The sequence below is a fragment of the Martes martes genome (assembly GCF_963455335.1).
Source record: "Martes martes genome assembly, chromosome: 9".
Lineage (NCBI taxonomy): Eukaryota > Metazoa > Chordata > Mammalia > Carnivora > Mustelidae > Martes > Martes martes.
In genome coordinates, this window is record NC_137896.1 from 13,577,095 (window position 1) to 13,716,045 (window position 138,951).

The 138,951-nt window shown below is 51.8% G+C and overlaps 2 protein-coding genes and 1 pseudogene across 6 annotated transcripts; all 3 read left to right on the forward strand.

The window, feature by feature from the left end:
• Window positions 1–31,407: 31,407 nt before the first annotated feature.
• LOC308349882 (large ribosomal subunit protein eL39-like) lies at window positions 31,408–40,008 on the forward strand (annotated as a pseudogene). The gene is made up of 2 exons: window positions 31,408–31,576; window positions 39,894–40,008. The product of its transcript is annotated as a large ribosomal subunit protein eL39-like (transcript).
• A 2,029-nt stretch (window positions 40,009–42,037) lies between these two features.
• ELMO2 (engulfment and cell motility 2) lies at window positions 42,038–80,153 on the forward strand. 2 transcript variants are annotated; one of them, XM_080812887.1, is made up of 21 exons: window positions 42,038–42,131; window positions 53,502–53,629; window positions 53,966–54,006; window positions 54,432–54,504; window positions 54,811–54,861; window positions 58,141–58,322; window positions 60,053–60,152; window positions 60,878–61,029; window positions 63,537–63,615; window positions 66,719–66,769; window positions 70,674–70,796; window positions 71,152–71,286; window positions 71,859–71,963; window positions 72,047–72,155; window positions 72,545–72,681; window positions 73,798–73,961; window positions 74,047–74,159; window positions 74,333–74,440; window positions 75,177–75,259; window positions 77,091–77,168; window positions 78,573–80,153. In XM_080812887.1, the coding sequence occupies exons 2-21, from the start codon at window positions 53,552–53,554 to the stop codon at window positions 78,771–78,773; spliced, it is 2,163 nt and encodes a 720-aa protein (XP_080669013.1). In that variant the 5' UTR covers window positions 42,038–42,131; window positions 53,502–53,551; the 3' UTR covers window positions 78,774–80,153. The 2 variants fall into 2 exon arrangements, with proteins under 2 accessions (XP_080669013.1, XP_080669014.1); XM_080812888.1 differs by having other exon boundaries at window positions 77,094–77,168.
• A 1,510-nt stretch (window positions 80,154–81,663) lies between these two features.
• SLC35H1 (solute carrier family 35 member H1) lies at window positions 81,664–94,638 on the forward strand. 3 transcript variants are annotated; one of them, XM_080814616.1, is made up of 10 exons: window positions 81,664–81,723; window positions 85,926–86,301; window positions 86,875–87,025; window positions 87,897–87,960; window positions 88,666–88,738; window positions 89,278–89,446; window positions 89,529–89,612; window positions 92,099–92,274; window positions 93,345–93,474; window positions 93,772–94,638. In XM_080814616.1, exons 2-10 carry the CDS (start codon window positions 86,182–86,184, stop codon window positions 93,903–93,905), a joined length of 1,101 nt encoding a protein of 366 aa, XP_080670742.1. In that variant the 5' UTR covers window positions 81,664–81,723; window positions 85,926–86,181; the 3' UTR covers window positions 93,906–94,638. The 3 variants fall into 3 exon arrangements, with proteins under 3 accessions (XP_080670742.1, XP_080670744.1, XP_080670743.1); XM_080814618.1 differs by lacking the exon at window positions 81,664–81,723 and adding an exon at window positions 82,032–82,134; XM_080814617.1 differs by lacking the exon at window positions 81,664–81,723 and adding an exon at window positions 82,316–82,434.
• Window positions 94,639–138,951: the final 44,313 nt, after the last annotated feature.

Below are 138,951 nucleotides of genomic sequence, written 5' to 3' on the forward strand. Positions count from 1 at the left end.
GGCTCGATCCCAGGACTCTGGGGTCATGACCTGAGCCGAAGGCAGAGGCTTAACCCACTGAGCCACCCAGGCGCCACTATTTTTTGAATTCTCTATTGACAATTGCATCACACCTTCTAGCTACTTGAACAAAAATTATTTCAATTCTAATATACATTTTCTTTTTTGTTTTGTTTTGTTTTCGCTGTCCCAAGTCTGAAGATAAAGCATCATAATGTTATCTACAACTTAGGGTTGCTTGTCATGTTCTGGTCACTGTTAAATTCCTTGCCTGGCTTAATTACAACAGCATTATGAGGTAGGGACTTTTATTACACCCTTTTTACTGAAAGTATAAATAACAAATTTAGGTGCTTGTAGTTGGAGTGGTTCTAAGGATACATCATTAGAAATTCGGCAGGCAGTGGGTGACTGGCTGGCTCAGTCAGTAGAGCATGTGACTTTGATATTGGGGTCATGAGTTCGAGTCCCACATTGGGTGTGGAGGTTACTAAAAAATAAATAAATAAATAAATAAATAAATAAAAGAAACTTGGCCAGATAGGTCAAATTTGTCTTTGAGTCCTTGAGTCCAAGTCCACTACAAGCTTTCTATCCATTTTTGGGAGTAAGATACTATCTGCTTCTGTTCCAGCCTGTCCAAGAACTTGGGATGGGGCATCTCTTAGGCATGGCATTGCCAGATAAGACACAGGGCACAGAAAGTATAGCTGGCATGGGACATACTTATACTAAAAACCCATTTGTGTTTCCCCGGGTGCCCTGTGTTTTTACTTCCTAGAGCTGGGAACTGTACTTCGGTAGAAAGAGGGTCTCAGGTGTCCCCTGCTGCCCATGAGCTCTGGCATTCCTGGCCCATTCAGAGGATCAGTCATTCTCTGTCTTTTCAGGGGCTGATTTTACTAGGTCATTCCAAATGGCCTGTTGCTGGACCGGCACAACCTGCCTCAGTTGCCCCATCAATCACTGTAACAGTTCCTCTTCCCAAGTTTCAAGAATTCTCAGGCTTCACGCCCACAATATGTCTCTTTGTCCAAAAATGTAAAAATGTTGCCTACATCCAGTTTGTAGATATTTTTTGAAGTTTCCTGTTGAGTTGCCCTCTGCCTCTTCCCTCGCATGGTCTGTCAGTCCTCCCTTGGCCAGTTTCGCAGGAACCATTCTTCCTGCTCTTGTCTGTTCACCACTCTGTCCTTCTCCGGTTGTGTTCCTTCTCTGACTGCTGACTTCTGACGGAGGCCTCTGGACCATCCTACGCCTTCTGAGTCTGAGTGTCCGGAAGTACCTTCATTCCGCCCCGTGACAGGAATGACCAGCTGTAGCGTTGGGGTGGGCGCTCCTGAGAGGGTGTGAGGAGAAAACATAATCTCCCGTGTGTGTGACTGAGGAGAAGTCATGGGCCGGTTTGCTTCTCACCCCAGTTTTCTTCTTTCTTCTGGCAAAGTTTTTCTTTCTCCCGGGCTTTGAGCTAGGTCACCAGGCCACATCTGCCCAGTTGCCTGCTTGGTACCTGATGAAGGTGCTCCTGCCCGTGAAGCCTCATGCCCCAGGACACTTGCAAGTGACTTCCCGAGATTATTTCCCTCCCTGCCTCCCCTGCGTTCACGCCACCCAGAGCTCCCAGGAGGCAGTCAGTGACTCCCTGCTGCGGTCCGGCTGTTCCTCCTTTGCTTTTCTGTCGTCTTTTCCATTTTCCGTTTTCTTTTGCTCTGTGTCTTAAGAGATTTGCTCATTTTTAGTTACCCAAGTCATGTGATTTTCAGCGCCTTCTTTGGAGGGTTTCAGGTTTTAGGTTTTTCTCTTTTCCTAAGTCAGCCACCGAGTATGTTCTATCTGGGTCCTTGGCCTTTCTGCAGAGCCAACTTCTCTCACTTTGTGGAAGTAAGATTCTGACACCAATCTAGGGACACCAGTTTGAAGTCTTAAACATTATTGTCTTCAGCATCTAAGTTAATTCTGTCTTCATAGGCTTCCATTGATTTGTCTTGGTACTTATTTTTTTTTAGGCTGTTGGTTTTTATGTATGTAAAAATAATATTGTGTTATTTATATTTGCTTTTTATCATTTATTGTTATTTATTTTATTATTTATATATGGTATAAAATAATACTTCGTCATGCAATTTTTCTTGATGCTTGTTTTTCCAACTGTTTGTTTTTCCACCAGCGGAGTCTGGGCCCTTTTTAGTTTCCTGTTGTAAATGGAAAAACAAAAACGTCAGAAGATCGGTCCAGGCAGCTGCTGCCGTGTTCACTCGGCGGCACAGAGGCCTGTTTCCCTGGCAAGCTCTTCCCTGGAATGGAAGGACAGACCTGGGGGCTTTTCCGGGGATTGGTGGGAGATGGGCCTCTCTGTAGGCTGTATAGAGTGGGTCAGAGCTCAGGGGGACCCTCCTTTCCCCCCGCCAGAGCCAGCAGTGCCTTACGTGATGGCAGAGCTGTCTGTTTCCCTAGCGTTGGTCTGTTTCCCTAGCGTTGCCCTAAAAGCAAAGCTGGGACCGCTCAGGGTACTCATCATAGCACTTTGCTTCTCTCTCCCGTTGCAAAGTTCACGCAGACTCCTGGAGGCGGTTGCCCTGCTTTTTATAGGGAAGGTTCTTCTGAGTGTTGACCCTTCGCCAGCCCCTCTGGGGGGTAAGAATGAGCCAGGAGCGTGCGTGGCAGTCCTCATAGGCCCACTTGGTCTGCTGGGTCTCCCCACACAGCTGCTGCTGACCTGGGCGGTCCTGCCCGGCTCTGCACAGAACCTGAGATTCGTGCACCTTCTGGGTTTGTAGTAGGGGACGAGCACGTGGCCTCCAGAATCTGCCTCCTCCTCTGTAACTTAGAGAAACCCCTCAGCATTTGTCCCTTGCTGACAGCCCCCTCTCCCTGTACTCCGCTGCCCCGATCCCATAGTGGTGTTTTTATGTATGTCTCTCCCTGCTGTGGTTTGGAGGCCCAAGAGATAAATGTGTGTGCGCAGCCCAGCATGTCGAGTTAGGAGCCTTTCTTATTCTTGAAATTGTCACCACCGGTGGCTCCCGAGGATCGCGTCACTCCTCCGACGGCTTCCTCGTGAGCACTGCCGCGGACCTGCTCTGCTCTCCACCGACAGGTACATCTGCCAACTCCTGCTTCCCCAAGGCCTTCTCTCCCTCCTCCTCCCCAGCAGGCTCCGAATCTTCCGTCTCCTGTTCTTTGTGGGCAGGTTCCCCACTCAGATGGCTTCGGCTACCACCGAGATACTCCTGATTTCCAAAATGTATCTTAATCCTTGACCGCTCTCCTGAGCCCCAAGACCTTATATCCATCTGTCACCTGGAACTTTCCACCTGTGTGTGTCACAGATGTCCAAGATTTCTCCCTCTCTGTCTCTCTCCTGCCCGACCTAGTCTTCCTCCTGGCTTGTCAGTCTCAGTAGAGGGCACCAGCCTTGACCCACCTGCTTTTGGAGATAACCCCGGAGTACTAGCCCCAGAGTACTAGCCCCAGAGTACTAGCCCCGGAGTATTAGCCCTGGAGTACTAGCCCTGGAGTACCAGCCCCAGAGTACTAGCCCCGGAGTACCAGCCCCGGAGTACCAACCCCAGAGTACTAGCCCCGGAGTACTATTTCATTGCCCCTCTTGCCCTAAGCAATTGATGACAAGTACCATTTAGAATCAGCTCCATGTCTAAATGCCCCTGTTATGACATTACAATCTTCTTTGATTATGGTTATTACCTTCCTCTCTAACTTGACTTCCCTTCCCTTCCCTTGAAAAACCCCTCCTTGGCTTTCTCAACCTCAACATAGTCAGTATTTGGGGCCAGATAATTCTTTGTTGTAGAGGCTGTCCTGGGCATCGCAGGCTGTCCAGAAGCATCTCTGGATCCCAGCCACTAGATGCCAGAAGCCTCCTTTCCTCCGTTGGGACAACCACAAAGGTCTCTGGACGTCACCAAATGCCCCCCAGGCAGGCAAGATCATGTTGACTGCGAACTGCTCCTTTAAAACCCTCTCCCACTCTGCTGCTAGGGCATTGCTTTCAAAATCTAAATCTGATCATGTCATTTAGATATATATCCCCATTTCCATGGAAGTCATCTCCAAAGCCAGGTGTCCACCCCAGAGAACTGCAGTTGACCATCAAGTAGTGTGTGGTATGTAAAGAAGGTTCTAGAATGCCCTTTCTTGTTTCTTTTGTATCTAGAAAAAATTAAGAAAGAAAACTTTACTTTTGGTGGCTAGCTGGAGAGTCCTAGACATGTATCATTTAGAAGTTAATGAGCGGAAGGATGCTTAGGAACTTCTGTTGATGGGGTGACTCGATATTTGGAGGCCACTGGTCTCCAGGAGAAGGTCCAAAATTTCTCTTTGTCTGACCACTGACTACCTCTACTGCTCTGAGTCTCATCGAAGCCCCCAACCTTATTCCATCACCGTGCACTACTTACAACTCCCTCAACTTAATGTGTGTCGTTATTTATTATTATGTAATTTATTACTGGGCATGTATGTGCTTTGTAGAAAGTCTCCTTGTTGGTCTGTGAACAACTTAAAAACAGGCCCAGTGTCTCCTTCGCCTTAGCGTCCTTACAACTAGAATCATTTAAACATATGAACATATTCATATGTTTAAACATATTCATTATTTTATGAATTATGTTATTATTATTTTATTATTATTTTATATATATTTATTTATTATTTATTATTTTTATTTTATTTTATTTATTATTTTTATTTATTATTATTTTATTATTATTTTATGAATTAATAAATAAATACAGAGGCAGAGCATTTCTATTATTTCTGTTTCTCCTGCAAAGTATAACATAAAGGAAGGTACGTGGTTGCCATCCTTTGTAACATGTTCTGGTAAATTCTTAACAATGAACACAGTAGGGGCATCTGGGTGGCTCAGTCGGTTAAGCATCTGCCTTTGGCTCAGGTCTCGAACCCAGGATACTGGGATCGAGTCCCACGTCGGGCTCTCTGCTCAGTGGGGAGCCTGCTTCTCCCTCTCTCTGCCTGCTGCTCCCCCTCCTTGTGTCCTCCTTCTCTCTCTCTCTCTCTCTCTCTGTTAAATAAAATCTTAAAAAAAAATAAGATTCTCTCTCTCCCTCTGTCCCTTTCCCCCTCTCCCCTCCCCAAAACGAACACAGTAGGTATTCATTTCCATACGGATTTCCCGTGCCCTCGGGTCTTGAGCACCTCCCAGTGAGCAGGACTGGACTGTTACAGGGCTCGGTGTCGTTCGAGGATGTATCTGTGGACTTCACCCAGAAGGAGTGGCAGCTGCTGGACCCTGCCCAGAGGCTCCTGTACAGGGAGGTGATGCTGGAGAACTACAGGCAGCTGGTGTCCCTGGGTAAGCGCAGCTTCCCATGCAAGTACCCACAGCATGCCCTCCCTGTCTTAGCCCCCAAATCACTGTAGGGGGTCATGAGTTTCAGGCTTGAGATTTTAGATTCAAAGACCCTTTTAGGGAACTTGAAAGTCTGTTACATTTCTCATCCTCCTGGCAAAAGGCCCCATCACTGCACAGCTCCGAAAGTTTCTCCCTTCTGATTCTTCAAAGGGTCTGACCTTTAAGCGGCTTTGCCGAGCCCCATGTCATTTCCCCTTAACAGGGCACTGTGTCACCACACCTGGACTGATCCTCAAGCTGGAGCAAGGAGAGGAGCCATGGGTACCAAAGAGAGAACCCCCAAGTCCGAGCCGCCCAGGTGAGTTCACGGTGGTGGGGAGAAGGCAACTGGGGGGAACTGGACCCCATGAGGCCAGTTCATTTTAGAGCCTTTTGACTAAAGACAGATGACCTCCCTACCTTAGATATCAGACCTCCAAGCAGCACCCTCAGATGTAAGTGCCCTTTGTGTTCTGTTCAATTTTGATGCCTAGAGAGGTTGGCCTGGTTTTTGTAGAATCCGATTGCTCCTTGCCCCATCCTAGACTATTATTTCTGTTTTTTTTCTGTTGGGTAATGGCCATTGTTCACCTTTCCTCCTGTGCCAAACACGCTGTCATTGTGCAGTTATTGGTGCATTCTTATATTCAACAAATATTTATTAGGGACCTGATATGCACCAGTCCCATTCTAAGCAAAGGGGGTACAAAGTCTCTACTCCTATCAGTAGATCTAATTAGCAAATTGGCAGATTTGGCAAAAAAAAAATTGGCAATTAACAAAAAAAATGTAATATTTCTGGTAGTCATCAGCGGTATGAAAAATTAAAGTCAGATGAAGGGTAGAAGAACCGATAGGGAGTGCTGGTTTTGGGAAGGAACAGTGCAGGAACAGTGGAATAGAGTTTTGGATAGAGGGATGGCGTGAGCCACAGATTATCTGAGAGATTTCCAGATTGAGGGAGCAGCAGGTATGAAGCCTCTGAGATGGGAGTGTGCTTGGTGTAATGAGGGAACTTCGAAGAGTCAGTGGGACCAAAGGTGGTTCAAAAGAAAGTAGCGGCTGATGTCAGAGAGTTAGCTGGAGCAAAGCGTTATGGGCCTGGTGAGACTGACTTCTGCTCTGAGTGAGGCATTAAGTGAGAGGGGAGGTCAAGGGCACGCCAGGTTTGGAGGTCAAGACTCCTAACTCTAGCACATGACTCTAGCAGGTCTCAAACAAGACTGAGCCAAAGCACCCAGTATGGTAGGGAGGGAACCAGAAGACAGTGATGTCCCAGAAGTCCCGTGAACAAGGCGTTTTGAGAAGGAAGGAGTGAATTCCAGTATGCAGATGGGCCTGTAAACTCAGCATTTCCTCTTCTTTTCCTGCACATTATTCAGAGGCCACAGGGAAAATAAAAACAAAATGTCAATTCCATTTTCACTAGTGGTGGGAGGCAGCTGAAATCCCAAACTTAGAAAGTGGAATGGGGCACCTGGGTGGCTCAGTCGGTCAGGCATCTGACTCTTGATCTCAGTTCCAGTCTTGATCTCAGAGTCGTGAGTTCAGGTCCCATGTGGAGCCTACTTTAATAATTAATTAATTCTTAATTAATTAATTAATTAAAATGTGGATTACAACCAAAAGCAATGAAAATCAGGCTTGGTCATGGAAGTAGAAGTAGAAGGTAAACATCACACAAACCAGCCATGGAAAAAAGTGTCAGATCACATTGTACAGGAGTATTTACTTGCAAACTTTGCCACAAATGGAAGTTGAAGTAATGAGATTCTTTAAAAAAAAAAAAAGAAAAGAAAGGAAAAGAAGGGCAGTGGGACAGGAGCATTGCCCAGAAGGATGTGTAGGTTCTGAGTAGAGCTAAGGACAGAATATGTGAAGTGAAGAACATGAAAGTGGATATGTGGCTAGAAATGCCCAATTTACAGAATTAAGTACCCTGATCCGATACATCTGACAATACTTTAGACTTGTGGGCTGATCATTGAACATGTGCTGTGAACTTAGGTATAAGAACCTAGGGTAAACTCTAGGTATTAAAATCCAATATCAAATTTTACTAGTTGGCATATTGGTTTCTATTTGTTTTATCTGCTACAGAAAAGTCACATATTTTTAAGGATATAATTGCTGTTCTTTGCTAAAATGAGAATAGCAGAGGATAATAATAATCACGCATAGCTAAAAAAAATTTTAAGACAAAGATTAATAAAGGTCCTTGGACCAAATCAGATAGCCAGCTGCTTGAGTTTTCACAGAAAAAGAAAAAAATCAGAGAGGAAGAAAACATGATATAAAGGTAAAATTAAACATTAGTATTGTGAGAGGACACAATCAGTTGGCCAAGTAAATCAGCAGATTCAAAGAGGGAGATGTAGAGGGGGTCAATCAGGACAGATAACTGTTGATCAGTCCTGAGAGAGTCAAATGAAAACACCAACAACCAGAATACAGAGGTGAACCAGATCCTGTTGCAAGCATGGCTTGTTCTCTCCTATGTTTTAACACTCTCTTTGGACAGTGTTTTACCATATCGCAGCTCTGTGAATAGATGGGGATGAACTATAGGAATGGACCCTTAGACCCAAGGAAATTAGTGATTTCATAAGTTCAGTTGGGAGTTGGTGTACAGAGTGGGAAGGAGGAGGAAGAGTTTGGGAACATGGAGAGCAGAGTAAGGACTTCATTCTAGGTGGTAAAGTATGGGGGAGAGGAGGATATGGTTCTAGTCTGAGCTGCTGTCAACCTGATCTTGACTCTGATACTTCTCTTATTGCCTTCTATTCTTCCTTGTCTCCCTCCTCAGTGTCCTTTGTCTTTGCCCATCCTTTGAAAATCTTCCATCCTTGGGTGTTCTTTTCCTGACATCCTTTTTACCCAACTCACCATACCTTATGTCTTATTTCAAACCCTCTATCCATCTTAACATCTTATTTGTAACAAACCAAAGCCATTTGTGTTAATTTTCAGCTTCCTCTCCTTTTGTTTTCCACTACAATACGTGTTTTTGTCTTTGTTTTCATGTTACCAAACCAAAAGAGTAGAATAAATATTTGCTCAGGACTTATTTCATCCCAGAATACTGTGTCTAAAAACCTAAGAATCCACTCCATATAGGCCACTTGTGAACAATGCCATTTCTTAAGAAATGTGTTCAGATTTATAATGTATGTCAATTTCTCATATTTCTATATTTCTAGAAGTCCAGAAAACCAATAATGTGAAAGAAAGAAGCCAAGAAAAGGAAGATAAATATTCAAAGCAAGCTTTACTCTTCAACAATAGAATATTGATTAAGGAGAGAAGTATGACCTTGGGAGAAACATTTAATATGGCCACAAACCCAGTACCCTCAAGGAAACGATCCCATAAATGTGGCTCATCTAGAACAAGTGTTTCAGAATTAATTGTTAGTAATAGAAACCATGTAAGAAAGAAGTCTAATGATATGAATGGATGTGGATTCCTTAATACTATGCATGAGAAGACTCATATAGGAAACAAGCCCTGTGAAAATGATCACAAGAAGAAATCCCACAGACATAATGAGGACTTTAGTCAACATCAGAAGAATTCTGTTTTGGAGAATGTTCTTGAATATAATAATTGTGGGAAAGCCTTTCACAAAAAGACTGCCTTTGTTACACATAAGAGAGCTCACAAAGGAGAGAAGCCCTCTGAAGGTAATGAATACAGACAAGCCTTCACCCAAAAATTAAAGCTCAGTGCTTATCTGGGAACCCTTAAGGAAAGGAAACTACATGAATCCAGTAAAAATAGGAAACCCTTATGCATGAAGTCAACACGTGTACATCAGAGAGTTCACATACGAGAGAAACACTATGATTGTAATAAACTGGGGAGATCCTTTAGCAAGAAGTCAAACCTTACTCAACAGTTGAGAGAGTACAGAGGAGAAACACCTGATGAGTGTAATGAAAGTGAGGACACCTTGCAGAAGTCATACCACACTCAAAGTGAGAGAACTCATGTGGGAGAGAAAATCTATGAATGTGATAAATATGGACAATCCTCCCATGAAAAGCCATGCTTTCCTCAACACCAGAGAACTCACACAGCAGAAAAACCGAGCAAGTGTCATGATAGTGAGAGAGCCATAACGGAGTCACACCTCACTCAAAATCAGAGAATTAACACAAGCGAGAGAAGCTTTAAAGATGGTAAGTGTGAGAAGTCCTCCTGTGAGAAGTTAAAACTCGCTCGACATCAGAGAATGCACCCAGGGAAGAAAACCGCTGAGTGTCACAAAAGTGGGAGGGCTTTAAGTAAGAAGTCACACCTCACTCAAAATCAGAGAACTCACCGCAGAAAGAAAGCCTACGACTGTAATAAATGTGGGGAAAGCTTTCACAAGAAAACAGAGCTTACTCAACATCAGAGCACGCACACGGGGAAAAAACCCTATGAGTGTAATGAATGTGGAAAGTCCTTCTTTGTGAAATCCAACCTCACCGAACATCAGAGAACTCATACAGGAGAAAAACCGTATGAATGTAATGAGTGTGGGAAGTCCTTCTGCCAGAAGTCAGCCCTCACAGTGCATCAGAGAACTCACACAGGAGAGAAACCGTATCAATGTAATGAATGTGGGAAAACCTTCTGTGTGAAATCAAACCTTACTCAACATCAAAGGACCCACACGGGAGAGAAACCCTACAAATGCAATGAATGCTGGAGATCTTTCTGTGTGAAATCCAACCTTGTTGTGCATCAGAGAACTCATACAGGAGAGAAACCCTACAAATGTCCTGAATGTGGGAAAACCTTCTATGAAAAATCAGCCCTCACAAAACATCAGAGAATTCACACAGGGGAAAAACCCTATGAGTGTAATGAATGTAGGAAAACCTTCAGCCAGAGGTCAGCCCTCACCAAACATCAAAGAAAAACACACAAGAAGAAAACTCCCATCCATGTTGCCCACAAGCAGAAACCTGCATCCACAAATCAGATTCGGTGAAGATCAGCAAAATCACAGTGTCAAAAAGCTAAGATGTCAACACACATAGGAAAGTCTTCATCAATCGGTTATAGCTTATTGGAACTAGAGGATGAATATAGGAGTGAAACCTTATGAATGCTTGGAACATGTGAAAGCTTTCAGCAAGTATTCAGAGATATGGAGGGGAAATTTATCACTTTAAGGAATATAGATAAAAATGTTCTTGTGATGGGCGCCTGAGTGGCTCAGTTGGTTGAGCGACTGCCTTCGGCTCAGATCATGATCCTGGACTTCCAGGATCGAGTCCCGCATCAGGCTCCCAGCTCCTTGGGGAGTCTGTTTCTCCCTCTGACCTCCTCTCTCATGCTCTCTCTCACTCATTCTCTCTCAAATAAATAAATAAAATCTTTAAAAAAAAAATGTTCTTGTGAAAATGTTGTTTAAGTAGAAGTCATATTTTGGATGTGATGTCAAACTTACTAGAGAAAGGATAACATAAAATGCTCTGTTAATAGACAGTAAAATGTGTACCTTTTATAAAAGCAGGAATACTTTAAGTTGTTGATACAATAGCATTAAAAATATATGTGAAGACTTTCTGAGGTGTATTGAACTATATATAGGCATACGGTATGTGAGCGTGCCAAATAACATGAATTACGTGTATGTTGGATTTGTGATCCAATCTACCACTATCTCTGAATGTCGACAATATGGTGTTCGTAGACTAAGTGAAAACTGAACAGTCCCATAGCCTGTGACCCAACAGTCCCACTTCTAGATACATACCCTAAAGCAATGCTTCTCAACTGGGCATCCTAAAGGGTGTTCAGAAGTACCGGGATGGTTTGGTTTTCACTGTGACAGGGTGTTGTCTGTGGTTAGTGTGTGGGAAAGCCAAAGACACCAAATGTCCTGCAATGGGTCGGTAAAAGGACAAGAAGAGGTTCATCCACAATGCCAAGGGCTCCAGCACAGAAAAAACACAGCCCTGGAGAAACTCTCATGTGTGTGCACACCCACAGACATAAACCAGAATGTTCAAGACAACATGCCAATAAGTCTTGCAGTATGATTTACAAAAATGGGAAGTAAAAAATGTCCATTAACAATAGACTAGATTGGGGCACCTGGGTGGCTCAGTGGGTTAAGGCCTCTGCCTTCGGCTCAGGTCAGGATCCCAGGGTCCTAGGATCAAGCCCCAAATTGGGCTCTCTGCTCAGCAGGGAGCCTGCTTCCTCCTCTCTCTCTCTCTCTCTCTGTCTCTGCCTGCCTCTCTGCCTACTTGTGATCTCTGCCTGTCAGATAAATAAATAAAATCTTTAAAAAAAAATAGACTAGATTAATAAATGTTGGTTATGGTCAGACCAGGGAAATAAGGTACAGCAATGAAAATGAATTAATGAGTTAAACACTTCAAGATTATTATACCTTAATGGTAAATGAAAACATATATAGATACCATGTAACTGCGTTTCAAAAAGTTTAGAAAACAAAGAAATCAGCAGTACATTGTTTGAGGAGATACATATATATATATATATATATATATATAAACATCTTTGCGTATAAATAGACATAGAAACATACATGTTAGCTGTCAAGGAACAAAGGAAAACAAGTGGAAGATTAACAAAATCTAGGATAGCAGTTACATCTGTGGAGGAAAGAGGGACTTACATTTACAGAGAGAGAGAGATGCTGTTTCTCAAATGACTCATGAGTATACAGGTATTGCTTTTAATATTTTATATCATATATATGCCTAAATGGCTATTTCTTTCTATAGGTTAATTTTCAAGAAACAGGCTTTAAGATAATTGCATTAGAATGTTAGCAAAAGTGATGTTTTGGCATAAAGATCATAGTTAAGTTTTTTCATTCATCTATTTTTCTGGATCCAAAATTTCCATAATGATATTTTCAAGAGTCTACCCATCTCCTCTTTGCAACTCACCATCTTGATTTCCCTTATTGTATTTCTCCTTTTGCTCCCTCGTCAAATTAATCCTAACTTTTTAAAAATAATAAAGTGAGCATTGACCAAGATAGAAAAAGTAAAGCAAGTGAAAAACAAAATCGAAGTACTTTCAATCGTAAATATAAATAAAAATGAAAAAGTAATAAATGTTCTCACAAACATGAACAAGTTGAATTCACACATCAAAAACTGGTGGTTCAATGGTTTAAAAACCACCTATGTGTGGTTTAAGATATATATATGTATATATATATATATATATATATATATATATGACAAAGGAAGCTTGAAATTTAAAGGATTGGGGTACACCTGGGTGGCTCAGTCGGTTAAGCATCCAACTTTTAATTTTGGCTCAGGTCATGATCTCAGGGTTGGGGGAATTGAGCCCTGTGTCAGGCTCCATACTGGGCATAGAGCCTGCTTAAGATTATCCCTCCTTCTCTCTCTAAAAAAAAGAAAGAAATAAAGAAAAAAGAAAAAAATTTAAGAGACTGGGCAAAAGATGATACATGGATGAATGGATAACAGATGAAACAGATATTGATAGATATTTATAAATATAGATATATAGATATATATATATCTTTTCTATTCTTTTTACATTCCTCCATTAAAGCATAAGTACGCACTGTTAAGTCCTGTGATGATATCATTTAACCCAACTGTGCTCTTAAACCTGAGGTTCTTCAGCCTCTCGTCAAAAATGATCTCATAGGGAAATAGCCACTGATACGAATATATGTTCAGGTTATGCTGCTTTTCTGTCTTAAACTAATGTTTTTAACCCTTCCCGATTTGAGGTTCCCCAGGAAGCTCTGGAAAGAGCAGAGGAGGGAACAGGCTTCCAAGCACCTGTGTCTTTCTGATTGAGGGTCCTGCCTTGGTTTTCATTTCTAGTAAGAAACTTTTTAAGATGCTCGTTTTGACTTTATTTGGAATGATGAACAGGTCACTGAGAGACTTCTAATCTTGACATTGCCTCCAGCCTAATTTTATTAATCTTTAAAACGAAGAGCAGATTTAGACAATTACTATTGTCTTAGTCCATTTGGGCTGCTATGATAATACCGTAGATTGCAGGTCTAATAACCAACAGAAACTTATTTCTCACAGTGCTGGTGGCTGGGAAGTCCGAGATCATGGCAATATCTGGTGAGGGCTCACTTCCTGGTGCACCGTGTCCTTGTGGGGTGGAAGGGATGGACAAGCTCTGTGGGGTGTCTTTTAGGGGCACTAATCCCATTAATGAGAGCTCCACCCTTGTGACCCAATCACCTCTCAAAGGCTCCACCTCCTAATACCACCACATCTGGGGGGCTAGAATTTCAAGATGTGAATCTTGGAGGGATACAAACAGTCCATAACAGCTATCATGTTTTTCCAGTATGATCATTCGGAACTTTGGATGTCAATTTACAGAGCAATCAGCACATCCTTAGAGGCCAACAGCATTGACCTGGAGAGAAAGTGGAGAATGAAGACAGCGTGGAACTTGAAGATTCTTAAAAAAAGACCTCAGCTGAGCCTGAGGTCACTCTCCTACCTAGCTTGCGGACACCCAGGAATAGTCCTTCTCTGGTGGAATCTGGTTCCTGCCAGTCCCCGCAGCTCAGGACGCATCTCCCGAAGTTGCCTCAAGCCTTCCATCGTCACCCAGTCCTGACAGTCCCTGCTGAGGTATGGCTGCAAATTTTGAATACTTTGAACAGGAGGATTCCTTCTCACCCAGCTCCCTGTCTGGAGCCCTCCTACCTCTTCCCAGGGCTTTCAGTGTGTGTTGCCTTGTTGGATTTTTATTCCTGGGGTCTCCTCCTAACACACAAAAGCTAGTGTATTTATGTGGAGTCAGTATCTGGGCCCTAAGCACAGTCATTTTAGATGGAGACTCCACCCCAGTAACCAATATCTGTTTCTGATGGCACTGACTGGGCCCTAGAATCCCAAACCTGGCTTCTAGCAAACTCAAACCAGGTCCACTAAGAAAAATAGCAGGCTGGAGAGTCCATGAGCCATCTTGAAGCTATAGAAATTCAACTTGGCCTCAAACTCCAAAGAAACACCAAGAAATCAAAGGACTAGAAGGCAGGAGTAAATTTTAATTCATCATTTGTCTCCTGGGGTCACTTGAGGGCATTTTATTTGGCTGAGTGCTCTGAGAATTCAAAGATGGTTAAAGTCCAAGTGTGGGTTTTAAGTGATGTGGGATGAGGCTCCTGGGTGGCTCAGTCATCAGAGGGGCATGAGACTTGATGTTGGGCTCATGAGTTAGAGCCCATATTGGGTATAGAGATTACTTAAATAAAGCTTTTTAAAAATTTTAGAAAACATAATCTAAGCTCATGACTCAAGAATCTAGAAAAAGGGGGCACCTGGGTGGCTCAGTGGGTTAAAGCCTCTGCCTTCAGCTCAGGTCATGATCTCGGGGTCCTGGGATCGAGCCCCGCATCGGGCTCTCTGCTCAGCAGGGAGCCTGCTTCCTCCTCTCTCTCTGCCTGCCTCTCTGCCTACTTGTGATCTCTGTCTGTCAAATAAATAAATACAATCTTAAAAAAAAAAAAAAGAATCTAGAAAAAGAACAAAATAAATCCAAAGCAAGCAGAAGGAAAGAAATTATATAGATAAAAGAGGATACCAATGGCATTAAAAACAGAAAACAACAGGGGAAAAAATCAATAAAGATAAGATTTGGTTCTTTAAAAAGATCAATAAAATTGACAGGCTTCTAGAAAAATTGGTATAGAAAAAGAAGACACAAATTGCCAATATCAGTAATGAAATCCAGTATCATGACAGACTCCACAGACATCAAAATGATTAACAGCGAAATCTATGAACAGCTTTATACCCATAAATTTGACAATTTAGATTAAATAAACCAATTCTGAGTGATGCCTGGGCGGCTCAGTTAGGAATCCAACTCTTGATCTCAGCTCAGGTCTTGATTTCAGGGTTGTGATTCAAGCCTTGCATTGGGCTCCAAAAAAAAAAAATAAATAAATAAAAAATAAAAACCAATTCTGAAAAAAATGCAATAAAAGGAAATTTAAAAACACAAAGCAGAAAAGAAGAAATAGAATTGTCCTTATTTGCAGGTGACATGATTGTCTAGTGAATCTTCAAGAAAAGTAAAGGAAAGAAACCTTCCTAGATATGGTAAGTGAGTTCAACAAGGTCATAAGAAACAAGGTAAACATACAAAACTCAATCGTATTTCAATATGCCAACAATGAACACATGGGCACCAAAATTTCAAATACAATACCATTTTAAATTGCTCCCCAAAAAGCCTATGGTTATATGTAAATCTAACAAAACACGTGCAGAACTTGCAGGCTGAAAACTACCTAATGCTAATCAAAGATGATCTAGGGGCTCCTGGGTGACTCAGTCCGTTAAGCATCTGCCTTGGGCTCAGGTCATGATCCCAGCACCCTGGGATGGACTCACATCGGGCTCCCTGCTCAGTGGGGAGTTTGCTTCTCCCCCTTCCTCTGCCCCTCCCCATGCTTGTGCTTACTCTCTCTCTCTCTCTCTCAGTCAAATAAATAAATAAATAAATAAATAAAAGTCTTTAAAAAAAAAAATGATCTAAAGAAATGGGTAAACATGCCTTGTTCATGGTTGGAAAACTCAGCACAGGAAAGATGTCAATTCTCCCCATTCTGATAACATAGGTTTAATGCAGTTTCTATCAAGACGCCAGCAGGAGTTTTGTCCTGTATTGTTGGTAGATATAGGCAAGATCATTCAGAAGATTATAGGGAAGAAAAAGGAACTAGAATAGCTTAAACAATGTCAGAAGAGAACAAAGTGGGGCTCAGTCTACTGGAAGTTTATGATAAAGCTACAATAATTGAGACGGTGTGGCTTTACTGAATGGATGGACCCACAGATCAATGGAACAATGCGTGAGAATGGAGAACCCAGAGATAGACTCATACAAATATGACCAACTGACTTTTCTTACAAACGTGCAAAAGCAATGGAGGAAGAGTAGACTTTGGGACAAATGATGCTGCAGCAATTAGCCATGTATATACGGAGAGAGGAACCTTGACCTCCAGAGGAGGAGAGTATGGGCTTTGGATTCAGACAAACCCGACTTTTATATTTTATTTTTTTAAAGATTTTATTTATTGGGGCGCCTGGGTGGCTCAGTGGGTTAAAGCCTCTGCCTTCGGCTCAGGTCATGATTCCAGGGTCCTAGGATCGAGCCCCGCATCGGGCTCTCTGCTCAGCAGGGAGCCTGCTTCCTCCTCTCTCTCTGCCTGTCTCTCTGCCTACTTGTGATCTCTGTCTCTGTCGAATAAATAAATAAAATCTTTTAAAAAAAAGATTTTATTTATTTATTTGACAGTGAGAGAGATCACAAACATGCAGGGAGGGAGGCAGTGGGAGGGGGAAGCAGGCTCCCCGCTGAGCAGAGGGCCCAATGCAGGGCTCGATTCCAGGACCTCGAGATCATGACCTGAGCCAAAGGCAGAGGCCCAACCCACAGAGCCACCCAGGCGCCCCGAACCTGACTTTTAATTCCAGGTTTGCCTCCTTACTACTGTGTGATTCTGACTCTGTCATTAAACCTTAGTAAACCTTGGGGCGCCTGGGGGACTCAATCATTAAGCTTCTGCCTTTGGCTCAGGTTATGATCCCAGGGTCCTGGGATCGAGCCCCATATCGGGCTCCCGGCTTCTCCCTTTCCAGCTCCCCCGTGCTTGTGTTCCCTCTCTCGTTATCTCTCTCTGTCATAAATAAACAAAACCTTAAAAAAACAAAAAACCCTTAAGAAACCTCAACCCCCAACCTGGAGCTCAACAACGACACCTTACGGATATTGGAAAAATAGCAGGCGAGTGAATGGGCTACGCTAATTTACCAGGCGATGTTCCCGAAATGGCCAGCAGAGGGCTCTAATCGCCCATGAAAGACCGCCACCTCTCTGAAGGCTTGTCTGCCTTGCAAATCCTGCCTGGGCATTTCAGGCACCCCCATTTGGGTAAGTCCTCATTAATGCCCAGTGCTGCGGAAATATTTTTCACAGCCATGTGTGTCCCTATGTCTCTGTCAAAGGATCAAATCGATCATTTTAATTGTAATCCCTTTTTTCTTGCCCACTTTATTTTCATACTGGAGTAGGCATGCATTCTCAACGGGGGCAATACTGCCCCCAATGGGGTGAAAAGTGGTTCTTGGGTCCCACCCCAAATCCTAGATATTGCAATGGTTTGTAGCCTTCAAAGGACCACAGTATAGATATAAACTATCTATGCTGTTAAAATTTCATGAGGAGGGGGACAATTAGGGAAAAAATATCTAAAAAGGCTTTTCGGGGGGTGGGAGACTGGAACCTAAAAAAGTAAAGGTTGTGAAACACTGCAGTAAGGGGAGATGCATCAAGAGAACACCCCAGCATTGCCCCACATCTGCAGTTAGGACTGTCCTTTCTCGTGGAACCTGGGGTATGTCAGGTACTGTCCAACCTCAACGGCTCCTAACTGAAGATCTTACTGCTCGGAACGCACTCCCCAGGGAAACTGAAATTCCAGTGTTCCATTAGAACCCTTCCCAAAAGTTTCCCCATGCACCATCCTTTTCCCTCCCTTTTCTGTCTTGCCAGCCCATCCCCCAAGCAACCACTGATGTGCTTTGTGTCATGGCAGACAAGTTTGAGATCTTCAGAGCGTTCTATAAATGGAGTCCAATGGTACCTACGCTTTCTTTGTTGCTTGTTTCTCTCAGCCTAACTATTTTGAGATGCATCCATGTTGTTGGGTCTATTAGCGGTCCATTCCTTTTTACTCCTGAGTACTGTTCCGTTGCACCAAAATTTGTTCATTTGTTCACTTGTTCATGGATATTTGGTCTGTGTCCTGTCTGATGCCCCCATGAATACAGCTGCTAGAAGTGTTCATGTGCGTCTTTGTATGGACCTGGGTTTTCATTGCTCTTGACTGAGACACCTAGGAGACATATTACTGGCTTGTATGACGCTTGCATCTCTAACTTGACAACAAAGGGGCGATTAAGATCCCTTTCCCACTCCTCTTGCATAATTCAAAAGGAGTCTTTCCTGGGAAGCTTTCTCTAGTGATGCCAGGGAGCCACACCCTCCCTTTGAAGAGCTGGGATTTGACAACAACTTTCACTATGCCAAGACGGTTTTCTGGAACCTCTCTCCAGAGGAGAGAAAACCCACCTACACACATGTAATCTCTGGCGTTGCAGAGTACATCTGCTACAGTACAAAAATGTGGAAAATACAAACACAAGATTAAAATGGCTCACGCTACCACCGCTGAGAGGTAGGAATGGCCAGCAGTCCACTGTGTTTCCTTCTAGTCTTTTCCTAAACATCTTATATGTAGGAATGTGTGACCCTGTGCCTCTTCTACACGAAGATACGTAATTTTTCCTAATTTAACTTCCCTGAGCAGGTGGTTTATCAACCCTTCCCCAGGTCCCAATCCCTCACTCAGCTTCCAGACATGAGCCAGTGCTAGGATTCCATACACATCATTGAAGGAGTGGCAGGATCCCTAGAAGGACTCCATAAGACCATGGCAGATAACAATATGCTGGGAGGGGGGAGATGCCAGTATTTTAAAAAAAACACAGGCACAGGGTCTGAGTTGGCATTTATACCCACAGACCCATTTGAGATAGTGTAGAAATGGATATACTTTATTCTTTCCATTTTAATTCAGCCTTACTATTCACTTTACTCTATTATTTCCTTTTTCTCGTTTTTGCTGACTTGATAACACGGCCATTATCTTTTTTTCTTTTAGATTTTAGTGTTCTTCTGTATTTTTCCATTCCAGCAACAGTTACCTTTCCCTTTTTTTTTTTTTTTTAAGATTGTATTCTTTTATTTGAGAAAGAAAGTGAGTGAGTGAGAGAAAGCATGAGCCAGGGGAGGGGCAGAGGGCAGAGGGCGAAGCAGTCAGGAGTCCAATGAGGGGCTGGAGCCCAGGACCCCAGGATCATGACCTGAGCTGAAGGCAGACACTTAACCGCCTGAGCCACCCAGACACCCCTGGCTTTCCCTTTTAACATTTAGAATAAAATACATCATCACTATTATGTAATCTATTATATGAAAAAAAATACCATCTATTTCCCATTTATAACACTTTTACATCTCCATGCTCCCCAGTCCCCAAAGAGACGTGAACGCTCTTATTCTCCTCCTCCATCTGCCCCTCCCCCAAACACCAGGCGGAGGTCCTCCGGCATTATTAGTCTTCCATAGGACTTCCTTGCTCTCAAACCTCTATAGATTATGCTTACGCCATCATTTGCTTCCAGTGTAGCAGATAAGAAGTCCCATATCTGGGGCACATGGGTGGCTCAGTCGTTAAGCATCTGCCTTGGGCTCAGGTCGTGATCCCAGGGTTCTAGGATCGAGCCCCACATCGGGCTCCCTGCTGGGGTGGGAAGCCTGCTTCTCCCTCTCCCACTCCCCCTCCTTGTGTTCCCTTTCTCGCTGTGGCTTTCTTTGCCAAATAAATAAATAATACAATAAAATTTAAAAAAAGAAGTAAGAAGCCCAACGCCTGCCTCACTGGTTTTCTTTGTAAGTTACTTATATTCCCTCCCTGGAAACTGGAAAGCTTTTTTTTTTTCTTTTAAGATTTTTATTTATGAGCATAATAAAAAAAGGATTTTATTTATTTATTTGACAGAGAGAGACACAGTGAGAGAGGGAACACAAGCAGGGGGAGTGGGAGAGGGAGAAGCAGGCTTCCCGCTGAGCAGGGAGCCTAATGCAGGGCTGGAACCCAGGACCTTGGGGTCATGACCTGAGCCAAAGGCAGACACTGAACATACTCATTCACCCAGGCGCCCGGGGAAGCTTTGCATTTATCCTTAGAGCTCACTCAGTTTTTTAGGACATGACTAAAGGTAATTTTTCTAAACTCTGTGTGGAATTTAGTGAACCCTTCAAATCTTCAGATCAAGTATTTATTGGGAAAATTTCCCCCTTCATTCCATTTCATTTTTGCCGGTCTTCCATTTCCTCCATTTAATGAGTCTCCAGTATTCCAATAATAATAATTCCAATATTGAATAATTCCAATACCCTAACATCTGGTTGCGTGCATCATTCCCTCCAACCTCTCTTTTTCACCTTATCATTTCCATCCCTTTGCATTTCTGATATGTGCTTTGTTTTATGTCTCCCCAGGGAATCCCACATCAGGTGCCAGCAGCGACCATCCCCTCCTCCGTTCCTCTGCTCCTCTCTTGAGATGTTTAGTCTGAACAGGAGATTTTCGTACCACCCAGCACACGTGTGTGTGAGTGAAAGTGAGGGTGAGTGTACTGCCCTGTGCTTGGCAGCTCGTGGGTGGTGCTCTCCTCATTGGTTCCTATCCAGGGCACCCTCTTTCTCCTCTGGTAGGTTTGTGCCCGCCGGTCTCCACGATGCACCTGTTCTTAATCTTGCTTGCTTCTAGCTTCCTGTATGCATGTTGGTATTTTCCCTTGCTGGCTCATCAGGGCCCGTGCTCTGCTGCTGGGGATCTTCCGCAGGGTCAGTCCCTCAAGTAATGGATGGCCCACTGGGCTTGGTCCTTCTGGGTCCGTGGCACTTTCACTGGCCAGTCGTGGTTCCCAGAAGAACTCCAGTCTCCTCCGCTGACATTTTCCTGAAGAAAGAAGAGGCACATTATTTTCTCCTCTATAGCATTTTTTGTTTGTTTGTTTGTTTCTTTCTTTCTTTTATAAGTAGGCTCCATGCCCAACATGGGGCTTGAACTCACGACCCTGAGATCAAGCGCTGCATGCTCTAACCACTGAGCCAGCCAGGCGCTCCTGTCCCACAGCGCTTTAAGTGCCCCAGAGCAATGAGCCCAAAGCAGCCTCAGGTGGGCAAGTACAACCTCGCCGTCAGGATATCCTGGGATTTCTATAGGTCAATGTTCTCAGATCTCACCCCTTTGCTTCTGACCGTGACTCCTGGGCTCTGTGCTTCTGGTCCCCAGGCTCTCACTGGACTCAGAAGTGGAAAGTTTCTCTGCCACCTCCCTTCTTCTGGGCTCTGGAGAAGCAAAGTCTTATAGCCACCCTAAACCTCAGAGGCATCTTGCCTCAAAGAATATTCTGTTGGCTAGTTTTAAGCTGAAGGAGAATGGTGGCAAGGCTGTATTTAAGAACCATGTTCCTGGAATCCCCAGGAAAAAAATTCCCGCTATTCCAAAATACCATAGGCCGTTTTCACAGACCACTGTGCAATGAAACCGAAATCATCAGTTAGAAGACCCAACTCAGAAACCAAGAACTTCACCATCAACAAAACCCTTCCAGACACACATACCAGCACTCATGCTTTCAACTATCTATCGTGTGAAAGAGAAAATCAAGAAAGGAATTATAAATTATTTCTAAGGAATAACAATGAGAACAAAAAATGCAAAAATCTATGAGATGTGACCAAAGGAGAATTTGAAGGAACACACAGAGATTTATATAACTGTTTTAGAAAAACAAGCAAAAGATTAAAAGTAATGAAGAGGCCCCAGGTAAAGATAGTGCATTGAACATTCAAAACTAATTTTTGCTTCCACTGAGATGCCTATTAAAAACAAAGAGATTTTATTTTCACCTATATTTTGTAAAAGTCCAAGTCCCCAAAAGGCACAAGAACAATACAATTAACACAGCTCTAGGAACCATCTAGATGCACCAACTGCTATGATTTTGCCACATTAGCTTTGTCTCTGTCTCTCTTTTCATACACAGAAAAACATTTTTATTCCTGAATCATCGACAACAGTTACCAATATTATGACACTTCACTCTCTTTTTTTAAAAAATTTATTTATTTATTTGACAGAGAGAGAAGGAACACAAGCAGGGGGAGAGGGAGAGGAAGAAGCAGGCTCTCCGCTGAGCAGAAAGCCAGATGCGGGGCTCAATCCCAGGACCCTGGGATCGTGACCCGAGCTGAAGGTAGATGTTTAACAACTAAGCCACCCAGGCATCCCCACTCTTTTTTTTTTTTTTAAGATTTATTTGTTTATTTGAGAAAGTTAGAGGGAGAGGGGAGGGCAGAGGGAGAGAAAGTCTCAGGCAGACTCCACGCCCAGCACAGAGCCTGACAGACCTGAGCCAAAACCAAGAGTCAGACACTTAACTGACTGAGCCACCTCGGTGCCCCTATGACCCTCCACTCTTTATTTTTTTTAAGTTTGAAAATTTTCTTCTTTTATAATTTTTTTCTAATTTTTAATTTATTTGACAGAGAGAGATCACAAGTAGGCAGAGAGGCAGGTAGAGAGAGAGGAGGAAGCAGACTCCCTGCTGAGCAGAGAGCCCGATGTGGGACTCGATCCCGGGACCCTGAGATCATGACCTGAGCTGAAGGCAGAGGCTTAACCCACTGAGCCACCCAGGCACCCCAATGACCCTCCACTCTTAAGCACGCATCTCTTAAGAATAAGGACGATCTCCTATTGCCATAGCTGGCTTTCTCAGAAGGAAGACTCCAAAGCTGAGATTTGCACGAGGGGCACCCTTGAGATCACATCTGTGAAAGGGAAGAAAGATCTGGGCTGTTACATAGATTCAGTAAAAGCAGGTGCAAGTCCCTAGAGGAGCTATGAAGCTAGGCTGGCCCTTCACAGTTGTCCCAAGTTGGTATGAGGGGAGCTGGGCCTCTCCTCTCAACCAGTAACTGAACATGGGCTTCCCCAGGGAAAGGGCATGACTTTGGGTTGAAGCAGCTTTCTTTGGCTCAGGCACTCCCCGAAGAGTGCTAACAATGGGGGACTATTTGCTGGCTGTATTTCCAGCTGCGATGGGAATGGTCCTTCGCTCCTAAAGGGGGTCGGGGGGCCGTGCATCCAGGGTCCGCTACTGTCCACCCCTGCCACTCAGCACCACTTCCTCATTTCCAGTTCCAGGACTCCCACGGGCATCCTTCCTGGAGGGAAAATTTATAAGCGCAACCGTAAAGGGGCAAACCACAACCCCTGGCAACGTAGCTGGTCTCAGGGTCATACTGATACTCTGCTCGGTCAAGGTGGTCAGGATCCAAAAACTGGCTTTGACCTAGAAACAGGCAAAAAGGCAAGAACAGCAATATTCAGACCAGACAACTGGATTTTAAGATTAAAATCCCCCAATTAAGATTAATTGGGGGATACGATTGCTACACAATTTATGAACAGGATGTAATGGGCGTAAAACTTTCCGTACCCAACAACATAGCAGATAAATGTAGAAAGCAAAAATGGTCGGAAATGCAAAGAGAATCTCATGAAAATACAGTTTCAGTAGGAGGCGTCAATCTATCTCTTTCAAAATCGGTAACTCTGATAGCGAAAAATAGATACCTAGAAGAATTAGTAACATAGTCCACAAGCTCAAATATTTCTTCATATGCAGAATATATATTTTTGTGCATACATGAGCATTTACCAAAATTTATCATCTACTTGATCATAGAAAAATCTTGAAAAATTCAAGTAATTATCTATCTCATAGACTCTCTGTTCATCATTCAATGAAAAAAAAAAAAGAAATCATTCAAAAGGTTACCAAAATATAATTACTAGTTGGAAACTAACTGTAGGAAATACACTGTTTAATAACACTTGGATCAAAGAAAAAAGCAAAATTACAAATTATCTAGAAAACCGAGAAAAGGAGACTTCACTGGAAAACTTATGGGGCCAAAAAAAGCTGCACTCAAAGGAAATTTTGTAGCCTGAAGTAACTCCATTAATAAGTGAGGAAAACTTGCTACTTGTATATGACTCCCTTGAAGCATTTCTTCAAATCTAGAGCCACATCTTACACCTCCCTCGTCTTCCCTGCCTCAGTCTCCCCCACCCCCGCCCTATCCTCAGGCATTGTCTTGCTTCAGTGAACATGAACTATTGGTCTTACTACACAGAGCAATTCTTCTCCAACTTCAATGAGCAAATCCATCAGTCAGGGCTCTTGTTAAACTGCTGATTCTGTTTTAGTAGTTCTGGGGTGGGGCCTGAGATTTTGCATTTCTAACAGGCTCCCAGGTGACGCTGCTAATCCACTCATTCCCCACACGTATACTTTTTTTTTTTTTTTAAGATTTTATTTATTTATTTAAGAGAGAGAGCATGAGCTGGGGAAGAGGCAGATGGAGAGGGAGAGGCAGACTCCCTGCTGAGCAGGGAGCCCAACTCAGGCTCAATCCCACGACCCTAGTTACAAAACTCTTAGTAATGCTCAGGCTCCCCCTGGATCTCCTCCTCGCTGACTCACTATCCTCCAAATCCCCCCCCCCCCCCGCCCCCGGGCCTGGTTTCTCTGAGGCTGCCCTCCTCCATGCAGTGTTAGCCTGTAGACTTTGGCCACAGGCACTGTTTTCCGGGAAGTCCAGGCTAAGCCCAAGCTGACCTTGAGAAATAGAAAAAGAATGAGAAAATAAACTGAAAAAAAAAATTAAGGAGAATTCATTAAGATAGAAGATGATATTTTAGGAAGAGTAAGGGAAAATATCCAAAATCCCTTTCTTTGAGGAAAACAGTCCCCAGATATTGGTCAGGGTTCTGTGGGGTCAGCAATGCAAGCCAATGCTGATGACAAGGCAGCAAGCAAGTTTGTTAATGAGAGATTGAGTAGGTCACCCTATTGCTATGAGGGCTGAAAAGCCAGACACAAGGTGAAATAATGCCCGCAACTGTGCCATCTACTGATGAACTACCACTCCTGTCACCACACTTCCCCCCATGCTTTGACTTTGGCCTTGGAATCATTGCCAGCACAGCCACCTGCAAAGCTCACTGCCTGTCCCACCAGGACCTACAGGAAGGGCAACTCCAGGCAGAACTTGATTCCCCATGGAACCAGCCCACTTTCCATTCATCCCACAAAGGTCCAGTGTCCACGTCCTAACAACGAAGGAGCGTTGGGAACTTGAGTTCTTTTTTTTTTTTTTTTAAGATTTTATTTATTTATTTGACAGAGAGAGAGAGACCACAAATAGGCAGAGAGGCAGGCAGAGAGAGAGGAGGAAGCAGGCTCCCTGCTGAGCAGAAAGCCTGATGTGGGGTTTGATCCCAAGACCCTGAGATCATAACCTGAGCTGAAGGCAGAGGCTTAACCCACTGAGCCACCCAGGCGCCCTGGGAACTCGAGTTCTGATCCAAGCCTAGAGAGACAGGACTCACTACTGTGAATTTCTCCAAATCAAAGAGCGCTGTTCCAAAGAGGATGGGAAGCGGCGAATATAAGACAGATGTCTACTGAAAGCAATAAGACAGCTACACCCCTCGTGAGGCAGATCAAAATAAAGAGAAACAGAACCAACAAGTTTAAAAAAATAATCCTGGCAAGGTCATTACCTGGAGTATCACTGTCCCATAGAAATATAATGGAAGCTGCATATGTCATTAAAATTTTTCTAGCAGCCACATTAAAAAGAATAAAAAAGAACTAGAACTATGCGAAGTTAATTTTAATATTTAATCCAACATATCCAAAATAGTATGACTTCAACATATACGAATATAATCAGTCAATACAAAAGTAATTTTCACTTTTTAGACATTTTACCTTTTTTTAAATCGTAAATCTTGGAAATTGGTGTATATTTTATTTTATTTTTTAAAAAATATTGTATTTATCTATTTTAAGACATAGACAGAGAACACGAGCAAGGGAGAGGAGCAGAGGGAGAGGGACAAGCAGACTGCATGCTGAGCACGGAGCCTGATGCCGGTCCCGTTCCATGAACCTGAGATCATGACCTGAGCTGAAATCAAGAGTCAAACACAACCGATTGGGTCTTCCAGGCGCCCCAGAAACTGGCATATGTTTTAAACTTACGGTTCATTTCAGTTGGACCAGTCAACATTTCAAGTGCCCAAAAACCACATGTGGCTCATGGCTACTATGTTAGATAGCCTAGAGAGAGTAGAAATAAAATTAGAACCTTATTGCCCATATCATTCGGACAAAAACAAATTCCAAGTGATTTAAGGATTTGAATCTAAAAAAATAAAGTGATTCGAATCTTAGAAGAAAACATGCAACGCTATACTTACCTAACAGTTGCAACCTCTTTCTATCCACCTGCAATGCAGACGGCAGATGAAGGGTTAATACCTAGGTACACGAAGAGCTTGGGCAAATTAGTATCAGAATAAAAATGATCAGAAGCACTCATAGAACAAACCCAAATGGTGAAAAAACCTAAAAAGATATCCAGCTTCTCTGGGAGTCAGAAAAATACACATTAAATAATAAGACATTGCTTTGGGGCGTCTGGGTGGCTCAGTTGGTTATGCCTCTGCGCTTCAGCTCAGGTCATGATCCCAGGGTCCTGGGATCAAGCCCCACAGGGGGCTCTCTGCTCAGCGGGGAGCCTGCTTCTCCCTCTCCCACTCCCCCTGCTTGTGTTCCTTCTCTCTCTGTGTCTCTTTCTGTCAAATAAATAAATAAAATCTGAAAGAAAAAATAAGACATGGCTTTACTCACATCAGACTAGCAAATCGGAAGCTTATGAACACCTACCACAGGCTGGGAAGGGACTCTATACACCACATCACAGATTGCTGGAGAACCATCTGGCAACATCTATCAAAACAAAAACAAAAACAAAAACAAAAACCCCATATATTCTTTGACCAGCTATCCCATGCCTGGGAATCCACACCATAGAAATAAAAACCCCAGAATGTACATAGATGTGGATGTTCTCATCAACAGGGATGTTGAGGATGGGTAGAGGAAGGGTCGAATAAAGTGTGACACGCTTGTATCATGGCATATCATGCAGCCACTAAAAAAGAATTTCTCGTCTCAAGGGGACTTCTGTCCTCCCTCTCTGCAAGACGCAGAGAAATGTATGAACTATGGTTCCATTCCTGTAAGAGACGGGGAGAGAAATCTATACAGGTGTATCTATTTTCAGCCGATTGTATGAGCTCGAAGAGAGAGCTAGATGAGATAATCGCTCTGCTATCAAGGTTATCTGAGAGGAGGAGAAGCAGGTGGTACAGAGAGGAGCATGGGAAGGGAGGAAAGAAAAATAGAACAGAGAAAAGGGGGGAGTGTTGAAAGGAAAACCTATTTCGAAGATGAACAATTTCTGTAAAGTTATCATGTGTGTCTGAAAAGGGCAAACATTTATCTGCACCTAAATCTATTCGATAAAGCTTGTGAACCGTGGTATTTCAGATCTTTCCTGCGCTTTACCGGATGTTTCAACTACTTGTTCTGCGGATTTCTAAAGGTGTATTGAAGTTTCCCACCGAGCTGTTTCTCCTTGCACTTCTATCAGTTTTAGGGTTACACGTCTCCATCCTATGTTACTAGGCACATACAAGCACAAAGGCTAAATTTATTAGTAGATTGAATATTTATCAATATATAGTGTTTATCAATATCAACAATATTTGTCAATATACCTTTTCAAATAACACTGATCATTTTGGTGTGAAATCCATTTTGCCTAATGCCATGATTGCTCGCATGGTTTGCCTTCCTCCCCCTGGCTTGCCGGGTGCACTTTTTCCCTCACAGCATTTCCAGTCTTTCTGGGTTACTCTGCTTTTGCTCTCTCTAATAAAAAAGGATACAGTTTGACTTTTTTTTTTTATTCAATTCAAGAGTGTCTGTCGTTTCACAGTGAATTTAGTATAGTCACACTTATGAAGGTCATTGGTGCATTTGTACATTTCTGCCACTTTACCTTGTGTTTCCTATTGTATATGCTGTGTTCGTGTTTCTTTTTCATCTCTACCTTTCAGGTAGTTGGAGAGCATTTTATTTGCTCCCAATTAATTATTCTTCTAATGACTTGGAAAGTATATATTCTGTTCCTATTGTCTTTATTTTTTGAAACAGAGAGTTAAGCATATTAACTAATATCTATGTCTTTCTACCAAAGAAAATGATGATCTTAGCATGCTTTCCCTTTTCTCTCCTACCTCCTTTCCGATCTTCATAACTCTGCATCCCATGTTGTCATCTCAGATTATTATAAGTAAAGATTTTTATTTAGACTTATATTTTGCTGATTTTCTTGCTCACCTAGGTGTCTTATATCCCATGTTTTCTTCTTGGATCCATTTTCTTTTCATTGGAATATAACTCCCTACACCAGTGGTTTCTTTCTTTCTTTTTGTAAAGATTTTTATTTGTTTATTTGACAGACAGAGATCACAAGTAGGCAGAGAGGCAGGCAGAGAGAGAGGAAGGGAAGCAGGCTCCCCGCTGAGCATAGAGCCCAATGCGGGGCTCGATCCCAGGACACTGGGATCATGACCTGAGCTGAAGGCAGAGGCTTTAACCCACTGAGCCACCCAGGCGCCCCCACCAGTGGTTTCTTAGCCAGAGGCTATACCGCAGCCCTTCCCAATGTGGAGTGTGTTGTATCGTCACGGTGACTAAGGAGGAACTCCACTCGCATTTGGTGGATGGTGGTCAAGGACACTAAGCAACCTGCCAGTGTTGGGGGTCAGTCTTACACGATAAAGAATCCTACCACCCAAAGTGCCAACCATACCCTGCGGAGGAGTACTCCGCTGCATGAACTGTGCGTTGTAAACTTTTTTAGTCCATTTCTCTCTTTATGTCTTTATGATGCCCCTACATTTTCTTGACAAATTCGTTGAGTGAAGACTCCTAAACTTGCAAGTGTTCCACCAGAGAACTTTGAAGGTATCGTATCACTCTGCTCTTTTCTTACAAAGATGCAAATGAGAAGATGGATGTCAATCTTAGTCTCATTTTGGCCTGGGTAATTTTTTTTTTCCCCACTCTGGAAACATTCAGGATTTCCTTTTCATTCTTAGTGTCCTGAGATTTCAGGATTTCAGACGTACGTAGATGAAAGTCTTTCTGCATTCTTCCCATAAATATTCACTACGTCCTCTCACAGGAAGAGTTCATATATTTCTTAAGTTGTTGGTTTGGTTTTTTTTTTTTTTTTTTTTTTAAGATTTATTTGATACACAGAGAGAGAGAGAGAGAGCACAAGCAGGGGGCGTGGAAGAGGGATGATCAGGATCCCCGCTGAGCAGGGAGCCCACTGTGAGGCTCGCTCCAGGCCCTGGGATCATGACCTGAGCCAAAAGCTTAAGGGCTTAGCCACCCAGGCATCCCTTGTTTTCTTCTTTATTCTGTAACTCACATGAAGCAGACAATGGAACTTTTGCAACTACCCTACATGTTTCCACGCTTTGTATCTACTTTCCATCTGTTTTTTCTTAGGCACGGCATTCTAGGAGAATTTCCCAAGTCCATTTTCTGGTTCATTACTTCACTCTTGAATCCATTTTGGTATTCAACCCATCGATTGAGATTTTTATCTTTAAAAGAATTACTATTTTTATTTTAAGAAGAATCAAACTTTTTGATTTAAACAACTGTTGTGTGGTTTCTGAATGCTTTTTTTTTTTTTTTTTTTAAGTAAGCTCAACCCACAACGTGGGCCTTGGACTCACGATCCCACCTCAAGAGTCCCATACTCTACTGACTGAGCCAGCCAGACGCCCCTCGCTGTGAGCTTTTTTAAAAAAAATTGATGCAGGGATGTGATTCTTGATCTTGGGGTTGTAAGTGTGAGCCCGATGTTGGGTGTAGCAGTTACTTCATAAAATCTTTAGAAAATAATAAGAATAAAAATAAAATGGATGCAATAGGCCCTCTCATTTTTCCAAGATATGAATGATACTTCTTCTATACTCTGGTTCTGTTTGCTCTCTTAACTCAGTTTCATCATCTGTGAAGCAGGAATAATCATTCCTGCCACTGAGTTTCATGGGGATTATTAGCATTAACATAAAAGGCTGCCTGGCATGTAGTGCATTAAGTACCTAGTTGATGAGTAGACAAAGCAAAATAATAAATGTAAAATACCCAGCACATACATGGAGGCACTCGTTAAATGGAAGCCTCTTATCATTATCCTCATTGTTAGTATTTGCTGAGACAATGGTGTTCAAGATTTTACACTCTTGGCCTTGACTCTGCCATAATACCACCACCGCTCCCAGATCCACGGCAGGGACTCCTTCCTAACTTTGCTAAGGCACGAATTTGAGCTCTAAGGTGCAAGCCTGGTGAATGGGAGTGGGGATGCGCCCTGCAGCTGTCTCCCCAAATGGCACTCTGTTTTTATCTGCTCCATCAAGCCCATTAACCCTAACCACCACTCTGAAAGGCAGATGTCATTATGCCACTTTCACAGGATGATAAACCCGAAGAAAGTACAAGCTGTGTCCACGAGGCAGCGATTTAGGAATCTGGGCTAGGCAGTCGGAGTTCTTTCTGACTCAAGAAATGGACTCAGGGGTGTTGGGCATCTGCCTTCAGCTCAGGTCATGATCCCGGGGTCCTGGGATCGAGCGCCACATCAGGCTCCCTGCTCAGCAGGAAGCCTGCTTCTCTCTCTCCCACTCCCCGGCTTGTGTTCTCTATCTCTCTGGGTCAAATAAATAAACAAAATCTTAAAAAAAAAAAAAAGAAAGAAAGAAAGAAATGGACTCAGTTTATTCTTCTGTAAAATGGGCCACACAGTAGCTTTTTTGTCTCCTCCGCCAGAATGCTACTTATCACTTGGCCTTGGATACCGGTACCAACGCAGTGCGGTGACTTCTGAGGATTAGAACCATTCAGGCAGAACTCCACCACATTCTACCACTCCCTCTGCCCCTTTCTTCACCAAAACCATCACCCTTTGCTGGGAGTCAGCTGACTGCATAGGCAGCTGCCCCATCACCAGACTGGGAGCAATTTGGAAGAAGCACAGAAGGCAACAATGAGGTGATTTCCCCAAATCTTAGAAGTAGGGCTGCCCTCTGAGGACTAAATAAGATAAACCAGAGGACAAATTGAGGAGGTGAGTTGCCACTGACCTAGTAGTCGAGCTGAAGACCAACTCCCTTGGTGATGTGTTGCTAGGGCCATGGGAAGATCACTCTTCTCCTAGGAGTGACATCCCCTTTGGTCCTCCTGCTTCCATCTTTGCATCCAGCAAGCCATTCTCAACACAATCCTATCACAGCAACCGATGGGATCTTTTTTCCAAATTGGGACCAGTTCCCTCCTTTCCCCCACCATCCCAGTGTGCACGGTTGACTATTCCTCGCCATGTTTTCTCACAAGACTTTAGGATTAAGCGATTCCTGGCCAAGAAACAAAAGCAGAACCGTCCCATTCCCCAGTGGATTGGGATGAAAACTGGTACTAAAATTAGGTACAACTCCAAGAGGAGGCATTGGAGAAAAACCAAGCTGGGGCCGGGAGGGATCACCACGAGGTGGCATACGTATTTATGCCTGAGAGTCACGTGCTCCTGTCCTATTACTCTGTATGCTTCACTACTACCTAAACGACAGATGCGTTTTATCGGGGAAATGACTTTTCTCTGTCACTATGCTTCTGCATTAGTAGGTTGGTTGAGTAATAAATAGGCAAGAACTTTCTAAAAACATTTTTTAAAGATTTTATTTATTTATTTGAAAGAGAGAGAGAGAACACAAGCAGGGAGGAGGGGCCGAGGGCGAGGGAGAAGCAGACCCCTTGCTGAGCAGGGAGCCCGCTGTGGGACTTGATCCCAGGACCCAGAGTCATGACCCGAACCGAAGGCAGATGCTTAACCAACCGAACCACCCAGGCGCCCCAATATGCAAGACGTTTCATTTGAAAAAACAAACTCAAATCAGACAGTGCTATTTCCCTGCTTATAACCCTCTAGTTCATTCCCACTGCGCACAGAAAGAAGCCTAGACTCTTCACAGCACAGCTGACAGGGCTGCATTAGCCAACTTCTCTCTACCCTCCTCTTCCCTTAGCTTTGATGATCCAACCACCCAGTTCAAGTCAGGATCTTTCCTATTTTCAGGCCTTCCCACATTCTACTGTTCCTTCTGTCTGGAACAGTCAGTCTTTGACCCTTCACCTTTGACCCTTCGCCTCACTGCAGTTATCATTTCATTTGTCAAGTCTCGATGCAGTTATCACCTCCTCAGAGAGGACCTCCAAAACCACGCCAGTCCTCCTGCTTTGGCGGCTGGAGTTGCAGGGGAGTGAACGAAGCATTCTCCTATCGCATTGATCTCAGTGTATAATAACATAGTTTGTTTATTTGTTTGCTTGTTTGCTATCTCTCCTCTCTGGCTGTAAATGCTCTGAGGACAGGGACCACGCTTTTGCTTACCACTCTGTAACCAACGACTGCATGAATGAAGACTCAGCAAATGTCTCTGGAAAGCGCAGATGAATTCTCAGGTCCGGAGGGCTCCTACAGTACACAGGAGCCTTTCCACATGGTTTCCTCCCCAGGCCAGTCCTCCAAGGCCAGGCCTTCTGGCAAGAGGGGGCCTTCCTTTCTTCTGTGGGGGCTGCCTCAGTTTCTCACAGTAAGGATGGCAATATTCAGCCCGCATAGTCATACCGGTTGTTAAAGTATTGAGATTCTCCCATATTTGTTGGTAAATAGTAGCTGCTTCAAATCCCTTAGTGTGTTCCCCACTTGGTCAGCAGCCCTGACCTCTCCCTCCACCCCTAACCTCTTCGCCTCCCCTCATCCCAGTAACCTTTCAGTCCTGGTCATGGTGATGTGGGAAACATCCTTACTGCCTGCAGTCCACTGGCAAGTCCTTGAAACAGGCAGAGTGACCGTCTTCTGGGAGCACATGTCCTCATGTTGACACTTTGCTAAGGGCGAAAGGCAATCTTAGCTTACCATTATCCCGATCCCCCAGGATCCTATAAGTCTACTTTAACATATAGAAATTCCTTTGGAGGGGTGCCTGGGGGGCTCAGTCATTAAGCAGCTGCCTTGGGCTCAGGTCATGATCCCGGAGTCCTGGGATCGGGCTCCCTGCTCGGTGGGAAGCCTGCTTCTCCCTCTCCCACTCCCCCTGCTTGTGTTCCTGCTCTCACTCTCTCTCTCTCTCTCTGTCAAATAAATAAATAAAATCTTTTTTAAAAATCCCTTTGGAAACTTCCTTTATCTCAACCTCCCAAGACATATGTTAGTAATCATCCTCAAGCATATGGCCCAATGATACACATCTGAAGAGTGCCAGGACTAGGGTTTTATTAGACAGGAATAAATGACCTTTTCCTAATGATAGCTAGCACCCTTACAGTCCTAGAAACCTTGCTTCCAAAATTCCTTAGAGACTCACGCTATCCCTGATGAAGTCTTAGAATATAGGTGAGGTTCGGGGGGTGCGGTCCGGAGCCGATGACCAAGAAAGAATTCTTGAGACATCTCTGGTGCAGAACAGTGGTTTATTAAAGCACGGGGACAGGACGCGTGGGCAGAAAGAGCTGCTGCCTCGGGACTGTAGGGAATGGTCCATTATATACTTGCAAGCTGGGAGGGAGTCAGGGATGGCGTACGTCTCTAAGGAATTTTGGCAGCAAGGTTTCCAGGACCTTGAGGAGCTAGCTAATGTTGGGAAAAAGGTCATTCGTTACCAGTAATAAAACCTTTGTCATGAGACCCTTCAGATGTATATCAGTGGGCCAGATGCTGGGAGGATGATTGTCAACATGTATAAAGTTTCCCAAGGAATTGTTAGAGTAGACTTACAGGATCCTGGTAGAGGGTAGGGGTCGGTCAGGCTAGGATAGCCCTTTGCCCTTAGCACAGCCTCCAGGTGGAGGTAATTGAGTCCCTAAAGGAATGTCACTCTGCCTTTTTCAAGGGCTTGTCAGTGGGTAAGGAAATTTTACAATTTTTTCTTCTGCCTCTGTTTCCCACATCACCCCTAAGCCCCTCCCAACTTGAAAGTATATAATGGGCCCCTTCTCAGAACCCCAGTGCAGGTCTTTCTGCCCTGGGGTCCTGTCCCCCTGCATTAATAAAACTACCTCTTTGCACCAAAGATGTCTCAAGAATTCTTTCTTGGCCAGGGGCTCCGAACCCCAGCATTTCCTACATCAACGGGGGGTGGGGGGTGGGCAGAGAAGTCCCCTAGGAATCTTCTCTAGGAGCTGTCTGCTCTGTCCCACCCTCATTCGTCAATGGTTGCTGAATATTTTATATTGAACGTTTAATTTTACATTGATCATTTACATTGATTCTCTGCTTCTGTTGTAACCAAGATGCTGGAGAAGCAGATCCAAGGAGCCACATTTATCACTAGCTGGGGGCTTATCTTACATCCAGACAGATGCAGTGGTGGCAAGACCAGTGGCCCAGAGCAGTCTACAACCTCCCCCAGCCGCCCACGCGGGAGTACAGAAGCAGCAGGCTCACCACTGAATCCTAGCGTGTTTACTGTTTTCCCAAAAATGATGGAGCCATGGCTGTGTGTCTGCTCTGAGTGAGGGTTTTTTGTTTTTTTGTTTTTTTGTTGTTTTTTTTTTAAGCAGGAGAAAATCAAATTGCAATGCACACAGACTTGGAAATTCTAATGACAGTCAGGCAACCGTGATGGCTTCATGAGCTAAGAAGAGGGGTAGGGGCCTGAGGAGAAAGTCCAGGAGCAGGAAGGTGAGTGGAGATGTTTGGAAAACAAAGGTTGTCCTGTTATGCAGAGAAGTTTCTTAGGCAAAGAGGAATCTCTGTGAGTAGCTCTCTTCCTGGTACAGCGGGGGCCGTTAAGGGGGAGGTAAAGAGCTTTTTCTGAATCTGCTCCGTTTGGATTGCTTTTAACTCAAAATAACGTTCCTGCCAAAGCGGCTCATCTTGGGGCACCGTGCCCTCGGCCCCGGTAGTTCTGGCCTCTGAAACCTCCCTGAAGTTTCATTTTCATGCATTAAAAAAAATGAAGCCAGTAACATGTTCTGTATCATGGAACTAGACTTAGTCCTAATGACAGGTCAGTTCAGTTAGAAACTCATTTCAGAAGGTGGTAAAGCACATGTATTCTCAAAGTTGGGCTCGTGGTGCAAGAAATCAAGTATTAGGGGCACCTGGGTGGCTCAGTCGGTTCGGTGTCCAACTCTTGATCTCGGCTCAGGTCGAGATCTCAGGGTCGTGAGGTGGAGCCCCGCGTAGGCGTGGAGCTGTTTAAGATTCTCTCTCTCCCTCTGCCCCAACCCCACCTTTCCCTCTTGCACAAAACAAAACAAAAAAAGATATCAGGAACTAAACAAAGAGGCAATTCTACGGAAACGAAAGAAAAGCAACGGTTAATGATTAGGTCAAAATAGAAATCAGTTTTGGAGTTCTGAGGCTAGCCAGTGACAATTTCTAGATGTCAAGCTCAAAGCATCTTCAGAGAGAGTGAGAGCCCGCAGCGGCCTCCTGGGCAGATTCTCCCTGCACGTGGTCCAGATGTCTTCGGTGATCTCTGAATGGTGCACAGTGACAGGCGTGGGGATGGTCTACACGTGGGCTGTTGTGGCAATCTCCCCAAAGTTTACTTGAGGTCCTTTATAGTTCATTTGCAAGGCGTTAGGAGCAAAGGCAGTTTGCATTTTCAAAGGAACTCACCTCTTCTGCCCCCTTTGTCCCATTTCCCAGGGATCTCTCAGCAGCAGTGGTGTCCTGGGGCCAGGGGTGTCTGGCAAGTTAAAGCCGCCTGCCAACTACTCCAACGGTTCTGCCCTCCGAGGTCCTCCTAGCTGGACTTAGAATCAAGTTGATATGAGGCCGATTAACAGGAGAAAATCAAATTTATTGGCTTCAGTACAGGGAATCCAGACATGGAAATTCCTGAGTGAGGCCCTTTACAAGGAGACTTGCCAGGGGGCGCTCCAGACGTAAAGAACGGCCAGTTGGTGGTTTGCGGAGCAAGGGCATGCGGGTTCAAGTCCCAGCTCTGCCGCTTAATAGCCGTATTGTAAATGACAACCTCTCTGTGCCTCGGGGTTCCTCTTGAGAAAAATGGGAGTAAAAATAATCATTTCTACTTCAGACGATTGGGGTGACGGTTAAATTAGATGTAATATGTAAAGTCCCAGGAGTCGATAAAATTAATGTAAAATCTATAAAACAGTGCCTGCCTGCTACCTTGTTATATTGGTAAGTGGTAGCTATTATTTTTATATACTGGGTGCGCTAGACATTTCTCAAATCTCATTGAATATACTTCCCCATGGCCTCCTACCCCCACCACTCTCTCTCTCTGTCTCTCTGTCTCTCTGTCTCTCTGTCTGTCTGTCTCTCTCTCTCTCTCTCTCTCTCTCTCTCTCACACACACACACACACACACACACAGCTTTAGATGTTGAAGATGACTTCCTCTGCCAGCAGGGGGCGCTGGTCTCACGCAAGAAGCTCAAGCAGTCCCCCCCGCCGGGGCTGACAGCTGACGACTCACCCCGGTCTCCAGGACACCCTCCCCTCTCTTCACTTCCACTCACAAAAATACACGATAAGCCCCAGTTCCTGGAAGAACGATCTTTGCAAATTAAGTTATCGTGAGTTATGTGAACCCCCAACCTGCAAGAGCCGACGCTAGACTTAGACTGGCTGGCTTCCTCCTGCCCTTTGCCTCCCACTTAAAACACCAAGTCACCATGAGTTTTCGTAATGATACTTTATTCCTGTTTTAGTCATTTTTCTTCTCTTGCTCTCTGAGGCAGAGAGTTGTCGTAAGGGAGATAGCACCATGTTGCAGAAAAATCTCAGGCCTTGAAATAAGGCAGAGCGGATTTGAATACTGGCTTCACCGCTCCCCCAGACAACCCCGGGCAAATGTCCCCACCTCAGGATTCTCCACCGTGGAACAGAGGTAGTAGCAGATGTGCCTCATAGGAATGTGTGGAACAGATGAGATCGTTAATTAGCACAAAGTCTCCAATGTATCCAGGCTTAATCATTATTTGAGAAATAGAATAGACTGGAGAATGAAATGCCCAGGTATTACATTGTTTTCAGGGGGCAGCATAAAGAGAAGGTCATGTACTTTGAAGTCAGGCTGACTTAGATACCATATGAGCTGTGTGGCCCTAGCGAGTGTCTTTGTACTGCTAAGCCTCAGTCTTCCTCATCTGTAAAATGGGCACTCTAGTGCACCATAGAAATTGATAACTTTGAATGATCATATATGTAACAGTCCCCGACATAAACCTTGGCACATAGACCCACAATAAATACTAGCTCTACTTCTCTAAACACATAAGGTAGGTTTGGACACTTATGAGCCACCACACCAGAAATTCTTCCAGTGGGGTTGCGGGATTATATTTCAACAATAATCTATGTGAAGGGCTACACTTAGTATAGGAGTGTTTAGGAAGATTCAAATATAACACGAGTCAAATTTGTAGAGCCTCTCCATTTACCCATGGCTTGTTTTCCTTTGTTTATTCAGTGCTACAATAAATAACATACCGACCACGTACCGTGCGCTAGATCTGCCCTGGGCGCTGAGGATACAGCTAGCGACGAGACAGTCAATGTCTCCGACATCGTGGAACTTAGGACTCTGGTGGAAGTCAGGCAAGAAAAAAGGAATGATGTTGAGCACGTTGGAGGACATTGGAGCAGGCTAAGGGACCAGAGTGGGGGTGGGCTGGGGCTAGATTCAAGCCCTTAGGCTGGTCAGGGACGACTCGCCTGAGGAGGCTTTAGAGCAGACCTGAGTAAAGCGAAGTAAGCAGGTGGACGTCAGGGGGAAGAGCATTCCAGAAGAGGGAACAGCAAATGCAAAGGCCCAGAGGTGGGGAATCAGGCAGTAAGTCTGTAACTGAGTGAGCTGGGGGAGACGGGACATAGATGAAGTCAGAGTAGTCAGGACCCAGATCGTGTGGGGTCCTGTGGTCCTTGTTGGAGACCCCCCCTTTCAACAGATGGGCCACCTTCCAGCTCAGGTGGACGCCGGTGGGCATGACCGAGCACCAATGGTGCAGGGGAGACAGGATCCCTACGGAAGTAAAATCTGTGAGTAGGTGACAAGAGACGTCATCTCAGGAACACCTGTAGGGTGGCCCTTACAGGGGTCAGAGAAGGTGACCTTCCGCCACAGGAGAGAAGGCGGAGCTCTCTGGTACTGAGGAAGACAGGCTTGCGGATTTGGCAATGAGATGAGAGAATTTTCTCCTTATTTCCCGATTGTTTCTTTCTCCGTCTTTCCTTCTTTCTTTTCGTTGTTGTTGTTTTTTTGTTTTGTTAGAGAGATAAGAAAGTCATCCGTGACGAGTGAGGAGCTGAAGGCAGGAGAGAGAAGACACAAGAGGGCCTCGGGGGGAGTGGGACCGGGGGCACCAGGGAGATGCAGCGCCGAACGGTTGCCCCACAGTGTGGAGGACGCACTTGGGCCCCAAAAGGGTCTGTATTTCCTTCTGAGCCCATCCATTGCTGGGCACAGGTGAGAAACGGATGGTGAGCTGAGTTTAAGCAGAGTTGGGACTTTCCGGGTGAGTCAATGGAGAGAGAAGAAAGCATAGGAGGTGAGCGTGGACACAAGGGAGTCATTGTAGGGGAGACCGGGGCTCTAAGCTGGAGAAGGAGGGAAATGAGGCCACAGAGGGGATGCCAGACTATCTGAACATGGAAGGTCTGTGGGTTAGAGAACCGGGAGGAGTATTTTGAGAACCCTCCAGTTTCAGATGTGGTTTCAGAGGAACTCAAAATATTCTAGGTAATTTCCTCACATAACAAATACTTACTGAAGGCCTACCATAGTTTTTAAAACTACCTACAACTTACTGAACACTTGTTGTGTCAGACAACGTGCCAAGTGTTGTTCATTTATCGCATCTCATTTAATTCTCGGGACAATCCAGTAAGGTCAGTACTCTTACTATTCCCATTGTACAGATGAGGAGACTGAGGCTCACCGAGATCTAGTAAGTTACACAAGAACGCCCGGCTGGTAAGTAACAGAGAGCTCTGTACGATACAAGGCTCTACCATGTGCCAGGTACTGTGTTGGGTTTATGTAAGCTTGACATTCAACGTGAGTTGCTTCTCCTACTTGATCTTATCTTGAAGACAGAGCACCTGGCCTCACCTGCCCAAGGGTAGCCGCTGGGAGTCGAGGTGGAGGAATCTGGAATTCTTCCCCTGTGTACAGCCTGGTGTCAGTGAAGGAGTCTGCCTTCCTTAGCCAAGGGCAAGACATGCTGCCTGAGTTCAGCCAACCAGACTCTTGCTCCAGGAACTTTGGTTCTGATCAAAGAAAGATCTCTTTGAGAAAGGGGAGAGAAGGAAGGAGCTAATTCTTTCGGACTACCTCAACACTCACAGCATCTCCGGTCTCCGTCCTTCCCTAACCTGGCTCTCCGGCTTCCCGTCACTTCCGTGAGTTAGCCACCAGCCTGCCGACAAGCTCCTTTTCTGCTGAAGTTAGCTAGAATTAGTTCCCGAAACTTGCAAGGAAAGACCTGCAGTGGCCTATCAGGGGAAAAAAGAGAAGGTAGTATAAAGCTGGAGGGAGCGACTCGTTCCTGAGATTAATGGGCACTGAGCAGGGCCGGGACTAGGGCAAGGCAAGTGAGGCCCCAGATGCCAAATTAAGGAGGTGTCCCCTTCAGGCTGTATAAGTGCAGGGCTCGCTCTAATAGATGACCCTCTCTTTCCGTCCCCCAAAAGTGAATGCCCTAAGGACCAAAGATTAATTCTCTTTTACATAAGAGTATGAACTGACCTGGAAGTATTTCAGGTCAGCAGGGAGCTTTCTGCTCCATGTGCTCATTCGGGGACCCTGGCACCCTCTGTGTTGTAGCATTGTCATCCCCCTGCATGTTATCATCAGGACAAGGTCAAGGCTGGGTCCAGCCAGTGAGAAGGACGAAGAGTCGGGGGAGGAGGCAGGCCCATTGACTAAAGGCCTTGCCTGAAGTTTCACTTCCACTGGCAAGAACTCAGGTATCCGGCTGTTCTTTTTTTTTTTTTTTTTTTTTTAAGATTTTATGTATTCATTTGAGACAGAGAGCACAAGCAAGGGGAGTGGTAGAGGGAGAGGGAGAAGACTCCCTGCTCAGCCTCAGTTCCCAGGATCCGGAGATCGTGACCTGAGCCCCAGGCATATACTTAACCCTCTGAGCCACCCAGGGGCCCCTACCTGGCCTTTCTTAACTGCGAGTGGGAGTAGCAGTACAGCTTAGCTGGGCAGCCATGTTACTAGGGAAGCCAGGGAGAGGGAGTTTGGCAGACAGCTGGTGGGCCACAACAGTCCCTGACCACATGGAGACCAAGTCTCAGTAATAATCAAGGCTGCTGGGTATAAGCACCATAGGGGCTCAGGGAGGGGGGCCGTTGATGGGCTGGAATAAATGGGGAAGGCAGGAAGGAGTAGAATGTTCCTCAGGAGGTTGGTTATAGGAGTTAGCTTTCCCTAGAGCCCGGGAAAGGCAAGGTGAACATGGCTTGCCACCTTGCGATGGGGCGGGAAGGAGAGCAGTAGACAGAGGATGGGATTCCTAGTAAGCAAAAGCTGTACCTGACTTCTAGTTCTTGCACTGACCTCGGGTACAGCCTGAACCATGCCGCACCTTCGACTCCTCCTTTGTAAAAGGATTGAGATGACAGCGTCATCAACAACAGTAGCAGGCAATAACAGTATGGTCACTAACAAAGTCGCTTTGAGGAGCCCACGAAACAATGCAAAGACTCTGATATCCAGCAAACGGGTAGACTAGGGGTGGGCAAATTGTGGCTCTGGCCACCAGCTAGAACTCAGTCACACTCGTCTGTTTGCCTGTGCAAAGTGGAGTAGTTGTCAGAGAGACCATATGGCTGAGTATTTACTAGGTGGACTTTTGGGGAAAGTTTGCTGAGGACCTCAGCGTTGGTGGTGGGGCGGGGTTGCCTTGATGTTAGCTATTACTGACCTTCAACTTCTGTAAGCACCAGTTTGTTCACCAGCAAAACAAGACTAACAAAAGTCATCTCTGATGTTTCAGGGATCAAATAAACCAACACGTGTAAGACTGCTTTGTAGATTGCAAGGTGCCCTAGGAATGGTGGTCGTTATTTAATCCTTTCTGGGTAGTACCCATCTCACGCAGCCTCTGCCGAGCATCTGTAAAATGGACAACAAAATCCATACTTCTCGGGATTGTTGTAAGGATCTGTGAGACAAAATGCTGAAACCATGAACTTCAGACTCAAACCAGCACAGTGGGGCGTTTTGCTCTCCCCGCTGGGAGCCTCAGTTTTCTTATCCCAAACAAAGGGATCGGCATAATACCTACATTGGGGCTGCTCTGAGTATATAGGGTGATAGCATGAGTGAGGCCTTGGCTCCGGCCTTGTTCTGATCTCGGTGACAAATGCCACCTCCCACGGGATTCCACTGACAGTACAGCTGAGCCGCAGCCCTCTGCCTCTACTCAGCGCCCACGGTCAGCCCCGGGTGCCGGTATAATTAGCTCCATCTCGGTGGTGAGCAGCCACGGCTGCTCACAGCCTCTGACACGACTGTCACCTCCCACTCAGTTATCCCCACTGTTGAGTGTGCATTACATGCCCGCTGGGCATGGGGGTGAGTGCCACCGGAGGACAGCTCAGCCCTCAAAATCTCCTAGTTGTCACAAGGGACCCAAGCCTTTTCCTTCACTCCCGGGCTGTGCCAAAAGAAAAGTTTGAGGGAGAAAAGGCCGCCTCTTGGATCGGCTGCAAAATCCCGCTCCTTCTGACCCCACAGCATGCGGAGTGGGTGGCGAGGTTGGGTGGGAAGGAAGCTTGTTTCTTTAAGAGGCCTCCGCCAGTGGGGCGGGGACAGGCCGGCGCTTCCCCCGGCAGTTGGGCCCGCCTTCCCTTGAGTGACAGATAAGCAACCCAATTGAAGAAAGAGGATTCAGCGTGACGGCGAAGCGGAGCAATAGGAACCCGGGTCGGCCTGCGGGGGCGGGGTCCCGGGAAGGCGGGGCGGGGTCCCGGGAAGGCGGGGCGGGCGGAGGCTGGAGGAGCCGCGGAGGCGAGACCCGGGCGCGGGAGCTGGGCCTAGGTCGGCGCCCTGGTGAGTGAGGGGGGCGCCGGGCGCCGGGGTGTGGCGGGCCGCGGAGAGGGCCCTGGCCGGAGGGATGCGGGGAGGAGAGGCCGGGCCGGGAAGGGGGCCAGAGACTGCGGCCTGCATTTGCCCCAGGGGTTGAGGGGCTGGAGGGCGGGCCCCGGCTGCACCGCGCCGGTTCGTCAGGGGGTCGCGGCCCTGCTGGGCTCCGGTTCCCCACCGGGCAGGAGCGGCGTCGGGTGGGGAAGAGGGCGGGCCGGGCCTGGAGGAGCGGAGGGAGAAGGGTGGGAGGATGGAGCCTGCGAGCGCGACGAGCAGATGGGGGAGGGACCGGGTGGGAGAGCGCTCGCTGGGAGCCCGGGGAGTGTTTGCGGTTGGGTGGCCCTCGACCGCGGCCCGGGAGTCTCTCTTGACATCGCCGCAGCCGACGCACACGCTGCCCATCACCCCGCCCGGTGGAGCCGGCCGCTCTGTGGCCCCCAGTCCGTCTACTTCTCATCTCCGCCTCTCCCCTTCCGTTCAGGCGTCTGTCGCCTCCTACCTGGGCGGTTGCATTGTCCTACTTGATGTGCCCCCACGCTCTCCGGCCGCTCTGCTGTGGGCCTCGCACCGTGGCCCGTGGGATTTTCAAAATGCACATCAGATCCGGACACTTCCGCTGCTTAAAACTGGCCAGCCGCCCAACTCTTGCAGGGTCAGCCCGAGATCCTCGCCCGAGCCCTGGAGATCTGGAACCTCCAGCCTCTCCCTCCTGTTCAGTACTCTTCACACTGTCCTTTCCCTGTTCCTTACACATACCAAGCCCTAGCTTTCCTCGGGGCCTTTACACTTAGCCTTGTTCTGCGTAGCTGCCTCTTCCCCGCCCATTTTAGTCCACTAAACTCATCTTCGTGCTTCAGATCCGCACTCAGGTATCACCCTGACTCCTCCTCCAGGTGAATTCCCCACTTTTGTCACCCTGGGTACTTCTTCACCACACTTGAACAACTGCAGTTTTACTTTTATTTGGAAAAGTATTAGAATGTCTGTCCATCCCACCAGATAATAAGGCCTAGAAGATAGTGTCTGGTTTTGCTCCTTGTATCTCGAGCCGCTTGCACAGGACCAGGCACGGTAAACATTTATTAAAGAAGGGGGTGGAGGTCTTGGCTTTGACAGGAGGAAGGGGGTGTCATTTGTGGTCCCTGATAGCCTGCCAGTGTGGGAAGGAAACCAACGTGGGAATCCTTTCTGTGTGCCAAGCTCTATGCAGAACAATGCCTTGTGTCCAATAGAAATAGAATGCCCTATGGGTAGTTTAAATTTTTTAGTAGCCGCATTAAAAACTTAAAAGGAAACAGGTGAAATCAATTTTTGGAACACATTTTACTTAACCTATTATATTCCAAAATAATATTATTTTGACATGTGATCGATATAAAGACCCTATTAATGGGATAGTTCCCATTTTTGTGGGTGCCCTAAGTCCTTGAAGTCTGGCATGTGTTTTCTACCTATAGCCGGTCTGATTTAGTTTGTGGTAACCACATGCCCCGTGCTCAGTGGCTACACAGGACACAGGTCTGGGGCTGCCCTCTTGGGCTGTGCAGTTCTAGAAGCTTTGTATACTTGTGACATTTAATCCCCTTTAGAGTCTTTTGGGGTAGTTCTTGTTGCCTGCATTTTACTAATAAAAATCAGGAAGCTCTTAAAAGTTACATTGCCTGCTGGTGATCACGCTAGCGTTTGTGAGTGGAGGAGGGAACATTAGGACTAGGACCCCATGTGTTCATCTGGAGTCTGGTCTCTCTATACCCTGTGCTGCCTCTAGGAGGTGCCAAGGAAGTCTGGGAGTGCAGGAAGTGGGGACTAAACTTGAGAACAGTGGCACCTGTGGCTATATTGCGCATTCTGTCTGGTTTCGTGCAGAGTAATATGTCTGGACACATCAGTACCACCGGTCTAGGTGGCTCAGGAACAAGCATATTTAATGCGTCTGGAGGAAAACCCTGCAAGGCAAGTCCTTCTTTGACCCAGTTGCTATACCTCTCAGCACAGTCTCCACGGTGGCCCTGGGAGCTGGGGAGAGAAATACGCACGGCCTGCAGCGTCCTGGTGGTGCTGGCAGCAGCACGTTCAAGTTAACACTCTGGCTGCTCAGTTCCACGATTGCTCACCGAGGGAGGTTCCCCTTACTGTGAGGCCAGCGCTGTTCTACTTAGGGTGACTGGGGAGTGTAAGTCACAGCCCTCATTTTCGGGATGCTTACCACGGAAGGACAAGACCAGATGACGGGGTGATTAGGTGATGCCCAAGACGACCACATGGTGTGACGAAGACCTAGAATCAGTGGTCTGTAGAGCCTGCAAAGTTGTTGTCGAGGCCAAGCTGTGAAATGTGTTTGAAAGTGTTGAATTTGAGCTCCTTTAGGTGGGGTGGGTGCTTTGCAGTTTGCCTCAGTGCCTGCATAGATGCTCCTTGGCTTATGTACTTATATGCCTGGCTGCTGAAGGCATTTGAATTTGTCACCCCACTAGGCATGGTGGTTTAATGTGAGTCACCAGGAAAGATTGGTTGAGCGCCTGTTATGTGGCAGGCTTTGTAGTGGCCATGGCTCTGAAACTGACTAAAAAGTCTCCAAGGTGCTGCTTCTGGAAGAAAATAATAAAGATAATAATAATTGTCATTATTATTATTGTTATTATGATAGAAGAACACCACCACCAGCGGTGCTTTGCCTCCTTGATTGCCTTCGCATATGTTCTCATTTTGTCATCAGTTTCCTGCAGCCTGGAGGGTAGGGTTTTTATATGCTAGGAAATGTGGTTACAGTGTTTTTGCAACTTCTTCAAGTTCACACAGCTGGAATTCTGCTTACTCTGTGTCAGAAATCATGCTTATATGATTAACATAGATTATCTCATTTAATATTCATAACCACTTGAGAGAGGAGGGTTGATTCGAATCCCCATTTTACAGATACAGAAATTGTTAGAGCTGAGATCCAAATCCAGGTCTGGCCCACTCCAGAACACAAGCTCCTAGCCATTAAGTGACACTGGCTCACCAGAAGGTCAAGGTGGAAAGAGACCTCAAAAACATGTAGTCTAACCCCCTCATTAGATCAGGACAAGAGGGGCAGAGAGGCTTGTGGTCGTGGTGAATCTGGGCAGTCAGGTCCCTTGTGCTGTAGAGAGGGAACTAACCCAGACATGGGGGACCAAGACCTTCTTTTTGTCCCTAACTGGTGGTGTGGCCTTGCCAGCTTCTCTGGACCTCAGTTCTCTTATTTATAAAGTGAGAGGGCTTGGCCTGATTTTACAGTGAGAACAATGCTGTGTTGTTATGATTGGTATTGAAAGAGTTGGGCCCACAGCCCGGGACTTCAGCCATGACCCAGGACTCTTGTGGGCTCACCACACCCCCTCCCTACACAAGCTCTGCCACCCCATTGCAACCGCCATGGTCTGTTGAAGGGGAACAGTTCCTTAAAGTTCATCAATATTTTCCGTCTCATTGTCTGTTTCACTTCCAAAAACCGAGGCAAGTAGTCTGTAAACCCTGAGCCCTTCTAAATCTGTCGGCTATGATAGTTAGGGATTTGTAAAGTTCTAGGCAGTGGACAGTCCTCTGTAGTGTTTTTATTCTTGTTGAAAGGCAGTAGGTCTCAGGACATCCTGGAGGGTATTTTTATTTATTTTTATTTTATTTAATTAATTAATTACTTTATTTTTAGAGAGGGAGTTGGGGAGGGGAAGAAGGAGAAGGAGAGGAAATCTTAACCAGAGTCCACGCCCAGTGCAGAGCCCAATGCAGGGCTCAATCTCACGACCCTGAGATGGCTGGAGCTGACATCAGGAGCCATGCAGGCACCCCATGGAGGGTATTTTTAGTGTGGAATTCTGCAGGTGCCGCGGTGTGCCAGGCATTGTGCTGCAGACGTTGGGGACGCAGGGGGAAGAGACACAGGCTGGATGTGTCCCTACTCTCAGATGGCTAATAGTCCTCTTGGCTGTGGCTCTCAGCCCTGACCACCATTAGGATCGCTTGGGTGGGGAGGGGGTTCAGAGTGCAGGGTGGGCATTGATGGTGCACAAGCAGAGGTGAGGACCGCTGGTCTAGAGTCTGCTTCTCACACTTGAACATGCATGTGACACCCCCCCTGGGGGGGGGTCTTGTTTGAAGGCAGATTCCCACTGAGCAGGTGATCCTCCATGACTGCGGGTTCCCAGGCACTGCGCATGCTACTGGTGTGCAGCTCACACTTGAGTAGCAAAGAGGCCACACAGAGAATTTGAAGTCAGGGGGCTGTGAAGGTTTGTGTAAGAAGACTGGGAGCACAGAGGAGGGCGCAGTTAATTCTGCCTGAGGGAAGAAGACGAGGAAAGCCACACCAGCGAGTGAATGTGTGAGCTGGGCCTTGAAGGATGAGTAGGAGTTTGCCAGTTGGCTAAGGTGGAAGGCCAGCAGCGCGTGTGAAAGCGCAGGCTCAGGGGCGCCTGGGTGGCTCAGTGGGTTAAAGCCTCTGCCTTTGGCTCAGGTCATGATCCCAGGGTCCTGGGATCGAGCCCCGCATCGGGCCCTCTGCTCAGCAGGGAACCTGCTTCCTCCTCTCTCTCTGCCTACTTGTGATCTTTGTCTGTCAAAGAAATAAATAAAATCTTAAAAAAAAAAGAAAGCACAGACTCAGAAGAGCGTGATGTTTGAGGGAGCAAGGGGGTCTGGGGCGATGTGCTAGCATCTACTCTGCAAAGTCTGGATGGCACTTCCACCCTGAGGAGCCACTGAGTGGAACTGGGGTCAGCCTAACACTCTGCTAGGGAGTTTGAGCTCTGTTCTGTTTGCTTGGGAGCCCTGCAGAGGTCTTCTGTGCAGGGTAAGGGGAGACCCAGGTGATCCTTAGGGTAGGTGTTCAGGGGAAGAAGCCCAAACAGTTACCCAGTTCCCATTCCCGTTCCCTTCCTCACTGTGCTTTGGCTCCAAGTTAGTGGCTTTGGGGTGAGGCTGGTGTTTGGCAAATTTCTACAAAAAGAAACATCAGCCGCTGTTGGCATGATGGTCCCTCTCAGCCTTTCCAGCGGTGCGTGGCAAAAGTTGAATCTCTGCCAACCCAGTCCCCCTCCTCTGGACCTGAGAGCTCATCCCCATTTAGCAGCAGAACTCAGGGAAGTGGAGTCACTCCTCAGATGAGAAGATTTCAGAGGGAGAAGCCTCTAGTGAGATTGCGGTTTCAATTAGAAAGAGGGTGTGACCTCTAGTTCCCTTCCTGGTGTGGTGGACTCTGTTGCAGGAAACATAAACCAGACTCACCCACACCATCCCCCCCCCCCCCCCACTGAATCAAAAGCAAAAGACGAGAACAAAAAAGCACACGTCAATCCTCATCCTTCAAAGAGTGGGGAGGAGGGTAGGGAGGACGGAGAGCTGGAAGCGGGAATCTTCATTCTGAATTCCTTGCTAGTGGGAAGGGATCCTCTTTCACTTCCTTTCTGCACATGGGCTGTGTCACCTGCCGGCAGAGTCCAGCCCTCTGGAGCAGTCACTGCATGGGTGACGGTAGATAAAGCTCCACGGGGCCTTTTGTAACCATGTTGATTTTACAAGCACACCTGCCAGAGGCCACTTAGGGACTGCTCCCCTGGAGATGCCGATGGTACTATTTCTCTCTGTTTCCCGAGCTTTGCCTTTGAAGACGTGCGCTTTCATTCTCCTGCCTTACAGAATTACCTTCCTCAGATCGAGTGCGTGTCTCTCTCCTGTTTGTGGCATGTTGAGTTTTGCCAGCCGGCTTGATGTCTGCAGCGCTCGCCTTAAAGGGGGTGGGAGGTGAGGGGCGGCAAGCGGATTCATCTGGAAGAGGGCTATCACTTCTGTGCCCCCCCCCCCCGGGCCTGGATGGAAACCACAGCTCCCTTATCCTGGCTGTTTGCTGTTGAACTTGAGCACGGCTGAGCGGCCGAGCAAGAGGCTATTTATAACCCTGAGAGTTTTGCAATGTTACTGAATTGCTTCGACCTAATTTCCACTTCCTTTCTAAAATGAAAATGAAGAGTAAGCAAGCAAGTGCTGAAGGAGTTCCCCACAAGGAGACCCTCCATCCGGGCATGGGCTCGGGAAAACACGACCGCTCCTACTCTCCTGCCTCCTGACACCTCCACAGAGAAGCAGTGGGAAACTTGCCCCTTTCTTTGCAGTAGAGTCAGGGGCGCTAAACCTGGTCTCGTAGTGAGACACGTCCAGTGAGACATCAGAGACGACAGCCAGACTCTCAACAGTGGAAATACTGTGTCGTTAGAAAGTGGCGGGACGTGGAGGGAACACCAAACAACCAGAACAATTCACGCCAGTCCCTTTCCGCTCCGAGGCGGCGCTGGTTCACAGGAGTGGAGGAAGTCAGAGGTGGAGGATTTGCGCAGACACTGGTGCTTGCTGAGCCAGGACTGTGTGCCAAGTGCTGTGCTAGGTGAGTGGGTGACAGGGTGTACCTTCCTTGGGGGAGGAGCTAGTGAGGAAGAGAGATGCACAGATACTTAACTATCATAACAGTATGTACAATAATAATAATACCTATAACGGAGGAGGACAGGAGCCCTCACAGAGGTCAGGACAGAGTGCTGTGAGAACACAGTGGCCCCATCCTATTTCATTTTGCTAGGGAAAGGGGACCACTCAGAAGGGTAGAGGGGCAGTGACATCTGAACTGGAATTTGATGTTTAAATAGGAGCTCTTTTGACAGTCCAGGGAAGGAAGAGAACATGCGGATGGACAGAAGAAATGGAAGAACGTGGCCTGCCTCACGGAAACAGCAAGCAGTCTGGGAAGACCTGGCTAGACGGAGAACCGAGTAGCACATGAGGAAGCGGGGCTGTCCTCTAGACAGTGGGGAGCCACTCCCTGCTGGACCAGTGAGCTCTTGTCATGCAGGTTTCTTCCCTTCAGGGTGCTTTAGCCTCAGGTATGGCAAACCAGAGTCCTCTAGACACCTGCTGCAGGCCACGGACGGCTCCACCTGCCGCACACATGGCTTTCAAACAACACCAGACTACCCGGAATCTAGTTATTATTATTAGCTGTGTGACACTGAGCATGGTCCTTAATTTCTCCGTGCTTCGCGTTGTCTCATCTGTTAAATGGGCGCAAGAATATACCATGCACGGTTGCTGTGTGGATTAAATGAATCAATATATGTAAAGTCCTTTGAAAAGGACCCTAGTACTATGTACTACAGCATCAAAGAAGTATTACGTAGAGGGAAAAGAACTAATTTTGAAGTCACATGACTCAGCCTTGAGATCCGTTCTGATCTGCTTTCTTTTTTTTGGAGGGAGGGGAGACATGGGAAGGAGCCCTGTGGCAGACAAGCTCAACCCATCTGAACTTCAGTTGTCTCATCTGTACAGTGGGGATAATTTTCAGGGTTCCTTGAGCAGTGGCTGTAATAATGCTATAGAAGTGAGCGATCAGGGCTCCTGGGTGGTTCAGTGGGTTAAAGCCTCTGCCTTCGGCTCAGGTCATGATCCCAGAGTCCTGGGATCAGGCCCCGAATCGGGCTCTCTGCTCAATAGGGAGCCTGCTTCCTCCTCTCTGTCTGCCTCTCTGCCTACTTGTGATCTCTGTCTGTCAAATAAATAAATAAAAGAAGTAAGTGATCAGGTCCGCCTGGGTGCCCTGTGGGTAAAGCGACTGACTCTTGATTTCAGCTCAGGTCATGATCTCAGGGGTGTGAGCCCCCCACTGGGCTCTGCACTCAGCGGGAAGTCTGCTTGTCCCTCTCTCTCTCTGTTCCGCCCCCTGTGCTACCCCACCCAGTAAAATACATACATACATAAATGGAATCTTAAAAAAAAAAAAGTGATCAACTGTAAAGAGGCTGTCTACCCATTACTATTATATACAACATGATTACTATGAAGTCACTTATATAACTGTTTTTTTTTTAAGATTTTATTTATTTATTTGACAGAGATTACAAATAGGCAGAGAAGCAGGCAGAGAGAGAGGAGGAAGCAGGCTCCCTGCTGAGCAGAGAGCCCAATGCGGGGCTCGATTCCAGGACCCTGGGATCATGACCTGAGCTGAAGGCAGAGGCTTTAACCCACTGAGCCACCCAGGAGCCCTAACTGAACTTTTTTAAACACACCAAACTGAGCCGGTGTCAAGGAAGGTCCTGCTCACTGTCTTTACCCTTTGCCTGTTACGCTGCTGCTTGTGCAGGCCCCCATATCAGAGTTCCTTCAAAGCCTGGGGTCAAACTTAGTCTTAAGCCTTTTTGTTGCAGTGAACAGAAAAGCAGGCTAGTTCCATTTAAAGAAGGGCTTTTTGGGCAGGATCCAGGGAAATTTCAGGCACCTCAAGTGTAGGAGTTGGAGCCATGGGATCTGGGAAGTCATCAGGCTTTTTCATCTGTTTTGGGGACTTTGTGGTTTCTGATTTCTGGCCTCCACTTATCTACACATCTCTGGATTCTTCCGCAGAACAGCTTCCTCTAAAAGACTCTTGGTTTTTGCTTCTTGGTATCTTTGGCTTGCTGGTGGCTTTGGCTTGCCACGGTACCTGCTCGGAGGCTGATGATGACCTTTCTGCCCCAGGGGCCCTTGGCATCCAGCTTCCTTAGCTTGTGTCTGTAAATTTAAAAGAAAGAATTGGATTCATCCGGCTAAGGTTCAGTGTTCACCTAGGTCCCACCAGCTGGGGCAGGGTTGGGGAGTGTCATTCAGTTTAAATGGACTGCCCTGTGTGAGAAAGGGCAGAATAACTGAGAATGGGGGCTCGGAGTCTCTCTTGAATAGTCTTGGCGGTTGCAAATCTCCACGCTTTAAAATGGATATGAATTTTTGAAATAGCCACGAATCACTCAGGGCAAAGTTTAATAAAGAAAGAGACAGTCAACCTAGGAAATGCCAAGTTGGATCGGAGTAATGTGGAATGGCCAAGTAATGAGCTTTAGTTTCGTTGTCTCCAAAGACAGTATCCAGAATAGAGCTCTAACAAATAGGATTTCTTAGCAGCACCATCAGGAAATAAGGGCGTGGTTTCCTTGGGTGTGGACTTTGAAGTGGGCAATCTTCATTTGGATTTGTAAGTTCTACTTTAGAACCATGGGCTTTTAGACTTAGGGGGCACTCTGTGCATGCTTTAGTTCAACACTCACATCCCACAGTAGAGGCTTGGGTGAAAGGGCCACATCCACATCACCCGGCCACCTAGGGATGGGACTGTGATGGGGTCCTGACTCCATGGCGTCCAAATCCAATTGCTTCTTCAGCACGGCAGTCATCCCAGCTCCTTCTCTCGCACCTGCACCACCTACTTGTTTCAAAGAGAAGAGCTAAATGACAAATGGTCTAAGAGGCCATCCTGTGTGCTTCCGTGTATACAAAGTGCAAAAACAGGCCACCCTCATGTATGGTGAGAGAAGTCAGAAAGGAGTTGCCTCTTGGAGGGCTGGAAGGTGGGGGATTGCCTGGAAGGAGGTGGGAGGGAATTTTCTAGGGTGATGAGAATGTTCGAAGTCCTGTTTCGGGTGGTGGTTACAGAGAGATGTGTGTATTTCTATTCTATATATACACACGTACATGAGCTCTGTGTGTTTCGTATGTAAATTATATCTCCGTTTTAAAAAATGATCTCACAACTGTACAGTCATACCTCCTAATTATGGCACATTTACCGGTACGGATAAGGATGCTTGCCCTAGGCATCCAGAGTCACGGTCCCACCCCTGTTTTGCCATGTGGCCTTTCAGCCAGGAGGTGTTCTAATGGGAACGGTTCATCGTGTGTCTAAGCACACGAACATCACACACGGGAAATTCTGCTTGGAGCCACAGACGTGGCAGAAGCTTTGAGGACCACCAGGCCCACCCCCCACAGGCCCTTTAGGCTTGATTTAGTTCCAATGAACAGAAATTCAGGCTAGCTCAGCAGGGAAGGGAAGAGCACCGGCCAAAGTCAGCCCCAAGTTCTGTCCCCTTTCCTACCTATTAGCTGGTGGAACTGGGGCCCTTTAACCATTGTCTGAGCTCCAGCTGTGTCGTCTCAGAACTAACAGTCTGATTCCGCCTACTTCCTGGGGCTGCCGGGAGGGCTCAGCGGAGTCAGTGAAAGCGCTTGGAAAACCATCTGTGCATTGTCACGTGCTAGCAATGCCAGTATGGTTGACACTTGCCTTCTGGGGCAGCCCACCCTGACCAGGAAACGGTCACGGAAGCGTCCCTCTCCCGGAGACTCATGGGTGTGGAGGGGAAGGGCCTTTTCCCCCTTTCACCAGACAGACCTATGCTCACAGGGCTGTGAGAACGGACATCTGTGTCTGGGCCTAAAAGCTGCAGCACACACCAACACCAACTTAGCAGCGGCTCTGCCGTGAGCTCGGGAGAGCCAGGCGGTCTCCGTTATGGAAGCCTGATGTGCGGGTGAACAGCTGAGCTTGGCGGATGCCGAGAAGGTTCTTTTTCATTGAGAGAGGCCTCTCCTGAACCTGTTGGCAAGGAATATAAAACATACATGGAAATAATCCATCAGTCGAGTGACTTGCCTTCATCAGACCTTGGAGAGAGGACGCTTTGGCTGCTGCTTGGAATACCACTAAGCTAGCGGGGTTGCCTAGGAGACCAGTCACATGGGCCCATCTTCCAGACCCGTTCAAAATGATTTATTTTCCTTTATTTTGGAGACAAATGGGGGAGGGGGTCAGAGGTACTTTCGGAGCCTCGTCCTCCTATAGAGGGGCCTTTGTGTGAGGCTGTCCTCACCTCCCTACACTTGAGCTCCAGCAGCCCTTGCCCTTGGCAGTAGGGACTAAAATAGCATTTCCTGTCCCAGTTCTCTTCCCATTTTCTGAACTCGGCGTCATCCCACACAGAGGAGGCTCCACATTGTGTCCTTTGAGGGGGAAGGAGTGGCAGCGGTAACTAGGCAGGAGGCGAGAGAGCAAGCGGCCGGGCCCTGCTGACACTGGGATCTTCCTCGGATGAGAGCGGGACAGAAGTGGGCAGGCTCCGTCAGCCGGCCCCTCAACCAAGAAAAGGCTCTGCCCATTCTTATCTGTCTCAGAGCATATGCTTCTCCCTCCCGACGTCCCAGGACGGGAATTTGCAGGAAATTCATTCTGCTACCACACAGTCCTCCTGACCTTTAGACCGAAGTGTCACGTTGGCAGACCTTGCTACTGCCTGATCCGCAGTTGATGGATGAGTCTGTCCCATTTCTACTCGCTGACTTAATCTAAAAGAGACAAAAAGCCCAAGGAGAGGGTCTAGTGTGATGTCGAAAATTTCCAACCAAGCAGTTCCGTATGTTACTTTGGACACTGTCTTCTGATTCTCAAAAATATCTAACGAGTGAAAAATGAAGGCAAACGCTCTGACTCTTTCCTTCTCTCTGATTCTTTGTCTCCAGGCGGCTGTGTTGGTGTGTGCTTCTTGGAGAAGTAGGGCCTATTGGGAACAATGCCGCCCCCATCAGACATTGTCAAAGTAGCCATTGAGTGGCCAGGTGCTAATGCTCAGCTCCTTGAAATCGACCAGGTGAGCTCCTGAAAAGAGGACAGAAGCAGTGATTCGGGGGGAGGTGGGGGGTTGTCAGGGGCGTGTATGGCAGGGTTGTCTTCAGGGATGTGGGCTTTTGGCATCAGGAGTAAGAGCCAGCAGCAGGAAGATCAAGGTCTGTCCCACCCCATGGAGGGTCGGTCCCGTGGCTTGGGAGAGAGGCTTCCTCTCCAACAGAAGCTGTCGGGGAGGCAGTCCCCACTCAGGCCCCAGGCTGGTCCTGCTTGGCAGGCCCTCGTCAGAACCTTGGTGGGAATAGCATGGGTTGCTGGTGAAGGATCTCTCTCTCTCTCTCGCTCTCTCGCTGTCTTTCAGAAACGGCCCCTGGCATCCATCATCAAGGAAGTTTGCGATGGGTGAGTAGAAAGTGCCCTCGTTCTGGACAAGGGTAGGCTAAGTACTGCCGGAACGCCGCCCCACTGTGAGGGATCTCCAGTTAGCCGGGTCCCGGGACAAAGGGGGTGTAGCGGAGGAGGATGTCCCTACGACCTCATAGAAATCCTTCTTTCTCCTGTGAGCCCAGGAAGGCCCTGTCTGAGGTGCTGGTGGGCTGTGAGGCTCGAGCTGAGTCATCCGGACCGCCTTGGATGGCGCCGGTTGGTACCCAAACCTGAGCTACTTGTTTTTGGTCAGCATCTCAGCCCGTAGCTTTGGGTCTCCCCCCTCCTCCAGGCAGGCTGCCCAAAGCCTGAGGTAACTCTGCTGGAAATGGTTAATGCATCTGCCGCTTTTAGCCGGGCCTGCGGAAGACCCGGTGGCTGTACTGTGGTTTCTCACACAGGTGGTCGCTGCCAAACCCGGAGTATTACACCCTCCGATATGCAGACGGCCCCCAGCTCTACATCACCGAGCAGGTGCGTGCGGGAGCGCGGTCGGCACGGGAGCCTTGCTGACAGGGGGTCAGCTTCTGTGTCCCGGGGAGGGGCTGCCTCCTGGGCAGATTGGGACACGCCAGCCCTGCCTCCTCTGGTGGCTGGAAAACTGAGGCTTCTCCCTCCTGAGGGCCCGGGGCACATGGAGGGGTTCTGAGAAGTTCTCGGAACACACAAAAGGAGGCCTGACCAAAGAGGTTCAGTTACAACTCCTATAAAGTTGAGTCGGCTGGCTTGCTCAGGTCTAATATTGTATCTTAGTTACTCTTTTTCCTCTTTGTTACCCAGACACGCAGTGACATTAAGAATGGGACCATCTTACAGCTGGCCATCTCCCCAGTAAGTATCTGGTTCTCCTCAGGAGTACATTTATTTAACATGCATAGGAGCACCCACCATGGGCCAGACTCCCTTCTAGAAACCAAGACTACAGAGCTTTAAAAGTCAGTCTTTGAGGGGCGCCTGGCTGGCTTGGTCAGTGGAGCATCCAACTCTTGATCTCGGGGTTGTGAGTTCGAGCCCTACATTGGGTGTAGAGATGACTTAAAATAAGTCAATCTGTGCTCTCACAACCTTGTTAGGAGTAAACAAACAAAGGCCTCTCTCAAGCATTTTGACAGGAAGTTGCTTAGGGAGCTATGGGGACTCAGAGAAGGGGCTGCCTGGTTTGGCCTGAGGATTCTCAGAAAACCTTCCCAGAGGAAGGCACGCTTAGCACAGATGTTGAAGGATAAGCAAGAATTAGCCAGAGAAATAAGAAAATGAAGGGTATCCCAAGCAGAGAGATGTGCTTTGTTGGGGGAGGCAGGGTCTATAGCAGCCAGTGGGGAGCCGACCTGGAAGGGCCCCGGACGGCTTGCTCATGGGTTTGGACTTGATTCAGAAGGGAATGTGGGGACATTGAAAGATTTTAAGCAGGAAGGTACATTATGTTTAGATTTATATTTTAGGAAGATCACTGTAGTGACAGTGTGGAAGATGGGCTAAAAAAAGAAGGTTGGTGGTAGGAGGAATCTTTAAGAAGCTAATGAGGAATGTTAACAGCCCATGAAGCGAAGGCAAGTGACAGTGGAGATGAGGGGACAGGCAATAGAGATATTTAGAGGTAAACCCAGGGATGGGGTGATATCCTGGAAGGAGAGGGAAGGAGAGGGAGGACTCTGAGGCGACTCCCTGATTCCTGCCAGAGCTCCTGAAGGGTAACTAAGAAAGCGACTAGAAAGGCCGAGAGAACACCAGGAGACCCGAGGGGGAGTGGGCAGGGAGTGTCAAGTTAGAGGAAGGCGTGGCCTGCAGCGAGCAGAGATTGGGGCAGCTGAGAGCAGCAAAGTTGTTCACTGACCCAGGAAGTCCACGGTCCCTGGTGACCTCTGCGAAGATAGTTCTGGTGGGGTGATGAGTGACAGCCGGGCTACAGTGGTGGCAAAGTGAGGTCCCCGACTTCACCGCACTATCAGGAAGCTTGGTTATAAAAGGAAGTAGACAGCAGAAGGCAGGAACTCGGGGATGTGGAGCCAAAAAGATAATGCTTTTTAAACAGAGGTAAAACATTCCTGGGTTACAAAAATCAAAAAGTTTGACAAAGATAAAGTGGAGGGTCTCCCTCCCTCTCCCGTGCCTTATCTCCCCAGTTCCCCCCCTCCTCTGACCCTTCAGAGCTGCTAACTTCTGTTGCAGTTTCTTTTGTGTCTTTGAAAAGAAGTTAAGATGAAAGAAAGGAAGGTTGATGGTGCAGGAAAGGGGGTGATTAATGGAACAGGACCTCATTGGGTCAGGTCAGGGGGAACCCAAAGCCCGGGTGGAGGGATTTTTGACCGCTCGGTCCCTGAGGAGGATGACCAATATGGGGGAGTCACTTAGGTGTAGAAGGGCTGCCAGAAAATTAAGGCTGTGATGGCACCTGTTTTCTTGGCGAGGCAAGAGCCAGTCCCTCTGAGCGGCAGGGTGGTCCGCAGTAATAGTTCCAGAACGCCGAGCACTTCGCATGCAGCGTATCCTCTTATCTTGACAGACACCCGAAGAGATGGGTACTCGTGATAGCCCTGTTTTGCAGATGAGCAAACTGAGACTCAGGTTACGTGACTAGCCACTTGTCACACAGATAAAAACATGGCCGAACTGCCTCTCGAACCCGGGGCTGTCTGACTCCTGGCTGGTATTCTCACCAGTGAGTCCTCCTGCTTTCCCCCTCCTCTGGAACCCTTCTCACCCTAAGGGCTTCATTACCCACCCACCCACCCACCCACCCCCGGCTGACCCCCCCCCCCCCCCCGCCCAATCAGCTCTGCTAGCTTAATATAACCGTCTGGGAGTTGCTCTCGGGGATGTGCTGAAGCATTTTGCAGACCTCCTTCGCTGAGTAGTTGACTTTCCCAGGAGTGCATCTCTGCAGAGCAGAAGGCGGCAGCCCAGAAACGCTGTCTCAGGAGGAAAATTAACATTTGGAGCTGGAAGTTTCCAAGTGTGGTGCAGACCAGTGCTCTTCAAATGGTTCTATCCGGTGACCTTTTCTCACGGTGTGCGTATTCTCCACCGCGGGAGTCTGGAGGATTTCTGTGTCATCCAGAGCCGCGGCTGCCGTAGGCCCATCTCTGTGATAATAAAAGAGGAGAGGCAGAGGGGAGAGAGAGGTGACCAGACCTGACTCCTCGGTCAGCAGCAGGAACCAGGCTGCAGTCGCTTGCTGAGCTCTGTAAGAAAAAATAAAGTCCGCGGGAGCATTTTGCTCTCAAGGCTCTTCCATTCCAGCTGAGAATATTAATTAACAGACAAAAAATAGAGAGTGACAAATTGCTGGTCGGTCACTTGCGGGGGCCCTGACTATAAAGCTAGGAAGTTCAGCAGGAGGAAGGGCCAGCGGACGCTAGGGAAGGCTTGTGGCTGGAGCTTGCAGCAAGGAAGCAAGCATTCTTCTGGGGAAAGTTCATGTGCTGGGAGAAGGCTTGGTCACCAGCCATCACTTTGAAAAAGCCATTTTGAAAGCTTCCAGACCTGCCGTATTCTTAAAATTTCCCCAGGACTGTCAGTTTGAGGGACAATGATACAGGCTTTCAGAGAAAGTTTAAAAAAAAAAATAACTTTTCAGGCTTATCACATTTTGAGATTGAAAGGGACTTTAAAGCTGGTTATCAGATTAAGTCCTCCACCCAATGCAAGAATCCCTTGTGTAGCATCTTTGACAGCTGGTCCTCGAGATTCTCCTTGATTGCTTTTGGAGACTGAGAGCTCATTACATCAAGGGACAACCTGGTCTCCTGTCTGATGCCTTACATTAATAGAAAACTCCCCTCTGTTGAGGCAATATCCATGTCCCTGTGACTTGCCAGAGGTGGTAGACTGTCTTCTCCCCGGTCTCTTTTGTAGTCCTTCAGTGGGAAGTTTCTGTAATCCATAGACCAGAGTGCTACAGAAAGGATCTATATAGGTCCAGATTGGTCTTGGCATACTGGTAATTCCCTGATTGATCCAATAAGCATTTATTAAGCAACTCCTAGACAGCGTGAACAACTAGTTCTGCCTCGGGCTTGAATGTCCACAGAAAAGCCTTTATGAGCTACTCACAGAGCAGTAACCTGCCGCAAGGAGCAGATGGCATACATCTTGTTCCTGGTCTCATAGTCCCGGGCTGCACGCCAGCTGATGGAGAGGACCCAGTCGTCCAACATGGAGACCCGGCTGGATGCCATGAAGGAGCTGGCCAAGCTCTCTGCTGATGTGACCTTTGCCACTGAGTTCATCAACATGGATGGCATCATTGTGCTGACACGGCTTGTGGAAAGTGGAACCAAGCTCTTGTCCCAGTGAGTATAACCGAGCTCTTCTTGGGGGGTTTCAGAGACTGACTTCAGTCTGCGGGGCATCCTTTTCTCATCTCTACTGAGTCACTTGAATTTATTGAGCACCTTCTGTGTACAGAGCAATGTGCCAAGTACTGGGCTCTGCACGGAGGGATTTGCTTGTTGTGCTCCTGAATGTCATACTCTAGGTGGTCTTCACAGATCCAAGCAATAGTAAAATCAGGGGGTACAGAAGTCAGGAAGAGAGAAGATAGGTCATGACAGATCTGTTAATTTATGGAAAATGGCTAGTGAGCAGACTGTCCAGAATTGACCAGAACGGGCATCTGTCTGTTCTTAATCTCCACCCATGCTTCTCCCTTTCCAGTCATCTCCCTGCTCCCCACACGCACACGTGAGCACACACACACGCAGGCCTTCTTCCTACCGCCCATTTTCACAGGGAAAACGAGCTCCAGAACTTTGCAATAGGCCACAGACATCTCTATCATACTCCAGTGCCGAGTTGAGTGCAGTGGCACTCTGTGCCCGTGGCCAGCCGTGAATGAACACATTTAGTTAGCCGTCTAGGCCTGTGCTGGCTTTCTGTCCCTCTCAGCTGGCACACAGAGGCCGTGGGAAATCTTTTCAGCTGATGGACCAGCTCTTGAAATTTTCAGCCAAACCAAGCACCTAATCTTGGGTGTTCCTTTTAAGTCTCAGATTTTGCAGCAGCATGGACATCCTGAAGCTTTCAGTGGCCCTCAGAGACTTCAGCCATCTCTGGGGGGGTGGGGTGGAGGGGGTACAGGATTAGACTGGCCTTGGTTTCCTCCTCTTTAAAATGGGGGTGCTGCTTACATTGTAATACTGTCGCAAAGATTGTTGTTAACAGGTCCGAACCTGCCTTGCCAATGGGAATAGGTTTTGTTGAATCTAGAGCACTATATAGCTGTGTAAAGGATGGTGTGTAGAAAGAGGGGGACACAGGAGAGAAGGCTTTGGAACGCTGTCAGCATTGCAGCCAGGGGTTTGCACACATTGTCACCTTGCCCATTATGATCTTAACGCTGTGAGATTAACTCCATTTTACCAAGGAGGAATTTGAAATTTAAAAAGATAAAATTTGCACAGTTAGGGGCGCCTGGGTGGCTCAGTGGGTTAAAGCCCCTGCCTTCAGCTCAGGTCATGATCCTAGGGTCCTGGGATCGAGTCCCGCATCCGGCTCTCTGCTTCAGCAGAGAGCCTGCTTCCCCCTCTCTGTCTGTGCCTGCCTCTCTGCCTACTTGTGCTGTCTGTCAAATAAATAAATTAAAAAACAATTTTGCACAGTTAGTAAATAGTTGAACAGGAATTGAGCCCATGTCTGAAGTTTGTATCTGCACTCTGCTGCCTCTTGGTGTTGAACATGGGCTGTAAGCTCCTTTGGGTGCTCCTGCCAAGTGTTGGGGTTGATAAAGGTCTGATACTTTTTTTTGGTTTTGGGAAACAGATGAGTGATTGTGTTCCTCTGGGATGAGGTGGTATAGGGAAGGAAAGCCAGTCCTCCGGCAGCTCTTTTTTCCCAGAGACAGATGCTTGGACAGAATCTGCTGCACACCCGGCCAGGTGTGCATGCAGGTGCCTACTCACAGCTGTGCTGACCGTCCCTAGCACTTACGCTGAAATCCATCCCCACTGTGGCTGCTGTCACACCTGTGTTCCCTGGCTCCGAATCTTTGTATGATTTTTGTGTGTGTTTGTTTATGTCCCAGCTATAGTGAGATGCTGGCATTCACCTTGACTGCCTTCTTAGAGCTCATGGACCACGGCATTGTCTCCTGGGACATGGTTTCAATCACCTTCATTAAACAGGTGAGGCCTCCAGCATTCCATCATCCTCTCCTCCCTCTGTGGCTGGTTGTCCTGTCAGTTTAGGGACAGGTGCAGGCAACACAGCCATTCTGCTGAGGGTCGGCTTTCTGTCCCCAAGGCCCAATTTTTCATCCTCAACGCTCGGGTCTTTCTAGAGCTCCTGAAACGGTTCCTTCACTATTCTCTCAGGCCTGCTCTGAGAATATGGGAACGGGCTCTCAGAACTGAATGTGGCCAAAGTGGGATGGGATTGTCAGTGAGACTTGGGATGACACCAGCCGGGCCACCAGGAGCAGCCTTGAGTCCTTCTCTTTGGTTCTACACTCCCTTCTCTTTGGTTCTACATGTTCATTTTGTTCGCCTTAGATTTCTAAGTCTGCCTTCTGTTGACAGATCTGCAAAGCAGCCTGTTTGGATTGTCAGATCGAGCTCAGCAGGTGGGAGGGGATACTTCTACTTCAGCCCTCCTTTCTTCTGCAGGAAGGGGTGGTGTCAGTTCTCAAAACTGGACTAAAACCAATGAGTCATGTATCCACTGACCTAGAGTCACATCTGTCATTGGCTTGGGACATTGGGAACTTCCTGATGCTGGAGATATTTAGGCAAAAGTGAAATGACCATGTATCGGGGACATTATAATGGGGGTTGAGAATAATGGGGAATTACTAGATTACAAGACTTTGAGCCCCGGGCTTCCTGACTGACCCGGCCCTCGCTGACTGTAGATTGCAGGGTACGTGAGCCAGCCCATGGTGGATGTGTCCATCCTTCAGAGGTCCCTGGCCATCCTGGAGAGCATGGTCTTGAACAGCCAGAGTCTGTACCAGAAGATCGCGGAGGAAATCACCGTGGGACAGCTCATCTCTCACCTCCAGGTGTGAGTAAGAGATCCTGCCCCAGCCTCCCTTCTCACCTCTCATCCTCTGGCCATCTCCCAGCCCTCCTCCATTGCTTGTGTTCCAAGCTGCCGGTCTGCCCGTTCACTCAGCATCAGCACTTCCACACTGTTGTCAGGACACTCCCCGTGTTTGGGCCTGATCATGTCACGCTCCTGCTAAAACCCTCCGTGGTGCTCCTCGTCCCTCAGGATGAAGCCATGCTCCTAGCCTTCCTGTCCCGCCGTGCACCAGGCAGAATCAGATGCTCTCTCTCCTCTCTGGGCCAAATAGTCTCTCTTTACCTATGATAATGATATAAAATCCTTTATTTTTGTTACCTGTCTCCCACTTTAAATTTTGAACTCTCTGGGAAGAAGGACCAATTCTTTTTGGATCCCCTGCTTTGATTTAATAGAAATCAGTTAGTGTTTGTGGAATGAACATTTAGCAAACGAATGGTATGCCATGGGGGGTAGCAAAAAATATCACACTGAGCACGAGTCCAGGCTACCAGAAGATCCTGGCTCTCCTACATACTGACCAGGTCTCTGCCTGCAACAAGTTACCTGGTCTCGCCTGGTCTCGGTTTCCTCCTCTCTAGACTGGGATTAGTCCTCCTCACCACTCGGACTTGTGAGGATCAAAGGAGATAAAAGATTTGCCTGATGGCCAGCACAGGTTAAGTATTCAATTCAGCAGTTGTTTGCTTTTGTTTGTTTTCTAAGGAGTTTAACACAAGGGTGCCTGGGTGACTCAGTAGGTTAAGCATCTGACTTTTGATCTCAGCTCAGGCCTTGATCTCAGGGTCGTGGGTTCAAGCCGTGCATTGGGCTCCACATGCGGTGTGGAGCCTACTTAAAAATGGATAAATAAATATAAATAAAAGTAATTAAAAAAAAACCTAAGAGTTTATCACATCCTAAAATGTTTTAAAACCAGTAAAACCAGAAGACAGATGAACCCTTTAGAGCACTGTTCCTCTCCTCTCCATTCCTTTCACATCACTTTAACCCTTCTAAACAATTTAAGGGGGCTGGACTCCCCCAAACAACATGGTGACAGCATTGACTCCTTTCTGACTCTTGTACCCTTTTAGCATTTTGGACATGGGCGGATGCCAACAGAATGTTAGTTCCCAGTATTGCCTGTTTATAGCAGCCCTGTCCTGACTCAGCTCTGCTCCCAGCCTGTACCCTCCACCCCACAAATAATCCAAGTAAAAGGAAAGCACCATTTGCAGTTCTGATATCTTCCTTGTCACTTCTAAGGAATTCTTCAGTCTCTGTTTTCATACCCCAAAGCCAAAAATGTTGTTTGAAGTGAAGGGAACATCATAACATCATAACATCAGAAACTCCAGACGGAGAGTTCCAATTTTCCTGACGTCAGACTTACTGCTCAGTTTCTTCGTTTCTGAATCAGGAATGACCCAGTTGTGTTCCCCAAGGGTAATAGAGGAGCATGGCATTTTTTAGGGTTTGGTCCATGACTATTTTCAGCCTGTAGCTGTTACTAGACATTATATTCTCTGCTGTTCGGACTGGGACACCGAGTTCCTTCCATGAGACCTCCAGGATGCCCCGCACCTGACCCGGGAGGTCTGCCGGCCTATCTAAAAAGAGAGCCCCACCCCTGCCCTGAGTGTACCCTCAGCGTGGCAGGTGGAAACATCTTGCCAAGGGCCAGGATTATAAGAGTCCAGAGAACAGTTCTGGCAAATCTGTTTTAAAATGAAATAAGTTCGTAGTTGAATACTCTGAAAATACAGAAGAGCACAAAGAGTAAATCCTTCGCCCATTTCCCCACCTCCAGACGGAACCACTGTTCACATTAACTGACTTGCCCTGCTAGCCGTTTTCTCCTTGTATATTTTTAACAGAACCGAGAGCTTACTCTGTATACTCTGTGCGTGTACCTTGACTTTTTTACAGAGTAATAGCCCTTGAACATTTCCCCATGTTAAAGATTCTTCTAAAAGGGTGGTTCTACATCTTTTTTGCATCCCATATGCCTTTGAAAATCCAGTAACAGTTATAGACTCTCACTTTCTTGGAGAAAATAACACAGTCAACCAACTGCGTGGAATGATTTCTGCACCATTTCTCGGGTTTACAGACACTCCAAACCCTTCCCCGAACCCCGGGTGAAGAACCTTTACTCTACAACGTGATTTTCAGTGACAACTTAGTCCTGTAATATGATAAACAGAGTTGCAATTGTGGGCATTTGAATTATTTACTGTTCTTTCTTTCTTTCTTTTTTTTGACAGTACTTGAATGAAATGCTTTGCCAGTACGTCTTGCGCAGCTCTCTGATTACCGTCTTTGGATAAATTGCTATTAGTAGAGTTGTTGGGTTGCAGAGTATGCCCATTTTTAAGGCGTTTGAGCTATCACCCTGGATGATTATTTGATTACCGTCTGAGCGACCGTTGCAAATGCACCCGCGTGTCCTCTCGCTGGTCGGTCTTCTAATCTCCCTCTGCCTTCTTTCTCCACTGGCACAGCTCCAACCAGGAGATTCAGACCTACGCCATTGCACTGATTAACGCGCTTTTCCTGAAGGCTCCTGAGGACAAGCGACAGGTCTGTGGCTGCCTTTTCAAGCTTCTCATCTGGGCTCTTCCAGGAGAAGAATTGTCTCCCATCCGCCCTTCGTTGTGCAGACAGCAGACACGCAGCCATTTCCCCAAGAGTCCTTCCTCCCCTCCCTCTGTGGCAGGGGCCCTCCGAGCAGCCTTGCTAAGCAAGGCCCAGGTCTCAGGTCAGAGCAGGGCCTGCAGACTTTTTCCTCCGAAGGGCCCGAGAGTAAATATTTTTTGCTCTTGTGGGCTTATGGCCTGTGTGGCAGCCAACTTTGTCATTATAGCCCAAAGAGCCTCCGACAATACGTAAATAAGCCAGGGTGGCTGTCTTCCAAGAAGACCTCATATACAACAAGCCCAGGCTGGTCTTCATTGCAGACCCAGGCTAGAGGATCGAGAAGGGAGAGGAGGCCCTCTAGGCATCACCATCCAGTCCAAGGAAATCGGGACGTATGAGATCTTGGCATGAAGTTTCATGTGTAAAGACCCTCAGGCCCAGATTTGAGGCTGCTTTCTTCCCCTGCCCGTTAGCCGTGCGACGTGATGCACCGAGCTCTGCTGCTTGGAGGCCCAGGGTCCTCCCCTGTGATAGGGGAGCAGCAGACTATGCCCTGTGTACTTCCCAGGGGCGTCATGAGGAAGAACAAGCTCCCTGTTTTACGAGTGAGGAAACCAAGGATTGACTGGGCCAAGGAACAAGCACTGACCTGAGCCCGGGGCCCAGAGGCTGAGTGCATTTCCGGCCTGGGCAGGTGTTTTAACCTCTCGGGTCTCTATTTCTCTTTCTATAAATGAAAGGGCCAGATTAAATGATCTCTAAGTGCCCTTCCAACTCTGACACTCCAGATATCTCTGGCTAAAAAAAAAAAAAAAAAGCCCAAATGGCATACAGAAGAAAGACTGTTAAATTCTCTGTCCATACCATGGGTTCTGGAAGTTGAAATTCGGGTGGAATCATGAACCAAGCTTTTGGTGGCTTCCCATGGGAGGACCAGGAGCATCTACGGTTCTGTGTGTCCTTGTCTTTTCTTGGATGGCTTTGTTCTGTTAATCTCTCCCTTCCTAGTCCTGTTTTGAATGTAAGCTGAAAGCTCATTCTTCCATCTGCTTCTCTCTGTGCTTTTTGCTTTCTGCCGGCAGGACAAGCACCTTAACCCTCTAGACCTGCCTGTCACTGTAAGTAGTGCCGCCGTGTGGAAAGGGCCCCAGCTCTCTTCCAGGTGGGGAGGTCAGAGCTGGGCGAGACCCTCTTGTTCTGATCGAGGGGTTCACAGAACTCCAAGACCCAGGGAAAGGTTGTGTGCTGTAAAAGTCATTGGTCGGAACACTCAGGGAATGTGCTGGAGACTAGCATTACATGCAGGATTAAGAGGGTGCCTCCCCCAGGGGATGCTGCCCAGTCTTTCCTTTGTAACCTGCCTTTACTTAAGTTCGTGGTTCAGCCAGGGGAGGTCAGATTCTGAAACAGCCTGAGACTTTCACCCAGCTGATACCACGGATGCATCACCTTCCAGCTTGGTTTGGCAGAGAGTAAAGATAAATCCATGTTGCTTTGGGTGTGTACTGGGCCACTGGAATTTGAAGAAGTTTAGACAGTTGTCAGGAGGGAATTTGCATGCTTGTTTCTTAGAGGGAGCTTTAGAGGTTGGCTTTACGAGGCTCTGAAGGAAGATGAGCACTTCCCCCAGCCCCCCCAGAGAAGCTTCTAGTCTAAGGCTGTCACATTCTAGCAGTAGGCCAATGTCAATTACCCACTTTGTGAGTTGTCCACAGCAAGGTTTAATCTCAAGCCGACCTCCTGTGGCTACCAGAGAAGTTTCTAGGCCACCTTCCTCCTCTGGCAGCCAGCATGTGTGCTCAGGGGATGCAAAGTAAAACTTAATGTTCCTGGCAGTGTCAGCCATTTGGGATATAACTAGAGACGTAGAAGGGAGAGGGAAAGGCCTTTTAGCTCTGAGAAAAATGAGTGTGCTCACAGATACTGCTCCGTGGGAGAGGTGTGACAGCTCCCTCAGGCCCATTGATTTAGAATTACCCATAAAATTAAATTAAGGCAGCAGTTTAGAAAGTGAAGTCATACTAATTAACGTGGTAAGGAGCGATGGCCGAGATTGCAAGGAGGAGACAGAAGAATTATGAAAAGCTCTCACAAAGATTAAAAGCACAGGAACCTTTGGGACCATTTTGTTGAGGGAAAATAGCCACCCGTTTTGGAGCTCCTCGGGGCGTCCAAGTGTCTGAGGGCCCCACTCTTCTGGTGAAGCCGAGCCCTCGGCAGTGTTGAGGTCGTAATCCTTGTCGTCCCTTCAAAAATCAAGAAGTGTCTGTATCATCCATTTTTAGAGAATTTGTGTAAGAGCAGCCAAAACAAGGTCCTAAAAGGACCCTTGAAACTCGGCTCCCTGGAAGGCTGCTTTATGCGGGATCCTTTATTTCCCGTGTGTGCCAAATAAATAAAGCGTTACTGTCAGAATCTGAAAGAAATAGAGTAAAAACGATGCCCCTATTATGAGAAATTACTCCAAAGCACTCATGTGCTGTTCTCCAAACCAGTCAGAAGTGAATCACGGCTACTTACTGTGGCAGGAGCCCCTGTGCCACAGCCCCGCCAGCCCGTGTGGCGCTGGGGGGCCCGGAGGGGGCGCTGGGGCCCCAGCCCCGTCTGCCGGTTGGAAGAGGCCCTTCCAGCCTCCGGGGTGGGTGTCTGCCTGGAACGGTGCATGGGACCCATCGCGCTGCTCTGTGCTCCGTACGCATTGTCCATTGCCTGTTGCCCAGCATCCTTGTGACTCGAGTGTCTCGTCCTGAAGCGGTCTCTGTTCCTCGTGGAAGATGGTGTGGTTGACTGTGCCACGGGGGAGGGAACATCCTATTTGAGTCAGTTCGCCCTCCCAGAAAAAAAGCGTGCGGGAGGTTTTCAGAGTATAGAATATGTTTCATGGTCCATGGGTTTTTTTTTTTTTTTCCATTCGCCCACTTTTTATTTGAAAGGAGAAAAAATTTTAGAGAAAAAGCCCTGGAGCCACAATTCCACTTTTCACTTGACAGTTGTCACAGCTGGGGGCCTGCCACCTTGCCTTACATTGGCTTGTTTTTCTCAACAGGATATGGCCAATGCCTTTGCACAGAAGCACCTACGGTCCATAATCCTGAACGTAAGTTCCCAGAGCAAGCTGTGTTTCGTTACTGGTGATAGCAACTGTTACTGTTACTGTGGTTGTATTTTTATTACTGAGATTACTGTTGAGTGGATAGATAGGTGCTAATAAACCCTTGTTAAGCAGGAAGCTTTTTCCTGTAATCCTCTGTAAATGGAACTGTCTCTAGGAGGCCGTCCCGCCAGGAATCACCAAGCCTCCGAGGAGGTGCAGAGGCCAGCCAGCTGTCTGTCTGTGGCCCTGCAGCTCCAGCAGTTTTTATCCGGAAGGAATGTGTTAAAATTGGCCCCAAAGAGGAAAGTAATCCATTCCGCTAACAGTGATCAGAACTGAGTTGCGTGGGGGCACGAGCAGACGGTGTGTTTGCTCTCAAAGATCTTCCGGTCCCATGGGATGGTGCCAGAGCACCGTGGGGTCTGTGGTTCCATCAAGCTTCGGGGTTGGGGGAGGATTTCAGGAGGGGGGGCTGCTGTCAGGAAACCTCTAGAGGAAGGATGGCAGGTGAGGTGGAGGCTCCCACAGCAGACCTAGAAGGAGCATGTGAGCACGCAGAGGGTGGCTCAAGGAGCAGACGTGTGTAGGGGCTGGAGGCCGCAGAGCAGTGAAGACCAGGTCAGGCAGGGCCTTAGTCTCTCTTCCAGGTGCAGGGGCGGGGATGTCATTGGGCTGGTGACATAACCAGGCTGGCATTTAGAAACCTCCCACTAGCAGGTGTGTGTGTCTCCTGGGGGTGTATGAGGGAGGAAAGTAGAGGGAGAGGTGGCGAGGAGGGAGGCATCTGGGAAGGGGGCTGACTCCCTGTCCCCACGTGGGGCTGTGGGTGGGAGAGAGCTGGCTGGGGCGGGAGGGAGGGGAAGGGTGAGAGCTGGGGATCTGGGTGAAAGGGGGGCTGTTTTATCAGTTGTCAAAACCAAGGGGAAACCAGGAGGCCTCAGTGAAAGGAATCAAATGAGAAATGAGAAGTCAGGTGTGAAAGGCTTGAGAATTCTGAGCACGAATTTCAGAGTCCTCAGCCTCCACTCTGCCATTAACCAATCTTTGATCTTGAGCAATTCACTTAACTTCGATTTGCTTTGATTTGCTCATCTGGATGTGAGGCCTGACCAAGCTCTTATGTATACAGAGCTTAGCAGGGTGCCTGGCCCTTGGTAAGCGCCCCGCTCACATCAGCAGGCCTCTTACTGTGAACGGGAGACAGAGGTGGTAGAATTCAAGAAGTGAGCTCTGAACACTTGCACAGCCAAGCAACAGGCTGCCTGGAACACACCCAGCCTACCTCTTTACCTTGCGGAGCCAGCTCCCGCCCGCTGGCCGTTTCCCTGGTCAGAGCCCCACCACCAGCCAGGCGGGAGGGCCATGGGCAGATGCCCCAGCCCGCCTCCAGTGAGGGATGGGGAGCGCAGAGGTCCCGCAGGTGCCTGTCCAGATTCCCGAGCAGCCCTCTTAGGCGCCATCCTCCGCATGCATGGGAGGGAGGGTACCCTTCTGAGGGAAATGCAATGAACTTCGAGGCTTAATATTTACCTCGATGGGATTACTTTAGCTCAATTCTGGACAGACCTGGGAACAAGCGAAGATTCTACTATAGAAGACAATTCAGGGTCAGGACTCATGACTTAAATAGTCTGCTACAAAATGGTTAATGTATGCTCACTGAAGTCCTAGGAGTTCACAACATCAGGCCAAGGAGTGTAGGCCTTGAATTACTCAGCAGTCAAATAAGACTTGAGGTGAAAGCTCTGGAACGATGGCTTCTCGGATGGGCGGCGCTCCTAGAAGCCGTTGCTGGCAGAGTGATTACCTCCCCGCTGTGACATCTCTTAAGTTTGAGAAAGCGGGATTCAGGTGAACGAAAACCATATCACATTAACTTTAACCTCTTCTCAAAGTGGTTCGATGAATTATGGAAAGGAGGGGAGGAAGGCTCAGAGGGAGGGAAAAGGAGGTGTGGTGGGAGCTGAGGAGACCCCGCAGTGAAAGGCTGGGGGTGGGGTAACTTGCTAAGGTAGGGGGAGGAGGAGCAGAGCAGTCAGCCTGGGCTGGAGACCAGCACCTGCACAGAGCAGAGAGCCACAGACGGCTGCCACGAGGAGGAGGAGGACGAAGGCCTTAGCTTGCACTGGTGAGCAGTTAGGAGCAGCACTGTCCGTGGAACGTTCTGCGGCATGGAGGTGCTGTCCAGCATGGTGCCCACTGGCCACGTGGGGCTGCCGAGCACCTGAAATGTGTGTAGTGCGACGGGGGAGCTAAGTTTGTAATTTTTTGATATTTCAGTTAAAATACCCACATGTGGCTTGTGGCTACCATTAAGCTGTTCAGATCTACAGAAATGAAGAACACTCTGGAGTCACATGTCGGGGCAAGGAGGGCTAGAATAGCGCTGGCAAGTGGAAATACAGTGCAAACCACATTCTTCATTTTAAATGTTAGAGCAGCAACAGTAAAAAAGGAATCCGGGAAACCAATTTCAATAATATATTTACTTTAACTCACTCTATCCCATATACTGTAATTTCAGTGCGTAATCAATAGGAAAAAATTGGTAATGACATATTTTACATTTTCTTTGTTTCACGCTAAGGCTCTGAGATCTGGCGTACATTTTACATTTGCAGCACATCTCAGTTTGGACTAGCCACGTTTCAGGTGTTCGACAGCCACCTGTGGCTGGTAGCTACCAAATCGGACTGCGCAGGTCTAAAGACATTGATCTCGAGCCAGAGCAAACTCTAGCATTACGGAGTTGTAGAGCGGGCCTGTCCGGTAGAACTTTCTGTGACAGTGGAAACGTTTTCTATCTACTCTATCATTGGGTGGGAGCCACTGGCCCCATATACCTGTTGAGATTAAAATGTAGCTAGTGTGACCAAAGACCTGAATTTTTAACTTCAGTGAATTCTAACATATGCCTAATGGCCACCATATTGGATACCACAGCTCCGGAGACATGGAGCTAGACTGAGAGAACATGAAGGACACGGAGGGAGTGTGTGTGGAAAAGTGGGCAAGAGTCTCATTTGGGCGAAAAGAGACCAAGAACGATTCAAGATGGAGGGTAAGACAGAGAAAAGGCAAGAAATACAAGAGGACAAGCCAGGAAGTGCCGCCATTGTGGGAGTGAGAGCAGGACAGTAGGAGGCAAGAACATCCCCAGACGTTGATCAACCCAAGGGACACAGGGAGAGGTAGTGTGTGGGAAAAAGACAGACTTGAGGCATGAGGGAAGGAGGGAGCCTGAAGTGGGCATCAGAGGGATGGAGATGAGAACTGAGAGGGCGTGGTGGGGGGCTTGCAAGAGGGGGGTGGGATAGAACCTAGGGGACGCAGGGAGGGGAGCCCATGCAGAGTGATAAGGAGAGATGGTGGTGGGGGAGCACTGGGGGCTGGACAGGGAGCATTAAGTACCCTCCATTGTGTAGGTGTCTCTATACCATTTCAAGAAAATGGCTTTTCCTAAAGCCTCTACTTGGGGAGGCCATCCACTACATTGTATTTTTCTAAGGGAGGACAGAGCGGAGTCCTCCACACACTGTCTGATGTCTTGGATTGAGTGTCCATCTGGAGGAAGGTCCAGCACTGAGCCCAGAATCCTAATCGTAGCGGGTAGCCTTCCTCATCTTTGGTGTAACCGGATATAGCCCCTCCCTTGGTTCCACTTCCCCTGCCCAGGGGAGTGTGGAGAAAGGGACTGTGCCCTTGGGGCCTACAATGAATCATCTCAGCCTGAATTGAGCCCTTTCATGCTCTATCCCTTTTAGAACATGAAGCCTCCCAAGTTCCGTGTGTGGGAGGCAAACCCTGTTCCATGCCCAGTGTAATTTCTTTTTTACCAGCATGGATATAAGTCTTCAGCAGAAGAAAACCCGCTCAGCCCTCTGCCCCCTGCCTTTGCTTTTTCCAGCATGTGATCCGAGGGAACCGCCCAATCAAAACCGAGATGGCCCATCAGCTGTATGTCCTGCAAGTCCTGACCTTTAACCTTCTGGAAGAAAGGATGATGACCAAGATGGATCCCAATGACCAGGTAGGTGCTCAGTGGGACAGACCGCTCCTGGCTTAAGTCCTGTGCTGTTTGATGTGGTGCATTCCCCCATTAGGCTGCACACAGGGCACCTGCTGTGCGCCAGAGAGCATGCCTGATTGTGTCTGCAGAAAGGGTCTGTGTTGCCCTGGGAAACCCAGCTCTGGCTGTTTGCAGTCTCTTCCCACTGGATGACTCTCTGGGCCAAGCCCACCTCTGTCCTGGGAAGGCAGGGGTGATGCCTTCTTGGAGACTGATCGGGCCCAGCGTCCTGCCCAGGAAAGCCCAACCTGCTCGCTCTTTTCCTTGCTTCCCTGGGCAGCTGATTTGCCCCCTGGCTGTCTGTTCCACTTCTCAGGCTCAAAGAGACATTATATTTGAACTGAGAAGAATTGCATTTGATGCCGAGTCTGACCCACCCAGTGTCCCGGGGAGTGGGACTGAGAAGCGCAAAGCCATGTATACCAAGGACTACAAAATGCTGGGATTTACTGTAAGTTCCCCAAAGTACGGATCTTGGAAGGCCTGCTACCTTGACAGGAGGTCAGAGGACACACCCACACAGAGCCCCGAGAACCCCCCCTACATCGTGGTGATCCTGGAATAGATGATACTAAGAAGCTGGAGGGGCCGTGCCACTTGGTTGGCCTTGGTGCTGGGAGGTCACACATTTCCCTGTAGCATTTGGCCGCATGGAACAAATCCATATGTTGGAGGGCCCAGGAGGTCAGTCACGTGGGTAAAGAGAGGACCTCTCCCAAAAGAGCGAGGTGCTTTGAAAAGCAGAAGTGGGCATCTTGTGAGAGGACACACTGGAGGATGGTGTTAATTCAGTTGAACACTGAGCATGCACCTACCCACTCAGCATACAGTATGCTGGGCACTGGGGTGACAGAGCGAGTCAGCGCCATCCAGAGTCAGGAGCTCCCAGTCTCTCAGAGACGGCAGGCAGGGAGGAGGTAACACGAGAGCCAGTGGCACGGAGAGGGCAGTAGGCCATCCCCTCAGGTGGCACTGCACACAGGTGGCTACCGAGTCTCAAATCCGGTTCCTATATTTCCCCAGAACCATATCAACCCAGCGATGGACTTTACCCAGACTCCTCCTGGAATGCTGGCCTTGGACAACATGCTATACTTGGCGAAAGTCCATCAGGACACCTATATCCGGGTAATGGCTCAGGGACTGGGCTCTGCCCTGCTGCCACATCTCTCGCCTCCCTAACCCCCTGCCGCCCCCTCCCCCCGCAACAGATCGTCCTGGAGAACAGCAGCCGGGAGGACAAACACGAGTGCCCCTTCGGCCGCAGCGCCATCGAACTCACCAAAATGCTCTGTGAAATCCTGCAGGTTGGAGAACTGCGTAAGTCCCCGCCTACACCTCTTCCTTCAGCCACTCCGTAATCAGGAGCCTGGGGGACTCGAGGTTACAAAGCTGGGGGTCAGTGGGGCTGCGTGACTTCTGTGCTTGGTGAGCCGTCTCATCCTTGTGTATGGGACTCCTGGCTGCTGCTTGGTTTGAGCGGGTCATTTAACGTGTTCAGGAGCCGCGCCTCTGCCAGTTTGCCCCCGTGAGTCAGGAGAGACCAGCCAGAGAGAGGGCAGAGCCAGGCCGGCAGAAGAAAGCTGAGGAAGTAGAGGCGGGCCCGCCCCACACTTTTCACGCGCCCTAGCTTTGCTCTGCTTCTTTTCCTTGGGACGTGGTGCCCGCGAGCGCCCAGCCTCACCCACCCTGCTTCTCCTGCTCCGTAGCCAATGAGGGCCGCAACGACTACCACCCGATGTTCTTCACCCACGACCGCGCCTTTGAGGAGCTCTTCGGGATCTGCATCCAGCTGCTGAACAAGACCTGGAAGGAGATGAGGGCGACAGCCGAGGACTTCAACAAGGTGCGTGTCTCTAAGCTCTGACACCCATGGGCAGAGGCTGTCACGTGACAGTGTGGGACCACTGGCTCGAGCCTGGGGAGCCCCTGAGCTGGGAAACCAGTGCCATCAGCCGCACTGGGTCACGAGATGCGGCCCTGGAGAACCTGGGGCCCCTCTGCCTGTACTTCCCCTGTAGCCTGGAGCCGGGGTCTGCCCCTCGGTGCCCTTGGCCTGTCGCGGACCCAGTGGAGCTAGTACCTGCCATGGCCGCCTGTGTCCCGGAGAGGGCAGGAAGCTGAGCCTGACCATAATGGTGCTGGTTGACTGAGCGCTTTACTGTGTCAGGCCCTGGTGTGGTCCCGGGAATGGGCAACACGAGGGAGAGGAGGGGGCTGGCAGGATAGGCACATCCTGGCTATCCACTCGGTCGTCATTCCCAGCGCACCCACGCTGGGCACTGCAGGGCCGTCGAAAGCTGACAGTCTAAAAGCCACGCATCTCATCATAAACAATTTGCCAAGTATAAAAGAGGAGAAAGTTCTCTGTAGTTCCACCACCCAGGGATGATCATGTTCACATCTCCCTCTAGTCTTTTCTCCTGTAGACTTTGCCTTGCGTGGGCGCAGAGCTGCCGGACAGGCCGTGGGATGGCCTGTTTTCTCTTTCGCTTTTGTTTGAGAGGAAGTAGCATGTCTCTTGAACCCACTCCCGCATCAGGCACTGTGCACCCACATAGCACCTCCCCGTCCTGCAGGCAGCGTGTATCCGAAAACGAGTCTTCCTGTCTCTTGCTCCTGAGACAAGCCAGGGAAGTTCTGCACACGGCGAGTGGCTTGCTCAAGGCACAGATTAAGAGATGGGGTCAGGATCTGAGCCCCTTTCTCTCCGACTCCCTAACCTGTGCTCATTCCACCACACTGCCGACTAGTTGAAATTCGTGGGAAAGAAAGCACTTGTCCCTATCAGGCATTTGTCCTTGAGAACCACCTAAGAGGTGTGCCTTGAGAGTCCGTGCTCTCGCTCACCCAGCAGGTGTCTGGGGTCCCTTCAAGGCCGGGGCAGGGCCGGGCTGCCTGGAACTGGCCTGGCTTGTCAGCAGAGGCGCTGAGGCAGCCGGCTTCCTTCCCTCCCACTCAGGTCATGCAGGTGGTCCGAGAGCAGATCACTCGAGCTTTGCCCTCCAAACCCAGCTCTTTGGATCAGTTCAAGAGCAAACTGCGTAGCTTGAGCTACTCTGAGATCCTGCGGTTGCGCCAGTCCGAGCGGATGAGTCAGGATGACTTCCAGTCCCCGCCAATCGTGTAAGTGCCGCGTATGGGCAGAGGGAGGCACCGCTAGCCCCGCCGTGTCCTCATCTCCCCCTTGCTCCCGTACGCATCTACCCAGGGAGCTGAGGGAGAAGATCCAGCCTGAGATCCTGGAGCTGATCAAGCAGCAGCGGCTGAACCGGCTCTGTGAGGGCAGCAGCTTCCGGAAGATCGGGAACCGCAGGAGGCAAGGTGAGGACGCCGGGGCCGCTGGGCTGGTCCAAGTCACCCCACTGGGGAAGGAGCCTGCCAGACAGAGCCATGTGGGGAGCAGCCTGGGAACATGTCATCCTTTTGCCCTTCGTGTGCCCAGGCCTTTCCCAGAACTGTCCCTGGTCACCTGCTTGTCTGGCCTTGTGTTCCAGAACGTTTCTGGTACTGCCGCTTGGCCCTGAACCACAAGGTCCTGCACTACGGTGACTTGGATGACAACCCGCAAGGGGAGGTGACGTTTGAATCCCTGCAGGAGAAAAGTAGGTTCATTCCCCGTTGCTGTATCATAGTAGCTGGACTCGATGTCAGGAGGCCTGAGTTTCCGTCCTGGTGCTCTCAAGCCGATTATCTGGTCTTGGACGGCTTGTCTCCCTGGACCTGTCTGCTCAGTCTGTCAGAGGTCATCTCTACCTGGCCTACCCCACAGGGCTGCTCAGGGAAGTCAGTGGGATCCCCGATGGATATGGGGGTGTAGATTGTCAGGGGGGCTGCAAGACTGTCTTGAAGGGCAGTGGTACACGCAGGGGCTCTGGAGCCGGACTGCCTGGATTCGAGCCCTCGCTTTGCTATTCTAATTAATGCAAGTTAATTCTTACCTCTGCCTTGGTTTCTCATGCAAGATGGGAGTAGTAGGCACATCTCCTTCGTCAGAATTGAATGAGTTGTGTACGTAAAGCCCTTAGGATGGGGGCTGGTTGTTTGTGCTCATGGCATTGTCACCTTCATCACGGTGCCGTGGAAGTGATGTGAGCATCTGAGGCCCTGGTCCTCGGGGAGATGATCCCAAAGCCCTGAACTGACCCCCAGTGAGACTGGACACAACCCAGCAGGCCATGCCCCCAGGAAGGGACTGTGGAGGAGAAACTAGCACAAGGCTCACTCTCTGTGAGCTGACACAGCCCTTTGGTCTGGGGGCTGGAGCTCCCCTCCCAGCACCAATGCAAAGACCCACTCACAGCATGAATCTTACAGAGACTAATTCCCTTCATTTCCCAGTTCCTGTTGCAGACATTAAGGCCATTGTCACTGGGAAGGATTGCCCCCACATGAAAGAGAAGAGTGCTCTGAAACAGAACAAGGTGAGTGGAGCGGCAGGCCTGCCGGAGTCAGGGTCACTATCACGGTCATGGTGATGCCCAGAGGGTTCATTCGGTGGTGGCTTCTGTTTAAGTGCATGCTCTCCCACCCCCACTCTCTCTCTCTCCAAATTATTCCTGTGGGTCTTACTAAGAACAGTTTTGAACATACACAGAAACAGAAGCCCCACATACACATCACCCAGCCTCAACAACCATGGCACATCCTACCCAACCACTTAACTATTACTCCGAAGAAAATCTCAAGTATGGTATCATTTCCTCTTAAATATTTAGAATGTATCTGTAAACGATAAGCACTCTTAACACAATCCCAATACCATTACCACACCTAAAAAGAAATTTAAAAAGTTTTGTTATTTAATATCAAATATCCCATAGATGTTTGCATTCTTATAAATAACTTAATTTCTCTGTATAAAAATATATAAATGTTGGGGCGCCTGGGTGGCTCAGTGGGTTAAGCCTCTGCCTTCGGCTCAGGTCATGATCTCAGGGTCCTGGGATCGAGCCCCGCATCAGGCTCTCTGCTCAGGGGGAGGCCTGCTTCTTCCTCTCTCTCTGCCTGCTGCTCTGCCTACTTGTGATCTCTCTCTCTCTCTCTCTGTCAAATAAATAACATCTTTTAAATAAATAAAAATAAAAATATGTAAAGTTTACGTGTATGCACACATGTAAACATATGGACACATGCACATACTCATACCCATTTTGTTCACTGAATCAGAATCCAAATAGTATATGCACGTTGTGATTAGTTTTTAGTTCCCCTCTCTCTTTTCCGTCTTTGTTTTCCTCTTTGCAGTTTATTAGTTGACGAAACCAGGTTGCTTGTTTGGTAGTTTCTCAGAGTCTGAAATGTGCTGATTGTCTCCCTGTGGTACAGTTTAACTTGTTCCTCTGTCCTAGATCTGTACGTTGGCGGAGAGATTTAGGGGGAGGCTGGATCCCAGCTCAGGGTTGACCCCCTTTTTGGGGGGTGGGCAGGACAACTTCCTAGGTGGCATTATGTTCTATCAAGAGACACAGGATGTGATCGTCTCTGTTTTTGCGAGGTTAGCAGACTCTCGGTGCTAAGGGTTTCTTCCACAAGTAAATTAAGATTTGCAAACTAGTGGTGTTCTAATGCGGTCATTCCTTTTCATTTATGAGCTGAACTGCTTATCTAAACAGAAGCTTACCATCCTCTACTCTTGGCTTCCCAGTCGTCCAGTTTATATAAGAAAGGAGAACTAGTTCTTGATTCTTTCTTTTTATAAAGTACTTTCAGAATAGTGAGTTGGTTCTTTGGTATCATCCAGCAGTGACCGATCTGGGTATGTGTTTTGTTTTGTTTCGTTTAGTATTACCACGAACTCGTGCATTTAAGCAAACTGCTATTTGTCCCAGCCCGTTACAGTTACATTGTTGATGCTTAAACTCTCTCAACTTGGGTCACAATTTGTTACTGTTGTCATGGTTCCTGAACCGTTAAGGCTTTCAGTCTGATCACCAACATACAAGCCGAAGGTCATCTATAGTCACGGACTCTGAGATACAGAGGTTTTGAGTGTTGAGAAATGACTCTTCTCCAGTGTTAGGAGCGTCCACATCTTGGGTGTGACTCCGGTTGGGAACGGGTGAGTTAACGCTCGCTACCACCGCGCCTTGTCTCCAGCCACACTTGTGCACGTGCCCGGGGTCCTGATGATACCAAATCTGAGCCAGCTCCTTTGGTGACGGTGCCACGTGACCAGGAATTTGGCCAAACTCTTGGTGCGCAGAGCCCAGGCCACCCCACTGCTCCACGGAACTGAAACTCTTTCTCTTTCAGGAGGTGTTGGAGTTGGCGTTCTCCATCCTCTATGACCCTGATGAGACCTTAAACTTCATCGCACCCAACAAGTATGAGGTGAGCAGTGGGGTACCACTTTGGACAGCCGAGCCCCTTCTGTGACTCTTTAGCTAGAGGGCAGCAGAGCGGGCAGGACAGGGACATCGCCCTAAAGGCAGGGGACCACAGCGTGTCACGAAGGCTTTCTGGCACCAAGAATCTGCCAGACTGGGGCCCATCCCCCGGAGCTGGGCTCCCCAGGTTACTCTTCAGCAGCAGCCGTAAGTTGCCATTAGAAAAACAGGTTCACCAGGGGGTAGCCTAACTTGTCCAGACTGGGAAAATGCTCCCCCCTTTTCAGTCTCCAGCACGGCCACCTTCCCGAGCGAACCCGGGGCTTCCTCTGCGGGGCTCCTGGGCACAGGCAGTAGAGGGTTGGGCCTGGGCTTTGTGGCTGCTGGGTCTGGTCCTCCTGACATGGGGCCTGCAGTTGTACCTGTAGCTCTAGAAGTTATTCTGGGTCACATGAGTAACTGTGCTGGAGTCCCACGTGGCTGCTGAGCTCGGGGAGCATCAGAGGAGACTAGAGGTGGGGCTTCTGGAAAAGGAGATGCTTCGGCAGGCCCCGAGCCACCAGTGGAGGTCTGTTGGGAAGAAATGAGGAACTAGCAGGTGGGGAGACAGGTGAGCAAAGCCAGGGAAAAAGATCGAACAGGAGTGAGACACCGGTAGGCTGACAATTCTCTGTTATTCCTCCTTATCATGAGACCCTCTAGCACTAATTTTAACATTTGTTGGCTGGGCTTCTCTTTTTTTAAACTTTTTCTGAAACAAAATTGAGATCCTACAGTGATTCCTCTTGGGTCCTGCTTTTTTCATCTAGTATGTATCCCTCCCACCATTGCTCATTTCTGGGGCAGTTTTGGGTAGTTGACACCCCAGTACTCAGGTCTCGTTTGCTGTATTCATTAATTGCATTTTTTAAAAATCATATTAAAAAAAAATAAAAATAGGGTGCCTGGGTGGCTCAGTGGGTTAGGCCTCGGCCTTCATCTCAGGTCATGATCTGAGCGTCCTGGAATCAAGCCCTGCATTGGGCTCTTCCCTCAGCAGGGAGCCTGCTTCCCCCACCCCCGACCCCTCTCTCTCTGCCTACCTCTCTGCCTACTTGTGATCTTTCTCTCTCTGTCAAATAAATAAATAAATAATCTTTTTAAAAAAATCATATTTTAGCTTATCGAAGGAAGCTTAAGTGTAAATCCCTCATAAAAGCCAAAAGGTTGTTGGTTTTTTTTTGGGGGGGGGTGTTGGAAAGTGAATGGTCACCTCCCATTTTATCTTTGCCATTATCCCCAGTCAGCTTTGCCTCTACTCAGTGGTGTCAAAAGAGATTTACGGTGAGTCCTCTCAGCAAAGGGACCTTGGCAGGCCCTCCTGCTGACCAGGGGCCACCATGTGACATTTTGCAACTTGCTCCCACAGTACTGCATCTGGATTGACGGCCTCAGTGCCCTTCTGGGGAAGGACATGTCCAGCGAGCTGACCAAGAGCGACCTGGACACGCTGCTGAGCATGGAGATGAAGCTGCGGCTCCTGGATCTGGAGAACATCCAGATTCCCGAAGCCCCACCGCCCGTGCCCAAGGAGCCCAGCAGCTATGACTTTGTCTATCACTACGGCTGAGCCTGGAGCCAGACTCCACGGTGCCCAGGAAGGGATTTGGGGCCCAGAAGAAACACCCACAGACTGGTGCCTTGTCTTTTGCTTGTACAGAATCTGTAGTGACCACGGTGGCCAGTAAATGCCAGCCGCTCCTCAGACTCCCCTCAGACCACCCAGAGCTTCCTCTTGGTCCCCACCCACCGCCGCAAGCCACCGAGGCAGGGTGCTTGGCCCTCCCTGTCACCGCGGAGCCTGGGATCAGAGCATGAGGAATGAACAGCAGGCACCCCTGCCTTCCGGGCCAGGGACTGCTTGGGCTGCAGTTAACAAGTCACTCACCTTTTCTTCCTGAGTCTGCTCTCCGGTCAGCTGGATCCCCGGGTAGGCAAGCATGAGCCCAGCAAAGGCTGCCTGCAGAGGACAGACGTTCTGGGCGTGTTGAGAGCCTCAGAGAGACTGCCTTTGGGTGACCTGTGCCTGTGTCTCACATCCGAGCAGAGGCCTTGGCCTTTGCTTGGTAGATGCCTTGCCCTTGCTTTCATCGCCTTCGTGAGGGCTCACTCCGGCCTCATTCAGTGCCAACAAGCTGCTGCCACTGAGGCTCGGCTCTAACATCTCTGGTCTCCGGAGCCACCAGATCTCTCTTGCCCACGCACTCATCTGGGCGAATGGAAAGTTCTCCCTACCAAGCTCTCAGGCTCTCATCCTGGCAAGTCAAAGACGCGTGAGCTAAGTCCTCCCCTCTAGTCTCGAAGAACTCTGCAGGGAGAGCCCAGACGAGGCCTGGGCGAAACTGGTGAGGCCACTAGAGTCTACTTCCTCCCCCCTCCCCCCACATTTTTATCTTTTCCTTCCTTAGAGAGAAATCTCTCACCTAACCTGAATGGCAGCCCCTCCTCTTTGCTTTCCTTTGGCCTCCCCGACCTCAGGAAGTTTGGCCTTCCCTTCCCCCCCATCCCAGTGCTGTGGTTTCTGCCATTGGCCATGATTTCAGGGAGCTAGCTGAGGCCACAGCAGTGCCAACGGGGCTTCCCTGGTGCTGCGGCACATGTCAACCACGCACCCAGCCTCTCTCCTTGGACACGTGAACACAGTGGCAATCAGTATCATAGTAGCCCGGCATGGTAGGTACTGCCCGATGAAGAGTGTACTATATATTTTCTTTACTAGAGGCCATACTTATACAAACGTGTATATATATTTATATAAGATCTACCTATCCTAGGACGGAATGTTTGAAGGAAAATAAAATTGGAGGCTCCCTCTAAAAACAAAAACAAAAACAAAACTCCTCCACTTCCAGTTGTGAGCCAAGAAAGTAACCCGAGAGCAGCCAGGAGCTTCCTGCCAGTAACCATGTTTTCAATAAATACTCTTTCATGTACAAACCGTGGTACCTATTAACAGCTGTTTCTCTGTACTCGCTCTCTGCCCAAGGGAGCTTTCACCTTGACAAGACTTCATTTCATTGTGTGTGGGAGACTTCCTCCTTTTCATCCACTTTGCCTTCCCTGGGTGTGAGCACGTGTGTGTGTGCGTGCGGGCGTACACACACACACACACACACACACCTGGACAGTTAAGGATGCTCACAGACTGTTGCACCGGGACAAAGTGTTTTCTGCTCCGGCTTGCTGGGCACAGCAGGGAATGGCATACTGTACACCCCGGTGAATGTATCCTCCCTCTTCTCCCTGCCAGGGACGCAGCCAGGGAACAGCTCACGTTCTTGTGACTTACAAAGAAGACATGTTCACCCTGTGTGTCGCTGGTGCTTAGTGCCCAGCCTTCCAGCTGGTGTTTTAGGCTCTTGCTCCAAAACTCAGCCTTGATAGCTGGGAGGCTTGAATGAGGGTGGTGATGAAAATAGATACTTTATTTTCCTTCTGAGAGAGAAGGGGGCGAGGACAAGCTCTTTCAAAAGGCATAGCAAGTGCAGGCAGTACAGGCCTTGAGGACTGAAGACAGCCAAGACCTCAGGCAGTGATGGGTGCCATTGTAGGTGCTTGGTAAGTGCTGAATGAATGAACTAATGCCTGCATGACGCCAGGGGGCCAGCGGGGGCAGCAGTGGTTTGCTTAAGGGACGGCTTACACTCTGGGCTTGAACTTTCTGTTGAGAGTGGCCAGGGAGTCCAGCTGAGTCACTTGCAAGGATCCACGTTTGCAGCCAGTGTTAGAAGAGAACACGGGAGGCCCTGGGAAGAGAGGGCAAAAAAAAAAAAAACCCCTAACTGGGCCTCCTGCAACCCTAGCCAGCTCTGCCCTCCTGGGGGCTCTTGTGCCAGGCTCTGCCTCTTTTAATCCCGCAACAGGAGTGAGATCTGAATTTGAGACCACTGCAACCTGCCCCATAGCTACTTTTCCAACCACAGCTTTCGCGAACTCCCCTTACGACTGGGCTTTAAGCCAGGCCCCAGTCTTCCTTCTCCTCATTTCCTCTGCCTGGACACTCCCCCAACTCCCCCACTCAACCTACTGAAATTAATTCTTAGAAAGTTTCAGGCACACAAAATCTTTCACAAATGTGTATTATTTATTATCTCCCATGGATCTTCTAAGTCTAAGATTTAATGCCCCTGACTTATCATTCCCCAGCCGGCTTAAGATCTCAGTAGAGAAAGCCCATGAGACTTTTTATCTTTATGGTTCCATGGTTGTCCAGCACTAAGTTGGAATAAGATAAGTTAACCTGTTCAATAGAAGTAAACATGTGGCTATTTTCCGGCTGCCCCGGGTGCGCATGCCTCCGCAACACGCACTGGGCCCCAGAGCGAGGCGGATGGAGCGCGGGTTACCCAAGCAAAGACCGCACGAGAGGCGGCACAGTCTCCGGGAACGGTGCTGGCGGGGCCACCTCTGGAGCCCCGCCCCGCCCCTCGGCGTCTTCGGGCGGAAGTGCCCCCACCCGCGGCGGCGCTCGGACAGGCACTTCCGGCGGGAGTATCCGGCCCGGCGCGCCCGCGACCGAGGTGAGTGGGCGCGCCGCGGGATTTGCGCGCGCTCCCGCGGCCAGGGGAGGGCCAGCCCGGGCGGGGAAGTGGGGTCCCGGCCGGGCTCTGCGCGCCGCGGCCCGCCCGGGCTCCTGTCCCTCTCGGGCCTTCGTGTCCGCGCCGTGGAGGGGCCGGGGCCTCTACTCGCCCTCCCCAGCCGCCTGCCGCGCGCGCTTCCTCGGCGCTGCCTGCGCGCGCGGCGACGGGCCGGGTGCTGAGCCGGGCAGAACTGCGCGGACGCGGCCCGGGCGGCGGAGAGGCCGCATCCCTCGGTGGGATGGGAGTGCGGGGCGCGCAGTAAAACACGTGGGCAAACAGGGCATCGTCAGGTGGTGGGAGGTGCCAAGAGGACGTGGAGCGGGCCCTCGAGGAGGTTGCAGCCGAGCAAAGGTCTGAGGAAGAGGGAACGGCCGGTGCAAAGAAGAACGCAGGCTCGATGGCCCTGGCAAAGGGCCAGGGGCCAGCGTGGCGGGCTCCGGGGCAGTGGCGGGAGAACAAGGTGGCAGACACGGGCAGAGGCTAGATGGTGGAAGGCCCTCCTCTCGGGCCCGCTCAGGTGTTGGGATTCGCCCTGTGAGGGCGTGGCCTGCTTTCGGTGCGTGAGCCTTCTCTCGGGCTGCTGTGTGGATTCCTCGCTGTCGGGGAAAGAGGAAGCAGGGACACCAGTTAGGAGACCGCTGCAGACCCGAGGTGAGATCACCATGGCTTAGACGATGGTCGAGGGCAGGTGAAGACAGGCAGCTGGTCCACAGGGGATCTGTGAGAAGGAACTGACCTAGGATAGGATTGGAGGAAGGAAGGAAAGCGTGGTCAAGGATGAGTTCATCAGTCATTTGGGGGCTTAGGCTTAAGTAACCGGGTGTATTGTGCTGGCATTTACTAATGACTTTGGAATAGGTTGGGGGCACCTTCAGTTTGAGGTATCTTGGGTGGAGCTACCAGGTAGACTCTTCGAGGTACCAGCCAGGAGCTGGCAGAAAAGGGTGGGGCTAATGGAAAGACTTTAGAAATCACTGGAGTGTCTCAGATGGGATGAGATTACTCAAGGGAAAATGAAGAAAAGCCAGGGTCCATCCCTCAGGCGGTCAACTTTTATAGGTTGGTTGACAAGGAGGAGCCCGTGAAGAAGGCCAGGAGTCCAGAAAAGCAGAAGAAAAAGCAGGAGAGTGTGGTGTGGCTTCCAGGAGGCTTTACCAGGAGGAGGAAGTGGTCAGTTTTGTAAGGTGCTGATGAAAACAGAGACTTGGTCCTCAGAGGGGAACAAGAGGGAAGGTGTAGTGACTCAGCGGAGCAGTGGGGACGGGCTGAAGTGAGTCTGGGCTGCAAGCGAGTAGGGATGGTAGTGCAGGGGACCCTGGGGGAGTTCTGTAAGGGGGCCAGGAAGGGTGTAAACCCTGCCACAGGCCACCATCAGGCACTGTACCAGATGCCACTGACTCCCCTCCCAAGAGGTAGATGATTTTATCTTCCTTTACTGGAAACTGAGGTCCAGAGTTCAGGACATGCGAGAGTCCCAATGTTCATACAGGAGCCAGGAACGGATCCCAGGTCTTTCTCATCCCAAGCTCACACTTGTAGCACTAAATAGCACTGCCCATGTTACAGTCACGGAGATTGAGGGGGGCCAGGTGCTATGGGGGGCTGTGCACCAACTCCATCCTGATGTGGCTGCTGTTCCCAGCTAGGCTGCCCTCTGGGGAAACTAATGCAGAATATGGAATTCCTTTCTTGTTAAGTGGGATTTGAAAAAGAGCATTTGCCCCTTTAAGCCTGGTTTCCCTTACCATAAAAGTAGGGTGGGGACCGTATCAGTTACATATCTCTATTTCCAATGCTAGGTATACAGTGGTGCTTAACAAATGGCCATTGAGGAAATGGCTAGATGATTTCCAAGAGCCCTTCTAGCTGAGGTCTGATTTTGTGTTTGGGGTTAGGTGACAATAAGAGAATGAGTGTTGTTAATTTGAAGACAGTGCTCCCTGTGGGCTGAGGTAATCAGAGGGACTTTCTGGAGGTGGGGGACCTGGACTGGCTGAAGGGTGGGAGGGATTTGAACAGGAGGTTTGGTGGGGCGGGGTTGGCACAGATTGCCATGTTGGAGCAGAAACTGCATCAAAAGCAGAATATGTGACAAGTTGACTCACAGAAAAGTACAGACTGCCCTGCCTTGGGTGGGAACCATGGGGATCAGGTGCTGGCAGGTGGAAGGCCCTGTGGTCGCCTCTGTGGTGTGGGCCGTCATTCTTAGCAGGGAGCGCTTTTGCCCCATGACATCTGGCCGTGTCTGGAGACATTTTTGTGTGTCCCAACTTGGGATGAGGAGGAGGGGCTGCTCTCGGCATCTCTAGTAGGTAGAGATCAGGTCGCTCCTAGACATCCCACAGCGCACGAAGAATGATCTGGCCCCGAGTATCAATAATGCCAAGATTGGAAAACCCGGGTATAGAGAAAGGCAAGGAAGCTAGAAGCCACAGTGAAGCAGCCCATGTTTCCCCCACCTGTGGGGCCACAGGGATCGCGCTAGCCACCGTGCAGGCACCACAGCCGTACTGCTGGGCCACTGCTGCAGATGGTGTGGTTTCTCCAAACTCGTTCTCAAAAACAGTTCTATGAAAAACATGTCCATGGCAAACATACTCTTGGAAGTTGCAGTGCATGATAGAACCATGGAAAAACTGCATCAGGTAAAACAGCTGGGTTCTTGGGGCACCTGGCTGGCTCAGTCCATAGAGCACACGACTCTTGGTCTCAGGGTTGTGAGTTCGAGCCCCATGCTGGGGACAGAATCTTAAAAAAAAAAAAAAGAAAAAATTGGGTCCAGGGTTCAGGTAATTATAAGTAAGTCTTATATCTACGTAGATTATCAAAGTTAAAAAGGATGTGGCGCATGGTGCAATTCTCAGTTATGTGGACTGTCACTCTCTTAGACCCCCCGTATCACTAAAAGCTAGGAGAGTTCCCCTAAAAACACCCCCACAGGTTTCCAAAATTCCCCTCAAGAGAATCATAGCCCTACCATATCCCTCCAACAAAACCTTATGCTAGCTCCGAGTTTGCCTCTGGGAAGGGCATTGATAACCCAGCTTCCAGTGTACAGAGCTGGATGAAAGACTTCCTTCAGAAAGGACTGGGGGTAGGGAAAGTAGGGTATGCCTGGTCAGATGAGATGGTTCTAGGAAGGCTTCCAGGAGGTGGCATTGCAACAGGTTGGTTATGTCACAGAGGAGGAGATGGAGACGGAAGGGACACACACGTGAAGCAGCAGGTGGGATAACTGCGCCTGGGTCAGCCTGGTCTCAGAGCCTGTGTGCTCTAGACCCGATGGATAGGTGGGGAGCTGTTTAGTTAGGCCAAGACCGTAAAGCAGGCCCCGCCTCTGGGGGAGCAGTCCTTAGATCCCAAGGGAAGGGGAGGTATTGGTTTCCTGGTCCATTTTTAATGCCTTAAAGATCAGATTAGTTCCCCGAAAACCAAGTGCCCCTCCCTTGCACTGAGTCATAGACCCATATGGCCAACTTAGTGTGCCCAGTGAGCGCAAGACTGCCGTGAGCACCGTGCTCCTGTCTTCCTGGGGCTCAGCCTCCCAGGGGACAGACACCACTCAGAGCAGCCTGCCCTGCGCAAGTCCGCCGCAGGGAAGGTAGGGGAGCAGGGAAGGTAGGGGAGCCGTAGGAGCAGCCCATTGAGCAGAGGTAGTCCCTGAGGAGACGACCGTTGAGCTGAAGTTGAGCAGCATCAGCTGAGAGGAAGCGGGGGTGGGCCCAGGCGTGTCCCTTCGGGCAGGAGGAGAGAGCCTGTGTGTCTGGGGGGCCCAGGCAGCCGGTGGGATGGGCACAGAGAGCCCGGAGCCCAGGCTGGAGAGGCCAGTGGGGGCACGGGTCAGGATGGCAGAGCTGACAAGAAGGCTTTTGGTCTTTATCAGAGGAGCACCGGGAGCACTGTAGGGCTGACATCTGATCTGACATGATCAGATTTACGTTTTTAAAAGGTCACTTTGGCAGCAATTCATGGAGAACAGCTTGAGGCAACAAAGTGAACGCGACTAGAGCTCTGTGAGCCCACGCTGGGCCAGTACCCCTTCCTGGCCCCTGCTGGGTCCACTTTGGCCCACTCCCTGCAGGCAGGGGTGGGGTGGACCCTCGCTCTGCCCAGCCACCCGAGCTTCCTGTCCATTCCTCTAGCCTCCGACCTGGGGACACGTGAGCTCTGCAGCCACTCAGTCATGGAGAGGGTTGGCTCAGGCCACCAGCCCCTCGGATGAGGCCTCTGCCTGGGGCTCCGTGGATGATTCCGAATCATGGAGGTGAAGAGGACGCCTCCAGCCAGGAGACCTTGTTGACAGTCGGCGGCCCAGCTCGGCCAGCTCTTCCCGCCGCGGTCTTCCAGAGGGGCGCCTGCCCCCACCGGCCCGGAGCCTGAGAGCTGCAGCTTCCCCGGATGGGGCGGTGGGGCCTCGACGTGGCCTTTGTGTGGAAAGCGCTCTTGACTCTGGGGCTGGTCCTCCTCTACTACTGCTTCTCCATCGGCATCACCTTCTACAACAAGTGGCTGACGAAGGTAACAGGAGGCCTCACAGCACTGGGGGCCGGCTGGGAGGGAGCTGCAGCCCATGGCCCCAGCGTCGCCAGATAGCTAGCACAAGCTGGCACAGGCTTCAGCGGATGAGACTGGAAGCCAGTCACCCTCGTGATGGGACGGGGCCCTAGAGCCCTGCCACACCAGGGGTTCCCCTCGGATGGGTGGGTTGAAGGGAAATTGGGAAAGGGGGAGACACCAAGGAGGAGCTAGGGTCACTTGGGATGAAGGCAGCAACTGGTTACCAACTGGTAGAGAAGGACTTCGGGGGTTGAAGTCCACTGAAGTCCGCACTGGCCAGCGCTGGCTGTGACCCGGGGTGGTGGAGACAGCACCGGGGCACGGTGGACCCCTGGTCTGCCACCGGCTCTCGGCATGATCTTCAGTATTGGAACTACGAGTTTCTCATCCCAAGTGATTGCTCTTTGTGGGGGAAGCCCCTTGGCCACTGTAGGGCCCCGGTGAACCCCGCGGTCGGCGCCGCTGCTGCTGGCCTGGCCGAGTGGGGAGGGGGGCTGTAAACCACGCCGGGCTGTCTGTGCTTTGGGCTCCTAGAGCTTCCACTTCCCACTCTTCATGACGATGCTGCACCTGGCCGTGATCTTCCTGTTCTCCGCCCTGTCCAGGGCCCTGGTTCAGTGCTCCAGCCACAGGGCCCGCGTGGTGCTGAGCTGGACAGACTACCTCAGGAGAGTGGCTCCCACAGGTTCGTGGCCCTGGGGCGGCCCTGGGTGCATGGAGGCTGGGGGCAGTGTTGTTTGGAAAGCTGTGGGCTGAGAACAAACAGAGCCTTGGGGGTGTGGAGCGAAGGCCCTCTCCACCCACCCCCTCCGTTCCTCTCAGCCTGCCTCCCCCCAGCCCTACTTCTGCCTCTCATGTCCTCCCCTGTCCCCCCTACACATACACACCACACACATGCTCACACACACCGGGAAAAGCCCCGGATGCAGCACCGGCCTTGACCAGGCGCTCCGAGCCCACACCTGCCCTCACCTTGCTAGTGGGACGATGAGGGGCGCCTCGGAGCACAGAGGAGGGGAACCAACCCAGGCCCAGGTGGAGAGGGCTTCCCAGAGCATGGGCTGAAATGGCCGAGGGTTTAGTGCCTGTGCAGGTCTGCAGGGGGACCGAAGGCATCTCGGGATGCCGGAACTGCCGTGCTGGTGAGAAGTGGGAGGCAAGAGAGGGTGGCAGGGACAGATCCTGGAGGGCCAGGCCCCCCATGAGGAATGTGCCTTCCACCGGGATGGAGGAGAAGCTGCTCTGACCAGTTGCGCAGAAGGGATGACAAGACCTGAGGGATTAATACCCTTCCTCTGGGGACATTCACAGTACTTAGCAGGCCCTGCCCTGCCCTGCCCATCAGCCCTACTACTGGAGCAGCACCCCTCCCTCTTTTTGGCCAGGAGTTAACCCTTCAGTTGCTGTGAAAGGAAGGCCCAAGGGCCCCAGAGAAAGCCAGGGTGTTCAGGGCAGAGCAGGGGGCACTTGGGGGTGCCATGGAAGTGTCTAACAGCTGGCTTGCCGTGGCCGGCCTGCCCCGGCTACATGTCTGGTGGGCACCCGTGTCTCCACAGCACTGGCAACGGCGCTTGACGTGGGCTTGTCCAACTGGAGCTTCCTCTACATCACCGTCTCGCTGTGAGTCCCAGCACACCCTCCCTGCCCCCCCACCAGAGCGCCAGGCTCAGGCGCCCTGTCTGACCCTGTCTGCGCCCCCTACCCCGGCCTGTGGAGCCTGTGGGCTGGCTACGCCACCACCCCCAGGAGCAGCCCCTGCTCTGAGCTCCGCCCTGGTAGCCAGCAGCCCTCCCAGCAGTTGATGGGCTCCCAGGGGTGCTGTGCCTGCGTGCCTGGTGGCTATGGGGTGCCAGGCGCTCAGAGCGGTGCCGGCCATGCCGGGGAGGAAGGGCACTGACCCGCACAGAGGGGCAGGTGTAACAGCTGTTTCTCATCGCTGACCTTGTAGTTCAGGGTGCACCATCCCGCCTTCTCTTTTCCTCCTTGCCTCCCTCCTTCCTGATCCCAGTCCCCAAGGAGAGCAGATAAGTAAGAGGACGGGGTGAGCTCAGGGTTGACCTGGAGCCTCTTCTCTCTGGCAACAGTCAGAGGCCCCTTCGTCAGAGATTTCTGCCAATGAAAGGTCACGTATCAGCCGGATGACTCAGGCCCTTGGTCTTTTGTACTCAGATTGCTCAGCAGCCCTGAGCAGAGCCAGTTGCCCTCAGGGACGTCAGGGGTCCCCACAGCCTCCCACCTTTCCAGCACAGTCCGTGGGCTCCTGTCCTGGTGGCGGCTCTGGGCCCTGGGCCCTGGCAGTGCATCGTGGGTAATTTGTCCTTGCAGGTACACAATGACCAAGTCTTCCACCGTCCTCTTCATCTTGATCTTCTCCCTGATCTTCAAGCTGGAGGAGCTGGTGAGGCCCCAGCTCCCCTGGTCCCTCCTACCCCCACAGATGCTAAGACTAAAAGGGGTGTCTGAGCAGTGGCTTGTCAACTGTATGTGACAGAGGAGACAAGGCCAGCCCAGCTGGCAATAACTCCTGTCGCTGAGGAAGGACCTAGGACAAGCCACTGCTGAGAATACTTAGCAGCTGGCATGGCAGGTGAAATGACCAAAAGAATGACAGGAAGAGAAAGGGTTCAAGGATAGGGGTCAGGCGCAGGCGGGTCCTGGAGGCAGTTGCCCCTTATTTGCCAGGGCCAGAGTACTGGGGGACCTCCTGGGGGCCTACAACAGCTGTAGGAAAGTACTCCAGAAGTTTAAGTAGGGATGCTGGGTACGTGTCCACGGAATGTCAGTCCTGCCTACATGGATGGGAGGGTGCTGGCTGGGACCCCAGAGGTCACGGGGGAGAAGGGTTTCTTGAGCCAGATCAGCCAGCATAGCCCCTGCGCCCAGGCTCCAGGGTTGAGAAACTCAGGACCCTGTGGCCGCTGCTCCCCACCCTGATAGCGTGCGGCCCTGGTCCTGGTGGTCCTCCTCATCGCCGGGGGCCTATTCATGTTCACCTACAAGTCCACGCAATTCAACGTGGAGGGCTTTGCCTTGGTGCTGGGGGCCTCATTCATCGGTGGCATCCGCTGGACCCTCACCCAGATGCTCCTGCAGAAGGCGGAACTTGGTGAGAGCGGGCCTCGGGCCCCAGGCAGGGTGGAGGCAGGCCAGGCCGGGCCGGACGACTCACGCCCATCCTCATTCCGCAGGGCTCCAGAACCCCATTGACACCATGTTCCACCTGCAGCCACTCATGTTTCTGGGGCTCTTCCCTCTCTTTGCCATATTCGAAGGTACGTTGGGTCGTCCATCTTGGGGGCCCCTCGGTGCAACAGATCCCCCTCCCTGCTCTGAGGCCAGCTCTGTGGTAGCTGCAGAGGTTACAAAGATCAAAGGTGCTGTCCGTCCATTGGCAGAGCCTGGTCTAAGGGCTGGACAGACATTAAACCAGATGGCTGGAATCCAGCATGATAAATGCTTACACAGAAAGTATACGTAAGGGGCACCTGGGCGGCTCAGTTGGTTGAATGTCTGCCTTCGGCTCAAGTTATGATCCCAGGGTCCTGGAATCAAGCCCCGCATCAGGCTCCTTGCTTGGCAGAGAGCCTGCTTCCCCCTCGCCCTCAGCCTGTTGTTCCCCCTGCTTGTGCTCTTTCTCTTTCTGTCAAATAAATAAATCAAATCTTTATTTTAAAAAAAGTATATAAAAGACAACAGACGATAATGATGGTGGACGTGGTACAGCCTGACAGCTGTGCCAGGGTGGTTCTGATTTTTATTTTTTTTTTAAGATTATTTATTTGAGAGAGAACACGAGCAGAGGGAGAGGGAGAAGCAGACTGCACTGAGCAGGGAGCCCGACTCGGGGCTCCATCCCGGGTCTCCGAGATGATGAGCTGAGCGGAAGGCAGACACTGAACCGCCTGAGCCACCTGGGCACCCCTGTTCTGATCATTTCACATGTGCCCCCCCAAACCCCCACATGGCAGTACAAGCATATTTCCATCGTGCAGGTCAAAGAAACGGGTGGAGAGAAGTAAAGATAACCGCCCAACGAGCCAGAATTCGGCTCCAGCTTCTGGTTCCTGAGTCCTTCCTCTTAACCATGATGTGTTCTGTCTCTTAGAAGGAGCAGAGGGCCAGGAATTCTTTCAGGATCCTAGCGTGGAAAGCCAAGTCAAAAAGACTTCCCAGGCCGCGTATTTTGGAGGCTGGAGGAGCCTCTGCCAGGCAGACAGGCAGGGTCTCCCAGGAAGTGGGATCAGTAGGTTCAGAGGGTGGCGGCATGGGGCCTGGTGTGTGTGGCCAAGGGGCAGGAGGCTGAGTAGGGCACCCTCCCCGCCCACCTTTACTTCCCAGACAAGAGGAGAGGGGGTCCGGGGGAACCGTCCTGGCTGCGAGTGCAGGCCTCCTTCCTTCCTTCCTTCCTCCCAGCTTTCAAGATTAGTCTTTGTCCCTGTTTATCCTTCCCCGAGTCCCTTCCTTCTGTCCTCAGGGTCCTTGCAGAGAATTCTGCCCCACGTCCATTTTAGTTTCTAGCAGTGAAGCGTCTCGAACTCTCCAGCTGGTTTCGTTGTCCAGGAAGCTTCTGCTCTGCAGCCTCCTTTTTCTCCCAGTTACCGACTCCCCCACCCTCACCTTCTGCCCCCTGCGCCTCCCGGCACGCCCCCTCCCGTCCTGGCCACGGACTCCCTTCCCCATCCCTGCACCCCCTCACCGAAAGCCCTGGGAGTTGTCACTTAGCAAAGCTGCATGGATTTAGCTCCTTTAATCTTTTCTGGTAAATTAATCCCCCAAGCGCCTTCAGCACTTATGTTGCTCTTTCCCGAATTTCCTTCAATTTGCCGCCGCCTTTGCAGTACTGCTGAGCCCAGCACCAGACAGGGTGCCCTACATCGGGCGGCTGCTTGCCTGGGAGGGACTGTCACTCCACACTTCCTAGGTGCTTCCCTCCAAAAATCTCAGTGCTCGGCCCGCCTCCAGCCCCCACAGGTGCCTGCTCTGTGCCTCTCTCAGGGCCTTTTCTGCACAGATCTATGGAGGGACAGTGTTGGAGGGCCAGGAACCCTCTAGAAGCCACACCAAACTTGGTGTGTAGGGGCCCGTGGGCGTGTCTCAAGAGCAAGGCTTTATCCTATATTTATGTGTGTGCGTTTACTTCTTGAGAACTGTTCCCCACGTTATACTGTCTGAGAAACGCAGGTCTGGCTGAAATGCTCTCATTTTATCACTGAGGGGACGGTCCCGAGAGGGGGCATGTCTCAGCCACATCCCACGGCTGTGTGATGGCGAAGACCCAGATTAAAGTGGGGAAGGTTTGGGAGGATGAAATGAGGTCCTGTTGCTAGGTGGCCCACCTGACATTGAGAGGGAGGGTTCGCCTCAGGGCCCAGGGCGCTAACAGATGTCACTTGATGGGCCGCCCCGCCTCTCTTTGGTCCCCTACTTATCACAGCTGCAGAGGCCACACGAAGTCACGCTCCTTCCCAAAGACAGGCAGGTCAGCACCGTGGGAGGGGACAGGCTTCCGTCTGACTTTTTTGTGCGGTTCCAGGCCGCCTTCCACCCTGGCCCGGAGACACTCGGGGGGCCGTCTCTGCTTCCCTGGGTCCCCAGGCGTCAGGCTGTCTGCACGGTGTTCTCTTCCACCTGCCATCCCCCTCCTCAGGGCTGCAGCGAGTGGGGCGGGGGGGTGGGGCAGGGTGACTGCCCCATGCTGGGTCTCCCACTCCCTGGGGACACCAGCACGTGGCCTCCCACTCTCTCCCTTTGCTTTCAGGTCTCCATTTGTCCACGTCGGAGAAGATCTTCCGTTTCCAGGACACCGGGCTGCTCCTGCGGGTGCTGGGGAGCCTCTTCCTTGGAGGGATCCTCGCCTTTGGTCTGGGCTTCTCTGAGTTCCTCCTGGTCTCCAGAACCTCCAGCCTCACCCTGTCCATTGCTGGCATTTTTAAGGTGCAGACGTGGGGGTGGCCCCAGTCCTGTCTTACAGCACAGACCCCAGGCTCAGTAGCAGCTTCTGTCCCAGCTCCCACACCCCAGCAGAGACGAAACAGAGAGCCTGCTTAGGGTGCTCTCGTCTGAAACTCCCTCCCGTCCTGGCCGCAGCCCTGCAGGGTGGTTCCCAGATGGAGGAGACACACCCAGCAGGTGGCTGAGCTGGGATTCTGACTCCACTGGGCCTGGGGTGCGTTCTCTTGTTACCATGAATGCCCACTCTGTTCTCTGGTCGTTTGGCAGTGGCCTGGAGCGGTGGGTTGAGAAGCCCCATCCAGACACATTGGGAAAGGGGTGTGTGATTGATTGGTGATGTCTGCCATGGTCACAGCAAGGGACAGTGCTAGCACATGTGCCCTTTGTTTGCCTGTTTTGCCTTTACTGCTGCCCAGCAGCACATGTGCCTCTGCTCTCAGGCGTCCCCCTCCCCTGCCACCCCTCACACCGCCCTGCTCAGCCCATGGGGGCAGGGTACGGTTTCTCCTTGATGAGACAGACACTGGTGCCGGAGCAGTGTTGCCTAAACCCAGAACCATAAGTCTCCCCAAGGGGCTTAGGAAGAGGCGTGAGCTGCGGTTCTCAGAATGAGTCATGTCACCAGTCCTACTGGCAGCCACCGTGTCTGCAGAGCCCTGTGGCCAGTGTGTGTCCTGTGGAGCCCAGGGTGACGCGGCATTCTCCTGTGGCAGCATCGCTGTCCTTCCCTCCTGTGCATATGGCCGCAGGCTGGACGCTCTGCTCCCAGCCTTGGGTCTGGTTTGCCTCTTTTAACCCTGGCAGAATGCTGTGCAGAGCACCTCCCTTGTTGCCTCTTAGTAGCACAAAGGGAGGAAAGCACTGCAGGCAGGCCTGGTGCTCTGAGCTCAGGGAAGCCCCCATTTTGCCCTGCTGGCCAGGCCGCCCCCGGCCCCAGGAGCTCTGGCAGGCCAGGCTCTGCCCTGCGGTTGTGCCCGGTGCCCCCACCGTCTGCCTGCCTTGCAAAGGAGCCAACTCCTGATCGCTTCCCCTTCCTGCCCCTCTGCCTTTAGGAAGTCTGCACTCTGCTTTTGGCAGCCCACCTGCTGGGGGATCAGATCAGCCTCCTGAACTGGCTGGGCTTCGCACTCTGCCTCTCGGGCATCTCCCTGCACGTGGCTCTCAAAGCCCTCCACGCCAGAGGTAACCTGAGCCCCGCTCAGAAGCCGCTTTTCTGGTGTTCCCCCCGTGACTCAGCCCCTCTGATCCCCCCTCGACCCAGCCCTGGGGCCCCAGCCACCCAGCCAGGAAAGGCAGGTGGCACCCAGGGCCGCAGCCATCTCCACATGGGCTCCCCCTGCCCCCGCTCCCCCGCTCAGAAGCTGGTCATCTCCAGGGGGTGGGGGGGGAGTAGGTGGGACCTGGGCAACTCGACACACACATCGGGGGACACCAAGAAAACTGTGGTTGGGTCTACAGCTGGTTTCTCTCTGTCCCCAGGTGACAGTGGCCCTAAACCCTTGAAGGGACTGGGCTCCCACCCCGACCTGGAGCTGCTGCTCCGGAGCAGCCGGCCAGAGGAAGATGACAACGAGGAGGAGGGGGAGTACTTTGTGGCCCAGGGGCAGCAGTGACGAGCCAGGGGACTGGCGGGGAACCAGGCTGCTTCCAGGCCTCGCACCTCACTGCAGCCCGGGAGCAGGGGCCTGGGACTCTCCCAGGCTGGGCCTCGGGGAGCACAGGACCACGCGGCGGGGCTCCCGCAGGTCACTGGTGGAACAGAGTGGGGAGCGTCAGGCCAGAGCAGGGCCCGGATGTGCCCCGTCGCCGAGGGAGCGGGCTGGTCTCCGTGGCTTGCTGGGCACTGACAGCCCAGGTGGTGATTTCCAGGGGCAGAGCGGGTCTCTCAGGGGCCGGGTGTAGACTGCAGAGCAGTTGGGAAAGGGAGATGCTAAGGCTGGAGCCTCATCACCTGGAGCGTGTCTTTTCTCAGTACAGGTCTATTTATAGTTTGGAAATAAAGGATTTACAGTCCACTGGCCACTTTGCTGTTGCCTGGAGGAGTGGGGGCTGGGGGGGCAGTGTGGACCTTGCTCTCCCCTTCTTTCCCTGCCCGGGGCCACCTTCAGATGACTGGTCAGACTCCAGGCGGGAAAAAAAAAGTATGAACAGAGCACCATTCTGGGGCCATTAGGGCTTTCACAGCCTAGATTTGAGTCCTGTCACTTACTAGCTGTGTGACCTTCAGCAGATTGTTTAACTTCTCTGTACCCCAGTGTTTTTCTCTGTGAAATGGGAATAATTTTCTCGGTTATTCAGAAGACCGAGTCAATATTGATAGTAGATTAAATGTTATACATAAGTGTTTATTTTGCAAATTCTTTGAACAACCATGGAATCAGGACCCTACACGAGTGGCAGGACTAGGATTCACAGCCAGGTCCTGTGCCAAGCACATGCCCATGGAGGAGACGCAGATGGACTGGCTTATGGGCCTCAGGGATCTGAGCAGAATTTCTGTTCACCTGACTTGGACCGCTCACACACACCCCTCTGCACTGCAGCCTTTATAAAATGAGAGGGCTGGGCGAGATCCTGCTCTCATGTGCCAGGGTTTTGAAAACTGAACTCTGCTTCAAAGGCCGGCTACCCCCGCCGCCCCCACCCCCCCCCCCCCCCCCGCCCATGGCCCGGCACTTCAAGGCAGACGTGCTTCGAGGCACCCACAGCAGGTGGCGCCGTTGCACCACGCGGCTCCCCGGGCGCCACCCAGCCGGCCGCCGCTCTCAGAATCCAAGCTGGGGTCCTGGGAAGAGGACAGCGGTGTCTTCGGACGGGGATCAGGACGGGGCTTGTCATCGATTGCTCTAATCACATGGGAGCCACAAAAGCACACTCCGTTAAGCCTAGGAAAACGGCTACATTTTAGAAACAGGTCAGCAAACTTCCGTAAAGGGCCAGATAGTCCCGGTCGTGGCTGCTCGCGTCTTATGTCGCCCTCTGCCCTCATAGCAGGAAGGCGGACGGACACAAAAGGGTGTGGCTCTGTCCCAGGGACACCTCGCTTCCCAAATCAGGAGTCTGCTCGGGGCGCTGAGTTGCCAGCCCCTGCTGTAGAAAATCCCCGAGAAGGCTGGAGACCCGCGGGCAGGGAGCCAGCGGGGAAGCCGAGGCCGCGGAGGGGGCGGGACTAGCCTGAGGTCCTCAGAGCCTCGGGGCTCAGGAGGAATTGGGAGGAGATCTGCGCCCGCCCCCGCAGTCCCGAAGCAGACAGACTTCCCTCTGAGAGTGGAGGTCGCCCTCCGAGAGCTCCCCTGCTGTGGGGCCTTACCTGGGTCGGCCCCTCCGCCGCCCCCCCGACCCCCGCCCCCCGATTCTGCGGGCTCAGAGGCCGGGACGAGAGAAGCTCACACTCCACACCGCATGACGGATGACGTGGGGCCAGCCAGCCGAGAGGAGGGGCCGGGGGCCTCCCACCTCTGCGGGAGAGGCTGCTCCTGGGCGGGAGAGCCTGCCACAGCCCCGCGCCGGCTCAGGTGGATGAGAGCTTCCTGTCTGCTTCCCCCACCGTCCGCCCTCTCCCCACCCGGGGAGTAAGCGCTGCTGTCTGGTGCAGTAATTACAGGGTGCAGAGCGGGGCCCGCACCGCCCGCGTATTGGGTTCAATGACAGCCCCTCACTTAGCAGCAATTACCAGCTGAGCCTGGAGGAGGCCTCCCTCTCCTCCCCCACCCGGCCCACCCGATCGCCTGGCCTTCTGGGCCAGACAGCGTCCACCCGGGGCCGCGAGCCCTGGAAGCACCCATGCCGTCTGCAGCCATTGCATCTCGGGGCTGCAGCGTCGCCATGGCAACTCGGTGCTTGCACAGGTCGAGGGAAGCTGAGGATGTGACTTGTCTCTCTAAGGCTGTGGCGTCTGTCCCCACGCGGCCTCCAACTCTGGGGCTTTGGCAGAGGAGGGCGGAAGGAGGGCTGACCTGCGGGTTCAAGTTTTAAATGCTTACATGCCCATCGTCTCTCCCCCGGGGCAGGCCAAAGGAAGGTTAACGCCCCTACTACATGAGGATGTCTGCGGTCGGCGTCGTGGTGGGAGGAGAAGAGGTTGGGTTCGCCCGTGGGGGGAGACCCCAGACAGGAGCAGGACCTGAAATGCCTTCATCTTCATCCTGGCACCCTTCTCTGCCTGGGCTTGGGGGCCACCCGGGTCTGGTTCTGCTCCTGCTGCTGAGAGAAACCGGAAAACCCGGTGGCTGGAGAGCGGAGTCTCTTGGTATGGATAGAATTGTCTCCGCAGTACTTGCCATGGCTGTCTGCATTCTGCGGTAATGCTGGACTGAGAGGGCGGTCCCCAATTTGCAATCCAGAGGACAGGGTGGGGACTCCCAAATGGAGTCACCCATTTGGGTTGACCACACTCAGCGAGCACTGGCCACAGGAGGGGCGCTGTGCTGGACTTGGGTTAGGGATGAGTGTTCTTGGAGAAGCAGCAAGTGGGGCCCCCCTTCCTCCCAGGCCCAGGGAAGTGTGGAGGCAGGGGACGAGGGAACTGGGGAGGAGAACAGGATATCCGCTGGGTACCCTCTAGGCCGTTCACAGGGTTGACTTGTCCCCAACAACCCAGGGCAGTAGGGATGGATTATCCCTATTTCAGAGCTGTGGAAACGAAGCTCATGGAGGTTAAGCTCCGCTGTGACAGAGCAGCCTCGGGACCCCACCAGACTTGGAGTTAGCCCTCCTCTCCTCCTCTAGCCCCGTGACGAGGTATGTGCCTTGGGTACATTGCTGATCCCCTCTGGGCCTGCCTCCTCGTCTGTAAAGAAGGAAAAATGATAACCCGTAGTTCTTACCGAAGCTATTGTGTGGATGAAATCGAATCATCTGTGTCGAACAGCACAGCGCTGGGCACGTGCTAGGGGCCGCTCCGCAGATGCCAGCGGCCAGGGTGTCCCATCACTTGCCAGGAGACAAAGCCAGGGAGAGGCACAAGCACGGGGGCCCCGGCCCTACAAAGGAGCCATCCTGCCTGCCAGGCCTGGCTCCGTGGAGACACTTAATAGATATTTGTTCTGTGAAGGAATTCCCAACAGTGGAAACTGAAGTGGGGATTTTCCAGGTTCCGGGGACCTCAGTCTAACTTCTAAATGATTCCTTCTGCCAGAAAAGGCTGCCCAACCGCCCCCCCCACCAGCCCCACCCATTCCTGCCATCCTCCAGCCTCCCAGCCAACCCCTTGAGACTTCACCCCTAACCCCACAGCCCTGACAGCAGCCAAGCCCCTTTGCCCCTGCTTTGTAACAACCAATTAGCTTGACTTCTGTTCCCATGGTTATTTACAGCTTCGTTTCCCAGAAACAGGCCCACAGCTCTGGTCCCACCGGCATCCTGCTGGCAGGGCTGTCCCTTTCTCCTGGGTGTCTGATGAGAACTCTCCTGCTGGGACAACAGAGGGACAGAGCAGAGAACCAAGAGAAAATGCACAAAGATACATTGAATAACTGTTTCCAGAGTGTTCCCTGTGCACCCGGGCCAGTAAGAGCTGCTAGAGATACAGAAGTGATGAAGACACGCTTGCTGTCCTCAGTGAACTTCCACAGGGCTTTTTAATCCACTGGGTTTCCTGGGAGGTAGATGCACAACTGGAGATCAGTGTGGAGGACCTTATTTAGAAAGTGCTCTTGGGAAAAACACCTGTGGAAGGGAGGGTAAGGACATAAGTTTGGGCAGGGGGAGAAGTCTTACTTTGAGGCAGTCCCGACAGAGAGCCCTAGAAAGGGGCTAATCCTTCAGACTTACCCCACGTTGGGAAAAGCCTTTGCACTTCCACACTGATCTGTCACTGGAAGTGAGCCTACCCTGGATGAAGGCATGACTTTGGGTGAGACAGTTGCCTTCCAATTAAAACAGTCTCCAAAGAGGGCTGACAGTTGAGGGCCATCTTCCAGCCAAGATCCCGGTGGCTGGGGGAATCAGTCTTTCAATCCCAGAGGGGGTTCTGAGCAGCCCTTCACCGCATCCACCACTCCCAGGGTCCACAGCCTGACTTCAGGGATGACCAGAAATCTTTGAAGAGGGAGGCAACATGACATGTATGTGCATATATGCATTTTTCTGGGGAAGAGTCCTTGATCCCTAAAAGATTAAGAACCGCTAGTCTCGGGAAAGACAAGTTTATCCAAAACTTCAGAACAACATGATCAGAGATGAAAACTATAGGTACTCAATAAATTTGAATGAGTGGATGGGTGGATGGATGGTTAGATGATGGATGGGTAGATGGATGGATGGATGGATGGACAATGGATGGGTGGATGAATGGATGGATGATGGATAGATGATGGATGAGTGGATGGACGATGGATGGGTGGATGATGGATGGGTGGATGAATGGATGGATGATGGATAGATGATGGATGGTGGATGGACCATGGATGGGTGGACAATGGATGGTTGGATGAATGGATGGATGATGGATAGATGAAGGATGGGTGGATGGATGGATGGACAATGGATAGATGATGGATGGGTGGATGGATGGATGGACAATGGATAGATGATGGATGGATGATGGATAGATGATGGATGGGTGGATGGGTGGATGGATGATGGATGGGTGGATGATGGATGGTTGGATGAATGGATGGATGATGGATAGATGATGGATGGGTGGATGGGTGGGTGGATGATGGATGGGTGGATGAATGGATGGATGATGGATAGATGATGGATGGGTGGATGGGTGGATGGATGGTGGATGGGTGGATGATGGATGGGTGGATGAATGGATGGATGATGGATAGATGACAGATGGTGGATGGATGGATAAATGGATGGATGAAATGGATGGATGGATGAATGAATGATGGATGGATAGATGGGAAGATGGATGAGTGAGTGTATAATAGAAGAATGTATGGGAGGGACAGAAAGGGGACCAACCAATTTTGTCTGGGGCAGGAGGAAATGACCCTTTTGAACAGTCTTGAAGACGAAATAAGAGTTGCCAAGCAGACAAAAGGAGAAAGGCATACCAGGCAGGAGGAAAAGCAGATGCAAAGACAAAGAGGTATGAGTGATCGCCTTCCCTCTTGAAGTCGACCCCTACAGGTTCTGTGTTATTAGCCACCCCACTTTCCAGATGGGAAACAGGCTCTGAGAGGCCAGGAGACTTGCCCAAGGTCACTCACCTCCCTCCCTCATCACAGCAAGGAGCCAATCCCACTGGGACTCACACCTACCAGGGTCGGCTGTCCACTGGGTGGCCCTCTGGTTGGGATGCCAGCAGCCTCACTATCCTCCAGGGACTAGACCCCTCTGGCTTGGTCTATCAAGAATGGCCCAGGGCTGGTGGCGGGGCAGCTTCCCGCTGGCAATATTTGGTTCTGGGAGGAATCCCCCACTGAGCCAAAGCCTCCCGTCCTGTTCCAGGGCTGCCCCATGAATTAAACATGCCCCCGTGGTTAACTCGGTAATGCTTTTATTAATAGTTAATTACTCAACGCGCACTGGGGAAATGAGAGCCGCTCAGGCCTCGTAAATTAAGGCAGTGATCTCCTGAAGGAAGCCAACAGGAGTTCATTACCCGGCCCCTCCCGTGGCAGCCCCTCCGGGCTTACCACTTAGTGGTGCTAAACGAGCTTGCCCCGGCTGTTGGGGGACAGGGCTTCCCGGTGGGGGAGGAGGCGGAGGGGGATCTCCCCCTCCCCTGATGTCCGCGGAGGGACCCATCGGCGGGCTGAGGTGTCTGCCTAGCGATGACGCCTTGTCCTGGGCCTGTGCTCCCTGTCGCTGGGGGAGAGGGGACCCCCAGGCAGGTCAAGGCCACCTGGGCCAGCTGCGGGCTCCCTTACTCAGCCCTCGGCCCTCGGCCCTCGAAGACAGCCGCCGCAGACAGCAGCGGAGCCCAGCCACCGGCCTCACAGCCGCCCTCCCCCACCACGGCCTCTTTCACAAGCGCCCAGACTTCGAGGTTTTTGTTGTGGCTGAAGCCAATTTCCCGGCCTGATTTCACGGCTGAGCTTGGATCAGGGGCCTGTTCTAACCTGGTTTGGCTCTTCTAAATTTAACTTCGTCCCATGTTTTGTTTCCCAGGAGACCAAGCCCCTGTTTCTCTTCCTGGGAGTCTGGAGCCCGCCCCTGCTCTGAACCTGCTATGTGCGGGGACCTGTCCCCCACTTTATCTCCTTGCTCCCTTGCGTTCAGCCCTGACTTGGGCCCGGAGACCCCGCCCCCCTGGGTCTCCATTTCTTTTTCTGAAAACTGAACGATGATACCTGTGTCCCGAGTTGCTGGATGATTAAATGCGAGAATAGGAGAGTGCCCAGCACGGGGCCACCAGCAGCCTCCCACGGGGACAGCTCTCTCCAAGCTGCCACCAGGCCCCTCCCCAACCAGGCTGCCATCTTATAGACAAGCATGGGAGGGTTTAAAGACGCTCCTTGACCTTGCCTGAGGATCCAGAACGTCATAAGGCCAAAGCTCACCACTTTCCTTCCGCAGAAGCCACGTGGGGAGCCCGGTTGCCCCTCCAGAAGATGGGCCAAGTCCCAGGAGCAGGAAAGCTCCACCCTTCTGTCCCCATGTCACAGAACCTCACTAAGGCAGCCTGGGGTGGGACACAGGAGCACAGGCTCTGTGGTGGGGCCGGCCCCAGTCCAAATCTTGCCATGCCAGCTAGCTGTCCTGTGGACCCTTCGAGCCTCAGTTTCCCCATCTGACAAAATGGGTTCATGGTAGCATCTGCCTCCTTGCAGGGTCCTAAGGATTTCTGTCTGAAAGTGCAGCCTTCTTTCAGAGCTCCCTGCCCCTGCGTTTCTTTATATGTAACCTGGGGAGAGCAGAAGCCTCCCTCACTGGGTTGGAGGCCCCACAGAGATAATGGGCATCAGCCGGCCTGGCCAGCAGGAAAATGCAAAATCGGTGAGCTGCTGGGGTGAATGGCCAAGGCCCCACAGAGGCAGGGTTTTCCAGACTGGAGAGGAGGGCCGTAAACACTGCCCCAGGAGGTTACAAGGACCTCCGGCCCATGAGGACTCTCCTGGGTCAGGTGCTTCGGAGGGTCGGGGACACATTGCCTCCCCACACCCACGCTGCCACCAGCGGCTTTGCAGGCGGAGATCGGCCTCTGCAGTGACCCCCCAAACTGTCAGAGCCACAAGCAGGCAGTCTGGGGTGGGAGATGGAAGCCTCCCCCGGTCAGAGAGCGCGAGTCACTGAGGAGTGCGCTCCAGGTTCATATATAATATGTAGCGTCAGATTTAAATGTCACTGCCGCAGGCAGCTGACCCCGGTCCCCACACAATGGGCCGCCAGGGGCGCCTACGCTGCCTCTTCATCTTCCTGGCGGTAGCTGACCAAAGGGAGGGGGATTTGGTTTCTTAAAAAACTAAACAGTTGTTGCGCACTGGCGTTGCCTGGGCAACAGCCGAGGGGGAGAGAGAAGCATCTTATTGTTTAAAGTTATTCTTGCTCGATTTCAAAGGGCTGCTCGGAAAAGACCGCATTCTCCAAGCAGCCTGGCTAGTCCTCTCTTTCTTCCCCCTGCCCAGCTCCTGCCCTCCCTCAGCCCTGGCGCCCCCCACCCCCTCGATGCTTCCCAGCCCGAGGTCATGGCCAGGCTGGACCTCAGGGCCCCAGAGGCAAGTTCCCTCCTGTACTCTGCGCATTTATACCCAGGCCCAGCGGGGCATGTGCAGAATAAACACACCAGCCACGGGCTACCGTTCCAGCTCTCCCTGCCCTGGACAGACAGATAGATATGTGGCTCACTGACTTAGGGACCAGCTCCCCAGAGTGCCTGAACTTGCAGGGGGAGAGGGTCTTGGCCATGCAGCGGAGTTCCAGAGGTGGGCGTCTTGGTGTTCAGGCCCAGACAGGGTCAAGATAAAGGTGGCCGTGCTAGGTCATTGCTTGGAGGCCACGGCCCGGTGTCACCACCAGGATCATGTGAGACCAGCCCAAGCGGCCTCCCACGGCCCTCTGCCCCTCATGTGACACTCCACGGGCATTGTTTACTCTTCTCTCTTCCCCATGAGACTGTCAACTTCCTGACAGCAGGGCAGCCTCTGTTCATCTCTGTGTATGCTTGGAAGTGCCTCCAATCCTTTCAGGAGCAAAGCAAATTCTGAAAATCCAGATGAGATGTACATATATTTTTAATTTAAAAATGTTTACATAGTGAGCACATACGCATGAGGCAAAGCTCAAAGGGTTCGAAAGGAATAAATGCCCGTGTTTCCGGATGCCTAATCTCCCTCTGTGGGGACAGTCATTGTTTCCAGCTTCTGAATATTCTGCTCATCTAGAAGCAAATGGGCATGAAATAAAATATATTATTCACATCTCTAGCTCCCGTGTCTAGCGGAGGGCCTGGTACTCAGAAGATGCTTGATGAAAGTCCGTCGGATACACGCGTGCACAAACGGATGGATGGATGGATGATGGATGGATGGATGGATGGACAGACAGATACATGGGTGGCTGGGCAAATAGAAAGGTGGTAGGTGCGTGAGCAGGTGGAGCTCTGGTACTGTTAGTTCTCTTTCCCCCTGATATGTGGGTTCCCCAGTAAGAAGTTCGTTGACAGAAGGATGGTAGGGCCCGGCACCAGACGCGTTGAGCCTGAGGGACTCGTGTTATTCAGCTGGATACATCCCGTAGGCCGTCGTGTTGTGGTTGTACCAGGTGGGAATTTTATCCTACTGCTAATAAGAGAGAGCCAGCTACAGTGGCTCGAATCCACAAAGGTTTTCTTTTTCTTGTGAAGAGACGTTCTGATGGAGGTTCAGTCCTTGGGGATATCGGAGCTGAGGTTGCCGTCATGTCCTCGTTCTCTCCTTCATGGTCTCTAAGAAGCTGTTGGGGGAAGGGGCTCCAGCCATCATGTCCCTGTTCCAGGGAGGAAGTGAGAGGAAGAAGAGAGGCCAAAGGATGAGTCCACCTCCCGTTAAAAAGCCTGTTCCTGGAGGCCCCAGCCAACGACTTCCTATCATATCTCCGTGGCAAGGCCTCGCTGCAAAAGAGGCTGGGAGATGTGGCTTTTAAGGTGGGCATGTTACTCCCCTAAATAATCCTGGGGATCGGTTAGTAAGGAAGAAGGGGGAACTGGATAAAGAGTGGATAGCTAGAGGGCTGCCGCATGGTGGAGGCGGTGGAGAATCCAAAGGTTCTGGGCCCGGGGACTGACACCCCAGGAAGGCACCGCCAGGGATCGAGCATCAGGGAAAGCACAGAGAGTGAAAGCCCAGGCTCTCTCCTCTGAGTCCTGCTCGTTCTCACCTCAAAGTGTCTCCAGGATGGGGCTGCCTTGCCCCCTCCTCACTCCCATCCTCCCCACTCCCCCACCCCTGTTCCAAGGCATCCCCATCGTCCCCCTGGAAGCTTCCCTCTGACCCACGGCTCAGCTCGGCGATCCATTCTCCCTCGTCACCCCAAGTTGCCCCCCCCCATCAATACACCAGAATGCACCGGACCCTGCAGTAGCTCCTCACACCACTAGGAATGAAACCCCAAGGCTTACTAAGGCCCAGGAGCCCTTGCTTGATGTGGCCCCTTCCTTCCCTCCGGCCCCCCCCGCCCCTGCCATCCACCCTCCCCCTCACTTATCTCCCGCCCCTGCTGGCCTCCAGACTCCTTCCCACTCAGAGCCCTTACACCGGCTGCTCCCTTCGCCCAGAATGAATTTCACCCCAAACTTGTGTGTGGCAGCTCCCCTGCCTTTCGGGTCACTGCTCACATATCACCTCCCCAGAGAGGCCCTCCTGACCCTTCTACCTACACCGTGCCCCTGTGCATCCTTCTTAACTCGGAGAGTTAACCCATTTGGGAACATGAACCCTTTGGCACCCGGGGAAGCCTATGGACCCTTCCCAGAATAACGTTTCTTTTTTTTTTTTTTTTTTTTAGATTTTATTTATTTATCTGACAGATAGAAATCACAAGTAGGCAGAGAGGCAGGCAGAGAAAGAGGAAGGGAAGCAGGCTCCCTGCCGAGCAGACAGCCCGACGCGGGGCTCGATCCCAAGACCCTGGGATCACGACCCAAGCCAAAGGCAGAGGCTTTAACCCACTGAGCCACCCAGGCGCCCCCCCAGAATAACGTTTCTAAATGAGTCATGGAAAATACATAGAATCACCAAAGAAGCCAATGATATTGAAATGGAGTTCTCAAAATATTTACCAAACACATGTGAGGTCGGGTGCTATGCGGGCTTCTCTTTGAAAGCATCCAGGAACAAGGGTTGGCTGCAGTTTTCCGAACTATCACAAGTTTTTGCAGTGAGGAGTATCGATGATGTTTTGAACTGCCGACAACTGTAATAGGATAGGAAATATCCGATTTCTGCAGCTGACAAAGTCACAGGCATCGCTAATAGTTCTGCGCTATGTTGCCAACATTTATAATTGAAGAGAAGCAAACACTCTATTTCAGGTAGAGGGTGGTGAAATGAAAAATGTCATTCCCTCCCCCACCCCTTTCACTTCACTGACCCCCTGAATTCTGTCTATAGATTCCTCGGAGGAGAGTTTGGTTCAGTTTGGTTTTTCTTTTTCTTTTTTTTAAGTTTTTATTTATTTATTTGACCCAGAGAGAGAGAGCACAAGTTGGCAGAGAGGCAGGCAGAGAGAGAGGGGTGAAGCAGGCTCCCCGCCGAGCAGAGAGCCCGATGTGGGGCCTGATCCCAGGACCCTGAGATCATGACTTGAGCCGAGGGTAGAGGCTTAACCCACTGAGCCACCCAGGTGTCCCTGGTTTGGTTTTTCTTAAAAGCCCCTTTCTCTGTCCGACATCATACATTTGTCTGTTACCTTGCTCACTGTCAGTCCCTCCCAGGAGGGCAGGAACTGTTGTGTTCTCTGCTGTATCTTCGGTACCTAGAACACTGCCAGGCACAGAAGGGATCAAGAAATATATATATATTTTTTTTAAATAAATGAGCAAGCAAGGGATGAGGCTGGAGAGCCGGGGAGGCTGGGGCCAGATGCAAGGAGCCTTGAATGCCCCACTCAGGAGTGCAGCTGTGACTGGTGGCGAGGGCGTCACCAGTCACAGCCACACTCCGGCCAGGGAGATGGGATGGGGAGAGGAGCAGGCTGGCTGAGGCGGCCTTCCAGAGGCAGCCTGCTGAGGGCGGCTCGGGTGTAAACAGCTGTGCATCAATCCTGAATGTCAGCACTCACTGCACACTCCATCTCCTCCTTCCAGCCTCCCTGTCTCTTAAACAGAGACCTTGGAGAAGCTGGGCCAAAGCTCTGCCATCATTCTTCACTGTTTCCAGCCACGGCAGTGTGCCAAGTGACAAGGACAGGGCCCACGGGGAGGCAGGCACAAGGGTGGGTGGAGAAGGAGAGGCCCAGAGCTTCATGACCCGCCTGGGGGACGCCTAACCGGCTGCTACTCCAGAGGAACCTGGTTTGTCAGACCCTGGAGCCAAGGAGGTGGTGGGTCACCCCTCCCAGACGGGGGCTGGCTGTGCGGGACCACGGACTTTACAGTGGCCCCAGAACAGGGGAGAACAGCAAAGTTCTGGAATCAGACCGACCTCGGCCATCTGTTCCTTAATTGCATGCACTCGAACAGGTCACCTAAGCACTCCACATCTCTGTCTCCACATCCCTAAACTGGGGGTGAGGGAGGATTTTTGGGGAGAATAACAGATCTAAAGCAGCATCTCCAGGCCAGGTGAATGCGGGAACGCTCAACTGAGAGCCTCGGTGCTGTTAATACCCAGCAAATGACAGCGCACTGGGACCACGGGCATTGCTTACTAACCCACTCCATCTCCCCGCCCAAAAAGGGTGGTAACACAGGAGCCAATAAGGCGAGGGTGGAGCGAACACCCAGGCCTGGAGGCGGACAGACGTGGGTTCAAATCCAGTGGGACCTTGGGGAAGCTCCATCACCTCTCTCCGGCGCTCAGTTTTCTCATCCATAAAACAGGGATAAGACTGTCTTCTCTCAGTGCTGTGAGGCTTCCTGGACAAGAAGGATGTGTGCCAGGCTCCAGAGACGGGGCCTGACTCCAGCAGAGCTCTCAGTCAACAGAGCCTTGAATGCTGGTGGCCGGTCACAGTCCCAGACCCGGAGCCCAGGGGACAGACCGTAGTGACAGTTCCTGCTTCAGTCATGCAGTTTACACTGTGGAAATTACCCCCGCACACCTGGTGTTACCAGCTCCTCTGAATAATCAGGACTGAGTGTTGGATCCACTTTCGGCAAACAGGGAGCTCAGGTGGGCGCACATTCCCAGTGCCTATCAGCTCAGAGGTCACACAGCCCGTAGGGTTTAGGGACGGCAAGAAGCAAGGTTCCTCGGCGCCCATCGTTCAGATCAGCCTCTTGGACATTCGTTCACCCGACAGACAGCCCCTGAGCTAGGCTTCAGACATGACTTCTGCTCTCAGGACATTGGAGCCTGGTGGCCTCGGGGCTCAGAGTCAGGACTCGGTCCTCGCTGCCCCAGTGGGAAGGGAGACACATCTGCTCATGGGGGCAGGTCAGGACGTGCCCAGAGTCCAGTCAGGGCTCAGAGTGTCCACCCTGAACAGTGAGACAGAAGAATAATATTGAGGAGGAGAGTTGTCTCTCCTTGGGGACAAAATCCACTCGTTCATAAGCCCAGAGATAGAAACTAGGATCCCTGCATGAGCAAGAGCCCTAAAATAAAGAATCCACTGCATTCAGGAATCTCCAGCCTTCTCTGAGAGCCACACTGCTTTGACGCAGACTATAGCCTCTCTGGAAAGTTCTGCAGAAAAAAAAAACGCTATTTAACCCAATGCTTCCCAAATATGCTTGAATATGGGACTCTTTCTTCCAAGCCACCTCTACAACTTCCGAATATGCTAGGATGGTGGAAAGAACAGTGTCTAGAGCCAGCGCCTAGAGCTGGAGGCCCAGCCTCAGAATATGATTAGAGCTTCATAAACTGTCAAAACATTATAACCCAGAGGAGGCAGAGTGACTTGCTCAAGGTCGCTTTCCATCCGACCTAGAACCCTGATCTCCACAAGACTGAAAATCCAAGAGGCGCCCTTGAGGCATAGACTGCTTTGTTTCCCTTCTGACAGGGCTAGTCCTGACAACCTGCGGGATGGATGTTACTTCAGGTCTTCTAGTCCCTATAGCGTCTTTGTGCAGATCACAAAAAGGCATCTGCCGCTTCTGAGTCAACAAAATGCCACATCAGGGCACATACATTGACAGAGCATTGTATGGGCTACATTTCAGTCCCCACATGCCCCCCCGGGCCAAGTATCCTTGTGCAGGATGCAACCTGTACAACTGTACATGGCAACGCTTGTTAGCCCCTTTTTCCTCATTCTCCTCATTCCTTCCACCCTGTTCCCTTCATGTGAGTGGCGCCCTCCCCTCGGGGTGCCAGGTCGAGGCTGGCATGGGAACAGTTGTTGGGCTGCACTTCCCAGGCCCCAAAGCGGCACTGGCCAAAGGTGCTGACTCAGCAAACTTTAATTTATCTCACAGGCCAGGGGTGCGTGTGAAGCAATTAGTGAAATAATGGTTATGTCGCACTAAAAATTATTTATAGAGTCACCGTGCACACAGCTGTGATTAAATTAGACAAGCAGGGGGACAGCGTCCAAGGCCCAGGCTCCAGCCGGCTGGGACTGAGGTGGGGCCCCTTCTCCTGTCCACTCACCCCGCTGCTGCTCAGGTGAGCCAACCAGGCCCCGGACAGGGGTGAGGAGGGTCTGCATGGGTAGGGGCATAACAAGACGACACGTCCCAGATGGTCTAAGCTGCCAGGATCCTAGAACGTGAACAAGTCCGGGGTTATCACACATTTGAGATTTAACAGTAACTAAGCCTCTTGGCTCCCAAGAGCCCAGAGCCAAGCTGGAAATCATAGATCCAACCAGCTGTCCCCTTCCGCAGGCGGCAACACCAAGAGCCAGAGATCCCGTCTCTCTTGTTCCTCCATGGGTGTCAGGAGACTTCGCCCTGGGTCCTGGGTGAGTCCTGGACCCCACCTGGATCTCAGTGTATCCCCTGCGAGTTAGTGTTGGGCAGGGGGCTCCTATGGGCAGGGACAGATATTTATTGAGTGCCTACTGCGTACCGAGCAGTTTTACTCATGTTTAGTGTATATTCTTATTCGGCTCCTCCCAACCCCAACATTCCTGTAAGGTAAATATCCTTGTTCCCACTTTACAGATGGAGAATTTGAGGTTCAGAGAGAGGAAGATGTTTGCCCACAGCCACACAGCAAGTGAGGGCAGAGCTGCTTTCTGAAGGCCCATCAGACTCTGATGACGGACCCTTGGCAGTGCTTCAGGGTGAGTGTGTTGGGGTGCCTTCTGGGTGCCCTGAACTATCCTGGATGTGGTGCTAGAAAAGGATAACAGGGCTTCTTTGACACTGAACACTGAGCCGGACACCGGGCATCCATCATCTCATTTCATCGGTGGCCCCTCGTGCACATGGGGAAACTGAGTCATGGAGGGTGCCGTGCGTGCCATCCAGCCCGCAGCCCGTCAGGGTTTGTGATGGTCAGCAGGTCTCCGTCTCTCACTGTGATGCGAGCAGCCCCCCATGTTGGAGCTGCAGATTTTGCTGAAAGGCCAGAGCTCGCTGTGTGATTCTAGGATTCTCCCAGGGAGCTGAGGGGCTCAGCAGCCCTGAGGACCAGGGTAGGCAGTGTGGGTGACGGTCGGGAGGTCCTCTTGGCTCCCAGCCCAGCTCCTCCACCAACCCCAGACCCGCATCCTTGGTGCTTCCATCCCTCCCCCTCTGAGTTAACGAGGTCTCGGACCATTTCACAAGAGTCCCAGCCTCGGTCATCCCGTAGTGGACGGGTCCATTCTGGGCCTCCCTGCACACCAGCTCCTGGAGGCACGGAGCAGTGGGTGACTGCGCAGGGCCCGGAGAGTTCCAGGCTCACGATCTCCCCAGCCTGCCTTCTCCTCCTCCTCTCTTCCAGCACCTTTCCTGGGCCTCCCCCATCAGCTCCTTCCCTCCCTTGGAGCAGGTACCTCCCTGCAACCACAGGTCGCTGGAAGGGGGCCAGCTGAGTTGGTGTCCCCTGCCCAGTGACAGGCACTCTCTGGGATCCCAAAGGAGGAGGGCTGAGAATTGACGGAGGAGCTGGGTGACCCCAACGTCCCCATCTCCCAGTGGGTACCCCCCAGAACACACAGTCCCCCTCACTGCCCCCTGCCACTGCCCAGTAGAGCTCCTCACCCCAGGCAGGGCCAGCCTCTGGGTTCTCCTGGCTGCACACAAGTCCAGTCCTCGCTCCTGGGTCTGTCCTGAGTCGTACTGCTGCCTCCGGCCACTTAGCATGCAGCCCTGGTTCTTCGGGCTGCAGCAACCAAATGAGATTAGCTCTCCTGCTAAAGCAAGTCCCCGCTCGCCTCCCCGCCACCCACGGCCCCGCGCGCCACCAGCTGTTCTGGTGAGCCTCCCACGGCCGAGTGGGCCCAGCCCCGGCCCGGCCGCCTCTCCCTGCATCAACCTTGGGGTCAGTGTGGGGCAGGTGGAAAGAGGAGGAAGGATCCTGTCCAGCTTTGGTGACCCTCTACCCCTCCCCCAACAGACCTTCTGGAGTAGGGGCGGGGGGTGGGGGGCACAGATGGAGACAAACAGGATTAAAGATGCTTCCTTGCTTTGTATCCTTTGCCAATTCTCCTGCATCAAATCTGGGAGATGCACACCTTGTCTCTGCCCCTCTCATTAATCCCTGGGGGCCAGCGGCAAGGGGCACCAGAGGAAGGGCCCAGTTTCTATCCCTCCACCTGCAGCCGGCCACTGGCCACCGAGCATCAAGCAGGAAGGTCTGCGCTGGCCCAGGGCTTCCCCGCCACTCTCCTGGCTGGGGAAGGGGAGTAGCTCAGCCCCTCAGCCCCAGTCCAGCCCTTGTCCCTGCCCCTTGCCTGGGGGGAGCTCCCAGGAGCCTCTAAAGGAACTTGGCGAGAAGATTTTCAGCAAGTCTGAGTTCCCAGTCAGGGCCCCTGAGAGGTGAAGATGCTTCTGAGGACAGGACTTGGGTGGGGGTGTCTCGTAAAGGGGGCAGGGACCCCGGCCAGGCTCTTAGGGAAGCAGGACAGATGCAGCTGCTTCCCTGACCGAGCCCGGGCCCAGCTGCTCCCTCGTCGCACCTTTTCTCCTGCTCCTGTCTCTCTTGGCTCTCTACCCCACAGGCCACCGGCCCAGCGGGCAGTGACAGGTTCCCGAGGCCGCTCAGATGGTCCTGAGCCACCTGGGGCTTCACGCCTGGCTGGGTCCTGCCGGGCTGCTCCTTGGGAGATCTGAGATTGGCACCTGCTGGCCGAGGATGGCTCATGCCCCACCCCCCAACTCCATCCACCTGGGCAGTCCAGTCCGGGGGTGGGGTGGGGGGCTCCGGCTGAGTTGGAGGGTGGCCCAGTGTGGAGGAGGGGCTCTTCCTGTCCTTGCCTGGAGGGGAAGCCTCTGTCCGTGAAGCCCTCACCAACCCTGCACACCATCTCCTTCCCCAACACCCCTCGCTGCCCCCCTCCCCAACAGCTCTTCTCTTGACACTTGCCATCTGCGTAACCTGAGGCAAAGCACCCGCCCTCTCGGAGCCTCCCTTTCCACGAAATCCGAGTGATCCCTACTTATGCCAAGGGCCGCAGTGTGCCTCAAATTAAATCACGACTGTGCCTGCCCGTGTGAATCACAGCGAACAGAGGGATTTTTCCTTCTCGGTGACTGAGCATCACAGTCCCTCCTGGGTTTGCTGGCCTTTGGCCCACAAAAGGCTCCACAGGCTTTTGCCCGGCTGGCCGGGCTGCTACTCCTCCGCACACACGGTTCATCCGGAGCAGATCCGGTCCCTTCTGGCCTCTAGCCCTGGGCAGAGGGAGGGAGCCTCGCTGTGCACATGCAGGGGGGCGTGGATTAGAAACCCAGTGCTGAAATGGCTTTCTTATCACGACACCACCTGAATTGCCGGGACCAACTCTGGAAATTGCATTGCCACCCCCTCCCCTGCCTGCATCCCCTCCACTACCACCTCCCCTCTGCTCCTAGTCCCCCCCCCCCAAACCCCCACCCCTTCTCAGAGAGCCAGGCTAGGAGAGAAGCAGGCACAGAGAGGCAGGCAGGAGAGGAGAGTGGGGCGGGCAGGAGCCCAAGCTCCTAGGGGAGCAGCAGGCAGAGGTAGAAACATGTCGGGTGCTGCCATGGTCATTCCCCCGCCTGCTCCTGGGCCTGGCCGGCCGGGCCAGTGGCTTCTCCTCCCTGCTGGCTCCTCTCCAGCCCCCACCCTGGCGCCTCTGCTGGGCCCGGAGCAGGGCCCCCATGGCCAGAGCAGAACCCTGGGCTGGAGCCCACGGGTGCTTGGAAGCAGCCCCCGTGAGTTCCTGGCAGAGCCAGGCTGCAGGTGGTGGGGAACAGGCCTCGGGTGGCCAGGGGCAGCCAGCTGTGTAATCAGGCAGCCTCTCACCGTGTCCAGGTCCAGCCGGAGGCAGGAGGCTTGAGAGGGAGGGGGCTGAGGCGAGCAGGGGGAGGCTGCGGCCCCACCTGCCCTCCAGCTCCCCAGGCAGGCCCACTGGGAGTATCCCGTGGGGGCTCCGTGCACCAGGAAACTCAGAGGGGCTGCTGGCGTCTCAGCAGGGGGCTGGGACCGAGCCTATAACCCTCCATAGGCCCCGTGGCCAGACCAGCCCAGCCCTCGGGACGGATGGAAAATCAGAAGCTAAATGCTGCTTCCTCCCCATCTGAGCTGGTCCTGGTTTCCCCTCCCAAGCCAGCATCCCCATCCATAGCCTGGAAGTCTGAAGCTCCCTCACTAACTGGGCTTTGGCCTCTAACCAGGCAGAAGCCCCTCTCTCAGTCCCTGTCCCCCCATCTCCCCTCCATGTTGGCACCCACCTCTAGGACAGACCTGGGAGCCCAGCAGCAGGAGGACCCTGGTCCAGGGTCCAGGGTCACGTAGCCCCAGAACTTTCCCCACTGGGCCCACTGGGCCCACCCTTCCCAAACACACACACACACACACACACACACACACACACACACTCACATCGTTGGGAATGTGTTGGTGAGTCTCAAGTTCCTGTATTATTAGCTCCAAAGACATCTGAATCTAACTCCCATTTTATAGGTGGGTAAAAAAAGGCCCAAAGGAGGGAATGGACTTGTCCAAAGCCACACGGCAAGCTGACCCCTCTAAACCCAACCAGTCCTTCCGGCCCAGGGCACATCCCCTGATAGCCCCCATTGCCCTGAAGACTCTCTTCCCAGACTTCCCAGGCCCTCCTGGCTGCCTTGCTCACCTGGGCCTCCCAGGCCCGGCCAGTTGCAGGGCCCCAAAGTTAATAAATCAAGGTGACTTTGGGGACAAGAATCGGCCTCTTTCTCCCTTGTCCCTCCCATTTGCATAATCCTGGCTGGCAATATGATAATGATGTTTGTTAAAGACAGAGCACAATAAATTAATACCGTTAAGTTGTTGCTGCAAAATGCAAAGCAGGTAATTTACTGCCAGCAAGGAACGGAGCCTTTAAACTGTAATGGATTAACTTTCCCAGCAGCAAATGTGTCCCCCGAGGGAGGGAGATGGGGAGGCAGGGGCGGGGCCGCCGGGCTGATGGTAGGGGGACCTGCCTGCTTCCGGGGGTGTGGGTCTGAGGTGTCTAGGCCACCACCATAGGTCTCCATTGGATGGCAACCCCTTCCCCATTGTACAGGAGGGGAAACTGAGTCTTGAGTGGGGCAGGGAGCTGTAGAAGAGCACAGCAACACAGTGGTGGTGACCTGGGGCTTCCCAGAACAGCCCATACCCCTCTGGAGGAGGGGGCCGCAGATGCCTCATCAGTGCGCCCACTCTGGGACTCTCAGAAGGAGCCCCTGTGGCAGACCCTTCTTTCTTGAAGGTGACTAGAGAGGTCCCACCAGGCCTTGTCCCAGCCCATGGGTGACTGAGCCCGCAGAGCAGAGGGGGCCCCAGCCCCAGACTCAGTCCTCGCCTAGGTTCCTGCTCCTCCCAGGGTCCGCACCACAGCAAGGAGGGAAGGATCCTATTCAGTTAGGGCCCAGGGTGGGGGCAGGAGGGGTACACCAGGAACTGAGTGCCAGGCCCAACCTCCCCCAAACAGGGCCCTCACGTCCAGGGACAGGAGGGGGCTGAGGAAGGAGGAAGTGTGGGGAGATCAGGAGGGGAGAGGTTAGTTCTGTCTGGGGAAGCAGTGGGTACGGTGGGTGGTCAGGGGGAAGGCAGGTAGTGGGAGAGGCCAGCTGGGTACCTTGGCCCTGCTTGGTACTGCTCAGACAGCTTTGGTCCCCCGGAGAATTGCTATAGCCCCAGCTCAGGGCGGCCGCTGGGCGGGTGGGCGGGTCTCGGGGACCCCAGCAGAATTCTAATTTCCCATTTATCTCTGCAGCTTCTCCAGCTATATTAAAGGGGCGATGCACTGCAGTTGGCTCCCGAGCTAATTGGATTTGGGCCTCCACTCACTCCTGGGCAAGGGAGGGGGCGGTGGGGGGTGCGGAGATAGAGGCTGACCTCAAACAAGCCTCACCCCTCTCTGGACACCCCCATCCCTTTCTGATTTCCTAGGTATCAGGCAGGGGACCAAGAGCAGGACACGACAGCACCCTCTCTACTCCCTCCCCAGTCCAGCGCAGCAAGTACTATGTTCCTCTGGGCAGCTGAGTAAACTGAGGCCTGGAGGCTTTCGGTAACCACAGGGGCTAGAGAGTAGCCACAGTGAATCTTTCTAAGAGCCCGGAGTTCCACTTTTAAAAGCCTGGTTACATTCAAATAGATCTGGGGTGTGGGGTGGAACTTCCTGTGTCCATTTCGAAGATGGGGAAACTGAGGTCTCTTCCCCAGCTGTGCTTAGCTTTAGGCTTTTTTTGGTGGGGGAGAGAAGAGGGAGAGAGAGAATCTTAGGAAGGCTCCACGCTGAGCCACATGGAGCTTCATCTCATGACCCCTGAGATCATGACCTGAGCCGAAATCAAGAGTCAGACACTAAACCTACTGAGCCATCCAGGCGCCCTCACTTTAGGATGAAATTCCTTTCGGGAAAGCTCCCTTCCATTCCCTCCCACCCCAGGGTCCACACACGGGCTGAGCTGGAGGGAGGGCCTCACCTCCTGAGCACAACCTCACTCCCAAACGAACCGCAAACAAAAGTCATACAGCACAAGTCCAGATGGGAGGGAGAGAGAAGAGAAAGGACCTGAGTCTCCCAGAGCCTGTTCCCTAGTGACTGAAGAGCCAGGCAGGCCCTTTAAACGTGTCACCCCCATTTCATTGTCACAAGAGCCTTGTGAGCCAGCGTGGCTCCCGTGACCATTTTCTAGACAAAGAACCCGGGGCTCCTGCCAGGTGTGCTTTGTCCAAGGTTTCACGGGGAGGAGCTGGTTGAGCTGGGATTCGAACCCAGAACGTGAGCTCTTTACAGCACGCTCTCTCGTGCAAGAGGAAAGTCGGGACTCCGAATTCCAGTGACCGAGGTCCTGGAACCAGGGCTGGAGACGGTGACAAGCAGGGAAAGGAGCTCTTGGCTGGGAACTGGGGGACCTGGGTTTGAATCTCGACTGGGCCTCGGACTTACTGCGTGAAATTTTATTTCTCCGAGTTCAGCAGCAAAGTGCAGATAGTAATGGTGCCAGCCCTGTGGGGGTGTTCGTAATGCAGGAAGGATGCCTGAAACATTAGCACTGCCCCTGACACACAGTAGGTGTTCAAGCAAGGCTGGCTGTCATTTGCCACGGATGAATACACACCAGGCTCAAGACTGCTGGAGAAGCCCAGGGAAGAATGTGGTCTGTTCCTCAGTCTTGGAGGTTGTCAGAGCTAGAAGCTCTTCCAGAGGGGGAAACTGAGGCCCAGGCTTGCGACAAGTCAGTGGCAGAGCCAGCACTTGGCCCCAAGTCCACTGGCGGCCTCCCTGCTCCAGCCAGGGTGATGGTTCTCCTTCCAGTCTCCTTTTGCCCTGTGTGTCCGCATCTGTCTGTCCAGGCGTCCCTCCCTAGGATGCCAGCTGGATGGCTGACCCCAGCTGCCCTCTGTTCTCCAGCCGCTGGCAGGCACCGGCCTGAAAAAATGCAAAGAGACCCCCTCTGGAGGCTGCTCTTCTAGTGTCCCCTGTCCAAATGTTAATTTTCCCAGGGCCTTGATAAACCTTCCTGTCGCCTCCACCCGCATGAGCCGTGGACTTCGTCTTACTGAGGGGTAACACTTCTACCCTTTGGTAACTGGCTGTCAATTTCAGGCAGTGCCCGGAGTGGATATCTGTGAGCAACCAGGACTGGCGAACCCCCATTCTGCCACCCAACCCTCTTAGACCGACCCAGGGAGCCAGCCCACTTGAGACATCACCACCTGCCCTTCCAGAAAAGGTGTCGGGACCACGCCCCATCCCCTCCCTCTCAGCATTTCGGTGTGCACCTGCCCCGCTCCCAATGGCCAACACCTGCGTCTCTTTACCTGCGGCCCGCTGAGGCCCCCCGGGCCACGGTGACAGCCATGGAATAAGGTCCGGGGAGGAGCTCCTAATTACTGACTCTTCCGGGCTGGGCTGTGAGGACCCCAGCTTTGGCCAGTAAATACTCTGAGGTGTGAGTTCTCCACTGGCTCCCAGAATTCCCTGGGGGAGTCAAATTCCAGATGTCTTCTGGGATACTGGATTTTATCGTGCACCCCCCACTAGCTGTCTCCCTTTCCCGACGCACTTCCTCGCCCCCACCCCGGCTGCTGCTCTCTAGGAGGACATCCCCAACAAACTCCTTGCCCTTGAATCCTTTCCTTTGGGTCTCCTTTTGCAGGAACCCAAACTAAGACACTCGCCAACATTTTTTAGCAGCTCAAGATGTAATGCCTTCTAACCGGCAGTGGAGATACAAAGAGATCCGACACTTATCACATGCCTACTACGTGGCAGGCCTGTGCGTTCCTTGCTCCTAGATCAATTTCTCATTCAAGCTAGACATTGCTGGGAAGTCTTGTCCTAATTTTACAGATGAGGAAACAGACGCTCAGAGAGGTGAAGGGACTTGCCCAAGGTCACACAGCCAGCAACCGAGTCCATATCCAAACTCGGGCAGCTCACGCTCAGCCACTTCACTCTACCTCCTCTCCACAGAGGCAGGACATGAAGCCAGGATTCACCTTCACGTGTGAGCAACAGCTTGGTTGGGAAAATTTCTTCTGGGGGCTTACGCTGGAGCAGCTTTCCGAAAGGTGTTAAAGAGACTACAATAAAAAGACTTAGTTCCTGCTCTAAAAGGGGCTGGCGATCTGATGGGGGTAATTAGATGCGGGGAAGTCTGTGCAGCTGGGACCTGTCCCAGAGTGTACCACAGCATCTTGCCTACAACGTTCTCTTCTTAGAATCTCGGCACATTTGTGCTGGGAGGCAAGCAAGCGACTGTCTATCTCAATGCCCTTATTTTGTGGATAAGGCAACTGAGGCCCAAGAGAGATAGGGACTCACCCGAAGTTGTACGACGTGGTCAGGTCTCTTGTCTCTGAATTCTGCTGAGCATCACCCCTGCCCCCGCCCTGTGCCTTAGTCTCGCCCTGCAATTCCTCAAGAGAGCCAGAGGATCCATCAGATTTATAAACAATTCTCAAAACTCAGAGGCCTCAAAGTTAATATATATGTATTTATATATATAATATATATAAATTTATATATAATTTTTTTACTACATGAAATGTTTTAATTTTTGTGAAACCTAAGGAAAAAAATAAGTGTACAGACTAGGGGGAAATTATTTGCATATAGCAGGTAAAGGGTTAATAACCTTAATATACAAAGAGCTTTTACTAACCAATAAGGCAAAAATAAACAACCAGAAGGAAAGGTAGCAAAAGATAAGAGCGGGACATGCCAGTCTAAGGAGCTGATGCCAGAGCTTGGGAATTCTGAGGATCCTAAGGGTGGTAAAACTGCTATTACTTGTTAAATAAATGCTTATTCATTATTAAAAGATCCATTTGTAGTGTGGGTCACACGTTACTGCTTGTTAAACTGTTAAAATGCTGGGAGTCCTCCCAGATGCCTTATTTACAGTTATAATCGCAGAAGAAGGTGGCCAAATGCCAGAGCCACGGCCCGGTGGTGGGTCCCAATCCCTGCCCCCTCCCCCAGCCCTGTGCCTGTGGTTCCTGGGTCCCACGCAAAGTAGCCTTAGAGCCAAGTTTGCCCCTACAGTCCGGATCAGGCAGACCAGGGAGAAACATGGCTGGGGAGTCAGGATGCCCAGGCACAGATCCTGGCCACCCCCTCTCCCGACTGTTGTGTGCCCTCCACCTCCATCTATGGACCTCAGTTTTCCTGTCTGTAAAATGGGTGGGTTGGCACCAATGACATCAGAGGTGACTCCAGCACTTATGTGCTAGCTTTGGGGGGTGATGGGAGAGGACGTGAATGGCAGGGGGAGACCCAGCACCTACCCTCCCTGCCCCCACCTCTGGGTGGGGCAGATGTCACCAGCAGGGCAGCTGCTGACATCATCAGCTAGAACTTGATTAAAGAGTCCTTTTCAGGGGCGCCTGGGTGGCGCAGTGGTTTAAGCCTCTGCCTTTGGCTCGGGTCGTGATCCCAGGGTCCTGGGATCGAGCCCAGCATCGGGCTCCTTGCTCAGCGGGGAGTCTGCTTCTCCCCTGCCGCTCTGCCTGCTTGTGCTCTCTCTCTCTCTCTCTCTCTCTGTCAAATAAATAAATAAAATCTTAAAAAAAAAACACAACAAAACAAAAAAACAAAACAAGCAAAAAAAAAAAAAGAATCCTTTTCAGTGACTCAGGACAAAGATCCCACCTTACAGATGAGAAGACAGAGGGCAGGAGAAGAGCAGGGACTTGCGGGAAGTTGCCCAGCCCAGCCAGGACAGAAGCCCGGACTCTGCCTACCTCCTCTCTCTCCTTGAAAGTGAAGCTGCAGAGCCCCCTTCTGCTGTCACCTGCTCTCTACCTTCTGGTTCCCATTTCCCAGTCTCCCCCACACCTCCTTGATTCCATGGAGCTCCCTCCTACTCAGGGCCATATGCACCTTGCCCTTGCCTTTGGAGAGTCCGGGTCAGTCCAGCAGTGGCCTCCCTGGCCAGCAGACTCCCTCCATCTCTGCTCTGAAGGCAAGCCCCGCCCCGAGTGAGTGCCCTGGGGCCCTACACTGCCTGCCCCTTGCTATTAGCCCCGTGGGCCTGCAGGTGAAGCACTGAGTCCCCAGGATCCCCACCCTCATCTCGGTACTACAGAACACCTGCTATGTTTCATCCGGTGCGTGTGTCCTTTATCTTCGTGCCTCCTCTTCTGTGTGCCCGGTACTGGCAGTGAGGAGATCGGGGCGGGGGCCAGCTTCAGCCACTTGCCGAGTGACTCCAGGCAAGTCGCGTAACCTCTCCGAGCTTTTCAGGAACCAGCACAGTGGTGAGGAAACAATTAGATAATCAAACGAAAGGTATGGTTAGCACAGTACCTGGGACATAGGGGGAGGTCAGTAAAGAGCAGCTGCTGTCATTAACCAAACAATGAGACTCAAAAATGTCCCCTGGGGCTTCTGGGGAGGGGATCTGACACAAAGCATCCAGAAGGGGGCTCATTTAGGACCATCCTGGGGTGAGACCAGAAATGGCAGCTGGGACTCAGGTAGGGACATTCAGCCCCTTCAAGGGCAAGGGGCCCACCCTCGTGGCTCCAAATGCTCACCAGGGTGATGGCCACCTTGCCAGCTCCCACCGGGGGGGCAGCCAGCCTTGGGATCTGATCCAAACTGGGGATGCCAGTGTCCAGGGTGGGTGGGAGCCTGGAGCCCCAGAAGAGGCACATGATCAATACTAAGCCAATCTCTTACAAGATTACCCTGGCCTCTGCTATCCAGTCGTAAAGAAAGTCACTCAGCACACTAGGGAGATGTGAAAAATGCCATGGATTACAGTTTGGGATGTTCCGAGTGAGAGTAAGTGAGTCCGGGATTGTTTCCTGCAGTAAATAATTCATCCACTTTAAATTTCGGTTTTTCTTGCCATCGCCTTCCCTCCCTCCCTCTGTCTCCCGGCCTCTCCCGCCAGCTCCCTCTGGAGCTTGATCTCTCCCAGGCTCCCACCCCCACCTCCATCCAGGGCACCCCCACAGCCAGCGGAGGAGCTCGTAATACAAATGTTTTGAGTCTGTTAATGACACTAATCGCCTTTCACTGCTAATTAGTAAGGCTGCCAAGAAAAACTTCTTTGTTACCAAGGCTGAGGACCACCCAGGCAGGAAAGCCTACTTGGGGCAGCCACGGGAAAAGCTGTAGCTATCCTGGGGAACCAGGCAGAGCTGGGAGTGGGGGTATGGAACCAAGAAGGGTCAGTGGACCGGATGGAGGGTGGTCTGGCTGGGGACAGCTCCTACCATGGAGCTCCCTGTCCTCCGTCTCATCTTCTACATCATTCAGAGGTGACAGCTTGAGGGGGGAGGGGTGGGGACTGGGACCAAGCCAGGAGGCAGAGAAAGAGATCCAGCCAGCAATGGCCCCTCGACCACCAGTGTGGTCCCTTCAGGGTCCCAAGTCAAAAGCATGGACCAACTCCAACCTAGGAGTCAATTCTGAGACCCAGGGCACCAGAAGTGGCCAATGATGGGTACCTACATGGAAACACTTTGAACCCCAGCACAAGCAGGCCCTAGAGGTGCTGGGCACCCAAAGGCACATCAAACTCTGCCCCCATCTTCAGAAATCCGAACTTGGTGTGAGATGAATCATGGCTGACACCTGTTGGGCATTTCCTATGCCGGGCACTGTGGCACGATGCCAACATCTCAAGCATGGTGATCGTTTCCCCATGACAACCCAGTGAGGTACATACTTTCTCAGTGGAAGGCTGGTTTTTAAAGTTTTTAAATTTTTTTTTTTTTTTTTTTTTTTGGTAAGAACTCTTCTTATCCCCATTTTACAGATGAGGAATCTGAGGCAGAGAAAGATCCAGTAGTGTGTCCACAGTCACCATAGGGCAGAACCAGGCTGTAAATTCAGGGGGCCTGGGTCCAAAGCCCACCCATTTTAAACACAAAATCTTTTTTTTTTTTTAAAGATTTTATTTATTTATTTGACAGAGATCACAAGCAGGCAGAGAGGCAGGCAGAGAGAAAGGGGGAAGCAGGCTCCCCGCTGAGCAGAGCGCCCGATGTGGGGTTCGATCCCAGGACCCTGAGATCATGACCTGAGCCGAAGGCAGAGGCTTTAACCCACTGAGCCACCCAGGTGCCCCAAACACAAAATCTTTAGCAAAGAAGTGAAAAGGCAGTTTTCATTCAGCACAAGCCATTCTAGAATCAGCTACGTTTGTGGGCCATGCAAGGACAGAGAAAGCATGTTATGCCTTGGGTGATCAGCATAGGCTTCCAAAAGGGGGTAGGGTCTGAGGGGTCCTTGAGGACTGCATAGGAGTTAGTTTGGGGTGGGGTGGGGTGGGGAAAGCAGGAGATAGAAAGGAATTCTAAAAAGATAGGGCATCTTGAGCAAAGCACAGAAGTAAGAAAGGCCAGGACTCAAGTGGTCTAATGATGTTTGAGGGTAAGCAGTAGGTGGGGGGATGGGAGAGACCAAGCTGGGGAGACAGGAGGGGCTGGAGGTTATGCTGGAGCCACGGGGACCCACAGAAGCAGAGCAGCACAGAGGACCTGTCCTAGGAAGCTCCCTCCCTCTACCACTAAGGGTTGAACACAGACATGGGAGATTGGTGGTAGGTCAGGAAAAGGCTGAGGGAGGAGTCCAAGAGGTGGGAACCAGGGGGCTCCCAGCAGACAGGAGGCCGGCTGACTTTCTCCCAGGCACACGGGCACTGCCCAGGCCCTTTGAGGTAGAGGCATGACCTGCCGATTCAACCCCAGCTCGAGCTGTAGGGGGTCCAGAGTTGATCAGGCCGGAAGGGCCCAAGCCTCAGAGGCCCACTGGTCAACTACACCTCAAATCCCCCCATCCCAGCTTCACTCCCTTGGGTAAAGCGATGCCCACTCCTCTGATGAGGAGATCCTAGGATGCCATGAACTCCTCTAACCCAGCCTTGAAGATTCAAGCTACCCGTGCGTCGTCATCTTTCTCAGGGGTCGCTTTCTGGGGTTCCTGCCGGCAGAAGACATTGTTTCCTCCTCTGTGGTCCCAGAGTACTTTGTCAATTTGCACAGCTCTGATGATCCTGGAGTGAGCTGTTTTGTTTGTTTGTTTTAGGCTTTTGTTTTATTTTGTTTTTCAGTCTGCCTGCTGCATTAGCCTGGGAGCTCCTGAGAGCTCCTGGAGGGCCAAGGTGACAAGAGAGATCCTCTTGCGTGCCTGTGCTTTTGCAAAGGAGGACAGTTTTTCATCAATGCATTTTTTAAAGTGTGTCTCCCTTTCTAGATTGTGAGTGGTCTGCAAGAGTCTCTTGTCTTTATTTTATTTTATCTTATTTTATTAATCATATAGTAACATTGACCTTTTTTTGGTGTTCAGTTCTATAAATTTCAGCACATACATATAGACTCATGTAATCACCATCCGAATGCACTTTGAGTTCACAGAAATGCTATTACACTGAAGAGTCCTATCCTTTTCTTACCCTTTTCATTTCGTGTTTTAAAGACCCATCCACGTTCGGTGCTGCGCCCCCATCTGTGGTACCAACAGCTGTCCAGACCTCACGGTGCGTCCCCACGTCTTTCTGCCCGCTCTCCCAGGGAAGGGACAAGGGCTGCCTCCAGTTCCCCCAACCACAGACAACTTTGGGATGAGTAACCCCCAGACTTGACCCCTGTGGACATACCAAGGATTTCCCTGGATTTATACTGAATCCCCGGGTCCTAAGGTCAGTGTATAAAGAATGATTTCTGAATCCCACATCACTCAGGTCACTCACAAGGCCAACCCATCTGAGGAGATGACAGGCCATAGAGAGCAGGCACACACAAATAGGGCTGCTCCGGGTGTTAAAATGTTGACACCTTTCCACTTTGGTGGATAAAGAGCCCCTTCCCTATCTTCTGAGTCTCCCAAAGTCTCAGCCCACATCCTTAACCCCTAGGTCCTCCTGGGGCTTCTGGCTTTTCCTAGGACCCAGCAAGTCATGGGTTGTACCTGCTCCAGTTCCTGATGTACCCCCAGCTGGTACATATTTTGAGTATCATTCTTTTTTAAAAGATTTTTTTATGTATTTATTTGACAGACAGAGATCACAAGTAGGCAGAGAGGCAGGCAGAGAGAGAGGAGGAAGCAGAATCCCTGCCGAGCAGAGAGCCTGACGCAGGGCTCCATCCCAGGACCCTGAGATCATGACCTGAGCTGAAGGCAGAGGCTTAACCCCCTGAGCCACCCAGGCACCCCGTTATCATTCTTTTTTTTTTTTTGAAGAGTTTATTTTTAAGTAATCTCTACACCCAACATGGGGGCTTGAACTTACAACCCCAAGGTCAAGAGTCATATGCTTTACCGACTGAGTCAGCCAGGCGCCCCTGAATATCATTCTTATCCATAACCCTGTGTAGGGAAAGAGCCAGAGACGGACCCAAAGGTTGAAGTTCAAGTCCTCTCTAGCCAGTCTCTGGCAAGCCCCCTCCTCTTATTGGATTCCCACAAGTTCAGGGCTTACCATGCTGCCCCGAAAATATGTTTACAGAATCCTCACAGCCACCCTGAGAGCTAGGAGTGGTTCTGCCCATTTGACAGATGAAAAAGCTGAGGCCCAGAGAGCATGAGTGACTTGCCCAAGGTCACAGTGAGTGGGGGTGGGCCAGAGCTGGGACCCAAGAGCCCCTGAAGATGGAGACAGGCTGCAGTGCACTCTTGCTCTGAGGGGTCTCTCTCTACTCCACGCCACGCCACGTGCAGAAAAAGGCACCAAACTCCACTTCGCTCATCTTTGATGCATGAGTACAGGAGAGGTGAGCTGCGCAGCAGTGGGCCGGTTGGCACAATGCCGGGTTTTGTAGACATTTAATTAAACACTCGTTAATTTCGATTTTGCGGTTTTCTTTTTGTATTTTGGAGCTAATCTTTTTTTTTTTTCTACTTTTCACATCTCGAACTTGTCTTTAAGCCCTTGACAAGAAGATCAAGGGCCTTTCTGAAGGCCTGCGCATCACACGTGGGACTGGGGCCTGCCAGTGACTGGGCCCAAGTCGGTCTCTCCGGCTCAAGGGTGAGTCCTTGGTAGACCCCCCCCCAATGGCTTCAGTCGATTTGGGAGCGAGGGGGACCCAGGGGGTCAAGATACCTGGGGTTCTGCCCTCAAGGGGCTCCGTGCTGCCCCTGAAACTCAACATTCCTGAAAGCCAACTTTGCTCAGCCCGAGAAGGGTCTGTGCTCCAGCCGGCCGTGGCCAGGGCTGGGCACACAGTGATTCTCGAAGGTTAGCACCTGGGGCAGGGGTGGGGGGGGCTCCAGCAGATGCTAGAAGATCTCCATAGTTTGTTTTTAAAAGGCAGAGAGGAACAAGGAAGGAAGAGGGACATTCCAGGCTTAGAGCCCCGGTCCAGGTAATAACCGGGTCAAGCCACATTTATTGGGCACCTACTGGATGCCAGGCGCTGTACTGTTATCCTCTTATTTCATCTTTGCGACGTCTGTGGGGCACAGGCAGGGCAGCTATGTGACATATTTAATACCCAGCTCAGCCCGTGTGGATCTACCAGAACATTCACCACTGAGACAGAAGCAGGTCCTGGGGGGGGGGGGGGCAGAGGAATTGACCTTTGGTTTTTGGACCACGGTGGGGGGGGGTGCGGAGCTGTCCCTCAGGGGGACTGGAGTCAGAGCAGGGAAGAGCGCTGGGGCCATCCTGCTCAGCTCCTCCTTGCTGAGCAGGGTGGGAGGATCGCAACATTTGCACAAGGTCAGCTGAACCTCGCCTCACTCAGCTTCCAGGCTCATTATCATGCCCACTTCGCAGTCAAGGAGACTGAGGCTTGGAGAGGAGCCCTGACTCGCCACCTCCAGTCAGGAGGGGCTTCCTGCATTCAGACCCAGGTCCGCCTCACGCCAGGCTCATAGCTTTAATCACTGGACTCCTGAGGTTTAACTACCTCGTCCCAAGCCAGGGAACTCTCGTGCTGGCTCTTTTGTCTTCCCCCTAAAAGCCTGGACATCGACCTGCCCGAGGCGGTCTCCAGCTCAAAGGTGGAGGAAGGGAAGGGTTAATTGGGCCACAGCCCAGGGCAGGCATGGCTCGGCTCTCCGGGCCTGGAAGCCGCTGGCACCTGCCCTGGTCTTTTATCTTCACGGGCTCCAGGTGAGAGAAGCTGAAGCCAGGCCCACCAGGGACCCCACAGCCTGGTTTCCTTTGATTCCTGTCGAGGCGGAGCCCAGAATCAAAAGCAAGCAGCAGGGCCAGTGCTCCAGGGCCCCCAGGATGGCTGCCTCAGGCCACCCCCTCCCACCTGCCAGGCCCTGGCCTCTGCAGGGGCTCCCCTCCGGCCAGATTCTTGGGGACCAGCCGGAGCAGGAGAGGTGCTGCCAGGAGCTCCGGACCTCGGGAGAGAAGGGATAACAGCAGAGGGCCAGGGCACCAGGGGCTCAGACCCCCTGGACAGGTCCCGGGGTGGGGCAGCTGGGGGTGCCCACAAAGCAGAGCTTGAACCCGGCCTTTCCCTGAAGTGGAAATGACCTCGTGGGCGCGGGTCTCAAGGTGAGAGCTGCAGGGGGCCGGTGAGAAAAGCAAGGAATTTAAAAAGAATTAGTCAGGAGGAGGTGACAGGCCCATTCTGAAGCAAGATGAATGGGTTTCAGTTGGCGAAAATGATTCTAATTTATAATCTGCTTCTTGCTGCCGCTCGCCAATTAATTCTCTATAGATACATAAATAGGCCGCGTGTTTGCTTTGCTTCAAACGTAATAAACATTACACTCTGTCCTCTTCTTTTGTGCCGGTTCCTGTCACGGCATTAGTCCCCACCGCTAATTCCTCACACCTGTCTCTGCCACTCAGGGGAGCCGGCTGAACGGGGAGGAAGTGCCCGGCTCCAGGAAACTCCAGGCACCGGGAGATAAATGATGGAGCCAGAAGCTGCGGGGCGCAGGGTTGGGCTCCCCGCTTGCTGGGGAGAGGCTCCAGGCAGGCAGACAGGGAGGGAGGAGAGCCCCCATCTTCCTCTTGAGGCTCCCATGTCGCAAACTTTGGGACTGTCCTTCCCGGGAGGGAGGGAGGGAGGCAGAGAAGCAGCCGTCATTCCCTTCTGTTTCCCCTCCCTGCCACCCGCCCCCCACGGGGCTCCAGACCCCCGCCCCCGGGGCTCCCTGGTTCTTCCAGACCTTCCCCTGCTCCTGAAGAAAGAGCCCAGAAGACTCTTTCCCTGACCAGCTGCCTCCTTTGTGTCTTTATTCATACACCTCACCCAGCAGCGAGATCTTTTCCTAAACCTCCCCCTTCCTAAAAGGGGAACCCCCTCTTCAACACTCCCTGTGACCCTCTCCTGCTTGAAACTCTCCCTAGCACCATCACCGTCTGACATACTATGTATTTTACTCGTCTGACTTGTCGGTTGTCTTCCCAACCCGAAGGGAAGTCCATGAGGACAAGGGTACACCCCCCCTTTCGCTGTTAGAGACTCTGTGTGGCGCCTGGGCTCAGAGTAAGTGCTCAGTAAATATTTCTGGAATAAATGAGGTGGGAGTGGGATGGGAGGGGGCAGGTTGGGCCCCAAAATTGACATGATAGCTCAGGGCAGTTTATCAGCTTGCAGTCTTGCTGGACCCCTGAGAAGCAGGCAAAACCAAGGTAGGGTGGTTGGGGGGGACTTGCCCCAGGTGACCCCCTGGGTTAGTGGTGGAGTGGGGGACTAGGTTCTTCTCTAAGGCAGCTCAGGCCAGGAACGTACACCTCACAATGATTCTCCTGGGAGGCAGGGGATGTCGGAGAAACTCATGGAAGTACCCTGACTCATCCTAAGTCACTCGGTCATTTATTGAATGCAATGATCGAGTTCCTACTGTGTGCTGGTGTGGCTCTGGGAGGTGAGGGTGTCCAGGGACCAGGTCAGATGAGCTCCCTGCCCTCCCCAACCTTACAGCCTTGAGGGAAGGGACAAGAGCGAAGAAGATAAACCAAGATGAGAAGCTAGAGAGTGATGGGGGCTGGGGGAATGCCACTTTACTTGGGTGGTCAAGGAAGTCCTTGACAAGGAGGAGCCCGAGCAGAAACCCCTTAGATGAGAAGACAACGGTGTGTGCACAGGGCAGGGCCTGGGTTCCCACTCATACCTGCTTGCCCCAAAGTGTGTGCTCTTGTTCCCCAAACTGCATTGTCATTAAAACTGGGCATTCAGAAGGGTGCCTGGCTGACTCAGCCAGAAAAGTGTGTGACTCTTGATCTCGGGGTCGTGAGTTCTAGCCCCACATTGGGTGTAGAGATGACCTAAATAAAAACTTTTTTTAAAAAGAGGGAAAAAAGGGGCGCCTGCGTGGCTCAGTGGGTTAAAGCCTCTGCCTTCGGCTCAGGTCATGATCTCAGGGTCCTGGGATGGAGCCCCGCATCGGGCTCTCTGCTCGGCGGGGAGCCTGCTTCCCTTCCTCTCTCTCTGCCTGCCTCTCTGCCTACTTGTGATCTCTGTCTGTCAAATAAATAAATAAATAAATAAAATCTTTAAAAAGAGGGAAAAAAGAGCATTCCGGGGGGAGGGAGATGACAGGGAGAAGACTCCCTCTGGGCACAGGACATGGGAGTTGGAACCTGGACCCTGGGAGGGAAATGACCAATACCCAGGGATGGGGGGGGGGGCTCTCCAATAGGGGGAATGGAAGGGGTCAAAGCCTGGAGGCAGCAGGGTGGCTTTCGGGCAGAGGTGAGCTGGCTCTGGACAGCCAGAAGACGGCAGAGAAGTCCTGATTTGTAGTGTTTGCCAATTTTCCTGGTGTAAATACTCTGGACATGGCCAATTTCAAAGACTTTCAAAACTGTTGCAAAATTCCTGAAAAACCTAACAACTGGCTTTGATGAGCCAGCACAAGCCAGCTCCAGCCCATCAGGGTTTCAGGTGTCCATAAGGAAGCTGGCCAGGCAGCATCCATAGCGGGAGAAGAGTAAGAAATGGCTTGAAACGGTATGCATGCCACAGAGAATTCTGGATTCTAATAATGGAAAGGGCCCTCAGCCATTGTGAAATTATCCCCTGCCACTCCTCCTTTATTTTATGGAATAGGAAACCAAGGCCAATAGAGATCCAAGGACTTGCCCAAACACAGAGAAGGAGTTGGGGCCAGAGCCAGGACTGGGAAGAGATCTCAGACTTCTTGGGGTAACCAGTTCCCTCTCCCTGCTTCTTACAGGGTCATGATCCATGACAGCCCCATCAGGCCTGATAGCCCAGGACTCCACCATCCACATGGGGCAGGAAGAAGAAAGCAGCTGCAGGTCCAGTGGAGTGCAGAGGTGGGAGAGCCTATGCCATCTGGTGGGGTGATGCTTACTCTGGGTTTTGAAGGATAAATAGGAGTTTTCCAGCAAAACAAAGAAAGAGATATCCAAGGGACAGGAACGGCATTATAAGAGCTCTGAAGTCTGATAAGAAAATAAAAGCACCTGACATTATCAGGATGTAAGGTGCAAAAAGGAGGGAGCTAGAGATGAAGCTGGAGAGACAAGGGCCTGCCCCTCACGCCAAAGCAGTCATGGGGGTGCTTTCAGGCCACAGCAGAGAAGCTCTCTTTCGATGGGTCCCCTTGTCTTCTCAGAAACAGGTGATTTAGATGCTATGCCAAGATCCATTTCCTCCTGGATGAGGGCCCGCAGGTGAGAAGTGGCTCAGGTTCTCCCGCTTCTGGGCCTTTCCCTACTGGTGCACCGCCAGTCACCCCACAGCCCCTTGCTGATCCTCCTTCCCCTCCTGCTGGCTGCTCTCCTCCAGGCCAGGAATAGAACCTCACATCTGACAATCCTCAGCGGTGTTTAAATTTAATAGGCCTTCCTGCTTTTTTTCCTCCTCAGCACCTGGGCTGGGCGCTCTGTAGCCGCCCTGGGGAGAGGCAGGTGAATAATTCAGGGAGAGGCAGTGTTTGAAGTGTCTGGAGGGGCAGGGGTGGGGGCCGGTGGGAGGGGTTGTGTGTGGTGGGGCTGTCTCACCCTCCCACCCTGGGGAAGGGGGTTTAGGAGGGATGGTCCAGGTGCTCAGGCCCTGTTCTAGTGCATCTTCAGGGGCTCTCAGGAAAGCTCAGGGGAGCCCTCTTTCCCTCTCCTCACAACCACCTGCAGCGAGACCCGCAGGGCTGCGGCTTCCTGGGGAAGGGAGAAGCAGGGGAGGCGTGCCTTTCCCAGCGGGCAGCCCAGGCTTTGGATCTGGGTCCAGAGAGAGAGAGAGAAGGGGGACAGAGTGTCATGGGGGAAGCAGAAAGTGGGGACTTAGTCCCAGGCTGAGGTGCCAAGAGCAGGTCAGGGAGTTGGGGGCGCTGTCAGGGAGGGAGGGGCAGCGGGATAAGTCCTCCTGGGAACTGGGCTCCAGGGGCCTGTGCTGCAGCTTGGGTCCTGGGGGCGCAGCTTTCCTGGCCCAGAAGTTCCTTAGGTTCTGGGCTCCTTCTTCCACCGCAGCCCACAGCCTGCCCCTCCAAACCGAGCAGCCTTTCTGTGGTCTGGTTTTGGCACCTTTCCAGTCAAGTCCCTCCCTCCCTCTCTCCTTCCCTCCCTCATTCATCCAACAAGTATTTACTGAGCACCTACTCTGTTCAGTACCCACGGGATACAGCAGTGAACAAAACAGATTCAGTCCTGAACCCCAGGAGCTCTGTTCCAACCTGGCGCCCACTCCCTTGAGGAGAAAGGGGAAGAGGGGAGAGGGACCCCAGGTCCTAATCCCTGGTCTGGCCCCTACCTGTTCTGAGTCCTCTGGTTGGTCACTCCCCCCCCCCCCCCCGCCCCGACCGCCCAGACCTGGGGTTTAGGGAGCTGGAGCATGGGGCTGGTAATCCCACGTGGCGACTTGCTGTTCTTAATTACAGCAAACACTTCTTCTGAGTGTCTTACACGGATCCGCTCTCGCAGGCTTCACTCAGCTCCTCGACACAGGCGATGAGGACAGTGGGACGTGGAGAGGTGAAGTCACTTGCCCAGGACGACACCGCTGGTGAGGGGTGGGGGACGGGATTTGAACCCAGACAACCTGGCTGTGGCTGTGACCTGGAGGAGGGGTCTAAGCAGGTGGCGGGGGCTGGGCAGCGTGTGGCTGCCTCGCAGGTGTGCGGCCCCGCCCCCACCTACCCCCCTCAGTGAGTTGGGTCCCCCCACCCACTCCTACCCCTGCGCCCTGCGGCGGGGGTTGGGTGGGGGAGCTGGCTTGGCAGAGGCTCCGAATGCGGGGAGCTCCTCCAGCGCCACGGGGCGGGAGGGCCCCCTCCAACCCTATCCTGGTCCCTGTCCCTTCCCAGGAGAAACTGGGGTGCGTCCTGACTGCCCCCCCCACCGTCCCCGGCGGGCAGGCGGCCTCAGTCCCCGCGCTGACATTTCTTTGGTTGTTCATGTCATGGCCCTTCAGTCTGCGCAGTTTTACAAATGTGCTGGCGAGATGAAAGGCGCAGGGAACAGCGACTGGAGAGCAAGTTCGGAAAAGCTTTTAACTTCCAGCTCCCACAGACAAAGGGGAGGAGGAGGAGGGAGAAAGAGGAGGGGAGACGAGAGGGAGCCGAGTAGAAGGATAGAGCAGGAAAGGGAAGGAAAGCGGGAGGGAAGGAAGGAGAGAGGAAGAAGGGAAGAAAGGAGGGAGGGCAGGGAGGGCAGGGAGGGAGGGAGAGGGAGGGAGGGCAAAAGGGGGGAAGGAAGGGAGGGTAGGAGAGAGCAGGAGGGGACGGAGAGGGAGAACAGGGACCGGGAACCGAGAGAGCCCAGTAGGCCAGGCAGAGGGGAGAAGGAGGCTGAGGGCCAGAGGTGACCAGACAAAGGAAAGGGGTAGAGAAAGACTCACAGAGAGTCTAATTTATGGAGAGGGAGAGGGAGAGAGAGAGACCCAGGGAGAGGGAGAGCAGAAAGACAGCCAGAGAGAAGAGTGGAGGGACAGATAGAGACAAAAGAGAGGAGACAGAGGTAACAAGTCAGAAGGACCCACAAACGAAGGCTGATGGAGAGAAGGAGGTTGTAGGGAAGGGGAGGCAGTGGCCAGTGGTGAGAAGACAACAGACAGACAGAAAGAGATTAAACAAGGAGACAGAGACGTGGGCTGAGCTGAGGACTGAGACACAAGGCTGGTGAGCTAGTGCAGCCCAGGAGATTACAGGGAGGGAGGCCGCAGACCTTGGAGCTTGCAGCAGCCTGTGCCCCTCCCCTCTGGTCCCTGCTCTTCCCCCCTCACCCCTACACCCCTTCCAACCCTCCAGGTGCCCTGGGGCAGGCCTGGCTCTTAAGCCAGTCAGGCTAGAGCAGCGACTCTCTGCTGGGGGTGATTTTGCCCCCAGGGGACAAGTGACAAATGCCTGGACACCTTTTTGGTTGTCACAAGGAGGGAGGCACATTACTAGGGTCTAGTGAGTAGGGGCCAGAGATGCCACCGAACTTCCTCCCTCGTGCAGGACAACAAAGCATTTTTCTGACCCCCCAAAGTTAACAGAGCTAGTTCCAGGCAGGCTCCGGTCCCAGGTCCCAGCCTGCCTCCTTCTAAACCCCGGCTCTGCCACAAAGTATTTGTGCGACCCTAGGCGACTTGTGTAGTTTCCCTGTGCCTTGGTTTCCCCAACTATACAGTTCCAAGTTGGTTGCCATGAGAATCAATTGAAGTCATCAGTGTGAAGCACTTGGCCCCGGGCCGACACAGGGCGTGTGTTCCCTAGATGCCAACTACTGCTCTTACCCTCTCCTCCAACCCACCCCACGTCGTGCAGCCTTCGTGAGCTACCGCTGTTCTCTGCCCAGGGCTGCCTCTGTCACCCCTGCCTCATGGCAGCTGAAGTCCCCACTCACCTTCTCCCAGCCCAGGTGCAGCCCAGAGTACACCAACTTGACCTCACTGATTGCCAGCTGTGTGACCTTAATGTCTTAATGTCTGTGTGACCTTAAGTTCTCAACACCCTGTGCCTCAGTTTCCTCCTTTGTAAAAAGCGGTTCATATTAGAACTGGTTGTGAGAACTTAAAAACAAAATCTGAGCCCACAGCCAGGGCTCAGTAGTCGCTGACGGGGGCCTCTGTGTGTGCCCGGAGCCTAGCACAGTGCCTGGCATGGAGTGGCCACTCGGAGACATGTGGAGGAAGGAGGAATTGGAGGGAATGGCGGGAGTCTGGGAAGAGGAGTCACTGAGAGAGGAAAAGCAGCGGGGGATCTGATAGAGTCCCAGGGAGAAGCGAGGAGAGGAGAGAGATCAGAGGAAAGATGTGAGAGTAGTTCATCCAACAAACATTTATTGAGCACCTACTGTATGTATGCAGATGTGAAAGCAAGTGTCCCAGGCCAGAACTACCTGTGGATGATTAAGTAGGTCTGACCCCTGTGTGAATAGCCCACTCCAGGCAGGGTCAGGGAGGGAGGGCAGCTGGACCAAAGGGCCAAAGAAAGTGAGTTCAAGAGGAGAGAGAACAGAAAGTGAGGAGAAGCCTCTGGGAGGGCTGGCCTCCCAGTTCCAGAAAGCACCAAAGAGTGGAGGCTAAGAATAAGGAGAGAAGCGGGGGCCGCGAAGGAGGGTCCGACAAAGCTGGGCTGGGAGAGACCAACGACAGGGAATAAACCTAATCAGAGAGAGGGAGAGAACGGGCTGGCAGGATGGAGGATAAATCTCAAAATAAACAAAAGTGTGATGGAGTTTAGAGGAAGGGGCGCCTGGGGGAGAGAGTCCAGTCAGCAGGGAGGAGGCAAGGGGCTGGAGATGGAAATTAGAGAAGGGAGGAGGATGAGTGTGCGACAGGGGTGAGCTAGAGCCTGGGCCTGGGGGTACCCACTGGGGCCCTGGCGGGTCCTGCTCTCTCTTGCCCTGAACTTCTGCGACTGATCAGACATTGGTCTGTGTCTGGTGGGTGACAGCAGGGCAGGACAGAGGAAGATGGTGGTGGTGTCCCCTGTTACCCTGCACCTGCCTATCTGACAGCTCTCAGGGGTCCCCCAACCCAAGACAAGGGGTGGATCTACCAAAGCTGCTGGTCCTAGCCTACCTCCTGCTGAACAACCTCCTGCTGTGAACTGATAGATGGGGAGGGTCTCCCCACTTAGGCTGCGGGGGGGGGGGGGTACTGAAGAGGAAGCCACTGTAGCCGGGAGAATGAAGCCAGGCAGGGTGGGAAAGACCTCTGGCAGCGGCAGCTTGAGTTTCAAGAGAATGGGAAACCGGGCCTGCTTGGTGTTTCAGTGAAGCGGGGAGGGTGCGGGCGGTTATTGGGAGGCTCTGGGGGCCAAGGGAGCGCTAAACCTTGGGATAGGGCCGTCTGGCCTGCTTACTTCCTCAGTTGCAGGGATGTCCATCACCTCTCCAACCCCACCAAGAGGAAAAGCCTCAGTTCTCTTCCTGGGACAGCTGACCTAGCACCTCCCTGGGGACTGGACCCCGGCCTCTGTCCACTTCAAAGCACAGTGATTGCATCTGAAACTGGTGGCTGTGTGCAGGGGCCTTTCCGGGCGGCCGGCCAGGGCGCCCCCTGGAGAAGCCTGCCCCCCCTCCCTCCCCTGCGCCCCCTCTCCTCTGCAGCCCGTCTCCCATAAGTGTGGGAGGGAAATGGGGAACCCTAGACGGGTGAGGGGGAAGGGTCGGGTCTGGAAGCGGGACCTCTGGGGAGTTGCCAGGCAGGGAGGGAGACGGTCCCCCTCCTGGGGGCGCTCCTTTCGCGCGGATCTGGCGCCTTAGGAAGGAGGGGCGCCGCCCCCCCACCTCAGGGGTTTCCTGGGTCTGGGCGGCCCCGGGCGCTGGCGAGGCCGGCCCCTCCCGGCGGGGGAGGGGCGCGACCCGGGCGGGGGGGGGCGGAGGGGCCCGGGGCTCCCGGGGCCGCGGGGTCCGGGCCCCACGGCCGCCTGCGGCGCGGCGCGGCGCTCCTGCCCGGCGGGCGCTGCATTCTCCGAGTCTCCACCAGAGGCTGCGGGAGGAAGGAAGGGATCCGTCCCTTGCACACTTCCCCCCTAGTCAGACACGCACACTCCCTCGCTCCCGCTCGCTCACTCCCTCGCTCTCTCGCTCTCTCGCTCACACACACACACACACACACACACACGCGCGCACACGCCGCCGCGGCTCCCCCTCTCGCGCCCGCTCTCCCTCCGGCTCCTCCGGGCGGCCGCCGGGCTCCGGACTCGCCCGCCGCACGCAGCGTCCCGAGGCGGCAGGACTGGGGGCAGCCCCGGGCCGCTCCCCGAGGTAAGGGCGCGGGGCGCCGCGGGAGGGGCGACCGGATCGCCGCCGAGGGGAGGCTGCCCGGCCGGGAGGGAACCCCCTGGCCGGCGGGAGCGGCCCGGCGGGCGGTGCGGGGGGCGAGCCTCCCGCCGCAGGGGGAGCCCGGGTGCCCGCGCCCGGCCCCCGCGCGCCCCCTCCTCTCGGCGGGGCGGGCGGGAGGGAGTTTCCCACGTCCAAACTTTCCCCGGCGCGGAGCCGAGCCGCCTCTCGGCCCGGAGCCCGCGGCCCCCCGCCCCCCCCGCCCCGCCCGCCCGGAGCCGCCGGGACCCCCCGCGGGCCGCGGGTGGCAGTGCCGGGGGCCGAGCCGGCGCGCGGAGAGGGGTTGGGGAGGGGGCGCGCGTTCCTACCCGGGGGCCGGGACCCAGGCGTTCCCCTCGCCCCCACCCCCTGCTGCCGGGGCTCGGCTGCCGGGCCCCTCCCAGAGGCGGGGTCCGGGGCAGGGAAATACCGCACGGCGCGAGCGTGAGCGCGCGGTGTGTGTGTGTGCGAGGTCTTGCCGCGTCCGGGGGCACCCAGAGGCAGGCTCGAGGCGCGGCGACACGCACGGCTGCGGCCACCTCGTGGGGAGCGGGGAACTGGCTCACGCGGACCCCCGCCGGCTCCATCAGCGCGACCCGGCCGCCCTCGGGCCGTCGGACCGGCCGGCGGACCCGTGGTGAGCGAGGGGCCGCGCTGCCCTCTTCCCTAGGACCGGGCTCCGGGAACACTGCCCGTGCATGGGCGAAGGATCGGGCCCGACGGCCTCACGTCCGAGGGGACCGCCACTTGAGACTGACCCTCTGGGGCCGGGACGCTGAAGGGGTAGTTGTAGATTTTGTGGGCACGCTTGGTGCCCGGCGCCCGGCGGTGGGCACGGCCGGAACTTGTCTCCCTAGTGCTTCGAGACTTGACCTCCCTCTTCCTCTTCTCTGGCACTGTCAGGTCCCTACCCCAGCTAGGGCGCGGCTGGAGACCTCCAGGCCCGGCTGCGGCGGGAGGAGCTCATCGGGAGTCCCCCGAGGTCTCCCCGAGCTGTAGGGCACCCCCTGGTGGCGGGCAGAGACGCCGCAGTTTGAAGCCGCCCCGAGGCTTCGGACACTCGTGCTTCTGGGAAGGTTCTTGGTTCATCCTTCGCAGTCGGGCCCTTCCAGCCCTTACGGCCGGGCGGGAGGTTGCACAGGCCGACTCCCGTTTCTTTGGGTCCTATTCCAGCTCTCTCTGGGTCCCTGAGGCTGGCCAAGGTACACAGCACAGGCCGAGGCCCATTTGAGGGCTTTGCCTGCAGCTCACCCTCCGTGGGCCTCTAACCGGGTTCTGGATCTTACCCCCTAGTCCGAATCCCTGCCCAGTACCAGCATCACCATGGCCTTGGAACCCAGAGGCTCCTCGCTAACCACCGAGCCCCTTTGTTTCTCATTGGTACCCCCTACACTTGTCCATCAGTGCCCTCCTTCAATTTTTACCGCTATCCACCAGCCCTTCTTGGAAATTTGGCCTCTACACCTATAAGGACATCCTTTGGTCTTTGCTCACCTATGACCGTATCTCTCCCGCTCATCTTCCACCCGGCCTGCCTCAGTTTCTCTCAGTCGCCGTCACCTGCTCCCTAGCCCCCTGCCGGCGCCGGCCACTTCTCCACTCCGCCCCGACTCCTTTCCCTTCCCAGGGTCTGGGACCCTCCTCTTCCATTCCTCCTGGCAGGTCAGGCCATTGTCAACATTTAAACACTGCTTCATGAGGGAGTCTGTGTGCCCTTCTGGGACCACCTCTGCCAAGGTCTCTGGGGAAGGTACTTTGCAAAGCCAACCAGGTCTCTCTCTGCCAAGGGCCAGCTGCCCCTCCTGCAGGGCTGCCTCAGCCGACTCTTGCAAACAAGAAACCCCTCCCCTCCCCTATTCCACACTGCGACCACCTGGGCTTCCCTCCTTCCCATCTTAAAGTATGGCAAACCGAGGCCTGGGTCACAAAGTAAGCTCCATCCAGAGCCAGAATGGGGGCCCAGGAGCCCTGACTTCCAGGCCTCACCAGCTCTCCTTATATGTAGGGCAGGTCTGGGGGGAGGGGTGAAGTGGAGCTGGTTCTTGCCTTTGAACGGCAAGCAGAACAAGGAGATACTTTGCTTAAATGCAAGAGGTGTTTATGTTCAACCTGCCATGCTCTTAAGCCAGTACCCAGGGGAAGCTGTCCGAGTGCTTTTGGTGCAGAAGCCTAAGGAAAAGACACTGAGGACATAGCTGGGCCCCTAAAGGTGTGGTGCAGCCCCAAGCAAGTCTCAGCCCTTCCATAAAGTGTGTGGTCGCCAGTGTTTCTGGTGGTCTGGAATGATCGTGCCTAGAGGTAGGACTTCCAATCTGCTGGCCATCGCTCTGGCTTTCCAGAGGCCTTTGCTGACAGGGCTGGGCAGGGACCCCGGGAGGGCCTGTCTCTTCCCAGTTAGCAAAGTTTGGAACAGCCCGTTTATTTAGCACATGGATGATAGGAGTCAGCCAATTGAATTTCCTGTCCTGTCTCTGTTCTTTCTTTTCCCCTCCTTTCTCATCTATCAGGAAGCTCCATTCGGAAATGCAGCCTCAGGTATTGAGAGAGAGAGAGAGAATGATTCCTGTTTATATAACTCGGCAGCAGCCGGCTGTCTTGGCCTGGGAGGGGGTGGGGGCTGAGGACAGAGTCAGGGGCTTCTGAGGGTAGAGGAGATCCTAAGGAGGTGGCTTGGGCTGGGGACTTCCCCGTCCTGCCCCGGAGTTGACCCAAAGAGTGCGCTGGGGTCAGGGACAAGACCAGGATTCTACTCGGGTCAGACTGAGAGAAGACCCAGGCCAGACCCCGGGGACAGAAGCCTCCTGTTCCCAGTGAGGGTGGGCGTACCCTCCACCTTCCTGGGCACATCCGAGCGCCCTTAAGTTGGAGCTCGTGAATAGAGGCCTCTGCTTCCTGGAACTTTGTGTTTTGATACAGGCCTCTCTGAAGAAGGCCTTGTATGGTTTTGTTTTGTTTTTTTCCACCATCAGGACAGTCTCCAACCTCAACTTTTTCATCAGGGCAGTGGGTATAATCAGACTTTTTCTTTTCCCCATGGAGGAAGCAAGGATTAACAAGAGACTTGTCTGTAGAGTGGTCCAAGCCCTATATGTCAGAGGAAATATTTTCTGGTCCAGGATGGTGCAGAGCGACTGCTGGGAAATGGATACAGGACAGAGTGGTTGGAGACATAGCTGTCACGTACAGTTGCACAGGTTGTCAATTCTCCGAGGGCACTCTGTGCAGGAGAATAGAGGCTGAAATCCATCATAAGCTCCACTCAACAAATCAGGTGCCATAAAGGCAGACGGTGTCCTCCTGGAGAAGGGAACATCTTTGCCTCACTTACAAGAAAGTCTTCATATACTAACGGGCCATAGGCCTGTAAGGCTAATGCCCCCAGGGGAAGATACCTTTCTTTAATTCCCACTAAGGTGGCCCAACTGGAGATTAAGCATGGCTCACTCCTTCTCTCACACTCACTGCTCACAATTCTCTCACTGTGGGGCACACCTTTCTGAATATATGAATCTGGTCTGAGCACAGGCAGTGTAGCGACCAGGGTGAATTCCTTCTCCCCTCTGCCCCCCACCCCCCCGCATTGTTCCTTGACACCCCATCAGCAGGCCCCTTCCTGCTCTCACTCTGGGGTTGGGTTGGGAACTTCTTGCTTCCTCATCAGACCCACAAACCTTCCCTCATCCGTTGGCTACCAGCTCCCTCTATTGTGTATATAAATAACTGACTGAGAACACGGCCGTGGGCGTCAGGCCAGCCTGGATTTGTGATTTTTCTGGCTGTGTGACTTTGGGTAAATTACTTTGCCTCTCGGAGCCTGTTTCCTTCTCTGTGAAATGGAGGAGAAAAAAAAAAAAAAAGACACGCCTGCCTCATTGGGGTGTGAAGATTAAATGTGCACGGTGTGTCTGGTGCCCAGTGTTGCGCCTGGCGTGCGGGATACTCCATAAAGGAAGCATTGTTGTCACTATCATCCCTCCGTTTGTGTCCCTTGGCTCCCCGGGGGCCCAAATGTGGCGTTCCTCTGGTTTTGCACGTGACTCTGGCTGCCCGCACGCCTGCAGGAGGGTGCAATTCTGTCGAAATCACCAGGATCTGTCTCTGACCTCAGGATCCTTCAAGGGACAGCCCAGTCCCTGTGTGCAGTTGGGGCATCCAGACGTGGGCTTGATTCCCACAGATTCACTGCACGCTGGTCTCTCCCTTTCCCCTACTTCCATCCGTCCCACGCTCCCTGCTCTGACTCAGACCTCGCTGACTTTGCCTAGTGGCAGCCTCCTCCCGAGTCTCCCAGCCTCGATCCGCAATCCCTACTGCAGCCAGAGCGATCTTTCTCTAACGCAGGTGGGATTGTGTCACTTGTTTGATTAAAACCCTTCCATGGCTCCCCATCGCCTACTGAATTAAGTCCAGACTCTGCACCGTGACATTCAAGGTCCTTGTAATCCGTCTGCATCCTCCTTTATCTCCTACTGTGCCTCCAATCCGACACTCCCGCGTTCGGCCACACCTGCCCTTCTACCTGAACGCCCTTCCCTCGAAGATCTTTCAAATCATTAAAAACCCAACTCAAGTAGGACCTGTTCCTCACATCTACCTGCCCGTCTGTCTGTCTACCGTCCATCCGCTCATTATCCAGTTAAAAATAGATATTTACACATACATGCTAGGAGTTCACTCTGCGCTAAGCGTTGTAGTAAATGCTAGCGACACAATGGTGAGTGAGTAGACAGGATCCTAGCTAAGAGGAACCCAGTAGTCCCAGAAAGGAGACTGACGAACAGTTCTCAAGAGCCCACTGTGGCCTGGAGGAAGGGGTGTTAAAGTGGGGACCTGTTGGTGGGTTAGCAGCGATCTAGGGGATGAAGGCTGGGAGAGAGGATGAGGGCAGGGAAAGCAGGCTCCGGGCCAAGAAGTAAGGGGTACCAAGGCCCAGAGGGGAGGAGGAATATTGGAGGAACGGCAAGTTCAGTTGCCTAAAGAAGAACATACAGGGTTTGGGATGCAGTGTGGGTTACAGGAGATGAGGCCAGCAAGGTGGACAGCAGGCAGGTCCCCGTGGCTCTTGGAAACCACATGGGGAGACTGGACTTGGTCGGGGAGCAGTGGGGGCACTGAAGGGTTTTCAGCAAGGGAGTGGCATGGTGGGGTTTGCCTTTAGAAACCTTACCCTGCTGTTGGTTGGAGAACGGTTTGCGGGGAAGACGGGGTCCGGCTCTGCTGGTGGCCAGGCGGGGGGAGCAGAGGGAGACCTACAAGGGCTGGCAGAGCCGAATGGGCAGGGCTGAGAGACCTCCTGGATGTGGGGGAGCAGGGGAGCCCTGTTTGTGACTTGGGAGGCTGTGTGGGTCTTGGGAGGAGGGGCTTTTGAGTTGGGACATTTGGTGGGGATGCCCGAAGGGCAGTTGTGCACTGGACCCATCCTGGGAGCTCGAAGGGGG

Excerpts from the sequence above, each read along its gene's own strand:
- ELMO2 (XM_080812887.1), top strand. The coding sequence starts at position 53,552 with ATGCCGCCCCCATCAGACATTGTCAAAGTAGCCATTGAGTGGCCAGGT. Across the intron at positions 73,962-74,046 it reads TTCCAGTCCCCGCCAATCGT|GGAGCTGAGGGAGAAGATCC; the intron begins GTAAGTGCCGCG and ends GCATCTACCCAG. Across the intron at positions 74,160-74,332 it reads CGGGAACCGCAGGAGGCAAG|AACGTTTCTGGTACTGCCGC; the intron begins GTGAGGACGCCG and ends CTTGTGTTCCAG.
- SLC35H1 (XM_080814616.1), top strand. The coding sequence starts at position 86,182 with ATGGGGCGGTGGGGCCTCGACGTGGCCTTTGTGTGGAAAGCGCTCTTG. Across the intron at positions 87,026-87,896 it reads CAGGAGAGTGGCTCCCACAG|CACTGGCAACGGCGCTTGAC; the intron begins GTTCGTGGCCCT and ends GTGTCTCCACAG. Across the intron at positions 88,739-89,277 it reads TCTTCAAGCTGGAGGAGCTG|CGTGCGGCCCTGGTCCTGGT; the intron begins GTGAGGCCCCAG and ends CCACCCTGATAG.